The sequence below is a fragment of the Loxodonta africana genome, chromosome 7, assembly GCF_030014295.1.
Source record: "Loxodonta africana isolate mLoxAfr1 chromosome 7, mLoxAfr1.hap2, whole genome shotgun sequence".
Taxonomy (NCBI): domain Eukaryota; kingdom Metazoa; phylum Chordata; class Mammalia; order Proboscidea; family Elephantidae; genus Loxodonta; species Loxodonta africana.
In genome coordinates, this window is record NC_087348.1 from 114,606,237 (window position 1) to 114,750,415 (window position 144,179).

At 39.2% G+C, this 144,179-nt stretch overlaps 1 protein-coding gene across 2 annotated transcripts; it reads right to left on the reverse strand.

The window, feature by feature from the left end:
• Positions 1 to 5,594: 5,594 nt before the first annotated feature.
• Positions 5,595 to 76,582, reverse strand: SESN3 (sestrin 3). Of its 2 annotated transcripts, none has more exons than XM_064288836.1 (10): positions 76,337 to 76,582; positions 36,162 to 36,227; positions 33,510 to 33,707; positions 31,488 to 31,670; positions 25,411 to 25,647; positions 24,484 to 24,658; positions 17,612 to 17,751; positions 16,931 to 17,121; positions 14,707 to 14,851; positions 5,595 to 12,934 (listed from the first exon to the last, which is right to left on the reverse strand). In XM_064288836.1, the coding sequence occupies exons 1-10, from the start codon at positions 76,412 to 76,414 to the stop codon at positions 12,848 to 12,850; spliced, it is 1,500 nt and encodes a 499-aa protein (XP_064144906.1). In that variant the 5' UTR covers positions 76,415 to 76,582; the 3' UTR covers positions 5,595 to 12,847. The 2 variants fall into 2 exon arrangements, with proteins under 2 accessions (XP_064144906.1, XP_010593704.2); XM_010595402.3 differs by having other exon boundaries at positions 17,612 to 17,730; positions 76,337 to 76,477.
• Between the last annotated feature and the right edge of the window lie 67,597 nt (positions 76,583 to 144,179).

Genomic DNA, 144,179 nt, shown 5'->3' on the forward strand with positions numbered 1-144,179 from the left:
AATAAAGATTTGTGTGGGGAGCTTGTAAAAAGGAAAATTGTATGAACCCCTTGTCTCCATTCTGATGCAGCAAGTCTGGGTGGTATCCAGGAACGTCTATTTTTAACAAGCTTCCCTATAGATTCTGATACTCAGAGAGGAGGTTTAAGAACTATGGTTTAGACTCTAATCCACCATAATCCATTTAGTTTTTAATGAATTCCCCTAGATCTTATTTTCATAGAATATTGTATGTTACACAGGACCCATGCTTCACAGAAATATTTGAAATAGTGGACAAGCATTCTTACCACAAAGTTACAAGAAGAAGAGTAATTACATAAAATACTATGTAACCCACATACCGCACTTTGAAATACAACTCTACATACTGACAATCTAGGTGACTTCAGTGTTTCAGTCACTAGCAAGCATGGGCACTTGTATTCTTTCCCTGGGGATGATTTGAAATGAGTGTGTATATCTATGTTCTGTGTCCACCTTGCCAGTACTTCTGAGACCCCACCATAAGGGTGTGGTCTTAGAAAAAAAAAAGCAGCTGGGAATTGATTTAATATCTGTTTCTCTCCATTCTGCCTGCAGGCCAGTTTGGTAAATCAGGGTTACAATTCTTTCCACTGTTAGGAGGATACCTATATGGTTGGAGGTTATTAATTTTGCCTCCCCTCCCCCCCAAAAAATAGTTGCTGTCCAGCTGATTCCAATTCAAGTGTTCAAGGGGGTGGGGAAATCGACTACCTCTTGATGAGGAGTTGTAAATTCACATTCCATAGGGTGTGGATGCTGGGAGGATATTAACTGAGGCCGTTAAAGCAAACAATCTACTGCATCCATTACCTAAACTTTATCTGTTTACTTAACGCATAGTTAGAAGCCACAAAGTCCTACAGGCTATCATGTGGATCCCAGGCATCGGAAGAGTCTGTGTGCACATGGATGGGAAGGTAAGGCCGTGCGTGTTACCAGTTTGCTTTGAGGATCTTATACTTAATCAGTGATAGTCTACATCATCAAGGGGGATGTACAAAAACATTCAAGGTATTCAGAAAACTTCCCAAAGATGGCGTTACAGTTACCTTGCAGATTCTGTCAGGCTCTGGTTGTCAAGGAGATGCTGTCGTTTGCTAGTGGGACACATCCATGCCTGAGCTGAAGACTCACTGAAAATGGCTCCCCTATGAATCGGCTTCAGTCCAGCTTTCCTCTCCTTTTCCAATTGAACAAATACAAGCGTTTTAGCCTAACCTTTTAGACCCTGCAGTCTAACCAAACTACGCTTTCCAAATCTATCTTCTAATGTGAGGTCTCATACACATGCCCTGAACTTCACATTCTGGATTTTTGTTCCCATTGACCCCTCTACCTAGGATGTTCTTCCATCTCTGCAAATTCTAGTAATCCTATGTGTATCAGCTTAAATATTACTGTTTTATAAAACCTCCACTTCTAACACCAAACGAAAGTGCACTAATTTCCTAAGTGTCACAGAGGAAAAAGAATAGCGATTGAAACCTGTTAAATCTGAGAACAGTTCTATCATTCACTTATTGTTTGACCTTAGGCAAGAGGCTATTTTTTTAAAGCTCTCTAACTTGGGGATAATACCCACCATTATTACTGGTATTATAATAAAAAGTGGGTGATATATTTAAAGTTCCTAACATTTAGAAGGTTCTTGATTAAATTATGGCTATTTTTATGACCCCTTGTCACAAGCTATTACATCATTATTTTCTATTATTCCTATGTTACCTTCTTCCTACCAACTTTTATCCCTTCTTAATATGTCTTATTTCTTATGTTATCTGCATTTTACAGATGAGGAAATTCAGGAACCACAAGGTTAAGTAATTCCCTCAAGGTCAGATAGTTAGCAATGGTGGAGTTGAAATTTGAATTTATTTTGAAATCTGCTTTTTCTAAATCCCTACCCTATACCGACTTGTCATAGTCTGGGGTTTTCCTGGAAGCAACCTGAGACCAAGGTTTGTTTGGAGCAATGGAGCAGGAATGGAGGACAGGTGGAGTGAAACAGGAAAGGAGGGAAAGCCAATGAAGAGATGGACTGTCACTCAACCCCAACAGACACTCTGAGGCAGAGAAGGAGGAAGCACTCACCCGCCGACTCCAGTTAGCCACTGGTTGTGGTTAACCAGTGTAACTCCCTGTACTTGTGGGCTGTGCATGCTGAATGCAAAGGCGGTTCCCTCCTGTGTCCTACCCTGGTGCAGGTAGTCAGAGGTAAGCAATCCAGGGCCACAGTAGGTACTTTACCATTTCACCTGTGAAAATCTGGCAAAAAAACCCCTCAAAACCCATTGCTGTCAATTCTGACTCATAGTGACCCTATAGGACAGAGTAGAACTGCCCCATAGAGTTTCCAAGGAGAGCCTGGTGGATTCAAACTGCTGGCCTTTTGGTTAGCAGCCATAGCTCTTAACCACTATGCCACCAGGGTTTCCAAAGCCTGCAAGGAACTGGCTGTCACAGCAGCAGCAGAAGTTGGGGCCAAGAAGACTGTGAAGTGGTGTACAAGAGGTGTGCAGAATGTGCCTCTTCGTAAACAAAGTAGACAGCCAATGGGTGTTGAAAAGTACTATAACCAGGACAGTTTTCCTGAATTTCACTTTGACGGGAAGTTGAAGAATTTACATGTTTATTTTAGGTGCAGACCAGTACAAAAGGGAGTCTAATGTATTTTCTTGTCCAGCTTCCTCTTAAGGATTAGTTTTATGGAAAGGTTTGGGCTCACCTAAGTGTTCTAAAACATGTCAACTAGATGAAATTATGGAAGAAGAGACCTTTTCTGAGACAGACTTTCTTCTTAATCCACAGAATGGGAAGCACATGTTAGAAAGTTATACTAAAATCCTATTTAATACTTATAACTATCTTTGAGTTAGACATTCTTTTCTCCCATTGTGTCAACAGAGAAACTGTGGGAGCTCAAGACGTAGGTAACTTGCCCTAGGTTATGCGAGACCTACTGACAGCTTCGGTAAGCGCCTGGACAGAAAAGGTGAGGGACAGAAGATAAAGAGGACCATAAAGATGACCTCATTATACCAGAGAGTTCTTTCCATGCCATGACTGTATCTTAATCATCTTTGTTGTTTCTGATACATAATAGACACTGACTAAATGTCTACTGGAGCCCTGGTGGTGCAGTGATTAAGAGGTACAGCTGCTAACCAAAAGGTCTCCAGTTAGAATCTACCAGCCACTCCTTGGAAACTCTATGCAGCAGCTCTACTCTGTCCTACAGGGTCGCTATGAGTCAAAATTGACTCAATGGCAACAGGTTTTTTTTTGGGGGGGGCGGGTTATATGGTCATTTATATCACTAAGCAAGAAATTTAGGCTAAATTAAGGTAGTGAAGTTCAGTACAAAAAGTGCTATCAGAAAGGCTGGCGTTCAAATCCACTATGCAAATTCTAGTGTCAACTCTCGGGCAAGTAAAGCTAAGATTCAATTTCTTCATCTATAAAACAAAGACATTAGTTCTTTACAAAGTTACTGCAAGGATTAAATGAGATTATATGTGTAAAAGGACCAAGCACACACATAAACATGGAGTTTTATTTTACTTTTAAAAATGATTCAAAGTCGCTAATAAATTCGTAGGGAGCTAGTGGCAAAAAGTCAGATTTTGAACTGAGGGAGAAGTTGTAGAAGGGATGGGCTGTTAGCTGACAGTTTGATCCCATGGGTGCTACCCTTTATCATCCCACAGAGGTTGCAGGTTATTGGAAAAGACAGACTCTAATCAGCATGGGGAAACCCTGGTAGCGTAGTGGTTAAGTGCTATGGCTCCTAACCAAAATGTTGACATTTCAAATCCACCAGGTGCTCCTTGGAAACTCTTATAGGGCAGTTTCTACTCTGTCCTATAGGGTCACTATGAGTTAGAACCAACTTGATGGCAACCTGTTTTAATCATCATGGAGCTGCTTTCCACTGGTCTCCCATTTCAGCTAGACATATGGCACAAAGGAAGAGCTGTCACTGTTGGTGGTTTTTTATGTAATCAGCAAGTTAAAAGAAATGAAAAATTAAGACTTTTCTTGGAAAACTAACCTGGGGATAATACCCACCATTATTATTGGTATTATAATAAAAGGTGGGTGATATATTTAAAGTTCCTAATATTTAGAAGGTTCTTGATTATGACCCCATGTCACAAGCTATTACATCATTATCTTCTACATACCTATGTTACCTTCTTCCTACCAACTTTTATCCCTTCTTAATATGTCTTATTTCTTATGCTATCTGCATTACACAGATGAGGAAATTCAGGAACCACAAGGTTAAGTAATTCGCTCAAGGTCAGATAGTTAGCAATGATGGAGCTGAAATTTAAATTTATTTGTACTTAGAAGTCTTACCATCACTTCACATTATACATATAACATCTCTCCCTCCCCATTTATTCTCCTTTGAACCTTTTTATTTCAAATTAGCAACACTATTCTCCAGCTTCATTGATCCATTCAAACTTACCACGTGCTGTACTATTTCAAATACATTATTATTGCACCTCACCTAACTCTCAACCAACCCCCTCAAGCAGGTATGATCCCCCCCAGTTCACAGTAAGGAATCCAAGGTTCACAGAGATTAAGTTATTCCCAAGGTCTCAAATCTAGTAGAATGCAGAAAAAAAATAGATCTTGAATTCAGGCTCTGACCCCATGTTCAATGCCCCTTGCCCCATTCTACATTACTATATTCATTAGCAAGGGGGTAATAATGAAATCAGTTTGTCTTTTGTTGAGATCACAATTGATATTTTTAAAAGTAACAATAACTATACATTTTCCACAGCTTGCATTATTGCAGTATTCCATTAATGCAATACTGAGGTGATCATAAAAAATATAAGACTGGGTCAGGAAGAAATGAGGGGAAATAAATGACTCTTAAACTTCTGATGTTTTTCAAGATGCATGTCTCAATAATCAAGCAGAAACAAACCCAGGCAAGACTCTTACTCCGATACAAATACATATGCACACACATATATATATATACATATGTATATATAAAATCAAATGATCAGGGTTCAGTTTTGCCAATTTTATTGAACCAATAAAATTCCTACTAATAACAATGAAATAAATTTCTGCAAGTATAAATGTGATACAGTTTAACAAAACCCATTGTTCTGTACCTATAAATAGATTTTCAAAATGTCATAAAAAGTGCAGTTATGAATTGTTAACATGTTAATACACAGTTCCTTATTTCAAATGTGTTTTGTCTTGACTCACTAACAGTTTCCTTCTGCATCTGTTCAAATAATATTACCCATCCCTCCAAAAAAAAAAAAAAAAAAAGGCATTAAAGCCTAGAATATTACACATAAACTGATCCATTCAGGTCAGCTTTAGTCAGAACTGTAAAATCAGCAACGTAAGAAAAATAAAACCTAGGAATACAAAAAAGCTTTCATGGGTTCTCTAATCTCCTTAGCTGCTGACTCATGTGGAGGGCATACGAGCTGAAAAGGCTTATATGGTTAACTACCTTAGACTATACCTACGGCAGGGTCTGGTTTGCCAGAACAAGTTTAAAGTGGCTGTTTATCAAGTTTGCTATTTTCAGAATTGAAACTATAAGTATAAGACTGCAATTTGACACTGAAACTTGTGTGAATCCTAAATTGCATCAATGATCTATTTGATAAAAGCTTATTCTAATTTAAAACCTTATATAGTAAGAGACTGATACATATAGCAATCTTAAAGATCACGTCATCCGCCTCACATTAGTCCAAAGTCATGTGCTTTGTAAAGAAAAAAAAAAAAATTACAGTAACAAAGCACAGGACTACAAAGGCAAAACATCACAGCTTCTGATTACATTGAATAAAAAGTACCAAGGAACACAAAAGATAACTCTGTATTAATACTGATGAATTAAAGAACTATAACAGACGTTTCACAGCATGCTACATATATCGCTCACAACTTAAGGATAAAATGATGTCTAGAACTGAAAGTCAAGAAGTTGGCAATCTGATTTCATGTGCAATTCAGCTACAAACGCTTAATATATACATTCATTATGTAGCTGCCCTGCAAAATCAGGATTAAAAAAAGAGATTTCAAGTTCAAACCTATTTCATTAGCTAAAGGATACATCCAGTTCTTCCATGACCAGGAAAGTTATTTTCAGGTTTGAATGAGCAAATCCAAGCAGCAAGGCCTCGTGCCAAGTTGACCTGACAGTGTTCTGTTTTGCCTTGCTGGCATTGAGAAGATGCCAAACTGGTATGTGGTTTGTTCTCTGGGTCTATCTTATTCGGGGTTGAAAAGAGTAAACGTGAAGAGAAAGAGGGAGAGGAAAATTGTATTTTCTTTCCGGGGAAGATATATGAATTCAAAGGACTGTATCTGTACTGGATAGTTTGGATCACTTTCCTTGGTGAATAAGGGTACCATTTAACTCTTAACTTACATTTTAGAGAACCAGAGAAATTCAGAAAGGAGAAAAATAGTCTCAACATTACAAAGGAAACTTGTTGGCCACCCAACTGATAGGCTTCCTTTATCCTACCATTCGATCCTTCCTCACCAAACTAAGGATGGCCATTTGAAAATTTATCAAGACTGGTTAAGAGATATGTAATCATTTTCATTCAGAAAGTATCATAATGTATGTACTTAACTGGTCAGGATTCATGAACAATACTGTAGGGCTCAAGACCCTGGTGGTTTAGTGGGTAAGAGCTCAACTGCTAACCAAAAGGTCAGCAGTTTGAATCTACCAGCAGCTCCTTGGAAACTCTACAGGGCAGTTCTACTCTGTCCTATAGGGTCACTATGAGTCAAAATCAACTCAATGTCAACAGGTTTAAAAACCAGAAATTCTCTCTCCCTCTTTTCTCTATCCTTTCTGTAGAAATTATGCATGCATTTTTAAGAGGTTAAATTCAGGATGCAATAAAATACTGTTCTAGCAAAATTTATGTATAAAACAATTACATTTTTCATGTTTAGACTTAGTAATGTTTGATGTTGTCCCATGAGCTGTAAAATGGCCATTTGTTCTAAAGGCTATTTTATAGTATGCATTGCATCATTTCAAAGACTTCCATAAGTTCTGAAAAGAATCAGATACTCATTGTTTTTTCCCCCCTGTATTTCTTCTTTTTCAATTCTTTACTTCATGGTGGGGCAGTCACAACTAGTTTAAAGCTAGAATGAACACTTAATAACCTGACTTAATAAAAACCACCCCTTCAGCCTCAATTACTAAGCCTTGTATCTGAACTAGGCCATCAATTCACTCCCAGGCCCTTCAAGTCATTTAATGGACTCTGCTGTCAGGTTGGGGTGTTCATGAATGAAAATGAAAAACATCCAAATACCACTGTAGATCATAATAATCTATACTTTCAAACAGGGTCATTATCTTCAGGTCAGATAAACATCTAGAGATAAACACTCCCCATGTTAGAAACCTGACTTAGAAATATTTCACATCTATGAACAGCATCCTGTGCACACTGGCTAGAGAAGAACTGTCGCTTCTCCCTCCCCTGTGTACTTCCTGCTTTCTGGACGTACCTGAAGTCAATGCATTCCCTTTTCATCCCGTAGTACTTTTCTTTTTCCATGAGAACAGGGTAGGAATGGGGGCCAGAGTCTCAGTCTAACCCAGGAAAGCCTGATCAAATCCTATGCATCCAAATTTGTGGTGTTTTATCTATATTATGGATCAAACGGACTTCTGTGTTCTGGTGGGGCTGCCTAAACACCACTTTTCATTTAGGCCTTTATTAAAAATGTGTTTCAAGGTCCCAACAACATTAATAAAACGACTGTCTGAAACAGCACTCATGTGTATGACAGGAATTTCCCACTGCACTGAAGGGTTACAGATCAATCCGGACTGCTGGAGAATTTTAACTTTACATTCAGATAACCTGGATTAATACCAATATTCACTACCTAATATAGATCCAAGTTAGAATGGCCATTAAATCTCTTAAAATCCTGTTAAATGCTAAATTCTGCATGGTAGAAATAGTTCAATTTCTGTATCGTGTATAAATATAAAGATTCCTACTTTGATAGAAGGCAAAAATCTTTTATGATTTATTTAAAATACGGAAGTAGCATTACTGAACAACAGAGAGTGAATCCATGAAAATGTTGGATACTCCAAATTTATAGGCTCTTTGGGGATGAGGTAGAGGATAGCAAGATATTTTGGCAGCTGGGATAAGAGTAGAACAGTACGGGATGGACAGATTACACTTGGTGCTGCATAACATCTAGGGTCTAGGGTAAAGGTTAGCCAAAATATATCTGGGTGGTTGAAGGATTTAGAGGGAGTCATGATAAAGCCATATTCTTAATGAATGGAGAAAAAGTAACTCAGAAAAGTGAATGCTGGTGAGTATCAGCAGGTGGCTGGTGATGTTTAGTTTGGATTCTAAAAGACGTTCAGACCAGGACTGGCTGAGGGAGGGGGAAGAGAGACAGCATGTAGAGGTTGAGGCACTTGGAGGAAGAAAAAGCAGGCAAGAAAGGGTGGACTGAATGCAGGTAGGAGCTCCCAGGTAGGAAATGTTTCCTTTATATTAGGTGTGAGGATAGTCACACTCTCAGAATTATGTTCCACTGGTTCTTTGAGTAACTTTTCCTTCCTCACAGGGCTCTGCCTCAATATACCTCTACCTCTGTGATCCATTTCACCCCAGCTATTTTTGTTCTAGGTCTTACCTGAGCAGACACTGCTAATGATGCCAGATTAGCACTGAAGTAGCTCCACATACAGTGGGCATTTAAATTCTGTTGATTGAGATGAATACATTCATGTTACAGTACTGCTTTGAGGAAAGACTTCTTAATTTGATTCTAAGTCTCCAGAGGGATATAATAGTGAAACACAGTTCATGATAATGACCACCTAGAATAGGTTCTGATTATACAAATCACATAACTTAAAATTTGATTTGAACAGAGGAGCCACATGTCTTTCAGTTTACTGTTGAATTATACTATTAAGAAAATTCCATATACTGTTTATATAACATAATTTGTTGCATACTTCTTACTCCATGCAAGACCATCTATTTGCATAAAAGAAAAAGTCCTATTCGACAGAATTTAAGGTCTTGATTTCCAAAGAAATGATTCAGAATTGTCTTCAAAACAACAAAAAACCTCATTTTACTATTACAGTGCAAATCATTTCCATAACATGCACTGAAAATTTTTTCCCTGATGAACTGTCCTTAGAATTTAAAAGACTCTTACCGTTATATATGCATGCATTCTGAACTAAAATGCAACTATTTTAAGTAGATACCTTGAATTGTTTGCTGGTAATTTTACCTTGCTGCAGCATAAAAAAGCTAAGATGGGATTCTTTTAAAACTCTATAAGGTGGAAAAGGAAAAAGTTGCTCTGGAATAATTTAAAATCTTCAGGTGATATTATAACATAATTAAAATCAGGGCTCTGGTTCAAATATGAGCTTGATATAGAGCTTAGAGTGAGTTTTCTACTTTAAAACAGCCCTGTGGTGCTCTGCCATTATTTGAGTTTTAAAGCCATAATTAAAGACCAAGGCCATGTCCCAGATTCCACGTTAGCATCTTTTATTTTTAAAAATCTCCCGAATGGGACAAAGATTCTTCTTGAGACTGAGACAATATACTTAGTTCAAAAAGGTGAAGAGGGTAGTAAATAGTCCCGTCTCAAAGCCTCTTTTTCCCTCATTATCACGAGTCCACCTGAGGAAGCCTGATGTCACTCTCACACTCAAGTGATGGAGTTAAGGACAGATTTGCTTTTAGATGGGAGAATACTCAGGTATTACTTTAAGGTGATCTGAGAAATCAAGAATTACAATTGAAGCTGGAAAATTTGTTATTCCAGCAAGAAAAGGTAAATAGACATTACTCAGGAATATACATCTGTGGATCATTACACTAACTGTAACGTAATAAGCAACAGAGGTAAAGGGTTCACATTCACGTGTGCTTTTGAACATATACTTGCACGTTTAAGTTTGGCACAATGTGAGCCCAAGGTGTAGATGAGCATATCGTATAATCGTATCATTACACCAACTGAACCAGACATCTCTTTTAAAAATATCATATTTGAATATAAAAAGCTATACTATAAATTACTACATAGTAAATTCAATACTCTGAAAAAGTACCACCCTGGAAAACCGCATCAGAACTTCAAGTTTGCATTTGATAAAGAAAGTTAACAGCAAACTCGCTGCAAAATGGTATTCACCACCTGGAATGCTGAGCATGCTGCGTCTTAGTAGGTGCTTGAGCACTTTCAGAAGTCAATTTTTCTAGGCTGGTTACATAAAGACATTGTTTTGTTTTTGTTTATAGTTCCAAGTCATCTCATTTTCCTGATTACTAATGAGACAGACCAATGCTGAGCTAAAAAGAAACTTGGCTGGAAAGAGATTTAGTAAAGGCACTAATATTTCCATAACCCAAACTCCAACTATTTATATTTCTGGGGAAAATATTTAAAAAAAATTAAAAAGCTAAGTGGCCATTTTAGTTACTTAAACCTTGTTTCCCCTTTTGGTCTGAAGCTCATGTGGTGTTCTGTGAGAATTTCTTCTTTTCAGTACATAAAAATTATTTTTCATCCTGTAATACAGTTCACCTGCACTAAAATATAGGGCTATTAACTGAAGGAATTCTAGTAGAAAAACAAATGTCAGGAATAAAAGATAACCTCAACTTGAAAGTTTGAAACCTAGGGAAATCAAATGAATGTTGTCATCTGCGTTTTGCCATTCTTCTAATTACTTTTTTTGTACTTAACACTATCTACATAATGAGATACTGGATTAAATCAATACCTGGTATATGCGATGAATAAAACAAGAGATCTGGCACAAGTTCTCTGAATAATCTCTTTAAACAAACCACCCTGTCTTCAAAAATATTAGTAATTTTTTTTTCCTCACATGGAAGATTTCAAATATGAGCCTGAATTCAAAAAATGCAGAACTACCTTATAGTACAAGACTTACAATCGTCTTTTTGTTTTCTTATCGGGAACAAGATCTAAAAGAAAGCGACCTCATGGATTGTACCAGAAAAGAATGATACATGGGAGGGGAAATGATTTAACAAAACACGAGTTCACAATTCTTTCATGAGAGAAAAAAGTAAGTCTTAAATAACAAGTCTGAAATGAAATCTTTGTAGGATCGCTAACGGAAAATTTTAGCTATATTATTTACTATGAAAAAATGGTCTGTTTTTTAAAAATTAGCATATATGTGTAAAATTCAAGTCACCCTTAATTAACCAAAAAGTGTTTCAGCAGTGCAGTCGTGTCCTACTGGATAGTTGTAAGCATCTCTTTAGGCACTTCACTGGTTCATTAACATAATACAAATTAAAGCTATAAACACATAATGTTGTGCTCTCTGAACATGGTCTAATCAAGCAACATAAACCAATGCAAAAATGTGACTTTTTGGCTGCTTACTCTTCCCCTAAGACTTGATATCTTTTCTTAACCAGCTGTCCAAAGAGATTTTTCTGGGGACGGGAATGCTTTGGTATTATGAAAAGAACATTGTTTAACCCCAGTAAGGCAGGTAAAACTGGGGGGAAAAGAAGCCTTGTGCAATAAAGAAATTTGAACAAAATTTCTTTATGGCTCTGTTTAGAAGGACACTTCTGCAGTGACATAATAGGGGACATCTTAGTTCAGTATTTCTTTTAACATATTGCACTCTTTTTTGTTGTTGTTGTTGTCCAATCACATTAATGCATAGAAACACAATTTTTACCTTTGAATAATAAACTGTTTAACCTATTACGAGAAGAAAAATCATGGGAAATAATTTCTAAAAGCCTAACAGGGAAAATATAGGTATATTAACCTTCCTTTGCTTACCGCAATACAGAAAAAACAATGAGAAAGGAAAAATGTGCAAAGAAAATTTTTGGTCAGTCTTGTGTGGGTGCAGGTTTATATGTGCCATCTAAATGAACTGGAAGCAGCACTGTGAGCACTGATTACTGAAGATGACTGAGGATTACTGTCAGTGATAGAAAGGATTGTGCATAATTCCACTTTTAATATATATATCTGATATGGAATACTGAAACTTCTGTTTCAGAAGAGAAAGAAAATAGCTAAATTTGGCATTTCAGTAGCATGCTATAGAATTCATCATGATTACTTTCACATTAAATTATGGACAATGGCTGTATCACATTTCACGTTATCGCCAATAACAATTAAAAAAAAAAAACGAAACAAAAACAGTGCCTGACAAATAATCTCCTAGGGACACACATGTGTCCATCGAGCAGCTTGGTTCAACAGCGCATGCTTTTCCTCTCCCAGGTATAGGACACAACATTGAAAACTGAGAATGGCCAGAGGGAGCCATCCTTTGCTGAATTCCAATATCTGAAAAACAATTGCTTGAACAGATTGTAAGCGCTTTTTCTTACTTAAAAAAAAAAAACAAAGAAAGAAAGAAAAAAAAAAAAAGGTACACATACACACAAACCCAAAAGCGCTGAAGTTAAGCATTAACAAACCAGGTTCATGATTTCCGGTCAGTATCCAAAAATCCAACTATAAACAATGCAAAGTAGTGCTCCTCAGTATTATTTTTGCAGTTGTTAGTAATGTTAAGCATCAAGAAAAATAAAACACATCATTGCACATTACAGCCACCAAAAAAAAATTAAAAAACGGCTAAACTTTAACACTAGAGAATTGGATAATTTTTGATGCTACATCACAAACAGCTTCTGATGTATATCTTATGTGAAAAGGTCTTTACACACATATGACACTTTCTCTGGACGATGTTTCAGGTCAAATGCCGAGTTATGGCACGAAGAGCATAAAGGAGTTCAGCTTGCATCCGCGCTTCCATTAAAAGTAGATTTACGTGAACCTAGAAATAAAAATGTCAGTTTCATAAACTATTATAAACAACTTCAACAATTTTTCATATACGAACATTCACAAAGGTTTTGCATGCATATATAAACAGATATACAAACATATATGCTGGCATATTTACACAAGTACATGATGTAGCTTTCACGAGAAACCTGTCATATAAAAAATACCTTTGTGAGCAGTAAAAACAACCTATAAAGCTTAAACACTCCAAGGGTTTTGTTAGAATATACTTTATGTTAAGCCAATCTACCTTGTGGGCTATAAAATAAAATTAATTTTTATAAATTACAATTTTCCTACAAATTATACTTTCTTCCACTAGTTGTAAACTTTTATGTGGCTAAAAATCAGGCCTACATGTCTTACAGCCTATGCTTATTACTTGGAAAAGCTTTTTAAAGTTTTTCTATTATTTACCTGAAAGATACTCAAGTGAAAACTGGAAGTTTAAAGCAGTTTCTAATACATTACATATGTGCAGACTCCCTTGAGAGTCTATGAGATACAGTGGTCAAAAAACACTTCTTTATTTCTTTTGGGGCTAATTCTCAGCTGAGAGGTTAAAATAAATATCCATGTGTTTTCGAAATTTATTACAAAGAATATGTTATGATAATATATGTAAATTTTCTTTTTCTAAAGGTTGGATATATTGTTGGATATATTCTCCTGATGAATGAAGGGAATTTCTAGATACAACCTAAAAAGGGAGGAAAATCTAGTGCAAACATGTAAACAGAGTACAATGATCCAACACGCAGAGATGGCAGAGATGCAATGGGTATTGCCTGATGTCTGGCTGACTGTAAGACTTCAAAAAATCTGTTAGATACTGAGGCTATAAAGTTCTTTGCCAGTTAGTGAATGTTAAAACCCAACAACCCGCTGGAGGCAAGTTGATTCCAACTCACAGACACCCTATAGAGAGTAGAACTGCCTCACAGGGTTCCCAAGGCTGTAATCTCTATAGAAGCAGGCTGCCACATCTTCCTTCTGTGGCGGGTTAAAACTGCTGACCTTTCAATCAGCAGCCGAGCGCTTAACCACTGTGCCATCAGGGTTCCTTTACTGAATGTCAGGCCCATAAAAAGATTTTCTTACTTTCATGCTTGGAAACTGTAGTATAAAGCAAAGATCCTTGGAGTTAAAGGTCAAAAGACCTATGATTTAAGGCCAGTTTTGATACTATGATACCCTTGGTATTTATTAGGTCTTAAATAATGGTTCCTATGTATTTCATCCAAAGAAACTTTCTTATATAATAATATATTTGGCTCAAAGGTCCTGGATTACAGTGTCAAAATACCAAATTACCAAAGTAGAACGAAAAATTTTTGTTCTGAGAGGTTAACCCCAATGGCTGAATGGATGTAAAGAATCTCTAAATGGATATGCCTTCTGGGCCAAGACACAATTACTTAACACCTCATTAGGTTTGATTTTTTAATTAATAGTTGAAATGGCAGATCATTTCCCAAATGTTCTTTAAAAATATCAATATTTAGACCCAATTTTCCAAAGACTGATGCTAAACTTTCACTTTATACATATACTAGATAAAACATATGACCAAAATTTAGTTAATAATCAATAAACTTGATTTAAAAGACATTAAAAAAAAAACACACAGATGGCTAAATGATGCCACTTCCATTGGTGGCACTACTAATTTGTTAATACATTCATGTATCATTTTTTCATAATCATTATATCCTACACTGAGCATCTATCTAGGTAGTGTGCTAGTCAGGAATTATTTACCTTTTCTGAGTGTTTGAACTGACGCCAGTAACTGTCATACATGCGCTTTGTAGTTCTCTCAGGATAGCAGGTCACTGTCTTAATGTAAACCTTCAGGCTTCGTTCAAGTAACTGATTAACTTCTCCATAATCATAGTCATCATACCTACGCAGTGCAACAACAGTTTTACAATGTCGCAATCAAAACTCAAAGTTATACCAAGAGACATCCATTGTCTACTAATTAAATATCAAAAGCTTGTTAATTAATTCATTTAACAAATGTTTACTGAATGCCTATTACATGCCAGGCATGCTTCTAGGCACTGAAGAAATTTGAACATCAGTGAGCAAAACAGACAAAAACTCCTGGCCTCATGATGTTTAAATTCTATTGGGAAAAAAAGAAAATAAACAAAATAAATATAGTGTCAGATGGTGATTAGTGCTTTGGAGAAAAAAATAAAGCTGGGGCTGGAGGGAAGAAGTTGTGGTTTTAAGTAGGATGATAAAGCCTTCTCTGAGAGGTTGATGTTTGAGCAAGTATCAGAGAAGGTGAAGGAGCAAGTGTAAAAGCCGTGAGGCAGGAGTCTAATGAAGAGTGTTTCAGGCAAGATGGAGTAATCAACTGTCTAATGCTGCAGGTAAAACAAATAAAATGATGAGAAATGACCACTGGAAGGAGCTCTTTGGAAGTCACTGACAGCCTCAACAAGAGCAGTTTTGTTGCCATGGTAGGGGTAAAAGCCTGAACTTGCAGCAGGCTCAAGAGAGAGCAGAAGACGAGAAAATGGTGGCAGTAAATATTCAAACTGGTTTTCAAAGGGATTTGCTGTGCACAGGAGCAGGTAAAAGGGGTAGTAGCCAGAGGAAAACGGAAGGATGAAGACAGGATTTTTTTTTAAAAGATGGGAGAAATAACAGCATGCTTATACACTGATAAGAAAGATCAAATAAAGAGCGTAAAGCTGAGCATGCACAAGAAAGGGGGGAGAGTTGCTAGAAGAGAGTTCTTTAAGAGATGAGAGGAGATGGGGTTTTGTGCACAGGTGGAGAGGAGCACAGACGGCTCCGCCATGAAAACAGAAGAGGTAGCCCAGTCAATGGGCATAGACGCCGGTAGGTGGGTAAACTTGCTGTTGGGAGACTGTGGAGCTTCTTGTCTATTTTTTCAGTTAATTTAAAAAATTTTAAGTGTAATGCTTATTGTTAGTTTAGAAAAGTACTTTGAGAATTTTATATAAGCTTTATTTAGTAGCATCCAACAGATAAATACAACCACCACGGTATTTGTTATTTATTGTCTTGCATACAATACATATTAATTGCAATTAATATTTATATTTTTCTTGGGTAGGTGTAACATACATGTGTTTTAAAATGTGATGATGCTGTGATAACCTATTATCTAGGATGATATATAGCCAAGAACATAGTTGTTATGTATCATCACAAGTGTTTTTAAGAGAGAATGGTCCATTGTTAACTGATTTGTCAGGAAATTTTGGATTTATTCATTTAAAATCCATAGATAGCATTCTGCTCAAAAACTTGAATTCTAATTCCATTCTATAAATAGAAAGGATGGAGTAAACAGTCAAGCTGAATGTATCACAACTGGAAATTTTCTTTCTGCAAATTTATCTTCATAAAAGCCTTGAAAAAGTCCAGCTCAAAAAGGCACCTTATCCACAAAGAGCTTTCCTAATTAGACCATTAGGTCTCATTCACTCTTCTACTCACTGTCCTTTCAGTGCTAATTTTCTAAAGTTAAAGGCCATTAATGTATATCGATTGATATGTTTTGTTTCAGTGTTCTTACATGACAATAATGCATGGCAAGCTTTCAGGGCAGAATCTATTCCAGTTTTACTTATACTCTAATTTACCATCCCTTCAAAAATAAACTAAAAAACAAACTAGCGTTTATAACCATGATCTAAAGGAACACAATATATGCGTTTCAACTGACCTATTCTTCCAGGAAGGATTCTATCTATCTGGTATGATTACTCGCGCTTTCTCCCCTCCTTATTAAACTCTTACTACTGTATTTATACATGCATCAATATTAAGAGCCACAACATTTAACAAAGAATAATACTTTTCCACAAAACGGAATACATTTTTTTTTCAATCACAAGTCCATCTGTAATATTTTCTCCCGACTTGTATACTCCCATGTTAAGAGGTAAGATTCATGTTAGAATTTTCTTTTAGAAATATATCTCCACAACGAACATACCTGATTCCAAACATACAGTGAACATAGTTAAATAAAGCTCTGCGCAGCATGGCTGTGTCAACATCCTCGTGGCTGGCCATAGTGTTATAGGTGAGATTGTAGACCATCCGAAACTTTTCATCAAGAAGATGTCCAATGTCAGAATAAAGTCTGTTCACCAGGGAGAACCCGTGATTTTCCCAAGTATAGTCCTAAAAGAATAAAATTCATCCAGTTGCAAAATGGGCATTCTCCATTTAAACTCTGTGTTTTTGTTAAAATTATCTACTGAAGCTAGTAAGTGAGGATATTTCAAATCTACATTCTAGGTTTGCAGCTTTAGTAAGAGCTTTTCATGTCAGTCTGCTGAGTGGAGTGCCATCATGTTTCTTCAATGGGGCCCAGAGCTTGCATGTTAGTGATGAACTCTGGCCACCTCCTGTGGTCAGGTACTAAACACACTGTGCCCTGATGTGCAAGGACCCCAGGAGATCTCAGAATATCCCTGTATGGCCAAACTGACTCAGTGACATGGACAGTGAGCAGGTCATCTGAAACACGCAAAGGAGTCTATCTTAATTAAAACTATACCCTCTCTAGGAGTCACATCACTATGTGGCTGTTTTCTAGGGTGTTTTACGTTTAACAGTTAAAATGGTAGTATTTATCCTGTAGTTTCTCTGAATTAAACACGTCTTATACCTGAGCTCGGAATGTTGGCAAATGCTCTTCCCCTCTTCTGGCAAAATCCTCATACCCAAAACCAGGGTCTTCAATATACCGGGAGACGTCAGATGTTACAATCATGTCATCTGCAAAATCTAACGACAACAGCGAACAATCTAGTGTTAAGGAAACAGTACATAGTTAAGACAACGAAACTAAACTTAATTTTTCCCACTTTTTAGCTTCTCCATGGCATTTCTGAAATTATGACAGTAATTAATGAGTTGCTGTAGAATCGACTCCGACTATGGTGACCCCATGTGTATCACAGTAGAGTTGTGTTCCACAGTGTTTTCAGTGGCTGATTATTTGGAAGTAGATTGCCAGGTCTTTCTTCCAAGGTGCCTCTGGATGGCCTCAAATCTCTAATTTTCTAATTAACAGTGGAGCATGTAACTATATGCACCACACAGGGACTCCTACAATATTGATAAACCAAACCCATTACTGTTGAGTGGATTCCGACTCACAGCGACCCTATAGGACAGAGTTGAACTGCCCCACAGAATTTCCAAGGAGTGGCCGGTGGATTTGAACTGCCAACCTTCTGGTTAGCAGCTGTAGCTCTTAACCACTGCACCATGGCTTAAACTCATATAAAATATCTATTGCTGACATATGAATGCAATTTCATTACCAAATACTGGTAAAGATAAAGATGAAAGCCCACCTTAACTGAGTTTAATTTTCAGAAAGACTGTTATAAGTTAGCTGGCACTTTAGCTGGGTATATTCACAGTAAAAAGATTCAATACAGTTCTTTTTTACCTTAAAAAGAGGCACATAGGGAGGACTTGGAAGGGAGCATGACAGGAAGGAGGGTGAGCTTTTGGGTGCTGCTATTATTATCTTGGAAACCCTGGTAACATAGTGGTTAAGTGCTACGGCTGCTAACTAAAAGGTCAACAGTTTGAATCCACCAGGCACTGCTTGGAAACTCTATGGGGCAGTTCTACTCTGTCCTATAGGGTTGCCATGAGTAAAAATCAACTCGATGGCAACAGGTTTGGTTTTTTCGCTTTTTGGATTATTATCTTAATTAACCTGTGTGCTAATTACCCATGAGGGTTCAGTTTTTGAAAATTCATTGAGCTTTACACTTGAAGACATGTACACTACATATAAACAATGTACTTCTGAGACTGTACTTATAATACTATCAAAGTGGCATTCAGGAAGATAGTAAGACTATAATATTTTAAAACATCAGATGACTTCTGCATATTTGATACTACTAAAAAGTCCCCTCTTAAAATTTTTAAATGCCAATGCATATTAATTTGGGTTAAAGATAATGCTTCTGTTTTTAAATTTTTGTTGTTGCTGTCAGTTGCCGTCACACTGGTTCTGACTCATAACAACTCCATGCATGCAGAGCAGAACAGTTCCATAGGATTTTTAAGGCTTTGAACTTTTGGAAGCAGACTGCCAGGGCTGTCTTCTGAGGCACCACTGGGTGGGTTCGAATCGTCAACCTTCTGGCTAGTAGTAGAGTACTTAACTGTTTAGGCTACCCAGGGGGTCTATTCTTTGTTTTTTCTGATTCAACCACTAAAAGGGACTGAACAAGTTTTACTTACTACCATTTACTTTAGAAAATAAACATATATTCTTCAAAATAAAAGAAAAAAATCAGCTCCCTTTGTGCAAGGAACAGTATTTTCTTAATAATGCAATTTTATGGCATAATAAAAACTATAATTCTTAACTTGACAAAGTCTTGAGAGGCTTAAAAACCAAGGGCAATTAAATTAATTCATCTGCAAAAACTGGTAGACTTAGCAGTACTTTATTATATTCTGTTTTTGCTGTTTCATGTAAATCCTAGTAGTAAGTATTCTTTTCTTACAAGTTTTTACCTTTCCTTAAGTTGCTGCCTAATTGGGCTGCTTGAAAACTGCAGGAAAGATCAAGTGCCCACTTTGGATGTATCGCCTTAAAATTCTTACCTAACTTCTTTATTACACATAAGAGACTATCATTTGTTGAGTTACACATCACAGGGTTCAGTTTGTGAAAATTAATTGAGCTTTGTACTTTAAGATATATGCCCTTTTGTGTATGTATGTAATACTTTGATAAAAGTTAAAACAAAAAATTATACTATGGATAAAGTAAACACTGTACTGAGACTGTGCTACTCAACAGGTACTATGCTATGCACTTAACATCTATTTTTTTCTTTATTTGCTTCATTAATACAAAAAGAAAAATCTACTTAAGAAGTAAACTGACTATAAGTTACTAATACCATTGTCAGTAAGAATCACAACATGAATTAGTTTAAGAAAATGTGGAAAACTTCTAAATAATAAACTACTTAAATTGACGTGAAGCTTTTGACTTCAGTTCTCTGAAAAGAAATCTCAGGCTTATTCCTAGCTTAACCCCACAGCCAATTTTGTTTTCTTCTTGTATTTTAGTATTCTACTCAGTTAAAGAAAAACACTTTGAAAAATTGCTTCTTCAATTCATTATCTCTTAATACTTATAAAATAGGTTATACTTTAATTCAGTAACCAAAAGAAATAAGCAAAAAAAAAAAAAAAAAAAAATGTGGTAGCAATCCTGGAGGCTGCTATGAAAACTAGGAGTTTTGTGCGCTGCAAAGCAAAATCAGACAAAGAACCGTGAGTGATGGCTACACTCTGTAAGACAGTCTCTCCCTGGAACAGATCGTTTGCTATGCTGTAAAACCAGGTGCTTTTATTTGCTAACTGGCGATTTTGGAGTTGACCATTACATAGCTCGTTCCTTTTACTTTGATGTTATTTTTTTGTCCTGCTCATATAACATTTTCAGGTTGTCACATGACTTTTGGACATCTTTCAATGAACTGTAAAAAAGGAACCAACCAAATAAAAGGGAATTTATTCTAGGGAAAATCTACATCTTCCAATTTTAAAATTATGGGTCCATCAAGTTTTGTTTTTTTAAATATTCTGTCCACAGAAAGAAAGGTACAGAAGTCCCTCAATCCACAAATTTTTTTCTAAATTTATTTTAAGAAGTTAAAATTGGTACTTTGGTCAACAACACTAAAACTCTAATTTTATCCTAACAAATATTTCAAAATCTGGACTCAAAGGAAATAGCATTTTGCATTTTATGTGCACTCTTCTGCCCCCTAAGAGGTAGATACTAACATGATACAGGAAAAAAAAAAAATCTATCTTACACTAATGGAATACCTTTCTAACTTAAAAAAGGAAAAACAAAAAAAGCTAGTTAACCTTTTACCAACCTGTAGAATACTATCTGTGAACACTTCAAACATTTATTTTCTTCATAAGACTTGAAAAACTATTTTTAGGATCCCTATGAGAAATTTGGGATCTGGAATGCTTTATTACACTGATGAAATCAAGAAAAAAATTTTTTCTAGGACAAAATTCCTATTTCGATCACAAAACATGGTAAATGTATAAAAATGATTCAGTCAACCACTGTACTAAGTACTTTTTCTATATTATCTTCGTGCGGCCAGCAAATTAAGTACTTGGAGTGATGAAGAGTAAAAACAAATATATAATGAAATAATTTTATTTCCTTGAATGATTTAAACATGATACAGTCTCTTCTGTTAAAATTAGAACATGATTTTTGGCTAGGGTCCAAGGCTTGTGAGTCACAATCCATTTTTGAAGGTAGAAACTGGGATTCATAATAAATATTCAATATTTCAAAAAACCTAAAAGAAATAAAACATTTGTATCCTTGAAACGCTACTAGTCTTAAAGAAGTTTTTAAAAATGACTAAAAGCAAGTAGATATTTCCAACCTTAATAAAGTATTTATATTTTTAAATAGTGGTTTAGTTCACCAAAGGCTGGCTTTTTTGTCCTTACTTCACTTGTTCTCCCTGGATGTTTTTACAATCAACTCTTTTGATTTTAACTCCCAGTTACATGCTGATAACTTCCAAAAAGATATCTTGATCATAAGCCCCTCCCCTGATCTTTAGACTTTTCTGCTAAACTCCAGCTACACACGTGTGGTTTGCAGACCAGCAGTACTAGCATCACTTGGTGGCTTGGCAGAAATGTGGCTGCTCAGGCTGACCCTAGACTAACTTAATCAGAAGCTGCATCTCAACAAACTCACATGCATATTAAAATTTGGGATGCTCTGTGCTAGACACCTCCAGACTGGATGTTTTACAGACATCTAAACTTAAAATGTGCAAAATATGGCAGGCTACATGTTGCTTAAGGTTAGGTCCCTGTCTACTTAAGCAGTTTTCACTTACTCTTCACCTCATGATTTATGTTCTCACAACACAGAACCACTTGTCCTGCACACAAAACCTTTTCCGTACTATCATGCCTTCGCTCAGGTTGGGAGGCTGGTTACTACCTCCTCAGCCCCCCTGGCTTCCTCTCACTCTGTAAGATTTAGCTTAGAGCCAACCAGCTCCAGGAGTCTTCCTCTAGGCTCCCTTTTGCCCAAATTCCTCCCCCACCAGGGCTGGGTTCAGGGCCTTCTTCTATTCTCACAAACCTTTACCGTTCTGCTGTGTATTGCAATTACTTATTTCTCTACCACTAGCCTAAGAGCTCACTGAGAGCAGGAATCATGTTTTATTTAGACTTAAAACTTTCGTACATACCACAGTGCTGAGACTATTACTCGATAAATGTTTGTAGAATGAATATTACACCAATAACTAACACCAAGTTTCTTTATTTGGGATATCCTGCTGATTAGAAGCTCTGACTTGCAGTTATAGTATTTTTTTAATGAATTAAAAACAAAAACTGTTACTTAATATACCCAATTTGGTAATTAAAATCTTTTGTAATAAGATACACAGGGAAAAGGATAAAAGGAGTCCTTGTTCTTTCAGGTAAAGTTTCTAAGAGGTATTAATCAATGCTATATTTAGCGTTGCCAAACAAGTTATGGCCAATACAATTACCCTCAGAATTTACAAGACTGACCAGCCTTAAAATAGCAATTTTGAAGCCTTCTTTTAAACCAATGAAATCCTATTTGAAAAGAAATCTTATGTAGATTGATGACTTTTGAAGAGTTTAAGCTTTTTACTGAATCTATGCTATTTTACTAACATGAACTACTATGTGGTATTCAATATATTTTTCAGTTATGATTGAAAAGTTACCTACATATTTAAAAATATATAAGAGTATTAGGAAAAAAATATGTTTTTTAGATTAGGGCAAAAACAAAACAATCCCAGCTTGTAATACAGAATGAATTTCTCCAAATTCAACCTAGGAAAATGGCCTAAAATAATTTATTTTACTAAAGTTTCAAAGAAAGATTTCTCCAGCAGTGGGATGCAGATCTCAAATTCTTGTAAAAAGACCAAACTTAATGGTCTGACTGAGACTAGAAGGACTCCAGAGGCCATGGTCCCTAGACCTTTTGTTAGCCCAAGACAGGAAACATTTCCAAAGCCAACTCTTCAGACAGGGATTGGACTGGATTATAAGATAGAAAATGATACTGGTGAGCAGTGAGCTTCTTGGCTCAAGTAGGCACATGAGACTATGTGGGCAGCTCCTGTCTGGAGGGGAGGTGAGAAGGAACAGGGGGACAGAAGCTGGCTGAATGGACACAGGGAATACAGGGAGAGAGAAGGAGTGTGCTGTCTCATTGCAGGGGACCAACTAGGAGTACATAGCAAGATGTATATAAATTTTTGTATGAGAGACTGACTTGATTTGTAAACTTTCACTTTAAGCACAATAAAAATAAAAATAAGAAAGGTTTCTCTAAAGAAACACAAATCCAAGTGCAACGTAATTTTAGAACTAATGTGGAAAAGCAGTGGTGTGAGAATAATCTCTCTGCCTCTCTGAACTCTGAAGAAAGGAAAAGATATTTTATATACACACATAACCATAGAATCACACATGCATGTAAACGGGGATGCTGTATTGACTAATTTGTATAGTCTAATTAATATTATTTAAAGCATGTATTGAATTAGTGAGAAATTGCCTGGAGTTTAGTATTTTTTCTGTTTGACACTGGAGAGTGTGTTGGCAACTCTTGACTGGAGGGGGGATGGGAAGATAGAGAGAGAGCGAAGATGGCAAAATTGGCACGAAACGAGAGACTGTAAGGGCTGACTCAATAGGGGGAGAGCAAGTGGGAGAAGGGAGTAAGATGTATGTAAAACTACATGTGACAGACTGATTGGAATGGTAAATGTTCACTTGAAGCTTAATAAAAATTAATTAAAAAAAAAAAAAAAGGAAAGGGAAACAAGCAGAGAGATGGGAACCTCATGCCACCAAGAATGCAGCACCAGGAGTAGAGCGCGTCCTTTGGACCCAGGGTCCCTGGCCTGAGAAGCTCCTTGACCAGGGCAAGATTGAGGGCAAGGACCTTCCTCCAGAGCTGAAAAAGAGAGAAAGCCTTCCCCTGGAGCTGACATCCTGAATTTGGATTCGTAGCCTACTAGACTGTGAGAGAATAAATTTCTCTTTGTTAAAGCCAAAAAAAAAAAAAAAAATTATTGTATCTATTAAAACAGGATTTCACCTATTAAAAAATTACAAAAGTAGGATAGATTAAATATTGGTATCTAACTTTATAAGCAATTGGTCTGCTTTGAATAGCGTTCTACCACGGATAGAGTATGACTGTGTGAATTAAGCACGAAGCTGGAAGTTCCTCTGAACTGGATGTGAGATACATTCAGAGACGCACCAGCCTAGGAAGGGGAGCAGCAGCAGTAGGTCAAGGGAGAAGAGGGGAGCTCAATAAAAGGAAGAGAGAAGTAGCATCATTTCTACATATACACCTGGAAAATACTGCAGTTTGTTCTGTCAGGGCTTTAAGAACGAACAGAATGCAAAGACAGTACAAATAACCACCTGAGTGAGGAAAAGAATGAAAAGTATCTCCAGAAACCACAAACAGACTTTCTTTCTTCTCCGTCTCAAAACGAGTGGTCATTTCTTCCTGAGATGCCTCTTCATCTTCCCTTTCTTCCTGAAGCCTTTTCATCCTTTCCATTAAGGCCTCCAGCTCACTTAGTGAATCGACAATCTGTAACCAGGTAAGATTATGTTGGGTGTTATTATCATTTAAAACTGTTCTAGTAAATGTCTCCATTTCCCAACATCATTTTTATTATGTACAGTGGAAGGGACACAGCTATTATGTTCTTAAGTGGGTTTTCCACCAATTTCAAATAAAATCACAAGGCAGATTCAAACATTTTTAGAAGGGCAATGTTTTTGCTTCAGTTGTAAATACTGAAATTTAAAAAGTAACTGATAAGTGTAGATACATGCAATCTAAAAGTATAATAAAAAAAATAATAATACTTGGTATATATTAAATTATGTTATTGTTTTCAAGAAAATTATGCAGCCTCAAGTTTTCTACTTTCTACTGTCATAAAAATATATTTTCTATTGGTTGTTCCAGTGTCCTGCAGACATGAACACATCATTCTGGGATTTGCTGTTCAAAGGGTATAACATTAAAAGCCTGTGATCACTAGAATGCATCATTGTTTCGGTCTATATAGTTTCGGTCTATATAATTTGCAATATCCATTTGCTATAAAAGTCTCTAAGACAAACCAGAACTTCTGGTACCAGTTAAATTTTTACAGTAATAAAAATTACACACACTGATTTGTACATGTAAAAAAATGTTGAAATGGTAAATGTTTTGATATACATTTTTGGACCATAATAAAAAATTTATGCAAAAATAGTTCAAGTATATAATATCCTTTTAATTAGAGAATAAATTCCTTTCATAGTTTTAGAAAAGTCAGTAAAACAAACCCCAAAGTTGCTGCCTGTAAGGGACGCATTCTCTATGTTGTTGTCATTGGCAAGATCACAGACGCAGAAATTGTTCACTGATATTAGCCTGAATCCATTGGAAATTTCTGGGCCTCTCTCTGGATTGATGCCACTACCAAAAACGAAGCTTGCCAAGGCATGATAATGTGCCAGCAGGACCACGGCATGTACCAGTTCTGGCAGAGACCAATTATTTTCTCCAGTTTTGACAAGTTTCTGAAATGAGAAAGCATGTAAGAGTAAATGTGAAAATCACAGAATGCTATAAAGGAATGTTAAAAAGCATGGAAAATCTACCAAATTTCATATACCCACTTATAGTAGTAAAACTTAAAACTCCCTTTTAAAAATGTTTCATACATTAAAGATAGGGCTTTGGTTAAACAATGCTGCATTCGAATCATAAATCTAACAACAAAATTATGTGCGGCTTTCTTAATTGCATTTTTACATATTCTGCTAGTTTAATAAGATACTTGAAAGAATCATAGAACATCTGGCAAAACCATTCATTCAATATTTAAGGTTTTTTGGAAACTTTGTTTCATAAGATCACATAAAAATCCAATTTAGTAAGTCAAGCTTTGGTTAAATTTTAGATATTCTCTCTGATGGAGAAAAACACTGCAGCAGATAATAGAAACTGTAGGATTCCACCCCACATTTGAAAAAGAACATAAAATTTCAAAGCACTTTCTTATATGGGATTTTATGACTTTTGATAAAATTGCCATAGAGCTTTCCAATGTCTTCGCCAATCTCATTAAACCTGACAGGATACTAATCACTCATCACCTCTAATTTCTTACCTCACATTCATTCCCACTTCTTTTCATTATAATCTGGTTTCCCTTCCAGCCAAACTCCTGAAGTTACATTCATTAATGTCACATATGACCTCCAATGGCTAAATCAGTTCTTTTAGGGCCTCTGTTGTTGTTCTTAGGTACTGTCAAGTTGGTTCTGACTCATAGTGATCTTACGTACAACGGAACCAAGCTCAACTGAAACCTGTCCACCACGGGCGACCCTTACCAATTTTTTTTTTTAATTGTGCTTTAAATGAAGGTTTACAGAGCAAATTATTTTCTCATTAAACAATACACATTGTTTTATAACACTGGCTGCCAACCCTGCAACTTGTCAACACTTTACCCTTCTGGACCTTGGGTTTCCCGTTTCCATTCGTCCAGATTTCCTGTCCCCTCCTGCCTTCTTATCCTTGCCCCTGGGCTAATGTGCCCATTTAGTCTTATATACATGGCTGAACTACTTGTATTATTGTTTTATGGGCCTGTCTAATCTTTGGCTGAGGGGTGAACCTCAGGAGTTACTTCGGTACTGAATGTCCAGGGCCATACTCTCAGAGTTTCTCCAGTCTCTCTCAGACCAGTAAATCTGGTCTTTTTCGGTGAGTTAGAATTTTGGTCTACATTTTTCTCCAGCTCTGTCTGGGATCCTCTATTGTGATCCCTGTCAGAGCAGTCAGTGGTGGTAACTGGGCACCATCTAGTTGTGCTGGACTTAGTCTGGTGGAGGCTGTGGTACTTGTTGTCCATTAGTCCTTTGGACTAATTTTTTCCTTGTGTCTTTGGCTTTCTTCATTCTTCCTTGCTCTAGACAGGGTGGGACCAGTAGAGTATCTTAGATAGCCACTCACAAGCTTTTAAGACCCCAGACGCTATTCACCAAAGTAGGATACAGAACATTTTCTTTATAAACTACTGTATGTCAGTTGAGCTAGATGTCCCCCAAGACATGGTCCCCAGACCTCAGCCCAGTAATTCAGTTCCTTGGAGAGTATGGATGTGTCTATGAAGCTTCTATGACTTTGCCTTGGTCAAATTGTTCTGACTTCCCCAGTATTTTGAGTCCTTTTCCTATTTTGTCTCTGCAGAATTTACACTGTTCCTCACTTCTTCCCTTCTTGAAATTTATCTTCTCTGACCTCAGCAAGTCCACATTTTGGGGGGATACCTTTCTGACCCTGGGATGGATCTTTCTTCATCTCTCATAGCCTCTTCTTCTGCTTGCCTCCAAAAGGTTGGCTTACTTTATTCTATTAATAATCTTCTTTCCTTGTACAATATCTCCATGGATAGATCACTCACTCATTTCTTCACCCTGACCTTTGCTTGTCTATCAATAACTATCCAATTTTATGTCCAGTCCATCCTTTATCTCGAGCTGTTGCTGTTGTTTTTAGGTGCTGTAGGTGCCGTCAAGTTGAAATCGACTCAGTGACCCTATGTACAACAGAACAAAACACTGCCTGGTCCTTCGCCACTCTTGCAATTGTCGTTACACTTGCATCATTGTTGCAGGCACTATATGTCGATCCATCTTGTCCAGGGTCTTCCTCTTTTTCGCTGACCCTCTACTTTATCAAGCATGATGTCTTTCTCCAGGGACTGGTCCCTCCTGATAACTTGTCCAAAGTATATGAGATGAAGTCTCGCCATCCTCACTTCCAAGGAACACTCTGGCTGTATTTCTCCCAAGACAAGCTTGTTCATTCTTCTGGCAGTCCATGGTATATTCAATACTCTTCGTCAGCACTGTAATTCAAAGGCATCAACTCTTCTTTGGTCTCCCTTATTCGTTGTCCAGATTTTGCATGCATATGAGATGACTGAAAATATCATGGCGTAGGTCAGGCATGCCTTAGTCCTCAAAGTGAGATCTTTGATTTTGAACACTTTAAAGAGGTCTTTGAAGCAGATTTGTCCAAAGCAATACGTTGTTTGATTTCCTGACTGCTGCTTCTGTGGATATTCATTGTGGATCCAAGTAAAATGAAATTCTTGACAATGTCAATCTTTTCTCCATTTATCATGGTTTTGTTTATTGATCCCGTTGTGAAGATTTTTGTTTTCTTTATGTTGAGGTGCAATCCATACTGAAGGCTGTAGTCTTTGATCTTCATCAGTAAGTGCTTCAAGTCCTCTTCACTTTCAGCAAGCAAGGTTGTGTCATCTGCATTTTGCAGGTTGTGAATGAGTCTTCCACCAATCCTGCTGCTGTATTCATATAGCCCAGCATCTTGAATTATTTGCTCAGCATACAGGCTGAATAAGAATGTGAAAGGATACAACCCTGATGGATACAACCTTGATGTACACCCTTCTGGATTTTAAACCACACAGTATCCTCTTGCTCTGTTTGAAGGACTGCCTCTTGGTCTGTGTACAGGTTCCTTACGAGCACAATTAAGTGTTCTGGAATTCCTATTCTTTGCAATGTTATCCATAATTTGTTATGATCCACACAGTCAAATGCCTTTGCATAGTCAATAAAACACAGGTAAACCTCTTTATAGGTTCACTACGAGTTGGAATCGACTTGATGGCAATTTTTTTTTTTTTTTTTTTTAAACCTCTTTCTGGCATTCTCTGCTTTCAGCCAAGATCCATCCAACATCAGCAATGATGTCCCCCGTTCCATGTCCTTTTCTGAATCTGGCTTGAATTTTTGGCAGTTCCCTGTTGATACACTGCTGTAATCACTTTTGAATGATCTTCAGCAAAATTTTACTTGCATATCATATTAATGATATCTTGAGCTACAGACCTGTATTCGGACCTTCAGTAACTGGACATCACAACCTGGAGCCATAATCTTCTGTTCTCAGGCCCAATTGTATCCTATCTTGGCTCACTACATTGCCTTTTGCCTAGTCACCAAGGTAGAAACCTTAGTGTCATTCTCTCTCCCACCCCCTTCTCCATCCTCACATTTTGCCAGTCACTGAGTCCTGCTTATTCTCATGCAGAATGATCCCAAGTATCTGATTCGTCCTTTACCTCCCCTTTGCTTTTTTTTTTTTTAAATCATCTCTTAGGTGGGCTACTGCAACTCTTTTATGACTGGCTTGTCGTCTGCTTCTAGCCTGTTATATTTGTAATTTACCTTCCATATCACAAAATAAGCTCATGTCATGACTCTTCTCAAGAGCCTTTAATGATTCTTGATTCTCTCTCATAATGATCTCAAACTCTTTTGATCATATATATATATATACTTTCAGCAGAAACAACTGGAGGGGCAATTATAAATTAATATATATTTTATATAGAATACATGTACTGTAGTAATACTATGAAACACTCAAACACAGAAATTTTAAAAGGAGGATATAAGAACATGCATACACACACACATAAATCTTCTCTAATATTTTGAAGGATTATTTTGTGTACCCACTGGGGTTCCATAACACGCAGCTCTGGAGACCGTAATTTTCTGAGGATAAATGTGAATTCCTTAATATAATATTCATTAGGTTATACAATATTATCCTAATTCTTCTCTTTTCCCATCACCACCTTACGTTAACATTCCGTACCTTCAGTAATTCCAAGCTGTTAGCCACTCTCCCCGCATGTCATAAAATTGTGTACTCTGTTCATTATCTGGAATGCCCTCCTTTACTCGAAAACTCCCACTTATTCTTCAAGACATAACTCGAATGTTATCTCTACCATGAAAGCTTCTCTTACTCCCACTGACAACTTTGTGATGCCATTCTCTTTATTCATACAACTCTTACAGCACTGTTGTGCTGTGCTCACTATCTTTACTCCCCTGCCTTTCCTCTCCCTCGACTCCTAGGAATCTAACGGTAGGGTCTTTATCTTCTTTGGACCACACCAAGGTATCTGGCACAAAGTAATCAACCCACAAAACAAAAACAATGATTGATTCCTTTATCCAGTGGAAAGATTATAAAGCGTATATAATCCTCAAGGCAGTACTGGGCTTCACAGATTTCCAGATAATAATCAAAATCAGAGATCCATAAAGATTTACAAAATTTATAGAGATTTATAAAAGCTAAATTTCATCAAATAACAGGGCAACTAACTAACAAGTACGTAGTCTAGTAAGGGGATCAAAAAAACAAGGACATTTCTATGCATCAGAAGCAGAGGTTTTAAATAAGGAAGGCTTCCACTGATGATAATTTAGACCATGTTGTGTCGATTCATGGGGAGCCCGTGTGTTACAGAATAGAACTGCTCCTTAGGGTTTTCCAGGCTGTAGTCTTCTACAGAAGCAGATCATCAGGCCTCTCTTCCGAAGAGGAGCTTGGCGGGCTTGAATCACCAACCTTTTGGTTAGCGTAGACTGGAACATCTGTGCCATCCAGGGTCCCAGCTTAGATCATAGCTATTATTTATTGAATATTTGCCATGTGCCAAGTACAGTGCTAAGCATCATTACCTCATCCTGTAGGGCTTTGATGGAAGTTCCTTTCAAAGTTCCTTTTAAAGTGCAAGCGCTCTAGCTAATCACAAGTCTATTTCTCACCTAAGCTCTTTTTAAAGGTACTTATAGATTCACAACAGCTAGCAGGTCCCTTTTTATTTGCAAAATCATTTTTTGAGAATCTTAAAATTATGAAACGTTAGAACTAGAAAACAGTTTAGAGCTCATATAATCCAGCCCCCTCACTTCAGAGTAGGAAACTGAGGCCCATAGCAGTTCAATTACTAAAGGTCACAAACTTGTGAGGAACAGAGTAGAGACTAGAACCTAGGCATCAGGTATGCTAGTGTCCTTTCTTTGTTCTACCCACTGCTTAAAAATAGAGATCAACTTTTCCCATAGCCACTCACCAAAGTACTTGTACAAGCTAAATACTGATTATTTAAAGAGATGATTCATTTTGTACTTAAATTAAGCCCACTTTCTAAATTTATCTTTTCTACACATGCTTGGTAAAGTAGAGGGTCAGTGAAAATGAGGAAGTCCCTTCATGAGATGGATTGACACAGTGGGTGCAACAATGGGCTCAACCATAGCAACGATTGTGAGGATGGTGCAGGACCAGGCAGTGTTTCGTTTTGCTGTACACAGGGTGACTATGAGTCAGAAGCAACTCGATGGCACCTAATAACAACAACATACATTAATATACTTTTTTGTTATTTTTCAAGTTCTTAACATGCAACGGTTTAAAATTAAATCTTAAGCAAAACACCTAACTAAAAAAATTAACTCTTAGTTAGAATCATTAGGAAACTTCCCTTGATTTCAAAAAAAAAACACAGTACCTGAATGTGCTCTTTTGTGATCAGCCAGGGCCGGTGTGCTAGCAGCTTATTTATTTCATTAAGGTTTTTCAGTCTTTGTGGTATATACTCCAAACCATTCAACCACTCAGCCATACCTCCGGTCTTTAGAAATTCATCCACATGCATGTTTATTAAGTAAGAGCACTGATGTCTAGCTGCAGCCTAAAACGCAAAGAGTCCGTTGATAAAACAATCATGGTATAGTCTTATTCCAGTTTCTAAACAAATAATTCAGATTGAGTTAATAATTTTTATAGCCAATTGCTTGTTTGTTTTTTCTTTCTTTAAGAATCCCCTTTGAGGATGGAAAATGATACTAGTGAAGAATGAGCTTCTTGGATCAAGTGGACACATGAGACTATGTTGGCATCTCCTGTCTGGAGGGGAGATGAGAGGGCAGAGGGGGGCTAGAAGCTACCTGAGTGGACACGAGGAGAGAGAGTGGAGGGAAGTACTGTGCTATCTCATTAGAGGGAGACCAGTTAGGAGTGTATGGCAAAGTGTGTGTAAATTTTTGTATGAGAGACTGACCTGATTTGTAAGCTTTCACTTAATGCACAATAAAAATTAATTAAAAAAAAAAAGAATTCCCTTTGAAAAATTTCCATTGCAATGCTATAATAGATTTCTCGAATGAATACACGAAGCTGGTATGTATACAAGCAAATAATCATCAATGAAGCCAATCAGTCCCTCATCCGGAAGTTAGTGTACGTCAGCTCAGAGCCCACCACCTAACTTTGCTAAGGAAATACATGTGCGTTTTTCATTATGGTAAATGATATCTACTTTATTTTGTTTAAAGCATAATAAAGCCTCATTACTAATATAGAATTCATATTAATTTGGGTACTTTTCTTATCCCCTTTAGGGCAACTGTGATTCTAGTCATATCTGTGCATATTACTCTATTAAGATGAAACTGAACCTCACTGACCCTTTTCCTTCCTATGCAGTCAGAATCAGCCTTGAAGCTGACAACTTGGTAAATCCATGCAGCCCAGTTTTGACCTCTCCTTTCTTCAGGGCTGCTTCTCGGTAAAACGGTATGATTTTATTCTTCCTATTCGCTACATCCTGTTTCTCTCTTAGTTTGTGGTCATTCTAAGTCTTCTTTCAGCCTTATTCTCATCAAAAGTAAAATTATAGTCTTAGTCAAGTTCATTATTCAGTGAAATACGGGATGCTGCCCAGACTTTTTTCTATTTAAAATTTCAGTGAGAGCATAAAGAGACATTCAAAGCAGACTGCGTAAAAACTAACCTGCTAACTCCTGGCCAGCTCTGCTAGCTCTGCCAGCCCAGCTATTTCCCTAGCCTCTCCAAATACATAGCACTCCCATTATGCTCTCTTTGACCTTTTTCACCAGTAACAGCCCAAATGTAGCACTGTTTCTTTCTACCTTTCTCGTTCTTGGTGGGTATCACCCCAGTTTACAGTTCTCTCCCTCTTCCCAACATTAACATTAACTAGTTTTTAACAAGTACTATTCTTAGAAGTGTTATGTTTGACTCTTTTTCCCTCTTCCCAACATTAACATTAACTAGTTTTTAACAAGTACTATTCTTAGAAGTGTTATGTTGGACTCAAGGATTCTTCTCTTATCCAGATTCTCCATTAGAGCTGACTGATACTTTCCTCTTATTTGGCCAAATTAGGGATATTCTTCATGTGCAATATGACTAAGTAAAATGCCACAATCTGTTTTTAATTAATAATAAAAATAAGACATCAAGAGCAAATACACACTTGTGGGATATTATTTTGGACCCTACCAGCATCTCTAATCATAAGAGAACAAATATGGAAAATGTGTTTACTAAAAATTAAATGAGAAACATTCAGCACATTAAGTGGTTTTACGCCAAAAGGCCACTGGCTTCTTCAATTCTTACTTGCATGAAATTAGACCTGGCTCGACACACAGACACACACACACAATTTTAGAAGGGAGAAAGATGCGATACGAAAATTGGAAAAAATAAGAAAACAAGCACCTACCATGATTGCGATATAGTGCCTGTATGGTAGAGGAAGGGGACCATCCATGCGCAACATGTAAAACTGGCTCCTCAAGAAAGACTCCAGGTACTGAGTGTGTAAACTCATGACCTGTGTGATGTTGTCCAGACGACCGGATGTAGAGTATTCTTCCACAAGAAAGTTAGTACGTTCATCTACTGTGTTTGCTTGGACAACCTTATAAACCAGAAACATAAAACAGAATGATTACTGAGTAGTAAACACAGCCTTGGTTTACTTAAATTATGCCACTATTGAAGCAAATGAATGTTCTTTTGATATTAACAGACACTGAAATTATGCAGTTGCTCATACTAGATACAGCAATAAAAAAAGAGAACACTATTCATTTTTGGCTTTAATACCACAATTTATTAAACAACAAATGTCAAATTATCAAACATTCTACACATAGCTATGAAATTGGAGAAAGGAAGCTTCCATCTGTTTTGCCAGGCATACAGGCAGATTTTCAGGGCTTACTTGCCCGGCCATTGTCATACTAATTTGTGGTGAGGTAACACTAGTGCCATTTGACTACATACAACTTTATCTCAGCAGTCTATCAAGATAATTAATCACATTATCTTTAGACAAATATTTTCAGTATGATCCTTTGCCTGTTTTTGTCATTCAACGTTAAGAGAAAAAAAGCTTTCTGAAGTCTTTCTGGGGTGGAAAGAAAAAAGATAATTTGTAGGAAAGTGTTAATTGAAAAATTAATAAAGATGCTAGAATACTATCATTCCTATTTTGAGCTTATCATATTAATCACCAGAAACAAGTTGAGTTATTAAAATGGACAACCTCCATCCTAGAAAATCAAAGGAGTTTTCTCAAAAGCAGATTTTTTATATATACTGTTATGCACAATGACAGTTTGTGGGCATCACACCAAAAATTGGCTCTGAAGGTGTTAAGAGCTTATTAGCACCTTGTAGAAAGACTCAGCTCTGTGGGAATTAATGGACATAAGATGCATTTTTTTTTTTAAGATGCATATTTCCATATTTTACTTCAGCTCATTATAAAGCCAAGAATAGATTTCATTTGTTCATTTCCCCTCTTTTTTTCTACTATCGGGACCAAAGATGATAGTTAAAATATAACAGGATCTGGATGAAGCACATGTAGTTAGGGAGAGAATATTTGTTGTTGTTATTTTGTTTCCCTTAGCAAAATTTTCTTTTGTCTAGCTGGATGCCTAAAACACATTAATAGATTCTTATGATGCAACAGATCCTGAGAACAGTGGTGGCTTCTGCAATCCAGATTATCTTCAAATATAAACTGTGAAGATAACTGTATTTCAGTAACTCTTGAGGTATGTATTAGGCAATCACTCCACGAAGAGCAACACCCAGTTATATGAGAGAAATAGGCATAAGCACAGCCATTTCTTTAATGTATTGTCACCACTGAGATCAGCTGTTGTGACTGAGCTCCCAAAACAATGCTACTATTTTGGATTTCCTTTAAATGGTAAGGTAACTAAAAAAGTGAAATGAAGATGAAGGAAATGCTGACTCTGGCAGTGATCTGGCATGCATTATTCTAATTCTACCAGACTCTTTTTTTTATGGCTGGCACATAGAAGGTGCTCTGTTAATATTTGTTAACTAATTTCAAAACAATATAGGAATAATCCTGGTGCTTTAAGATGATAAATGATCGCTTTGCAGTAAATAGTCAATCAGTACACATGATAACTCTATTCAAACGAGCTAATAGCTCCTTGAAGCACGGTTTTTAGCCTTTACTTAGCCCAAACATATCTGAGAGGCATCTAGGAATCTAGAAGGTGCTGTACATTGCTGTGATCTTGCATACAGATATATGCTCGAAAAATACGCATAAATCTTTTATTGATTATAATCTCCTTTGTGTCATCTTCCGACCCCTTTCCTTGCATTTACCAACTTGATTCCTCATTCCTACAAAAACCCATTGCCGTAGAGTCGACTGCAACTCATAGCGACCCTATCTGACAAAGCAGAACTGCCACATATGGTTTCCAAGGAGCACCTGGTGGATTCAAACTGCTGACCTCTTGGTTAGCAGCCATAGCTCTTAACCACTACGCCACCAGGGTTTCCATTCCTACAAAAGGGTGCCAAATTGTATTGGAGATCTCATGACATCCTATCCAACAAAAAATTTAGAACAAAGTGAAGAGAGTAACTACTAGTGATGTAATATTACACTTTATTTAACAGGCTTACTTGGGGAACTTACTGTTTTATTTCAAAATTTCTTTTCTCAACATTTACGTAACCTATAATCACCACGAAAAGAGTGACCATTTAAAAACTTTAACTTTCAGGTTAACATTAAATTTTACTGCTCTCAGTAGCTTTGCTCAGAAAAGTTATATTTGAAATCAAAGACGGTTAAATTTATATTTTTCTAATCTTAGAGTACTACCTAACTTTAAATAATAAGACAGATTATTATACACTCAAGCTTTTAAGTGAAGCTGAAAAGAAAATATCTCTATGGGTTTCTGACATATGAATAAGAAACTCAAGAGCAAAACACTTTTTCACTTCTGTTTTAAAAATGATGATATTCTTTGATACAATTAGGTTATTCTTTACCATGCTTTATGTATTTTAAAACAGATAAACTTACTTCCTTCTCTGGAATAAAGGCACTTGGTCCTCGTGTCAAGGGTTGAGACGCTCTGATTCTTTTATCCTGTTTATAAAAGAAAAGTTTTATGTATTAATAATGATTATTTAAAAAGTTATATTGGTGCACATTTATTGCTAACATACTAAAATAAATAGAATTATGTGAAACCAGAGTAAGTGTCGGATCTCAGAAGGAAGAAAAGCCACAGGATCACAGCATAGATGAGATAACGGGTCAAACTCCTACCACAGTGCTGGGCTCATAGTAAACCAAAAACCAAACCCAGTGCCATCGAGTCGATTCCGACTCATAGCGACCCTATAGGACAGAGTAGAACGGCCCCATAGAGTTTCCAAGGAGCACCTGACAGATTCGAACTACTGACCTTTTGGTTAGCAGTTGTAGCACTTAACCACTACACCACCAGGGTTTCATGGTAGGTTCCCCAAAATGTCATTTCCCTCAATAATATTATACAACACCACAGATTTTCAGCCCATATTTGACATGACTGAAAGCCATTAACCTCCATAATTGCCCTGGTTTCACAGTGGTTAAGAGCTTGGCTGTTCAGCAAAGGTCAGCAGTTCGAATCCACCAGCTGCTCTTTGGAAATCCTATGGGACAGTTCTCTGTCCTACAGGATAACATAAGTAGAAATCGACTCGACAGCAACAGGTTTTTTTTTTTTTTTGGTAGCAGTGCGCTAATACACTATAAGACATTGATTTGGAAGTTAAAGGGAAGGTTAAATTCAAGGAGGATTATATGCAACTCCCTAAAACAATTTACCTGGCATATGGTTCTTATCTGGATAAAATCGGAATAACCACATCTAATATAAAGTTTAAACCCTTTAACGAAAATATAAAAGTTGGAGAAGTAAATATTAATTTAAACAACAGCAAATACAGCAATTCTTGTTTCTCTACTTGTTATTCTATTAGTATAAAAACTGGTAGATTGTTGATGGTATATTTGAGTGCCATTTTTTTAAGTTTTTTGTTAAATAGTTTTTTAATTGAAAAATATTTTGGTGTCCTCATTTAAGTATAATTATCTATACACCAAGGAAACCCTGGTGGTGTAGCGGTTAAGTGCTACAGCTGCTAACCAAAGGGACAGCAGTTTGAATCCGCCAGGTGCTCCTTGGAAACTCTATGGGGCAGTTCTACTCTGTCCTATAGGGTCGCTATGAGTCAGAATCGACTCAACAGCACTGGGTTTGGTTTGGTTTGGTTTGGTTTGGATCCATAAGCCATAAAAATTCCAATTATGGAATACCTTCCTCCTCTATAGGCTTGCTTAGGAATAGTCAGAGAGAGGGTCTCATGCTTTCAACACCTTCTTAGCCAGGAGATGAGATGGAGGAAATGGTCACTTCATGTTTTATGAAAAAAGTAATAATCTAAAGCTCTACAAAAGAAGACCTCCAAAGCCATTAAATAAAAATGGGGACTATGCCATGGTTTATAAAGACTGAGTAGGAAAATTAAAAAATGTGTGTCTATTAAGGAATAGCAAATTAAGCTTTTAGGTATATGGCACAGTGGTTAAAGAGCTCAGCTGCTAACCAAAAGGTCAGCAGTTCAAATCTACCAGCTGCTTCTTGGAAACCCTACGGAGCAGCTCTACTCTGTCGTATAGGGTCACTGTGAGCCGGAATCGGCTCGATGGCAATTGTTTTTTGGATGGGAAGCCCTCCTGAGGAAACTTCTGAACTGAGGAGGTAGATTTAGGTGGTTTCTCACCCAAAGATGGCAACATTTACTCCAAATGATCCTGTCTCCTGGCCACAGCTAACCTGACCAAGCCCCAACCAGTCAACATAGCAGCTGATCAGAAGCCCCTCCATGGCTTAATGCAAAAGATCTACCTACACAGAGTTGAGAGTAATTCTTTTTCAGGACCATGTACTAGAATTACACAAAAGTAATGTAATTTATCAAGAGAAAAGAAGCAAAACATCACTCAGACACAGAGATGGAGAGTAAACAACGGAAACACAGCAGGGCAGGCATCAACAGATACCTGCTTCTAAGAGTTTCAATGGATTCACTACAGAAAGCAAAGCCTAACCATGGTCTGATCTCTCTGGGTCAGTCTTTCTCTTTCTTCCTCTCTCTTTCTTCACTGAACACTTACAATGTGATAGGCACAGCGGGACACAAATAAGGATTAGATTGGTAGAAATGCATATAACTAACTATAGCATATGATATACATCACAGCAGGCTCATACACAGAGTGGTGTAAAAAGACATCATTTTAGCAATTATCACTTACCTAGTCATTTTCTTATTGTTGAACATTTAGATTATACAGAAATTTCACTATTGTAATTCTATGATAAGCATCTTTGATTAAAAAGATTTTGTGGTATTTAGAACAGGTTCTTTACAAAGATTCCCAGAAGCAGGGTCTTAGTGCATACTGCCGATACACTAATAAAAATGTTTTACTAATTTTATTTTCATCACTAAGAAAATGTTAGTTTAACCCATTAATTCCAAAAGTGAAAAACAGCACCTCAAAAAAATTTTTGAAACTTTTTTACTGTGTGCTTATTGAACAAAAAGTGTTCTTAATCAGAGATGTGGGTCAGATCAGTGTTTTTAATGGCACAACTCTGGGAGTGATGTAGACCCCTGGGCACAGGACAGAAAAAACAGCAGAAAGCTGCTGTAACAGCCCAAGAGAGAAATGACGTGGCCTGATCCAAAAAGGTTGTTTATGCATTGAAGAGAAGGGAAAACTAACACTGTTTAAAGTTTTTCCATCATGTGTCCTTCCTCAGTTACACTTTTAAAATGGCACCGCTATTGAAAAGATCAGCCTAGGTCCTGGGCTGTATAAGGAACATCTTTTCAGGTAAGGACTCCACTACTGCCTGAGTTGGCTGCTTTTCCTATTTATATTAAGGTAAGAAACAAAATTTTTCAAATGATCAAGGCAGTGCATAAATTCTACTTCAGACTCACTTAACTCTGAAAGTTTTTAATTTTTCCACCTATTTCTATGTCTATATATTCCTATGTTGGTAAGATCAAACACAGAAGAGAGAGGAGAGCACTCTAACCAAGCAAGAGATTCATTTTAAAACCACAAATTGGAATTCTGGTCAAATTGTAATACCTTTCCTCAGCTTTTCTTCCAAATCCAAAATGTGCAAGGACCAAGTTCCCGCTTCCTTCATACCCCAATTAACTTTTCTGACGACTCTAGATCTGTGCTACCGGATATGGCAGCCATCGATTGCATGTGGCTAGATTTAATTAAAAGTAAATAAATGTAAAGATTCAGTTCTCAGTTACACCACTACTTTTCAAGTGCTCAAAAGCCGCGTGTGGCTATAGGTACCCCAATGGACAGTGCAACATTTCTATCCACCACGGTAGAAAGTTCTAATGTATGGTGCTGCTCTAGGCTCTTCATCTGATTTTTTTTAATCATATCTTCAAGCAATTTGATGCATTTTTGAAATGTTAGGAACTGCTCTGCAGAGTTATTGGTTTGATGGTCACACCTACTTAATTCCAGAACCAAGCATTTTAGCTTAATTGCAGAAACATTCTAAACCAAGTTAGGAGTGAACCCAGATAGGGGTAAGTCAGGAAAAAAAAAAAAAAAAAATCAGTACATTCCATGGACTCTAGTCCTAATTTATGCTCACCTTCGGTCACCAGAAAACTATCAAGAACTTTTTATGCAAGCATACTCTTCCAACCACAATGGAGATTCTTCCTATGTAGCCCCTCGCCTTCTCACCAACCTGCACAATTCAGGTCTACTTCTCTCTGTGCAAAGCTCCCCTTGCTCAGCTTCCATACACTGAACCACCCCAATCCACTTATACCTTCAACCACTTTACTTTTCCTAGGCCATTTCCTCCACTTCTGTCTTCATAAACATTCATTCACTCAAGTGAGAGTTCTCTTCCATGACTTACATATTCTTTATACTAATAAAATTCTACTTAGCTTGTTATAGTTACTATACTGGTACAGGAAAAGGCAAGTGAGAGAGGAAAAAAAAGGGAATGAAATATGAAAATGAGTGAGCTATGCAACTCACTCCGTTTATATCTAGTGATTTTAGCTCTTCTCTATGCTTCAATTCAACTTTGGGTCATTTCGAACTGCCTGCAGTATCATTTGGATATAACATTTGCACCTTCGAAATCAGTATTTTAAAAAGTAATCTATGCCAAACACACACCAGTCACCCTGGCTCAGATCTCAGAATAATCTTATCCTCATTAGTCTCATCCTAGAAGCCTACACTCAGAGTCGCCAAGTCCTATAATCGCTACCTCCAGATTTATTGCAAGATTGCAAAATCTTTATGTTATCCTTTCCACAGCCCCTTCTCAGCCATAACAATTTCTCTCGCACTCAGAAATATTTTCCACTCACAAATGAAAATAGAGCCAGTTCTAGGCCTTAGCTCTCCCCCTTTGTTGGGAGGATCCAGGGAAATAACACATTAAAAAGATATTGCAAAAAATGCAAAGCACAATACAAAATAAAGTATTTTTATTCTACCAATTTTCCCGTGTGTGCGTATGTGTGTGTATATATTAAACCAAAGAAGCCAAACCCCCTGCCGTCTTGAGTGATTCTGACTCATAGCAATTCTGTAGGATAGGGTACAACTGCCCCATAGGGTTTCCATGGTTGTAAATCTTTACAGGAGCATTCTGCCACATCTTTCTCCTGTGGAGCCACTGGTGGGTTTAAACTGTTGACCTTTTGGTTAGCAGCCAAGCACTTAACCACTGCACCACCAGGGTTCTCTCTCTCTCTATATATACACTAGGTGTATTTTCTCAACAGATGCTACTTCAATAGAAAATTTCAAGCAATTTATGTTACAAGTGATAATAATCTGTAGCTACACTAATTTTAAGGAAAATATTGCCATGTTTTCCTCTCTTTATTAAGTGCCAAAGAGTCTTGCTTAGTTTCTGTGAAAACCCAAAAACACGTCCTTGAGTTTCTTTAGCTGCACAGTACAAAATAGTGGCCGCTAGCCACATGTAGCTATTTAAATTTAAATTAACATTAAATAAAATTGAAAATTCAGTTCCTTGGCTGTACAAGCTACATTTCAAGTGCTTCACAGACACATGTGGCTAGTGGGTACCATGCTAGATGGTGCAAATCTAGAATATTTTTATTATCACTGAAGGTTCTATGGTATGGCATTGTTCAGCCCTGATTTCAACTATTGAGATTAAGCAAAGATATAAAATGACTAAAAATTCAGGATTGAATTTAAGTATAATAAATATGTATAAAGGTAACTTCATAGGAATGAAACACTTATCTGAATGTCAAGACTGGGAAAATAACAAAACCAACAAATTAAGTACAGTTGCAGAAAAGTGTGACGATATCATTCTTCATAGTCTTACTGGACTGACAGCTTTCAAATCACTAAAAAGAAGAAAAAAAATTCTCTTCTAGTGTTAAAAAATAAAAAGGGACTTAAGAGTATCCAAGAAATTTTAAACGGTAGTAAATTTAATTGTGACTTATTTTCAAAGGTCTTAGACAACAGTCACAGAACTTGCTTAAACTGTTTTCATAAAGTCCTATAATTTCAATCATGAAAGAATAAAATAGAAGCTCATTCTTTCTATGTGTCAGTTCTACATATTCTAAGAGATTATTTACAAGGGTTGTGACATCAAAAGTGCTACATTAAGGAAGGGTTCTTTTTTCAGATACGTTACTATAGCTGTGAGACGTTACGGCTGAAATCCATCAGTGGAGATTATGCCTAATAAGTCATGAATATCTGCTGGAAAACAAAGCACCGACAGGCTAAAGATGAATTATATTGAGAAAACAGCTTACTTTGTTACTTAACAGCCAAGAAATTTACTAGATCACTTTACATAAATTAATCCCAATAGGAACTTAAGATACTTGGAAGTCTGGAACTCTTAAAATTATAAGTCTTAAGAAGTCATCAGAAAAGTACTTGCCTGTACAAGGCTGACTGCCAAAGAGAATTAACTGCTGCATTTTGACCTACTACACACTTTTAAGATAAATTATTAAATTTAATTTTTACTTTTCTTTATTTTACTAGAAAATGGAAAATCAAAAACTATGTAAATCCTATCCATTAAAAATATAAAAGCTATTTGTTCCTTTCTATAAGAGAGGAGAATATTAAAAGTAAAATGAGTGATAATCTTCTATAGAGACACTTAGGAAGAGATTAAAAAATCTGTTCAACATATAAAAATTCCAGCAAAGCAGAAATCTGACTCCACAGAGCAGACTACTGCCACAATTTTTAAAGAAGTCCTTAGAAGACAGTTTACCTAATGGCGTCAACATTAGTTTTAAAACACACTACAAATACAAAATATCTTAAATATGAAACACAAGTTACAAACAAAACTTTTCAATGTAAAGCCAATTATAATTATCAATACAAACAGTAATTCAGCTGTTGATTCTTCTATTGTTCATAGATGTGACACTTTGGCAGAAACTGCTGCAAAAAGAGCAGGGAGGGACGGGTGGCCATATACTACGAAATACGCTGAAGCCATATTTTTATCCCTGGCAGATGATTTCAAGAATATAATCACTGGTTTGTAGAAATTGATGACAGTATATACTTCAAAGGGAAAGGGCAAATGGAAAAGAACACAGAGATACTAAATGAGAAAAGAGCAGGTTCTAAATTAGATTAATTGTAATGGATTGGGAATTTTACAGTAAACTCAAATTTAAATGTGAGTCATTACCTGGAACATACCATACCTTATATTCCCACCATCCCTAGAAAAGCCCAAAAGACTACGTATTTACATATATATATAACCTTCTATACTAGATTAAAATATGTATTGACCTTCACAATATTATAATAACTAGGATCCAAGATTATTTAGTGAGAAAAGATCTGAAAGTAGAAAATGGTAACGGCAACAAGAGCCTGAGTCTTGCTTTCAAATCACACCATCATCTCAAACCAGAGTGGTGCAAGGAACCACTGGGCATCACAGGTCTACACGGTGTGGCAGAAAAATTCCAGAGACTCCAAAGAGCACCCAAAATTCCCCTTTATAGGTAGGGAATCCTGTCTTATTTTAAGGGCTTGAGGTTTCAGGAGCAGACTCCTTTTAACTGTGTTGTGATTAAAACCAAGGCAGACGTAAGTCCTTTCTGCAACAACAGAACTATAGGGCTCAGGACAGGCTTAATTGAGGGACATTACGAAGATCTTGTCAATAGTAGCTTTGATTTCAGCCTTCTTCAACAAAACTTGCTGCTTTAATTTTTTAATTTGAAATCTCAAAATGTTTCCACTCAGAAACAGTGAATTTATCAACTGTACTTTAGCCATTTGCTTACCCGCTCTCTTCCCTACTAAACTGCCAGCTCCTTGTGGGCTGGGACAACGCCTTCTTCATCTATGAGTATTTCAACCTTTCAATCTTACTATGGTATACAGCGTGAAGTAAACTTCTGGTTAATTTTTATAAGTTTTACATAACGCTCGTTTGAATAACAGTAATTTTTTTCTATTTCACTTGCTAAAAAATGAGTTATAATGAATAATAGTTATCATGATGAAACAACTCACTAAATACATATGCACATACAAACTGGTATGCCATTTGTTAGGAGCCATTAGGCAAATTTTATTTGTTTTACTAACTGGAGGCTTAAAGCTGGACAAACTCACCTAGTGAGTCCTCTGGAAATCATAGCCACGAGTACTACTATTACTAGGAGAAAAGTAATAGCACTTAAGGAAGTAGAGAAGAATGGATCTCATTCCAGCTCTGAAAGAGTTAAAAATGCTTCTTCTCCAAATGGCAAAGGGTGACTAATGAGTTAAACTTGCACTGCAGTACTGCTAAGTTTCTACATGAGCTTTCTCTTGGCTACGAATAAAACCCCTTAAATTCTACTCATTATAATGCACAGTGAACCTGTTTAGAGTACAGGCATGATTTTTATATTTATATATTGATCACAGAGAACCAAGCTTCTAAAAACAACAGGACTACTTTAAGGTAGCACTAATACAATCACAAAGTGACACAAACCTACAAATGTGCAAATATGTTAAGAATGAATATAGAGCTAAGATAGTCTTTAAACTATTCCATTAGCAGTGTACTACTAACTAATCCTTTAAGCCAGAAGTAAATTTAAAATCAAGTTCATGTCCAGTGTTTTCTCGAGGCAAATAGCAAAGAACATACCCTCTTTTCCACTTTTCATGTAATGCCGGAGTAAGACAAATCAGTTACGCCAGATTCACTTGTAAATTGGAAAGGTGACTGGTAGTTTTAGCATGGCAGGTTGTTTCCGTGTTCTGTGGAATCTGGATATATTTGAACCAACATTTTCTGAGGATCTGCCTTCCTTTTTACCTCAATTAAAACCCTACCCATTCTTCCTTTAAGACCCAGTTCAAATACCAACTCCTTTGGTCTCCCTCTCTTCTCGTTAACTCCCACCCTCTTACCTGAATTTGAAACCTATTCCTCTTAAGATTTACCACTGTATTTTGTTTCTCTCTTTTATAGCTTTTTAAAAAATACTGTAACATACATCACTATCTTATCACTCCTTTCAGACCATAAGAGTCTTAAAGAGCAGGATCAATTTCTAACATAGTATCTGTAGAATTATAACAGAGCAACATGAAAATAACAGGTGCTCATATATTTGCTGAACTGAATATTAAGGAGACCGGAGTCTGGATTCAGGTTTTTCCATCCCATCTCCTTCCCTAGACAGGAGAGAGCATCCCGGAGACTTACGGTAGCTATGTATTCTCTGTATTCTTATTAAGAAACACCAATAAGTTCAACTAATAAGTTAGACACAATGCTTGACATCAACCCACTGCCTTTCCTGTACCCTCTGGGCTCCCTGTGTGACGCAGCTTCATTTTTTCCCCCATTTTTTAAATTTTCTTATGTTGTTAAAAACAATTAATACCTGCAATTTCCCATAAGTAATACTACTTTCTTAGAAATCATAACACATTGCATGCTGTGACGCAAATCTTGAGGAACAAAGGCTCCTATACAGACTTTTATAAAGTGTTGAACGCTTTCTATACAGATGGAGAGCTACAGAACATACTTTCTGAATGTACTATGAAAATTTTGGACTAAAGCTCAAAAGAAGAGAGGGAACTATAACAATCAGCTTCTTAAAATTCTTAGTACCTGAGTACCTTAGTTCATGTAAGATCATAATGACCTAACTCAGTGCTTCTCTATCAACACACAGACAATACACTTTCCTCCACTAATTAGGAGATCTCTCCCCAAGTCCCAAAAAAGTATTAAGAAGGGCTTTACTTCTACACAATTTTTAGAGTTTCTATATTACGTAATAATAAAACCTCACTTTGTATACTGGAATATTTTACCTATTAAAATTATGTCCCAATTAGATTAAAAGAAATTAAAATTTGAAGTTTTAGAAAGTAAAACTCCCATTAGAGATAATTACAGTTACATAACAGTCTAGTATTAGTAGTAGTTGATAGCTACTAGTCTTTTTGGAGAAACAATAAACATGCTGTGATACTTTGAATATGGGGGGGGGACCAAGCCTGTTGCTGTCAAGCCGATTCTGACTCATAGTGACCCTACAGGACAGAGTAGAACCGCCCCATAGGGAAAAGCAGAATTTTAAATCAAGCCTCTACCACCTCAACGATAATAGGGTCAAAAGGCCTTTGTGTTATTCTAATGGAATACAAAATGACAGGGTAGCTTCTGGTTCTTTTAAAACACCATGATAAATAAAACACAGATTACTTGTTCAGTTTAGACAAATCAAGGAAACACTGAATACATCAGGTTCTAGAAATTTACAAAACAAACATTTAGCTATCTGAATACAACACTTCTTTAGACACAGAGTATTCAATAACAATTGAGATTCTGAAGACTGGAGTTCTACTGCCTGCCCCTGCAGTGACCTTAGGTGAAACACCAGTCACTTATCTGACACCATTAAGTGATAAAGACTAAAAGAGTCTCTGTTTTACCAAAGATTATATGTATATTATAGTTATCTGGATGTATCTTAGGTAAAAATGTTTACCAGAAATATAAAGAGAATTGTGGAGGAAACAGTTGAATATATCTGTGAATAACGGAAATGCATACATGAATGAGGGAATAAATGAATCTTAACAAAACCGCAAAGAAAGCAAGGATCATAGCTTTCCATTATGATCGCCCTGTGATAAATTCAATATTCCTTAAAAGAACTAGAATTCTGCTTCATTTAAATTGATAAAGTACCTCTCACACAGCCTTCCAGGAACACAATGACTGAGCAAATAAAAATGTTTGATTTTACACTGAATTATATTAAATTTCAGTTTTAATAAAATTTAAAAGAAAAGAAGTTTTTATTCTTGGTTCTGAACAGAACAGTTGTGTTTTAATTTTTGCCCGGGTAGAAACTATGTTTGCTCTATGCATTCTCACTGGCTTCATTATTCCTGCTCTATTTTGTCAATCCCCGAGTCTGTAAACAGAGGACTGTACCATCGTGCCTCATGGATACAGGCAAACTCAAACCCTACTGTAATCAGTTCATTTAAATGGATAGTCCCCCAAACTTTGTGCTGTTAGGACCGTTTACATTCTTAAAAAATATTGAGGGCCCAAGAGCTTTTGCTTGTATGGGTATATCTATCAATATTTACAATATTTCAAATTAAATCAAATAATTTTTTAAAATATCTATTTATTAATTCATTTAAAAATACAGATAATAAACCTATTACATGTGGTCACAAAATAAAATTTTTGGAACTGATTTCCAAACAACAACAAAATAGTGAGAAGAGTAGCACAGTTTTACGCTTATCTAAGCCAGGAAATCCTGGTGGCACAGTGGTTAAGTGCTATGGCTGCTAACTAAAAGGTCAGCAGTTCAAATCCACCAGGTGCTCCCTGGAAACTCTATGGGGCAGTTCTATTCTGTCCTATAGGGTTGCTATGAATTAGAATTGACTCAACAGCAATGGGTTTATTTTTTTATATCTGGCTTAATTAGACAGAAATGGATACTCATTTGCTTCTGTATTCAATCTGTTCCTTTATGTTGCTGTGATTGAACTACATGAAGAGAATCTGGTCTCACACAGATATGTACTTAGAAAACAGGAGTATTTTAATAGCCATTTTAAATAATTTTGGTCATTCTTTGATATTACACTAAACTTGACAAGTGGCAGCTTTTGAAAGTTTCTAGTAATATGGAATCTAACACCATACCAATACTCTTCTTACTCAGTGTGATTGTTAAGGTTGTGTGTCAACTTGGCTGGGCCATGATTCTCAGTGGTTTGGCAGTTATGATGTAGTTTGGTAGTCGTATAATGGCATAATCACCTCCATGATAAGATCTGATATACCATGATTACCACCATGATGGGATCTGTTGTGAGCAGTCAATGAGTTGAAATGGAGTTTTCTTGGGGATGTAGCCTGCATGCTATGTAAGTAGACTTTCTGGCAAGGCTCACAGGGTTTTGCTTGCTTTGGATCCCGCAGCTGGCTCCTGTTCATCTGACCTCCGGTTCTTGGGACTTGAGCTAGCAGCTTTTCTGCTGATATTGGGATTCATCAGCCCCTGCAGCTATGTGAGTCAGGGGAAGCCTTCAGCCTGGCCCACAGACTTGAGACTTTCCAGCCTCTACAACCACGTGAGCCATTTAAATCTCTCCTTTTCATTTTCCCTCTCTATACAGCCACCTCACTGGTTTTGTCTCTCTAGAGAAAGCAGCCTAAGACACTCAGAATAAAATCCACTGCTTTATCTTGCACTTTGAATAGCTCTTTTAACCCATGTGTGATTTTGTAATGCCAGTCACTGGTCATTTAGAAAATACTGCTTCACTGAGTTTTACAGGTTTTCCAAATGTTGATACATTTCATTATATAATATTAAAAAATAAAATTTGTTAATTTATCAGCACAGATCACATCGGAAAAGTCTTTAAGTATGGGAAGGTTTCAGGCTCATGGTAGCGGAAACCAGTTTTCCAAAATTCTTTTCATCCGATAGCTCAACAAACCCTGTCAGTTGTTTTCCTTAAATTGACAGGCTCAGTTTGTTCATTTTTGAGAAAATGTCTGCCAAATACCGAGGTCTGAATAATCATAGTTGTCAGTCATTTTTTATGTAAAAATGGTGTTCCATGAAAAAGTGGCTCATTAGTCTCACAACTCAATCACACAACTGCTTTTCCCTGAGAAAACCATCATATTTTGATATGTAGAAAAGCTTTGTGCATATTACCCATTTTGAAACAGACTATTAAGAAGACATGTATTCCAAAGGTCAAGGTACAATATAATACACACTTTTTACTGCTTCATCGTGGACATTCTAGATGAAAAAAACAATGACTGCTATTACAGTCTGGTGTCACTGCCTGGATTTGGGCTAAGGCTTTGAGAACCACTGATTTAAATAAATGTTTCAAATGCACTGCTATCTCTTTCTTTTAGTTATGTATCCTTATCAACTGTTTCAGTCGATTGCAAAAAAATTGCTACACTTAACTCTCCTTTGGGAGAAAGTACTAAGTAACCCCTAGGAATAATTTTCGTTTGTTTTTCTCTGTAACTACTAAGCCATAAGGTGCGCTGGTGTCACAACACTTAGGCTCTCAGCTGCTAACTGAAATGCTGGCAGTTTAAGCCAGTGGCTCCATGGGAGCAAGATCTGCTTCCATAAAGATTACAGCCAAGAAAATCCTATGGAGCACTTCTACTCTGTCACATGGGGTTATTAGGAGTCAAAAAAGACTCAATGGCACCTAACAACAACCAAGCCATAGAGCTATATAAAAATGTTCATTTTTGTATTTGTACAATAAACCGTCAATCAATTACAGGCATGGGTGGTCAAGAAAACCCTGTAAAACAGCAATGTGGGAGAGGGGTAGACCTACCATGTAGTAAAATTCTTCCATTTTATTTGGATCCATAATCAATGTCCATGGAAGCAGCAGTCAATAAATCAAATGACATTGGACAAATCTGCTGTAAAAGTCCTCTTTAAAGTGTTAAAAGGCAAAGATGTCACTTTGAGAACTAACGTGCGCCTAACCCAAGCCATGGTATTTTCAATGGCCTCATATGCATGCAAAAGCTGGACAAGGAATAAGGGAGACTGAAGAATTAATGCCTCTGAGTTATGGTATTGGTGAAGAATATTGCACAAATATTGAACAATACTAGAACAAAGCTGTCTTGGAAGAAGTACAATCACAATGCTCCTTAGATGCAAGAACGGCAAGACGTCGTCTTATGTACTTTGGACATGTTATCAGGAGGGGTCAGTCCCTGGAGAAGGACATCATGCATGGTAAAGCAGAAGGTCAGCAAAAGAGAGGAAGACCCTCAATGAGATGGACTGACACAGTGACTGCAACAATGGGCTCAAACATAGCAATGATTGTGAGGATGACACAGGACCGCGCAGTGTTCTGCTCTGTGGTACAGAGGGTTGCTATAAGTTGGAACTGACTTGATGGCACCTAACAACAATTACAAGCATTGTGCTGGCACATGAATAAGCACACAAACCAATGGATCCTCCTCATGATTTAAAATCCAGAAACACTAAAAGAAAAAAGTGATGTTTCTATTACTGAAAAACAAAACAAACTAATTTTACATGGTACACCATACGCCAATTCAGATGACAGTAAGAAAAATATTGGCAACTTAACACAGACAATACAGTAATATTCCAATTATATAAACAGCTTCCGAAAATCACAAGGAAAAAGATCACCAAATAGAAAAATGGACAAAGAATAGGCAATTAACAGAAAAAACTATTCATAAAAGGAAAAAAGCAAATACCATATTTTATACATCAGATTGGCAAAAATCCAAGTTAGACATCATGCTGTATTAAGTAGGCAGCATATTCTATTGACAAGGATGTAGGGGACAGCACTTTCAAAAACTGCTGTAGGAATGCAAAAATCAAACAACTCATCCAGAAAAATTACACATGCATTCACACTTTGACCCAGCAATCTCAGTTCTATACTATCAATATGAACATTAAAAAAAAAAAATGAGGGAAATGTCTATACACCAAAGATAACTTGAACCTGAATCTAATCAAACCTCGACCTAACTTCAAATTAACAGGAAACATTGGGACTAGAGGAACAAATTAAATGACACCATGAGGACACACCAAAAAATATCAGTTATATTTTACAGGACAACTGACTCAATTTCTTCAACTAGTAAATGACATGGGAAGAGAGACAGAGCCACAGATAAAGAGAGGAGGAGCAGGACTACTCTGAGACTTAAGGCTATCCTACAATTAATTAAGACTATCCTACAATTTAGAGTTTCTCTTCTTTGAGAATAAAATTACAACCAGAGCTAGGCAACTCTTTTCTACCAAATGTAATGGTAGACCTAACTCAGAAGAAATCAACTCTAAAAAGGTATTTTTTAAACAATGGGAAAAAATTGAACAAGACAAGGTAGTAGATGATACCAAACATTATTGCTAATTTTGTGGATGAATAATGATGACACCAATTGAAAAAAAGGAAATCAAGACAATGAGGCAGCCTTAGATTAAGGTTGATCCCAATAATCCAGGGCTGTTTATAAGGCAGGTATGCAGAACGATATGTATTTTAGGGAGCTGAAATTGCTGGCAAGAATCAAGTGTTTCATTATTTTAATTTGCATTTATGTAAAAATGGCATGGTGTGGGCATCTGATCTCCTCTAACTTCAAGAGGGGAAGAGAGAATCATTATGAACGTTAACAGCCCAAGGCTGATTTTTATGAGGTGGGGGTCAGATACACCCCCACCCTCCAACCTTTTTACCAATTCTGACACCAGCTGTCACTCTACTCCTCTGCTGGGATCAATAATTTGTTGCAATGGCCACACAGAACTGACAAACCATACTTACAGTTATGGGGTTTATTAGGGAAGTAACATGTTACAATTCAGGATATAGTTCTTCAATCAGGACAGAAAGAGCTGTAATTATGTTCAATTAAGATCTGTGAAAGTAATTATCTCAAAATAATCACAAATTCTTTAATTTGTCATCCTCCTGATATTTCATTTCCTCCCATTTTCCAGATTAGCTTGCATATAGATGCTATTCATGCACTTTTCTGTTCTCTATCCTTCTATTTTAACTAACTCTACAACTCTATTACTCTTAGCAAGAGAAGGATGTGGCAGTCTGCTTCTGTGAAGATTTCAGCCTTAGAAACTCTATGAGACAGTTTTACCCTGTTCTATATGGTCGCTACGAGTTGGAATTGAATCAATGGCAAAAAACAGTGGGTTTGGTTTTTGGTTGAGGCCTGAGAATTTGCATCTCTAACAAGTTCCCAGGTGTTGTTGATGCTGCTGGTTGTGGGACCACACTTTGAGAACCATTGTCTGAGACATTAAACAAGCTTACCAGCCTATGGAATTTTTATTTTCTTTTCATAAGATATTTCTATCTTTCCCAAAATGAACCATTTTAAATAAAACAATACTTCAGTGTCTGGGGGAAAAAAGACAGTCAATCATAGTAATTTGGAAATGGTATTAATTCAACCAAGATCAGGATAATTCCTAAGAATTGCTATCCACTGGTTGGATAATATAAGTTACAATTACATTTAGAAAAATAAATCCCTGGTCAGTAATAAATGGTCTATGCCCCCTGTGAATTCAGCTAGCCTTGAGCAGCAAGCATTTACTACAAAAAAGTGAAGAGAAACTTAGTATTTAATGTAAATTTTTCTTAGAAATAATTATAAACCAATTATACATTATATATGCTCCAGAAAAGATAGGCATCAAGTTTCTGTGAGTTCAGTCTAGTTTTCTCACTGACTTACATCTTCACTTTAGAAACTTGTCATCTTGAACTGATTGATCTACAATTGATAGTACATTACATTTTAGTTTTCAAATATCCCATAGCTTCTGTCGGAGCTCTGGTGGTGCAATGGTTAAAGTGCTTGGCTGCTAACTGAAAGGTTGACAGTTCTAATCCACCAGCTGCTCTGTGGGAGAAAGATGTGGCAGTCTGCTTCTGTAAAGATTACAGCCTTGGAAATGCTATGGGGGAGTTCTACTCTGTCCTATGGGGTCACTATGAGTTGGAATTGATTCAACGGCCACGAGTTTTTCTGTCAAACAGCTTCTGTCAAATAGTTAATGATACATAAACATCAAAATGCATTAAAATGGCTATAAAGGTGGGATAGAAGAAAACGGCCTTTATAACAATATGCTCCTCTCTTCTTTTATGGCCATGAAATACATACTTGTCACTGACAAAGTGATAAGACAAGTTAGGGGTTCTAGAGGACAAATTACTATACTTCATTTTTATGATATCAGAGTACCTTTGATGAATGGTAGCATAGTGGTTTATTAAACACTAAAATTATTAAATCTCACTGCCATAACAGGTTCAAATTTTAGTGGCACTCTAGAATAAAAGACATGATAACTTGTAGCACATCGATGGCAGCATCCTCAGTTTCTTACTCAGTATTTTCAAAAATCCAAAAGTTTCTAATGTCTGAAGCTAAAGGGTGCTGTCATAAAAAAAAAATAGAGGCACTCATTAATTAACAATTCTATCCATTTATGACTGTGGCAACTATGTTCTCTGTAACAGTTCTAATAATGATTGTTAGTAAGACAAATAAGAAAAATACACAGATACCATGTACTTATCTTTAAAAGCTTTACTCCAATTAAAAGCAAAACAATTTCCATTAGTGGATGCTTATACAGCACAGGAATTTGTATTTTAAAACCAAATGTATCAAATGATGACATATATCTTTACCACAATAAAGAAAGAAAAAGTAAAAAAAAAAAAAAAGTGCATTGGCTCAGTGGTTGTTGTTAAGTATCCTCGAGTTGACTTCAACTCATAGCGATTACTTCATAAAACAAAGAGAACAAGATAAGAATTACCATCCATATCATAGCAGAAGTTACGAGCATTTCATTCTTCTATAGGCAACCATAACAAGGAAAGCTGATCAAAAAGAACTCCCTACCAGATCTAGTTTGAAGCACACATTATTAAAATGCGTAATTGTCAATCCTCATTTCAATGGGAATTCTGATTTCAGGACTTGAATCTTCCATGTTATGCTGGCTGTGCCGCTGCTCTGGGTATCATCAGGTCTCAACCATGGAAAATATCACATACTGAAGCTTTTTCAAGTATGCAACTCAAATAAATGGTGCCAGGTTATGGTCAACTGATTAGATACTCAGTGTGAAAATTTTAGAGTTCAGCTCCACAAAAAGTATTCTGAATAATTAACAATTTTCCATTTTTAAATTACTGACAACCATCACTTCTACTTCTGCCCACCACTGAATGACCCTCCCCACATACACACCACCCAACAAAAAAAGAAAAAATTTACCCAACACCAACATTCAAATACCTTCGCATTCAGTTACTACCCTTGTTAGCTCTGGAATACGTGTATGGTTCACTCATTTACATGACACATTTCTTGAGTGTCACTATGTTAACGTCTGGAGTCCCTAGGTGGCGCAAATAGTAAACCGCTTGACTATGAACCAAGAGGCTGCTGGTTCAAATCTACTCAGAGGTCCCTCCAAAGATGCCTGGCGATCTGCTTCTGAAAGGTCACAGTCTGGAAATTCCTGTGAACTCTGCACAAATGGGGTCACCATGAGTTAGAATCAACTTGAGAGCAACCAAAATGTTAACATCAATTGAGAAAGGTAGGTAAGGAATTAGGACTATAACTGAATAAGACAATGAATTCAACACTTTAAAATTATTCATTACAGAAAAACTACTACACTAGTTACACTTCCTATTGTGGTCATAAAGGTCTAAGGAACTATCATATACTCTCCTCATTTGTGACCTCAAAGTTGATGTGAATACTGGAGTCCTAAAATCCTAATACAGAGACTCTCACCAGTATAAAATACATTTAAGTAAATTAGATGGCTCTGAAGTAACTGGTTTTGCGCTATTACATGTCAATCCAAACCACTCCATATAAATTAAAAAAAAAAAAAAATTAGGTTTGGAAAAACTCTCAAAATGTAACTTTAATTAAAATGTAAAACTCTGTAACGCATTATGGCACTTTTTCTGTTGAAATCAAACAAGGCGCCACAACTTCAAGACATAAAAAGCACTGTGTTTGTAAATGCTAAATGACATAACAAATGTGCTTTCAAGTATACTCAGCATCCACAGATTTTAAGTTTCACTTTGGATTTATCCAAATTATATGACAGCTGCATAGTAAGGACCAGCATAAATCCAATCCCTGAAATGTGGAGATCGATCCAGTCCTGCCATTCCCACTTCTCCATCATTGTCACCAGTCACCACAGCAGCGCTCTCTCTCTCTGACCCTAACCACCCAGAGCTAGGTCAGAGCTCACAAATTAAAAGGACACCATCCTTCAGGCTACCATAGGCAGATGTCAGCCACAATTTGGGGGAGTCCACATGACACCCCAACCTTCTGACCTGCTAGCCACCACGTTGGGGCTGGTGTCCCACTACCTCTTCAGGATACCAGCTACAAGTTTGGGAGCCACAAAACACCCTTACTTTCTAACCTGCTGGCTCCTACTGCTCCTTTAGGTTAGATAACTCACTGGAAGGACTCACAGAATTCACAGAGTGCACCATACTTACCAGGACAGATTTATTATAGCCCAAAAGGATATGAATGAAGAGACTCATAGAGCGAGGTCTGGGGGAGGTCTAATGCGGAGCATCCGTGTCCCAAGTAGGGCTTCGAACTGGTTCGGTCATAGCTGACGAAGCAAAACCGGAACAGACTTCAATTTTTTCAATTTGGGTTATACAGAACCATAAACGGAACAGGAAAAATTATAGGTCGAAGCCCTGGAATGCGAAACTGAGACGAGACGTAGTGATCCCTTTCAGGAGCGTGATGCATGAGACTGGACTACTGTCAGGACTGAGGAGAGTGACATACATTCAAAGCGCGTGGTCAGCCGCCATCTTTGAGCCGGGCACTGCTGTTTCCGACTCTACGCAAAATCTGACAGGGAAGAGATTTGGTTACTATGTAACACGTACCCTGCCCTTGTTTTCTAAAATGGAGATTAAGTTTCTAGCAGGGCTTCAACCTGTGATTTCTCCTGTTTTGGTTACGGTTCTGCTTCACCCAAATTTTAAAATTTGAGTTTGTGCCAGTGTCTCTTCCTTTGCCGTGACTGAACCGGGAGGAGCCAGTTCAAAGCCCTCATCCCAAATGGCAAACTACCTGCCCAACAGCAGATGTTCCAACCAAACAGGAAGTTCTCTGAACCTACATGTTCAGGGGTTTTATAGGCCAGTCCTGCATGACAGCCTAATCATGCCTCTGAGGCTCATTGATATCTGCTCCTAGGTGAGTTTTTTCTGGTCTGGGCTGCCCCCACTTACCAGCACAAATTTATCAGGTGTGGCCTGGAAGTCCCAAAACAAGGCACCCCAATCGCTCCGAGGATTATTTCTTTGGAACCAAGGACTAAATACTACTTTACTTGGGGTAAAAGTAGGTCCTTTACTCCATATTACCTATCCAGGTACTAAATAGAAAACTAACTCTAATTAGATGTTTTTTAAATGGTCCACCAAAAAACCAAACCAAACTTTAAATGGTAGTGTTTATTATATAGTTAGTTTTCAATTAATTTTGCACATCAGTGAAATTACGGTTAGAATGATATATAAAATGATTTTTATATAGGTATTATTACTATCCCTACATTACTAATAAGAAAAGCATGGTTCCAAAAGGTCACATAATGCCAAACTGCTTGCACTTTCTTGTATACCAGGGGATCTGCAAGCTACGGACTGCTGGCCAAATCCAGTCCATTGCCCGTTTTGCTAACACCTAGGGCCTAAGAATGATATTTATGTTTTTAAATGATTAAAAAAAAAAATCAAAAGAATACTACTTCATGACATGTGAACATTAGATAAAATTAAAATTTCAGTGTCTATGAATAAAGTTTTCTTGGAACACAAACACCCATTTTTTAAAGAATTGGCTTAACTGTCATACTACAATGGCAAAGTTGAGGAAATGAGAGGCAATATGGCCTTGTTCTTAGGTGCCATCCAGTCAGTTCTGACTCACAGCAACCTTATGTACCACAGAATAGAACACTTTTCCTGATTTTAAACCATGTAGCATCCCCTTGTTCTGTTCAACCGACTGCCTCTTGGTCTATGTACAGATTCCACATAAGCACAATTAACATTTTTTGCAATGTTATCCATAATTTGTTACGATCCACACAGTCAGATGCCTTTGCATAGTCAATAAACACAGGAAAACATCTTTCTGGCATTCTCTGCTTTCAGCCAAGATCCATCTGCATCAGCAATGATATCCCTCTTTCCACGTCCTATTCTGAATCTGGCTTGAATCTCTGACAGTTCCCTGTCGATGTACTGCTGCAAGTGTTTTTGAATGATCTTCTGTAAAAATTTACTTGCCTGTGATATTAATAAAAAAAAAAAAAAAAAAAAAAACCCAGTGCCGTCGAGTCGATTCCGACTCATAGCGACCCCATAAGACAGAGTAGAACTGCCCCCATAGAGTTTCCAAGGAGCGCCTGGCGGATTTGAACTGCCGACCCTTTGGTTAGCAGCCATAGCATTTAACCACTATGCCACCAGGGTATACTGTTAATACTGTTAATAATTCCTGTTAATACTGTTAATACTGTTCAATAATTTATGCATTCTGTTGGGTCACTTTTCTTTGGAATGGGCACAAATATGGATCGCTTCCAGTCGACTGGCCAGGTAATTGTCTTCCGCATTTCTAGGCATTGACTAGTAAGTACCGCCAACACTGAATCCCTCTGTCGAAACATCTCAGTCGATACTCTGTCAATTCCTGGAGCCTTGTTTTTTGCCAGTGCTTTTTTTTTTTTTTTTTTTTCAGTTTAGCTTGGACTTCTTCCTTCTACCTCCTGAAATGGTTGAACATTGACCAATTCTTTTTTTTTTTTTTTTAATTGTACTTTAGGTAAAAGTTTACAGCTCAAATTAGTTTCTCATACAAAAATGTACACACACATTATTATGTGACCCTAGCTGCTATCCCTATAATGCGACAGCACACTCCACCTTTCTACCCCAGATTTCCCATGTCCATTCAACCAGCTCCTATCCCTTTCTGCCTTCTCATCTTGCCTCCAGACAGGAGTTGCCCATTTAGTTTTGTTTATCTACTTGAAACAAGAAGCACACTCTTCAGACTATCATTTTATGTTGCAGAGCCCAGTCTATTCTTTGCCTGAAGAGTTGGCTTCAGGAATGGGTTTAGTTCTGGGTTAACAGAGAGTCCGGGGGCCACGTCATCTCTAGTCTCAGCCAGATCATTAAATCTGGTCTTTTTACTAGAATATGAATTCTATACCCCACTGTTCTGCTCGGTCAGGGACTCTCTGTTGTGTTCCCTGTCAGGGCATTAATTGGTGGTACCCAGGCACCATCTAGTTCCTCTGGTCTCAGGCTGGTGGAGTCATGATTTATGTGTCCCTTTGGCACTGGGTTTGTCTGGTTTATCTCTTGGGCTAATATTTTCCTTGTGTCTTTGGTGTTTTTCATTTTCCTTTGCTCTGCCACTCACCAAATTGAGAGGCAGAACATTTTCTTAATAAATTTTGTTGGGCCAATTGACCTAGCTATCCCCTGAAACCGTTGTCCCCAGATCCCCAACCCCTTACTCTGTCCCTCGAAGTGTTTGGTTCTGTTCAGGAAACTTCTTAGCTTTTGGTTTAGTCCCGTTGTCCTGACTTTCCCTGTATTGTGTGTTGTCCTTCCCTTCACCTAATTCTTATTTACTATCTAGTTAGTAAATTCCCCTTTCTCTCCCTCCTCACACTTGACCATCAAAGAATGTTTTCTCCTGTGTTTAAACATTTTCTTGAGTTCTTATAATAGTGATCTCATACAATATTTGTCCTTTTGCGACTGACTAATTTCACTCAGCATAACACCTTCCATATTCATCCATGTTGAGATGTTTTGCAGATTCATCATTGTTCTTTATCATTGTGCAGTATTCCATTGTATGTGTATACCATAATTTGTTTATCCATTCATCTGTTGATGGTAACCGAGGTTGTTTCCATCTTTTTGCTACAGTGACAACAGTGCTGCAATCAACATGCGTGTGTATATATCGACTTGTGTGAGAGCTCTTATTTCTCAAGGATATATTCCAAGAAGTGGGATTGCTGAGTCATAGCTTTTTAGGAAAGTGCCAAATCGATTTCCAAAGTGGTTGTACTGTTTTACACAACCACCAGCAGTATATAAGTGTTCCAATCTCCCCACAACCTCTCCAACATTTATTATTTTGTGTTTTTTTGGATTAATACTAGGCTTGTTGGGGTGAGACGGTAACCCGTTGTAGTTTAGTTTTCATTTGCATTTCTCTAATGGCTAATGATCATGAGCTTTTCCTCAGGTATCTGTTCGCTGGCTGAATGTCTTCTTTGGTGAAGTGCCTGTTCATATCCCTTTGCCCATTTTTTGAGTTATCTGTCTTTTTGTTATTGAGGTTTTGCAGTATTTTGTAGATTTTTAGATTAGACACTGATCAGATGTGTCACAGCCAAAAATTTTTTCCTAGTGTATAGGTTGTCTTTTTACTCTTTTGGTGAAGTCTTTTGATGCGCTTAAGTATTTGATTTTTAGGAGCTCCCAGTTGTCTAGTTTCTTCTCTGGTGTTTGTGCATTGGTAGTAATGTTTTGTATCCTGTTTATGCTACATATTAGGGCTCCTAGCATTATCCCTATTTTTTCTTCCATGATCTTTATTGTTTTAGACTTTATATTTAGGTCTTTGATCCATTTTGAGTTAGTTTTTGTGTATGGAGTGAGGTATGGGTCTTGTTTCAGTTTTTGCAGATGGATACCCAGTTATGCCAGCACCATTTGTCAAGGAGACTGTCTTTTCCCCATTTAACGGACTCTGGGCCTTTGTCAAATATCAGCTGTTCATAGGTGGATGAATTTCTATCTGGATTCTCAATTCTGTCCCATTGGTCTATGTATCTGTTGTTGTACCAGTACTAGGCTGTTTTGACTGCCATGGCAGTATAACAGGTTCTAAAATCAAATATTGTGAGACCCCCCACTTTGGTCTTCTTTTCAGGGGCTCTTCCTTTCCATATGAAGTTGGTGATTTGTTTCTCCATCTCATTAAAAAATGTCATTGGAATCTGGATCAGGATTGCATTGTATCTATAGATGGCTTTGGGTAGAATTCACATTTTCACAGTGTTGAGCCTTCCTATCCATGAGCAAGGTATGTTTTTCTGCTTATGTAGGTCTCTTTTGGTTTCTTGCAGTAGTGTCTGGTATAGATCTTTTACATCTCTGGTTAGATTTATTCCAAAGTATTTTATGTTCTTGGGGGCTATTGCATATGGTATTGATTTGCTAATTTCCTCTTCGAAGTTCTCTTTGTTAGTGTAGAGGAATCCAAATGATTTCTGTGTATCTTGTATCCTGATACTTACCTGAAATCTTCTATTAGTTCCAGTAGTTTTCATGTGGATTTTGGGGGGTTTTCTGTGTATAAGATCCTATCATCTGCAAATAGAGATACTTTTACTTCTTCCTCGCCAATTTGGATTCCCTCTAGGATTTTGTTGAGGATTTTTGCGTTTATGTTCACGAGGAATATTGGTCTGCAATTTTCTTTTTTGTGGTGTCTTTACCTAGCTTTGACATCAGGGTTATGCCTGCTTCATAAAATGAGTTTGGGAGTATTCCATCCTTTTCTATGCTCTGAAATACCTTTAGTAGTGGTGGTGGTAACTATTCTCTGGAAGTTTGGCAGAATTCTCCAGTGAAGCTGTTAGGGCCAGGACTTTTTCATTGTTGTTGGGAGTTTTCTAATTACCTTTTCAATCTCTTATTACAGGTTTATTTAGTCGTTCTACCTCTGTGTTAGTTTAGGTAGGTAGTGTGTTTCTAGAATTTTCTCCGTTTCCTGCAGGTTTCCAAATGTGTTGAAGTACAATTTTTCATAATATTCTGTTATGATTCTTTTAATTTCAGCTGGGTCTGTTGTGAGATCGCCCATCTCATTTCTTATCCGGGTTACTTGCTTCCTCTTGTTTTTCTTTTGTCAGTTTGGCCAATGGTTTATCAATTTCGTTGATCTTTTCAAAGCACCAGCTTTTGTTCTTGTTAATTCTTTCAAATGTTTTTTTATTCTCTGTTTTCATTTAATTCTGCTCTAATTTTTATTATTTGCTTTCTTCTCGTGCCCGAGGGCTTCCTTTGCTGCTCTTTTTCTATTTGTTTGAGTTGTAGGGTTAATGTTTTGATTTTGGCCCTTTCTGCTTTTTGGATATGTGCATTTATTGCTATGAACTGACCTCTGAGCACTGCTTTTGCTGTGTCCCAAAGGTGCTGGTAGGATGTGTTTTCATGCTTTACGGCCTAATACGTGGCCTATCCTGAAGAACGTTCCATGTGGGTTGGAAAAGAAAGGATACTTGGCTCCTGTTGGGTGGCCTGTTCTGTATATGTCTATGAGATCAAATTGCTGAACTGTGGCACTTAGATATTCCATGTCTTTACTGAGCTTTTTTCTAGATGTTCTGTCCTTCACGAAAAGTGATATGTTGGTTTCCTACTACTATTGTGGAACTGTCTATTTCTCTTTTCAATGCTGTTAGAGTTTGTTTTATGTATTTTGGAGTCCTGTCATTTGGTGCATAAATATTTATTATGGTTATGTTCTCCTGGTGTATTGACCCTTTAATCATTATATAGTTGTCCTTCCTTATCCTTTATGGTAAATTTTACTTTAAAGTCTATTTTGTCAGAGATTAATATTGCCACTCCTGCTCTTTTTTGGTATATTTTTTTCCATCTTTTGAGTTTTAGTTTGTGTCTTTTTGAGTCTAAGGTGTGTCTCCTGTAGGCAGTATATAGACTGATCTTTTTTTTTTTTTTTAAATCCAATCTACCACTCTCTCTTTATTGGTGCATTTGTCTGTTTACATTCATCACAATTATTGATAGATACGAGTTTAGTGCTGTCATTTGGATATTTTTTTTTTCTTGTGTTGACAGTTTCTTTGTTCCATTTACTTTTTCTGTGAGTTGTTTTCTTTATGTATTTTCATCTTTTTCACTATTTCTGATTTTGTATTTGCTCAGTCTGCGTGTCTTCCTTGGTTTTTATTTTGATGTATAGGATTGTTAGCTTCCTTTGTGGTAACCTTAATATTTACCTCTATTTTTCTAAGTTTAAACCAATCTTTTATTTCTTGATATCACCTTGACTTCCTCTCCATATGAAAGATCTACTATATTATTTAATCCCTCTTTTTTGTTTTGATGTTGTCATCTTTTATATACTGACATCTCTGCTTCCCTATTTTCAGTGTTTTAGCTTTGATTTATTTGTGACTTCCCTATCTGGGTTGATACCTGGTTGTTCTGTCCTGATATTATTGATTTTCTAACCGGAAGACACCCTTTAGTATTTCTTGTAATTTTGGTTTGGTTTTTACAAATTCCATTAACTTCTTTTTACCTGGAAATGTCCTAATTCCACCATTATATTTGAGAGCCAGTTTTTCTGAATATATAATTCTTGGCTGGCAATTCTTCTCCTTCAAGGCTTTCTATATGTCATCCCATTGTCTTCTTGCCTGCACAGTTTCTGCCAAGTATTCAAAGCTTAGTCTTATTGACTCTTCTTTTTAGATGGCTTTTCGTTTATCCCTAGCCACCCTTAAAATTCTCTATCTTTGGTTTTGGCAAGTTTGATTATAATATGTCTTGGTGACTTTCTTTTCGGATCTACCTTGTGTGGAGTTCGATAAGCTTCTTGGATAGATATCTTCTCCTCTTTCACGATATCAGGGGAGTTTTCTGCCAACAAATCTTCAACAAGTCTCTCTGTATTTTCTGTTATGTCCCTCTGTTCTGGTACTCCAATCACTCATAGGTTATTCCTCTTGACATATCGAGTCCCACATAATTTTTAGGGTTTCCTCGTTTTTTTTTAATTCTTTTATTTGATTTTTCCTCAAATAAATTGGTGTCAAGTGCTTTATCTTCAATATCTTTTATTCTGACTTCCACTGCCTCAATCCTGCTCTAACGACTTTCTATTGAGTTGTGTAATTTTGAAATTTTATTATTAATCTTTTGGATTTCTGTTTGCTGTCTCTCTATGGATTCTTGCAGCCTGTTAAATTTGTCATTATGCTCTTGCATAATAGTTTTAAGTTTTTCTGTTGCTTTGTCTGTGTGTTCCTTAGCTTGGTCTGTGTTTGGCTGGATCTCCTTCCTGACCTCTTGAAGAGCTCTTTCTATTAATCTTTTGAATTCTACCTCCAGTTATTCCAAGAAGTTCTCTTCTTCCAGAAGGTTTCTTAGTTCTTTGTTTTGGTCATTTGCTGAAGCCATCATGGTCTGCCTCTTTATGTGATTTGATATTGACTGCTGTCTCTGATCCATCAATAAATTACTGTATTTTTTCATTTTATGTTTGCTTGCTGTGTCCTAGCTTCTTGTTTCATTTTGATATGCCCAAACAGCCTGCTCATGTGAGCTAATTTGATTATTGTCATTTTACAAGCTCTCATGTCCTGTCAGCAGGTAGTTAGAGCTGTTACTAGATATATGAGCTTAGGAGTCCATTTACTTTTCTTGTGTTGATTCAGCTCAGGTGTCCAGGTCATCAGTCACCGAGTGTGTGGTACAGGCTCTCATCTACAGTCCTAGATGGGCGGGGGTGATTGGAGTAGGCACAGATATCTGGCTGCAGTAGGGGGTCATGTGCTGAGCAAAGCAGGGGGCTCACGGCTGCCCAAGTGCCTGGGTGGAAGGTATGACACTGTTCCCTAGAGTGTGCAGGTGGGTGGGTTTTATAGCTGGACTATAGGCACTGAATGCTGTTGGCTGTAAGGACTGGGAGGCACCACTTATTCTTGGACCCCTGTCACAGGTGGCTAGGTGGAGTGGGTGCAGCCTCCAGTTTTCAGGCCCCTGATGTGGATAAGTGAGGACCCTGCTTAATGGGCAGGGCAGTGTCAAATGTCATGAATCTGTCACTCTCCCTTATAGCTGATGCAGTTTAAAATAGGCTTCAGGTATATACCCTGTCGTATTGTGCTAATGAAGGTGTACGCTGCTGAAATGGGCCCACACATGTCTAAGCAGGGGTAAAAGGCATTCAAAGTAAGTGAACCTCTTATGCCTGTGCCTAGACAAAGGAGCTGTGCCTTCTCTGAGTTCCTGGCTACCGGTGCTGGCAGATTATTTTTTCCTGTTTGTAAATTTGTTTCTTCTCCAAAGCCAGAAGGATGACTCAGGGCCGGTGATGGCTCCTACTTCCAACCCAGGGGGCGCAGCAATCACTGAAGCCCACCATGACCCAGAGCAGAGTGAGGAGGGAGTAGACAAATAGGAGAGAGCTACTTCCCAAATGGGGGAGGGTTTTTTTGTTCTGCACAGTAGGTTAGACACTTATCTTTTGTTGATTCAGAGCCACTTCTCCCTGGTTCTGGAGGCTTGAGCAGTCTCTCCGTTGCTCAGTTTCTCCCAGTGTGGAAAACGCGTCCTGAGCACTACTGGTTGCCTCAGCCCACGCATGCAGGGTACCGGCCAGGTCACGTCTAGCAAATCCTTGCTGCTTGTGATCTGTCTCTCCTTCCCCCTGCCACTTGGTCTGACTCTCCAACTTTTTCTTTGATGTTTGGGGCTCCTAGATTGTCATAATATAATCAATTTACTTGTTTTTTCTTGGGTCTTTGTTGTAAGGGAGACCACAGGAAGCATCTGATTACTCCACCGTCTTGGCCCCACCTCCAACCGACCAATTTCTTTTGGTATAGTGGCTCTCTGTATTCCTTCTATCTTCTATTGATGCTTCCTGCATCGTTAAATATTTTGCCCACAGAATCCTTCAAAATTGCAATTCGAGGCTTGAATTTTTTCTTTAGTCTTTCAGCGTGCCTGCTTAAGAATATGAAGACCAGTAAAGGGTAATATCCTTGTGACAGAGAATACTGATAAGCATAAAAATGGTGATCCATATGTTTTTACACACACACACAAATTTTCTACATTCCTATGTATCTAAATGTATATTTTCTATCATTTTTAAGAGCACTAAATACTAATACGATGCATAGATAATCATAAGGATACTTACTTTTTTTGTGCCAATCTTGGGTATTCAACAATGCACTTTGCGTAAAGACTGTTTGAACTTAAAATCTGTAGTTATTTTAATAGCCACACAATACAAAAAGGAAAAAACTTAGTATCTCACAAGATTACTGACTATATAGATCATACTCTATTAAAAAAATAAAACTACAGCACAAATAGGTATGCCATACTTCAGCTAAATATTCACTAAATATTCACTAACTTCAAGTAAAATACAAAAAAATTTTTAATAAAATAAAAATAATTAAAGACTACATGGAGGAGTCAATGCTAAAGTATTTTATTTAGGTGTTTTTTATTTTGCTGTTGTTTTATTTTGTTTCAGTTCTTTTTTAGTGGGGAAAATCTGCTGGACTGATCTGTTTTCCTTTATTAATTTAACCCCCCCCCGAAAAATTAAGACACACATGTTAAATTCCTAATTTCACATAAAAAGAAAACTTTCTGGATAGTTCAAATTGCCTATTTATTCCTATTACCTTAAAGATATCAGTAAGTAGTAAAATATATGCTACTCAGCTTAAAATACACTGTGCTTGGCTAGGTTCTTAGCTAGTACCAAGTGAACAAGGATAAGCCAGCTTGACATTGGCCCTTGGCCATCCCAACACCCTGACTGTCACCCAATTTTATCCCTTCCTTCATTTCAACTCCTACCTGAATATGGAATAGAACTATATTAATAGTTTTTCTATCAGATACAACAACCAGTTGATAAACATATCCTCTGTGCAAACATATTGAAAATACTTTTTACCAAAATCTTACCATTTTTAGTGCTGAGTAAGCGAGTTAGGAAAGATAATCTCCAATGAAGCAGCTACTTAGAATCCAGAATATATTTTCCCCTGGAAACAATGTTATACCCAGTAAATTCATATTGGATTATATACTTGTAATATTAATAGTACTCTGGAACTCAGCTAGTATATATCCATTTTGGTATTTCTGTGGAAAACTCTCAGAGTTGTAATTTATAAATAGCAGAACCACATCTCCCCACAAAATTCCCTCTGTAACGTAAGCCCGGAGTCTTGTGGAGCAGTGGTTAAGTGCTTGGCGGCTAACCCAAAGGTCGGCAGTTCAAATCCACCAGCCATTCCTTGGAAACCCTATGGGGCAGTTCTACTCTGCCCTACAAGGTCACTATGAGTCAGAATTGACCTGACAATAGTGGGTTTGGTTTTTTGTTTTTGTTTTTTTGGTTTTTAACCTAAACCCTTAAGTAAGCCTAGAAACTCTCCCTTTTCCTAGCCTGCAGTACCGTGGGGGAAGGATAACAGTCCCAGGGTTTCTTTGTGTCCTTTTCCCACCATATTTGCTTATTACAGAAAGCCAAAATGAATGGTGGACATGAGCATCCATGTTATTTCTTATCTTAAGTCTTTTTTACACCAAAATTTTTACCAAAAAGTAAGAACATTTATTAGTGGTCCTATTCAAGAGATGCAACACGTAAACGTTTCTAGACAGTTTCTTTTGTCATATACTACAGCAACATGTGGAGTCCTGGTCTGCAGTTAGGATCTACCAGCCGCTCCTTGGAAACCCATGGGGCAGTTCTACTCTGTTCTACAGGGTTGCTATGAGTTGAAACTGACTTGATGGCACCTAGAACAACAGCAATATGTGACCAGTATGATTCAATACTATTGAACTAATGAATGACTAGTTGGCAGGAGGAGGAGATTAAAGTATAGTGGAAAGTTAGGATATAGATATCTGGGGATAAGGGAAGAATGGTCACATAATGGAGCTAACTAGATAGGTTAAACTTGTTCAATAAAAACTTCAATTTGTTTCTCAATTGATTTAAGTTCATATACACTTTTTTTGCATTTTTAATGTAAAAACAAAAAATGTGAAATCACTCTTATTAATCTCTTGAACAATCAGATCCTATTAAATTTCATTAGTTTAACATTTTACAAGAGTCTTTTGCATTAAAAGAAAAAAATGTAGAATGTAAGGCAAAGCTGTATTTATACCTATATAATGAGCCAGGCTTTGGAGTTAGACCTGGTTTCAAATCTTGAGTGTGTTACTTATTAATGCTATGACCTTAAGCGAGTTACTAAAGTTCACTGAACCTAAGTTTCTTCATCCATGCGATGTGACTAAAAATGATTAAATGAGATAACATATGTAAAGCTTAAGTACCTGGCATGAAGTATGGCACACAGGCAGTCTTCAAAAGAAATCACTGTCATTATTGATATTATAAAATGTTTTGAAACTAAGAGACATGATGTCAGATAATTACAACTGTCTTTCAACAAATCCAGCATTAGTTACCCATGAGGTAAATCAGAGTTTTCCAAATATTCAGCACATAATTCTAATTAGAAAGAGATTTCATTTCTTCGACTGACTGGTTCCACCTTTGTAATACAGAAAGATGTAAAAACAAAAAATAAAACGTAGCCAGAAATGAGAACATATCCCTCCATTACAAGTAGCTAATAATTAAAACAGAATAAAGAGAAAATAAGTCTCAAATACATATTTTAGGCCTGTCTGTTGAGAAGTCACTGGTGAAAGAAATAATATGGCCCTTAAGTGCCCATTTTTATACTTTTTCATACTTATTCATACTTGATATTTTCAATGTGTTCTTCTTTATGAAACATATGGTAAAATGTCTGCCATACCTTATGAAAAGCTTTGAGCAATAGAAATGCAAGGTATTTCAACTACAGTGTTCAGCTCTAAATAGGGATAAAATTTCCCATAATATTCATGTGTCCCTCAGGGGACAGTCAATACCCTAACCCACAGACAAATGAATGACCCACTTCTGGGTGGGTCCAAAAAGCAAAGGCTAGCTATGGGGTAGCCCAGGCCCATGAACAATTGTCTGTCTCACAGTTACCAAGGGAGTACCTGCTGGCCAAGGGAATCACAGCTGGCTTGGGAAACTTCCAAAGTAAAGAGTTTGGGAGGAGGTAAAGGAAGGAAAGGCTTGGCCAGAATTCCATACTAAAACTGGAACCTTAGGAAGTAGCCTATAGAGAATCTTGGAAGTTTGAAGGTATGCCTTAAGTACTCTAAAACAGTCATCCCTTAGAATATTAACCAAAACTAACCCACTGCCTTCGAGTTGCTTCCGACTTATAGCGGCCCTCCAGGACAGAGTAGAACTGCCCCATAGAGTTTCCAAGCAGCGCCTGCCGGAATTGAACGGCCGACCTCTTGGGTAGCAGCTATAGCACTTAACCACTACATCACCAGGGTTTCCTATAGAATATTAGCAGATTCTAAGAGGGAGAGCATTTGTCTATACTAAAGCAATGGCCATTGACATTTCTGAGAAGGACCAGAGCTGAGGCCAGTGTTCTGACCATCTCAGTGGACAAACATTCTTGATGCCTAATACCAGAACTCCCTCCAAAAAATGATATGATATTTAATTGAAATATTCCCATGGCTACAAATATGACCACGAACACGATAAAATGTTTAAAAGAAAAAAAAAAAAAAAAAGCACCAGTGTCCTTTGTTTTCTCAAATAATCTTTGCTACTGTACTTCTGAAAATGTTCCTTACAGATAAAGAGAACAAAACTGGGCTGTCAAGAACACACACATCTGACAAATATCAGACAATTTGGGGGAATGAGAAACATTTTACTTTTATGACCTATTTTATATTGTGTCCAATATCAATAAAAACCAAACCCAGTGCCATGGAGTTGAGTCCGACTCATAGCAACCCTATAGGACAGAGTAGAACTGCCCCATAGAGTTTCCAAGGAGTGCCTGGCGGATTTGAACTGCCGACCCTTTGGTTAGCAGCCATAGCACTTAGCCACTATGCCACCCAGGTTTCCCCAATATCAATACACTACCAATATTCAGATGACCAATACATCTGTAAATCAAAATTCCATTTTGCCAAAAACAAACTTTTTATTAATCAGATCCCAAATACAACCTAGTAGGAGAAAAGGGAAAATTAATATGATTGTTAATTATAATTCAGTGTGCTAAGTGCAATAAATGCAATATATTTGGATGGCAAGGCAGCCCAGAGGATTGAAGGAGTTGGAAGAGGGCCAGAAGTTTAGGAACGGCTTTTTGGAGGTGACAACAGAATTTAGGGGGGAAAAAAAAACTTTGAAAGAAAAATAAGAATTCTATAAGTTAACTGTGGATTTACATAGTACAGGATTTACAATTTTAAATATTTTATACCTCACCTATTTATAAAGATTGAAGGTAACTGTTATGAGACATATGATTAAATGCTTTGACTACACAATATATTTACTGTATACAGTGATTTCTACTTTTTCCCCCTCATGCCCATGGCCATCATAGTGAAGTTTGAAGGTATGCCTTTGTACTTCATAGTGATGTCTAAAGGACCGTAGCCATTTGCAGGACTCATCGGATGTAACCAGAGAAAGCAAACATATCTTTATACTTGTGCCCGCAAGACCACACTGAATTGTAGGTAGCTGTTGGTTGCTGGCTGCCGTGGCTATTACGTACAGTATACCCCTCCCCCCGACCACGAAAGTGGAAATGTCCCTGTACCTTCGAGAACTTTAGTATTTGGGAATGCCCATATTCAGAGCTGTCCTATCTCCTGCCTGTAGTGCTGGTTTTCTTCTTTCTTGTAAGAATGTTTATTATAAATATCCTACATTGTTGCTTCTCTTTCTTGTTCTTTGCTGCTTCTTTTGTGTCTTTCACACATCTCTTTCAAGCAAAAAGGCTAATTTTTTTAAAGACACTGCTACTCAGGGCCTTTCTTTCCATTTCAGACAAGAACCAACCAATCAGAGCACAATGGGCACAATCTTTGGATATCGCCATTCTTCAGTTGTTGCACGGTATTGAGGAGGATATTCCTTATTTTGGCTGCTAACCAAATTCAAAAAGCTTTGCTCCCCCTTCCTGGTTTCTACCAGGTAAAGGTATGCTCATGAAAATTAGAGAAGGATGTCACTGCCAAGGCACTAGGCTCCATCTGCAAGCGATCCCCACCTAGGATACAGATGGTTGGGTTGATCTTATCCACATTTTCTGTGTCAGTGGTATTAACTTTTTATTTTAGCCATAGATACTCCTGGGAATTACAGAATCATACACTGCCATCAGTAGCTCTGGCTCAGCAGTTCCCAAATGTTTTTGGTCTTGGAACTCCCTTCACACTCTTAAAAATTATTAAGGACCCCAAAGAGCTTTTGTTTATGTGGGTTACAACTGTCAGTATTTACTGTATAAGGAATTAAAACTGAGAAAATGTTTATTAATTCATTTCAAATAATAATAAATCATTACATGTTAGCATAAATTGCATATTTTTATGAAAAATAACTATATTCCAAGACAAACAAAAAATGAGTGAGAAGGGTGATGTTATTTTACACTTTGCAAATTTCTTTAATGTCTGGTTAATGTAAGAGAGCTGAATTTTCATATCTACTTCTGCATTCAATCTGATGTGATGTTTTGATCAAAAGATGTGAGGAGAATCCAGCCTCACACAGATATGTAGTTGGAAAAGCCAGGAGATAATTGTGAATATTCTTCTTTGGTATCACATCAAAACTCCACAAGTGTAGTTTTTTAAAGGTTAGTTGTAATATGGAATCTGAAACCATATGAGCGAACTTTTCACACTCTGTTACGTTGCAATACGTAGTATATCTTACACTTTGAACGGATGTTTTATCCATACATGATTTTGTACCACCACGCACTGACTAGTCATTTGGAAAATATTCATCCATTGAGTTAGCAGATCTTTCATATGTTCTCATATTTCATTATACAAAATCAAAAATCACATCCATCAATATTGCTCTTGATCTCAAGAGGAGAACTTTTCAGAATCAGGAAGTTTTAAGGCTAATGCTGGCAGATACACATTTTCCCATTTTCCAAAATTCTCATTCTTCCTCGAAAGCTCAAATTCTATCACTGACAACAAATATTGCCAGTTGCTTTCCTTGAAATTTCAGGGTAACTTTCCTCATTTTTGAAAAAAAAAATACCAAACACTTAAGTCCAAATTACTATAGTTTGTGTCAGTTTTCATTCAAGTAAAAATAGTAATACATGGAAAAAAAAAAAAAACACGGTAATTCAGCTTGGTAACTCAGACAATTGCACAAGTGCCTTCTCTGGACACAACCAGTTTACCAGGCAGCATATATGCTTTTTACATTGTTATGGATTGAATTACATCCCCCCAAAATGTGCTGTAAATCTTAACTTCTATGCCTGTGGTTATAATCCCATTTGAGGATGGGTTTTGTTATGTTATGAAGCAGGATTAGTGTACGGTGTATCTTGGCCCTATCTCTTTTGAGATATAAAGAGATTAAAAAAAAGAGAGAAGCAGAGATGGGGAAAGGCAGATGCCAAGCCACATGACGATCGCCTAGGGGCAGATGCTCAAAGAAACATGGACCTTCCTCCAGAGCCAAGAGAGACAGGAAGCCCTTGCCTAGAGCTAGCAACCTGAATTCAGACTTCTAGCCTCCTAAACGATGAGAAAATAAATTTGTTTGTTAGAGCCACCCATTTGTGATATTTCTGTTATAGCAGCACTAGATAACTAAGACATACATACTTCCCATTTCTTCACATAGGATATCAAGAAGATGAGCAATCAAGGGTCAAGATTTAATAAAATTTACTTTTTTAATTGCTTCTTCAAGAACATTCTTAATCGAAACTGGCATTCTTCCCCCCACTGTGTTTGTGTGGTAGTAAGAAATATGGTGATTGTTATTTGGTGCTACTACTTTGATTTACAGTAAGGACCCAGCACAATTTCACCACCACTGCCTTTTCACACAGGAAAAAAGCCAAATAAATTCTAAGTATGACTATGAAAATAGTTTTGACCTCCAAGACCTCCTTATAAGGGTCTTGAAGACTCCCAGAGTTCCAAGAATCATACATTGAAAAATGCTGCTGCTTTACCTTATCAACAAATTAACCACACAGCTGTTAAAATAAAAGTAGCCAGCTATCGCCTCTCTACCCTTCTCCAGTTGATCTCCAGTAATATGTTCAAGAGTGGCCAGTTTTCATACATCCAACCAATATTACCTGAGGAATTTTAGGTACCTATGGGCATTCCACAGATACTGGAGCTGGGAGTAGACAGTCCCTGGCAGCCTTAATACTGCAGTGGACAGTTAGAATAGTTTTGAAGCAGTATTAAGAATTAAATATACTTCTTAATTTTGGCTATATGACAGATGCCATGCCCCTTAAATCTTCTGAGTTTTGACTGGTGAGAATTAACTGAGATAGTGTGAAAGTACTCTGAAAACTGTGAAGGTCTACACAAACAAGTTATTATAACCCAACTCTTCAAAAGGGGAAAAAAGTTGGAAGAAATAAAGAGGAAAGATTAAGAGACTTTTATTTCCATAGCTCTTCTCCTGAACTAAAATAAGTAAAAATCTTTTTCCTTTACCCTAAATTTATTCCCACTTCCACTAAGCATACTTATCTTTGACTCTCTTTTTAAACAAAATACCAATTTTCCTCATCTAATGAGGTATCTGAGGCAATTTTGTTTTATTTGATTTAAGAAACCAAAACCAATACATTGGATTAACATTTAAGTGAGGAGAACACAAATAGGAATGCACAAATCAATAATCAATATGCACATTATTCTAACTAAAAGCATAATACCCTTGCCTCTTATTTACGGGCAATAACTAAACAAGCCAGAAAAGTGACAATTAACCAAATTACTCAGTATATATGGAGCTATACTACAACACACAAAGAATTGGGGTATGCTGGAAAAGGGGGAAATAAATAGGCTTGTCTTTTTTTCTTTCTCATTTTAAAGCTATACTTCATGATTTTACAAAGTACTTTAACATATATTATTTCTCTCAAGCCACACAGCAACCTGTAAGACAGGTAGAAATTATCTATTTTTACAGACAAACTAGGCTGAAAGAAGTTAACTAACTTGCCCAAAATTAAAAGAACTGTCAAAGACCTAAGTGCAAGCACATCTTGTAGCTTCCAGTATCATTACATTAGCAGCTATTTCTTTATTTATTTGTTTCGGTGGGCCAACAGAATCCATTTTACCAATGAAATCTTATACTGAACCTGAATATATGAAACATACAAATATACAACAGCAACAATTTTTGTAATGTTTTACTTACAGAGTAACAATTACTGATAACAACCACTTGGAGCTCTTATGAGTAAAAATTCAACGTGAGTAGAGACGTTTAATGGATTAAAAGCTATATTATGCCTTGGTTAATCAACTTTCCTATGTATATCTTTATTATTGTAAAACGCAGTCTTTTACCTGATTTTTATCTTAAATAAACTAAGCGGAGATCAAGCAGCAAATTTAAAACTGTAAACCATAGTGCAATGGTTTCAAACTGCATTCTATGGAACCCTAAGATTCTTCAGGGTTCGAAAGTGCTTGAGCTGGATTAAATTTCTAAATATATTTAAAATTATTATTTAGAAATACAGCTACCCAAAAAAAGGTACAACCATTCTATTGGTTGTACCATAGGAAATTGTTAATATCTGACAATTTTCACCTATAAAAATGAGGTTCAGGGAGTTCAATCTAATAGTTCCCACTTGAATTTAGAAATATCTTCACTTATAATACTATCAAAAAAGTCAAATTTATCACTATAGAAGCAAAATGTAAAAGTACAGAAACATTTATCCCTGGAACTACCCAAACATACTGAAAATTCTAAAACATTAAGTCTTCTAACCTATAGTGCAAAGTTTCACTTACTTCAGGGGCACTAACCGCTCAATACTCAAAAAGTACAGTGTAATATGCTACCTTGTATTTACCACAAGATGAGTGAACTGACTTACTGAGCGAAGACAGTTACCTCCCCTAAGGTAGTTCGACACTTCACTTTGAAATTAAAATGAGGGAGCACACCTATCTAGTTGTCACTGGAATTTTTTCAATTAGAATGTATCACGCTTGGAAACTCACCAACTTTAAAGTAAACAGAAACATTTCAACTTTGTTGAACCACCTCAGTGATAACACAGCTTTGCAGGAGCTATAGATTTGTGGATAGTTTTTTGTTGTTGTTGTTGCTGCTGTTGTTTATTTCTCTGCTTGGTTTACTTCTTGGTAGTTTTTGTTGATCTAAGGTTCCTATATTAGGCACATTCAATATTCTAAGAACTCTTTTTATTATTGATGATACTGAATCAAAATTGTAAAGGCATTCTAAGCATAAATGTGATTCTCAGTAAAGACACAATTCGATTTTCAGATACTGAGTTAAACCAAATTATTTCATTTGAAGGTAAATCCAGTTCCTTTGGAAGTTCTCCCAAAAGTCAATACATTTCAATAAATTAAGCTACTTACAGGGAGAAAAAGGCTTATAAAGGTGATCTTCCTCCCCATCCTTAATGAAGGTTCTAACAGCAAACGGCAATTCACACTGGGTGTGCATGTCTTTCACGCTTCCATTATGAACTACTCTGAACTAAAATTCAAAATGCTATGACTCACTTGGTTATTACTGAACACTTTATTAAATGGAAAAAACAAGATAAATTTAGAAAATTCCTTTTAGAGAGTTACAGCTGAATTTTACTTAGAGTTATATACTTTCTAGCAAAACGTGTCTATTAGAAATAAATTCTTACATGCTATTTTTAGAGTGATGACTTTAAAATGCTAGACCTTGACTTCTTTTAAGAGCACTTAAGGATGGCACTCTAAAAAAGATGTATGTGTTGCCAAGTCATGTCATAACTGGCTCAAACAAACCCATTTCCATCTAAAGTTACTTCATGCTACTGCATGAATCAGTATTAAATACCTTGGAGGTACTAAAAACTGGAATATTGGCACAGATATGCACAGCAATTACAGAATATGGAAATGATGAATATCCATTTTTCATATACTTCTTTTAGTAATAATTAGAAATGAGGATGTTCTTTCTAAGTCAAAGAAATAATTTCTTAAAAGTTAAAAGTAAGATATAAAGATGTCTCAATTGCTATGGAAGTGTCATGTATCCATAGCCAGGGTTTTTCAAAAGAAAAATAAGATAGATTTTGAAGCCTAATTTTACCTTCAAACATTTCATTAGTCTTCCAAATTGTCAGAGCATCACACACAAACAACACACACATACACATTTCTTCATCTAGGTCAACACAGCTCTTTTTCCCCCCCTTATTTAATTAAAAAAAGCCCAAAAAATTAGCCATCATTTTAACCAGGCTGCAGTTTAATCAAATGTCTAAAAACACTTGTCAGCCAAAGACATTATTATCACTTTCCAAGTTAAGAAATGATAATAAGCTAAATTCAGATGGCATCTGGCCCTGCAGTGAAAGAGTTAACATTCAACTGAGCTGATCTGCACTTCTGATCCATTACATTTCTCACAAGCTGCGCTACAATGAGCAGTGCAAGTATCAACTGTAATTTGATCCCAGAGTTTATGGAAAAAAAAAAGCTGCACATACTCAACATGCATATTTAATAAAAATCTGTTTCGAGAGAAACATATCCAATAAACACAGCGTAAGGCATATTTAAATGTTCGATTGACTTCAAATCTGCAATCCCTTTGCTTTCCTCCTGCTCTCAAAAAAAAAAAAAAAAAAAAAAGGCAGCAGCCTTACTGCAGGGAAAAGAGGCTTGAAAAACAACTTTGATTGGCATTTGGCCTGACCCACAAAGGAAGAAAAACAGTTTTTGGACAAAGAGCGCAAATATTTCAGTTTGCTTACTTACATGCTTTCTTTTTTTTCAAATATATATAAGAACAATTCCAACGTAGACGCTAGTTCGAGAAATTGACTAAAAACGGTACCGTACTCATCTTAGTCTTTCAACCTCGACGCATTTGCACACTCAGCAATTTTAATTCATTTGTAGTGGACAAACAGCAGCACCTCAACTAATGTTTCCGCTTAATCAAATGTGAAAATAGTGTGGGCAATAATAAACTGATTAGAACATTACTCAATGGTGGCTGTTAAAAGTCCGATTAAAAGCTCTTCTCGGTCTAAAGCGACATTTTTCAGCAAAGGCTTCCCCTCCCCCCACCAAGGAACTGATTAAGCCAAGTAAGCTAAACAATACCGGAGTAAACTTTCTATCAGTCACTCTGGGAAGCAATAAGTTGATTATGCGACTGATTTTTTCTGGATCAACCCTGGGGGAGGGAGTGCTAAGGAGGGATAACCCACGTCCACCTCAGTCTCCTCCGCCCCCAACCAGACTAAGGAACTGTAAGGTCGACGAGCATTTCCCATGCGCAGAAAGTTCAAAGCTGCTTTACTAATTCCTTTAACGACTGAACTATAGACACAGGACAAACAGCCAAAGAATTTTAAAAGGGGGTGCTCGGCGAGGGCGCGCAAAGTTGAAAGTAACCTGATAAACAAAAACAACAGCCGCCAGAGTTAGCCACAGCAAAGAGGGGGCCCGGCTCCCCAGACCAGACTGTTGAGATTTCACAGCAATCTCCATCAACAGCTCAACCGCACAGGGAGGTGGATCGAGCCGCCAGGACCCGACCGGAACCGGCCCTCCCTCGCTCCCTCCGCCCGAGGAGCAGACCCGGGGTGGCAAGTGGGGAGGCGAGACAGAAACACCACAAGGTGCCGAGAAGAAAATCCCAGCCCCTCGGGACTAGGGTCTGTCCCGGCGGAGAAAACACCCACAGTGCAAACCTCCCCCCTCAACCCACGCCCCCTTGTTCCGTCTCAGCGCAGCGCCCGCGCCCGGGGAGCCCTTCCAAGATCGCCCCAAGTGCGCGCCCCGGGGCCGAGCAGCCCGAGCCCCGGCCGCCCGCCGGTAGCGCCCCCGGCGGGCCGGACCCCAGACGGAGCCCGTACCTTCCGCAGCACTTTCCGGCAGTTGGTGCACAGCAGGTAGTTGGTGGCGGCCGAGGGGCTGCTGCCGCCCCGGTTCATCTTGGCTGCGGGCGCCGAGGGCGAGCGCGGGCGGCAGGCCGGGCCGGGCTGTCACTGCCGCCACCCGCGCCACTGCGGGGCCGAGCCGTCCCCCGCCGCCGGCCTCGCTTCAGCCTCAGCCTCCGGGCGAGATGTCGGAGAAGAGGCGGCTGCCAGAGAGCGAGCGGCGCTGCCCGAGGTGACCACCGCGGCGGCTGCCGAAGCGACGGCGGAGACGGCGGCGGCTGCTCCTCACCGGCCCGTTGTTTCACCCGCCCCCATCCTCCAGACCCCCGCCCCCCTCAGGCTAGGACGAGCAGCCGCCACCGCCGCCGCCGCCACCGCCGCCGCAGTCGCAGCGCCTCAGTGCGGCCCCGCCCCCGCCTGCCCACCACCTTCACCACCTCCACGCTACGGGACCGCCCCCTCCCGCCAATCCGACCGCTCCGGCCACGCCCCCGGGGCGCTAACCCTCAGCCAATGAGCTCCCAGAGCCGGGCTGGGAGCCCCTCTGGCCAATCGCAGAGGCCGAGGACGCCTTGAATCTCCGGGCAAGTTAAGTTTATCTCCGAGGCTCTAAACCTAAGGGGGATGGCGGGTTAGGTAGCCGGGTGGGAGGGGATACAGTGTATGCTGCTCCGCCAATAGAAGGTAGAGGGTGTCTTGTATGCAAATAAACGGGAAGCCCAGCCCCGCCTCTCAGGCCAGCCACGCCCCCTTCTCTGGATCCCTGCAGAAATGGTGAGGAGAGTGAGATAAATAGCTGGAAGCTAGAGCACGCTAGAGGGTCTAAGACTGAGCTAAATATTTCCTGATCTCTTGAGAAAGGGGGGCTAAAACGTTTTTACCATCAGGGCAGTGGTTAGGCTTTCTCTTAGCTAAAATCAAAGCTTAGCTGTAAAGAAGACTGCGTTCTCCCAACACTTTGCATCCAGGGATCTCAAAGAACTTTATGCATCATTTATTGTGAGCCGTGTTTTGCAAAAAGACCAGTTACTTGAGGCTTGAGAGGGAAGCAGAACATAGATATTAGAGGTATATTTATGTAATTAATCGGATTAGGGAAAAAAGACACCAAAACTCTGGCTTAGGGGCTTCCTACTCTATCTGAAGTCCCTTCTCACAGTCCTCTCAGCGATCAAAGTTCCTTTATTTGTCCAGCACGAAAGGGCCAAAAGACAGGTTTGTCTTCTCACCCAAAAGTCCTTTCTGAGGTGGCTGGTCAGATGCATGCAGAGGACAGAGACTGCTTGGACAGGAAGGTTTAGGGAACAAATTGCTATTGGGTTGGACCTGCCTCTTCCAAAGCTAAAAATGGTGAGTCAGGGTTTTAGCGTCCTGATTGTCAGGAGAGAAGGCAGATATAATTGGGAAAAGCTCTGGCTGGCAGGGGATGGGGGTGGGGGGAGCCAGGTGTCCTAGCGGGCCAAGCAACACGCGTGCGGGTTGAATGCGTGTTCCTGACGCGAAAAGCCAGAAACCAGCTCCCCAGTGAGAACAAAGGCAGGCGCTGAGCAAGAACCTGATTGGTGCCCGGTCCTCACGCCTCCTTCAGGCCCCGGAGATAACTTGCTTCCCCCACTGGCGCGTAGCGCGGTGCTCGCTGGAGCCCTAGCTCCCCACCCGGCTTGGCTTTAACCGCACTGGGCTGTGCGTTATGACATCACCTGTTTTCGCTCTTTAGAACTAAGATCAGTATTCTTGGCTTCCCCTTTCTTAAAGGTCTCTAGCACATCCAGGATTTGTGAAGGCCTGCAGTTTGCAGAATGAAGTCTGTGGCGATGATGGGGGGGGGGGGGGGGCGGGGAACAGTTCCACTGGTTTGCATTTCTTTCTTTTCTTCCTCTTCTTTTTAATTTAAAGAACTACCCTGGTTTTCTTAGGGATTCAGTGTGGTGTTGTGATGCAGAATTAGAAAGGTACACTTGGAGGAGCTAGCAAGTTTAGCATGTCAAAGCTATTAGAGCAAATTGTGTGGTTAAAACTGCCCATCTCCTCATTTCTCAAAAGCTGCCTCCCGTTCCTTTCAGAGACCAACACGTATAAACCAAGTCTACACAAGGAACAAAGGAAATGGTAATCTGCTAGTGTCAGATTTAAATAGACTAAAATAGACCGGAAAATCTCAAAAGAGTCTAAATCGTGTGGCTGGGTAAATGTGTTGATCCATTTAACTAGTGATACCTAAAGGCCGCTTGATATTGTGTAGACATGTATAGCCTAGAATAGCAAGGGTGTGGTGAGGGTGCTTAACATTCAGTTAGAAGAAACTGTAAAAGCAAGAAAATTCAGCAAAGTGAGACATTACCACATGCCCTTCAAATGCAGACAGCCCAGGAATCCAGGAAGAAAGTCAGCAAGGCCCCAGTTTTCCTAAGACCTGAAACTTGTAGGTGTCCTTATTTAGTGGTAAATTTCCTGGGCTACATTCCCAGCTGGTTCTATCTTTTAAAGCAGGGTTGATGTGAATACATTTTAAAGGAAAGGAAAAATGGAAGGAATGAGTGAATTTTGTGCAGAGTGAATTTGCTCAAATTGTATTTTAACCTCAAATTGTTTTCTATCATTTTAGAAACTTCTTATAACGTTTCCTTTATTTAATAGCTCAAATAATTTTCCATTGAGATCCTTTAAGCTCTTTGAGATCTAAGTCCCCTTGAAATAATGGCCAAGAGAGTCTAGCCCTACATAATTACACCCTATAACCGAGATTGTTAAACAGAGGTTTTAGAGGAATTATCCTCATTGAGGCTAACCAAATATGGCCCTCTCCTCTAAACTTTTATAACATTTCTTGTCTATAGAGCCATGTATTTGGCACTTACTAATGTACTGCCTTGTGACATTTCTTATATTGAAACATTATATATGTGTTTATGCTCAATGCTAGTAAATTGTTCTCAAGACACAACCATCTTTCTGGTTCATATCCTTACTCTCACTCTCATACTAATATCCAGCTTCTGGACCCTTCTGTTCTCTTCTACCTTCTCCTTTCCTCATCAGCCTGAATATCATAAAGAGAATGCAACTTAGAGAATATGTGATTTACAAATACAGGATCACACTTTTAGTTAAGAGAGAAGGAGGCAAAAGTCAATTATTCTGGTTTAGTACGGACCATCCCCTTTGGTTTGGAGACCATCCCTTGAACTTGGAGACCATCTCAACAATAGATTTGACACATTGGACGCTAATGACTGAAGACCAGATAAGTTGTGGGATGACATCAAGGACATCATACATGAAGAGAGGAAAAGATCATTAAAAAGATAGGAAAGAAATAAAAGACCAAAACGGATGTTAGAAGAGACTCTGAAACTTTCTCTTAAATGTAGAGTAGCTAAAGCGAATGGAAGAAATGATGAAGTAAAAAAGCCAAACAGAAGATTTTAAAGGGCAGCTCGAGAAGACAAAGTATAATGAAATGTACAAAGACATGGAGTTAGAAAACCAAAAGGAAAGAACATGCTTGGCATTTTTCAAGCTGAAAGAACTGAAGAAAAAATTCAAGCCTTGAGTTGCAATATGAAGGCTTCTATGGGCAAAATATTGAACAACACAGAAAGCATCAAAAGAAGATGGAAGGAGGACACAGTCACTGTACCAAAAAGAATTGGTGGACATTCAACCATTTCAGGAGGTAGCATATGATTAAGAATCGATGGTACTGAAGGAAGAAGTCCAAGCTGCACTGAAGGCACTGGCATAAAACAAGGCTCCAGGAATTGCCGAAATACCAATTGAGATATTTCAATAAACAGATGCAGTGCTGGAAATGCTCACTCATTTATGCTAAGAAATGTGGAAGACAGTTACCTGGCCAACTGTCTGGAAGAGATTGATATTTGTGCCCATTCCAAAGAAAGGTGATCCAACAGAATGCAGAAATTATCTAATGATATCATTACTATCACACATAAGTAAAATTTTGCTGATGATTATTCAAAAACGGTTGTAGCAGTACATCGACAGGAAACTGCCGGAGATTGAAGCCGGATTGAGAAGAGGATGTGGAACAAGTGATATCGTTGCTGATGTCAGGTGGATCTTGGCCAAAAGCAAAGAATACTAGAAAGATGTTTACCTGTGTTTTGTTAATTATGCAAAGGTATTCTACTGTGTGAATCATGAGAAATTATGAATGACATCACGGAGAATGGGAATTCCAGAACATTTGGTTGTGCCCATGGGTAACCTGTACAGAGACCAAGAGGCAGTTGTTTAAACAGAACAAGGAGATACCGTGTGGTTTAAAATCAGGAAAGGTGTGCACCAGACTTGTATCCTTTCACCATACTTATTCAGTCTGTATGCTGAGCAAATAATCTAAGAAGCTGGACTATATGAAGAAGAATATGGCTTCGGGTTGGTGGAAGACTCATTAACAACCTGCAATATGCAAATAACACAACCTTGCTTGCTGAAAGTGAAGAGGACCTGAAGCGTTTACTGATGAAGGTCAAAGGACAGCCTTCAGTATGGATTACACCTCAACATAAAGAAGACAGAAGTCCTCACAACTGGACCAGTAACCAGCGTGTTGATAAGTGGAGAAAATATTGAAGTTGTTAAGGATTTCAGTTTACTTGGATCCACAATCAACGCCCATGGAAGCAGCAGTCAAGAAATCAAGCAACATATTGCATTGGGCAGATCTCTTTACAGTGTTGAAAAGCAAAGATGTTACTTTGAGAACTAAGGTTTGCCTGACCCAAGCCATGATATTTCGAAAGGCCTCATATGCATGTGGAAACTGGACAATGAATAAGGAAGACAGAAGAAGAATTGATGCCCTTGAATTATGGTGTTGTTGAAGAATATTGAATATACCATAGACTGCCAGAAGAATGAACAAATCCGTCTTGGAAGAAATACAGCCAGATTGCTCTTTGGAAGTGAAGATGGTAAGACTTCATCTCATGTACTTTGGATGTGTTATCAGGAGGGACCAGTCCCTGGAGAACATTATGCTCGGTAAAGTAGAAGGACAGCGAAAAAGAGGACGACCTTCGACGAGACGGTTTGGCACAGTGGCTCCAACAATGGGCTCAGACAGAGCAACGATTGAGAGGTTGGTGCAGGACCAGGCAGTGTTTTGTTCTGTTGTATATAGGCTTGCCGTAAGTCAGAAGTGAAAAACCACCTCCCCTTTTGTTGTTTGGTATGTCTAAATAAAGAATTTTGAAAACTATAATATGGGCGAAAATTATAAGCCATGTTGAAAACTAGTAAAATTTTTTTTTTTTTTTACAAAATTGGGGTGATACTTTATTAAATGTTTTAATAATTTTTAATACTTTTTAAACTGTATTATGGCATGATCATTTTTGCTTGTCCTAAAATATTCTTTCAAAATGTGAGTTTTTTTTTAATAGGAGTACATAAAATTTCATAATTTAGGTATACCATAACTTATATAACCTTTACTCCATTGTTGGACATGTGAGTTGTTTCCTGTTTTTCATGGTTGTAAATAACGCTGTGATAAACTTCCTCATCATAAGTTTCTGAGAGTATCTCTGATTCCTAGAGGTGAACGTTCTGAGTGTTTTAAAATAGTATTGGGGATATTTTTTTAAGACTCTTGATATAACTTGCTACGATATTTTGTGGGAAAGTTTAACCAATTTGCACTCATACCATAGTGAATAAAAACATAGGTGAGAGCAATAATTGAAAGCACAAACTCCCGTATGAAGCTCAGCAATATTCCACTTCCCTCTGCCTCTAATGAATGCTCCCCTCCTCTTCTCTGCCTGGTGATTTTCTCCTCTTGTTAAAAGATTTCCTGGTAGAGACAGTGTGTCCATGGTATTCCTCTTTTACCTCTTCTTTAGCATCAAGCTCAGTACTGAGATGATTAGTTTAAGTTCTATTTTCTCATTAGATGCAAATCCCTTGAAGGCAGGGATGGAGTTATTTATTTCGTATCACCAGCTCCTAGCTCAACCCACAAGGAAATATTTAAAACATCTTGGAGAAATTAATGAGATTTTAACTCTTAATTTCCTAACTGTACCATACTTTTTTTTCTAGGCTATATCTTTTGAATCCCTAATAGCGGCTTCAAAAAACCAAACCAAAACAAAACAAAAAAACAGTTGCCGTTGAGTTGCCACTCATGGTGACCTCATGTGTGTCCGAATAGAACTGTGCTCCACAGGGTCTTCTATTGCTGATTTTTCAAAAGTAGAGATTGCAAGGTTTTTCTTCTTGAGGCCCCTCTGAATGAACTGGAACCTCCAGCCTTTTGGTTAGCAGCCAAGCCTTAACTGTTGACACCACCCAGGATCTCCAACAAGGTCCTATAAAAGGGCCTCAGTACATATTAGTGAATTGAATAGCTCATAAAAACTATCACTGCAGATCATAGAGATTGGGTTCGTCTCCTTACCTGTCACCGATTTCTTCACTAACATTGAGCATATTGATTCTCAGGACTAGTTATCTCTTTCACAGAATGAAAGTTGTTGCCAAAAACCAGTTGTGTGGGGAAATTTTTTATGTTCAGCACTTTTGAAAGAAAAAAAAAAAGTAAGGTACCCTGTTAATAACGTGCTTTGACTTTCAGACTTGAAATGTATTCCTCTAGATACTTTCATTCTTAGTGACCTAAGAAGTAGGCCCCTTTATAGTTCCTAAATAAGGACATTTTTTTTTTTTAATTACTATTTTTAAAATTCCACTTGTTGGGACAATCAGTCATTTTCTAATATTTTGCCTTCTCAGACTTGTTTTTCTTTCTCAGCGGGAAGCGGGGCTCCCATTGGTCCCACTGGATTGCGGGTGTGTGGGGGGGGGTGGTGCTGCTGCATTATTTACAAATTTGCCAACACTGTAATTTGTTTCTGGAACAAAGGAATTTGCACTTCACACAATTGTAAATTGATTGCTCCCTTTGAGCTGTTAATTAGGTTCCAGCTATTTTTTCCTATGGCCCAAGACCAATACAGCTCTCTCCAAAGTAGAAACACAAGATCTAATCCAAGAAGGCCTCTACCTTAGTCCCCTTCCCCACCTTTCTTCCTAAATCCCCCACCTGCACCAAGAAAATTATTCTCACCAAAGCTCACTTTTCAAAAAACAAATATTCCACCAAAGTCCAAATTCCTGTCAGCCTTCTTACCCTCCATCCCAGAGTTTTCTGCATTTAACCCCATATAAGGAAACCCTGGTGGCATAGTTGTTAAGTGCTACAGCAGCTAATCAAGGGGTCAGCATTTCCAATCCGCCAGGGGCTCCTTGGAAACTCTGTGGGGGCAGTTCTACTCTGTCCTATAGGGTCACTATGAGTTGGAATGGGCTCCACGGCACTGGGCTTGGTTTTTGGTTTTTGAACTCCATATAAATCAGTCTACAAAGGAGAGGCCTAACAAACGTGGTTTTGTTGTTGTATGTTTTTGGCCTATACAATGTTAGCCTGCACAGAGTTTTTTGTTTTTAAATTGAATTACTTTCAAATATTTACAATTTAGGAGATTTTACACCAAAGATCTAGATTTCGAGTTTTTATTGGAACATTGTCAGGTCTGGCCACACTGGGCTTATATTCGCACATGGCAACCACATGCTGGAGCCCAGGACCAGTGATGCGGCTTCAGATATGTACTCTCCAGTTTACCAAGGTCCCCACCACTCCCTTCAGGTTTACATTTTGCCAGTTTATTTGTATTATCCTCTTGACCCTTGTAGGGATTTGAGTTTTCCACCTCCATAGACTTTCTCCAGTATCGAAATTACTGATGGGCTGATTGCTACTCTTAACATTATCATTGAACATGAATTAAAAATAAACTTGTCACTAGTTGGTGCCCGGCCACAATCGATGACTGCCCTGACAGGGAGCACAGCAGAGGACCCCTGAGGGAGCAGATCAGTGGGATACAGACCCCAAATTCTCATAAAAAGACCAAACTTAATGGTCTGACTGAGACTAGAGGAATCCTGGCGGCCATGGTCCCCAGACCTTCTGTTGGCACAGGACAGGAACCATCCCCGAAGACAACTCATCAGACATGAAAGGGACTGGTCAGCGGGTGGGAGAGAGACACTGATGAAGAGTGAGCTAATTATATCAGGTGGACACTTGAGATTGTGTTGGCAACTCTTGTCTGGAGGGGGGATGGGAGGATAGAGAGAGAGAGAAGCCGGCAAAATTGTCACGAAAGGAGAGACTGAAAGGGCTGACTCAAGAAGGGGAGAGCAAATGGGAGTAGGGAGTGAGATGTATGTAAACTTATATGTGACAGACTGATTGGATTTGTAAACGTTCACTTGAAGCTTAATAAAAGTTAATAAAAAAAAAATTACACTGAATGTAAAAAAAAAAAAAGATTGAGAACAATAAAAAAAAAAAAAAAAAAAACCAAAAATAAATAAACTTGTCATCTCTTGGCTACAGCAAACGTTGCGACAAGGGGCCAAATACAAGGAACACCATGATGTATAGCAGGTACCCTGGCTCGCGGTCTGTCTCTTTCTCTCTCATGCAAAGGAGCGCTGGTGGCCCACTCAGCTACTAACCAAAAGATTGACTGTTCAAACTCACCCAGTGGCTCTGTGGGAGAAAAGATCTGGCAATCTGGTCCCTGAAGATTACAGCCTAGAAAACCTGTAGGAGAAAGGGAGCGTAAGGAATGTGGCAATAGTGGAAGGGAAAGGAAGCCAGCTGCATTGAGAGTATTTTCTCTGATAGGCAGTATCACATATAGTCTATGGGGCAGTTCTACTCTGCCCTATAATGTTGCTACGAGTTAGAATCGACTCCATGGCAGTGGGTTTGGTTTTTTTTTTTTATCACACAGAGTCTAAGAGCCCTGGCTCTGGAGTCTGACATAGATTTGAGTACCTACTTTGCTCTTTACTAGATATATAACCTTGGGCAAGTTATTAGATATTCTATGTTTCCTTTTCTGTAAATAATAATGGCACATATATCAAAGAGTAATCATAAAGAATGAATGAGATAATGCATGTATAGTGCTCAGCAAAGTGACTAGATCTTTGTAAGCCCTCAATGAACGTTTGCTGCTAGCTGCCAAAATGCTCTCCGCAACTGTGTGTCCTTGGTCTAGCTGTTTTACCTTTCTATGTCTCAATTTTTGCCACCTGCAAAATAAGAATGTTAATATTACATTAGTCATAGAGTGGTTCTGAGAATTAAATGACTTGTTATATGTACAGTGCTTAGAAAAATGCCTGGCAGGTAAGAAATTTGTTTGCTATTGTTTTGTACTGTAGTCAGGAGATTATTTTGTCTCTTTTTTTAAAACGAAGTTGTTTGTTTTTTTTAGATAATTGTTCTCAAAAATAAGATAATGTGGGGTAGTAGAAATAGTAATGGGCAGAAAGCCAAGAGAATTGGGGTTTAGTTCAGTACTCTTGTGAACTATATGATCTTGGGGCTTCAGTTTCCTCATCTGTTAAATGCGGGAGGTGATTAAGTAGAGTCAGAGCCAGAGCCAGGTTTTTTGTGAAGACTGAAGCTTACACGCTGTTGAAAACTTCTTTAAGAAAAGAATATAAAGCTATGAATGCAAAATTAGTTATGAAAGTGAATAGTTAAAATCAGCAATGAGATCATAACAAATTTTAAAAAGCTGAAAAATGCGATGAACATTTTAAAATCCAGATAAATAACAAATTTTTTATTAATTAACTGCCCGACAGAACCCTCTATTACTTCCTCCCCAACATTTTTTGGGCTGTATATTCTGATTTCCTCTTCATAGGACCAAAAATTTTTGCAATATTACCTTCTAAAGAGAGAATAGAAAGATAATTCTGTCTTTCCCCTAGCATATATTTCTAGTGCTGTGTGCCTTAGGACATGTATGTAGCATGAAGCCACCTCTGACCCTATACCTGTGTGACATACTGCCTGGTAAATTGGCCTGGTGGTCAGTGGGGCATTCCTAGAACACATGCTTATATTGGGACAGTGACTGAAATGACTGATCCACATGAATATAACCCACTAAACCCAAACTAAAGGTACCCCCATCTCAACTTCCTCTTGGCCAGATCACCAAAAAGACCCAGCAGCTTCTCCATGAGGCGGAGGCCAGACATGCCTCCTCTCTCTGCCATCTTTACCAATTCTGACACCATCCATCCCTCCCAGGGCACTCCCTAGTTCTCTGCTGGGTTTGATTATTGGTTGCAATGGCCACACAGAACTCACAGACCATCCTCACCATTATGGAGTTTATTAGGGAAGTAACAGTTACAATTCAGGCTTAGGAACACTCAGGATACAGTTCTTCCATCTAGACAGCCTCTTCCCAACCATGCTTGCAGGCACATCTCTCCTTAGCCCCAGGCCTCTCCCCAAAGGCACTCAGCTTTCTCTCTCCATGGTCCAGGAAGCCCACTGTGCCATCTCCTGCTGCCAGGGTCTCCTTCCTTGGTGGGCCTGTGCTCCTTTCCTCTGCTCTGGAACTGGCCCTCTTTTATGGCAGAGCTGACCAATCCCCTTGGATTACCCTATCACAAAGTCCTGCCAATCACCTGGGTGACAGTTGTAATGTGATCTTGCAAGGCCATGGCTAGAAAGGCCACACAGAAGTAATCAATCAGTAATCAATCACACTGCAGACAGTTACTAAATAGTAAGCTTGATGATAAAAATAACAAAAGACAGGTGTATCATCTAATAGTGAGGCTGAAGTATAATCTCTGCTTTTGTGCAGAAGATAAATATAAAATGGAGAATTTGGGGAGGGGGATTATTAGCAAAGAGCTCAGGGAGATTTCTTGAGCATTTATACTTGTAACTGTTATAAATACCATCAAAACTGTACTGTTGAAGATGTATGATACAGAGTTCTTGCCGTGTTTCCAAGCAATTTACAGCATCAATAGTAAGATAAGATTAACACCTATCAATATCAGAGAACAATACAGAACAGTTTATGATGAAGTCGCCTCCTAATTCCATGTTCATTACTTAATTATTGCATCCATGCATTCATTTACTTAGTGTATATTTGTGGAGTGCCTACTATGTGCCAGACACTTGGCTAGGCATGGAGATAAATGATGGACACGAGAGCCAGGTTCTTACCGAACTTGTAGCTTAGCAGAGAAGATGAACTTTAAACAAGTCATACGTTCTATGCAATGTATAGGAAATGTAGGGAAAACACAGGAAAGGAGCATACAGCAGGGGAATCTGATATGGTCGAGGCCCCCCTGAGGAAGTGAAATGTAAACTCAAGTAGCGGGCTGCCCCTAGTTTCTGGGAGTGACACCCAGTAAGTCCTTTCCATTTGCAACACTAATCTTAATGTTTCAATTCCCCTTTTAGTATAGTTCACTACAGAACTCCTCTGTTTCCTGGCTTTTTTACACTGCAGTACCTAAACTTTCATGCTGGGAACTATTTCTCCTTTCCTTCCTAGTTAGCACTATCCCTATTAAAGATTTACCAGAATTTTAACTTCCTTTTCCTGGTTAAAGAATATTACTTTACATCACTATCTCACACTTAGCATTTCACCCTTAGCCCACCACGGTATCTTATTATCTCCATTTTATTTCTGACTTAAAGGGATTAAACAAGGTAGTCAAGGTCACACAGTCATCACAAAGCAGATTTGCTTGATGCCAACATTTACAATGTTATATGACCTGCCTTGGCATTATACAATCAGTCATTTTTGTAAATATTTGAACTAATTCTCTGTGTTAGGTCACCAAACTGTGAGACCCACTAACTTAGACCTCCCATGAGTTCACCAAGCATAGTTTGGGCACCACTGCCCTGGTGGTGCAGTGTTATGAGCTGGGCTGCTAACCAAAAGGTGGGCAGTTCGAATCTACCAGCTGCTTCTTGGAAATCCTATGGGGACAGGTCTACTCTGTCCTATAGGGTTGCTATGCATCGGAATCAACTCAATGGGAAAGAGTTTACAATATCTTTACTATATACCTCTTGAAATAAATGCTCTGGGAGTAGGCAAAGAAGTATCCTTTATTCCTTATTCTATTTTATTGCCCACTGCATGCTACTCTAAAATAAAACAATTGGGTGATCCTGGGATATGAAAAAACACTTTTCTTGGCACCCTAGGTTAAAATTCCAAATGTTTGAAATATGGTTCTGAAGAGCCCTAGAGTTGAGGAGAAGGGTAGAGGAAAGAAGTGCTCTTGCTACTTACACGCACTGTGCCTAGGGAAGTCAGATCTGTTGTGATTAGCTGAGGTTAGCTCCTTTAAGACGGAAGATCAATAAACTGGTTTCCACATATTCTGTGCCATCCAGTAGATTCAGACTCATAATGACCCTATAGGACAGAGTAGAACTGCCCCATAGGGTTTCCTGGGCTATAGCCTTTATAGGAACAGAACACCACATCTTTTCTCCTGCCCAGGGGTGCTGGTGGGTTCAAACTGCTGACCTCTCTTTTCTGTTAGCTGCTGAGTGCTTAACGATTGAGCCACCAGGGATCCTTGTCCACAAACTAAAACCAAAGACCCATGCTGTTGAGTCAATTTCAACTCATAGCAACCCTGTAGGACAGAGTAGAACTGCCTCATAGAGTTTCCAAGGAGCGCCTGGAGGATTTGAACTGCCGACCCTTTGGCTGGCAGCCATAGCACTTAACCACTACACCACCAGGGTTTCCTGTCAGCAAACTAGAGATGTTTATCTTAGCCCATCTTAGCCATACCCTCCTCCTGTAAGGAAATTTGTCTGCTATGACCTAATCCTAGATAGTCATACTCTACAGTATGTGTTTTCCCCAGTCTCAGATGAATGGACCCAGAGGTTGATACCTGACTGGAAGACAGCCATTCTAAATCCTGCCCAGCCATCTGTATGGACTAGCTTAAAATGATAATCTGGGCCAATGAGATTTCTCTCTTGGAAATTTGGATTGGGAAACTAAGATACTAAGCCAGTTGGCAGCAAAGTTAGATTGTGAGAGGATGCCATGAACCATATGCAAACTGAAACTATAAAGGAACGGAACAGATAGCAAGTAAAGGGTAAGGAAGCTGGTTGGAAAAGGAGAATGGGAAATGCACAAAAGAAGCAAACACACTAAGACACTGCTATTATTATTGCCTTAAATCCTTGTACATTTCAAATTCTAGTCCCTGTGTACCTTTGCCATAACCCCCTCCCCCATCATCCTAAGTAATCCCCCTGCACTGTTAATTTTGTTGTGAAGTAACCTGAGTGGATCTTTGTTTCTTTCAACCCAAAGAGACTGACTGAAACAGTCTTGCTTCATTCCTATGTCAAACACTTAAAAATATCATTCTTAGTTTTCATTAGTGAATGAATGTGAAAGTGAGACATCCCAAAAGAAAGAACTAGAACTCACTGGGCCAAAAAACCCCATTTTAGTTTTTGCACAGAAAAAATTCTTACAGCACATGTTTCTTTTACATACACATAGGCTGTATGAATCTCTTATGTGCAAAAAAACTGAGTCTGAAAAAAAAGTCTTCTGTGCCAAAACCTCATAGATCCGAACTTTAAAAAAAAAAATTTTTTTTTGTTCCTAGTTAGAGAATGGAGAGTGGTAATCTATTACCCAACTTGTTTCTCTTCTTCTGGTTTGATGTTAAAGTATTCTAATATGTCTACACTATCTTTTTTTTTTTTTTTTTATCAACTACTGTGAAGAAAATTTTGAGTCAAAAAGCTTTTTCCTTCCCCACTCTTTTTCCTTCACTGAGACTTCATGCCTGCCTGCCCAGTTTAACAATTTTCTAGAGTTGATGAAACAAAAAGATAAGAACAAAAATCAAAGTCAAATTTCCTTGTAAGTTTGTAAGAACTAAGTAGTCAGGAAAAGATACATTGAATGAGGATGCCTTTGTGGCAGGAGGCAGGTCGAAGATCACTCTGGCAGTGTTTATGAGGTATGAAGGAGGAAACAGGTTGTCATGGATTGAATTGTGTCCCCCCAAAATGGTTAGGCCATGATTCCCAGTATTGTGTGGTTGTCCTTCATTTTGCAATTGTAATTTTATGTTAAAGAGGATTAGGGAGGGATTATAACACCCTTACTAAGGTCACATCCCTGATCCAATGTAAAGGAAGTTTCCCTGGAGTGTGGCCTGCACCACCTTTTATCTTACAAAAGATAAAAGGAAAGGGAAGCAAGCAGAGAGGGGGACCTCACACCACCAAGAAAACAGCACCAGGAGGAGAGCACATCCTTTGGACCCAGGGTTCCTGTGCAGAGAAACTCCTCGTCCAGGGGAAGATTGAAGAAGGAATTTCCTCCAGAGCCAACAGAGAGAGAAAGACTTCCCCTGGGTGGATGCCTGAATTTGGACTTCTAGCCTACTAGACTGTAAGGGAATAAACTTCTGTTTGTTAAAACCATCCACTTGTGGTATTTCTGCTACAGCAGTACTAGGCAACTAAGACACAGGTCCTATGCTAAGTCACTTTGTTTTGGAAAGCACATATATATAAATGTTTTAATTTGACTCAACTTGCCAAATGCAAAATGTGCCTAAGAATCTGATCTTTCTGTTTCTGCCACAGCCAATCATTAGCCTTAGAGGATCAAACCCCAGCTAATCACATTCAACCAGGACTTTCCTTGGTCTCCATTCCTACGCCTCACGTTGCTCTCTGTGACGTCAGTACTATTGGGGAAAGCTGCAGGAGTTGCTCCCTCTTTCGCTTTCTTGGTCTCTCTCTTTCTCATTTATACTTAGCTCATTCCGGTTGGTATTCAGTAACCCTTGAACCCACTGTCTGTCTCATAGGTAAAATATTAGGATTTTCTAAGCCCTTGGGACATAAAGGAGGCACTTCAGCTTGCCCATGGGGATCATATTTGCTGGTGTGCCTTGCCACACCTTGGATAACTTTGATGGAGAGGAAAAGAAAATGGTACTTCTCCCTGGACAATGACACTTAGAAGGGTTATGGTTGTCTTGAGCTTGCTGTTGATGAGATAACTCTGCTGTTATTTCTGTATGTGTAAGACCTGCCACTTTGCGTCTTCTATCTCTCAGCAAAGACATGAACATCTAGAGATTCACATGTCTATGGGGAAGAAGAATGCTGAGGAATGGAAGCAAATAGAAACATTGTCATATTATACAAGTGTAATTTTAGCTGTGATCTGAGATGTATTGCCTAAGACCTATGTAAGGGCAATATTGGAAACTTCGAAAATATTTTTTTCTACCTCAGTATTCTACAGTTGGAAACTCTGGTGACGTAGTAGTTAAGTGCTACGGCTGCTAACCAAGAGGTCTGCAGTTCAAATGCGCCAGGCGCTCCTTGGAAACTCTATCAGGCAGTTCTACTCTGTCCTATAGGGTCGCTATGAGTCAGAATCGACTAGAAGGCAGCGGGTTTGGTATTGTATAGTCTTGTGACTGTTCAAAAACTCTTCAAACTTCATTATTTTTAATATTTACTTTAGAGGGTTTTTATGAGGATTAAGTGGGAAAATATAGGTACAGAGCTTAGAACAGTGCCCCTCTTATTATGAGCACTCAATAAATGTTACCTATTACTATTTTTTTAAAGGTTTCATACAACAATAATACATTTTTCCAATAGTAATAAAATTTACTTGAGTTTTAATGTTTTGGGCTCCCTGATACCATTTACCAAGATCATCTGTTCTGATTGAAAGGGCCTCAAGTGCTTGATAGTATGCAGAGGTTATCCTTAACATCTTTTTTGCAATTGTGTTTGCAAAGCACATTTTTGTCTTCTATTAGTTACTCTATGCAATCACACTCTGAGAGGCACTGCTCAAACAACAAAAAAGCTACGGGCATGGAGAGATTAAGTGACAAGAATATATCCCTCATTCAACCTCTTTCAAAATGAAGAAAGGCAATCTTCTCTGAACTTGGGCTTGTGTTTATAGGTGAGTATGTGTATGCACACACACATGTATGTATTCCTTTGACTATTCTGTTCTTTTTTCTAAGCTAGTGATAACCTTTATTTCTATGGAGTCATCATCATTTCTTAAACTTATAACTGACTAATTGCAGTTTGCCAGTTAATGAAGTTTCTAAGCACTGTATACTGGAGGGAATATTATTTCCATTTAAGAGTTGGAGCTCTACCCTTCAGACAAAGATTGGACAGGCCCATAAAACAAAATGAGACTAAAGGGGCACAGCAGCCCAAGGGCAAGGACCAGAAGGCAGGAGGGGACAGGAAAGATGGTAATAGGGAGCCCAAGATAGAGAAGGGAGAGTGTTGATATGTTGTGGGGTTGTTAACCAAGGTTATAAAACAATATGTATACTGTTTAATGAGAAACTAGTTTGTTCTGTAAACCTTCATCTAAAGTACAATTAAAAAAAAGATAAGTCATACATACTAAAAAAAAAAAAAAAAAGAAAAGAGTTGGCGCTCTGAGGCGGAGTGCCTTGGAATACTTCAAGAGCTTTACCTACTAGCCATAGTTGGTGACTACCAGTTACTCTGAGGAAGGCAACTATCTTTCTTGATATGAACAAAATCATGAAAGTCAATATGCCCGATGTATTCTGTATGACTCAAGCAAGAGGCTAACATATTATAAATAGTTCTCATTTTTATAAATATAGTGTTTATAGAAGCCTATTTGTGAGCCTGCCTTGGTCATCGGGCAAAATGCCCTATTTATTTCCTAGTTGTTTACAAAACCCAAGGACCCGGGCTACAGGATATTTATACTGTTGTCTATCAAAGCATTCCCTGGGAGAAGAGATAAGCAATTCATCTGCCAAAAATATTGTGGCCTGCAAATGATAAGTGCACAGGAAAAAAGGTCACTGCCTTACCAGGTCATGAGTAAATGATTTTGTTCTCCTGAGCTAATGATCTCGCTCATTTAGGTTTATTTCGCCATCCATTCCTCATGTCTGCCTTTTGACCATAGTTCTTGGCCCATTGTGAGAGCATCCCAGGTGAAAGTGGACTAAAGCAAAATTGAGCTGCTTCCTGAGTTGAGTACTCATGAGAACATCAAGAGAAATTTCCACCTGTTTTGAAGAACTGTGGAAGTATGTTTGGCCAAACAAGGGTAGGATGGTAGATGAGGAGGGCGATGATGAGGAGTAAGAACTTTCTGGGGTTAGACAGAGAAGGGAAGGCAGATGTCTTGGTCTGTTTGTATAATAGTCCCAGTGCTGCCCAAAGTAGCTCCAGAATGAAGGCCAGCAGTCTCCTCCCCTAGATGGGACAACAACCTGGGGTGGGTCAAGGCAATGGCTCCATCCTGACAGCTGCTGGGCCAGCCCAGCACCACCTCAACTTTGTTGTCTTTGTCTTTGGCCTTCAGGGCTTCCACAACATCATTCCACCCCTCTTTCGAGGGAGCTCAGTTGAATTCTTCAGAACCCATGGATCCCAGCGGTATATTAGCCATGCTGACTTTGCATCAGTACTGCTTCTGAGTCTCCACAAATAGATTTAATCATATTACATGATCTCAAAGCCTTTTAATACCTCTTGCCTTTGGCCCTATCACTTATCTGACCTACTTCCAATTCTTCATCCCATTGCTTTTAATTATCTGCTTGTTTTCCACACTGTCGGCCCTCCTCCCAGCTACCTGCTAACTATAGCAAAGTGCTGATCCCCAGTACCTTTGCTATCTTGTTTAAATTCTCCTGAAAAGTCACTCAAATTAGACTGGTGGCAAAGTAGAAAAACTTAAAATAAAAATTAGTGAAAATCCCAGAGATGACTTACCTAGACATGGCCTTTTTTGCCACTTGATGTAGTTCATGCTCCTTCCAGGGGGAAGTTATGGTTGGGATTTTGCCTAGACATATTTAGGCCTCTGTGTGTTTAGTGCCACCCATGGTGATTCAGATATGATTTAAGTGAATGAAGACAAGTGTCCTTGAGAAGTGGTAATGGAGCCACTTGTGGCATTCACATGGCCAAACTCTTGTCAGTTACTTCTGGCCCTGTCCATGAACAGAATCTCAAACCCAGCCATATTCTCCCAAAAGAAGATATTATTTTCATCATTAGACTGTAAGCTCCATGAAGGCACGCATCTCTGTTTTGTTCATTCATGTATTTTTCCTCAGATGCTGTTGAATGGAGGGCCACTGTAGGTGCTCAATTCTTTTGAATTCTTAAGAAGTTACTGCCCTAGTACACTGCATCTCAAGAAGGCCCTTCTCCTGGTAATAGCACACTATCACCCTGGTATGGCAGAGTAGAGTTGAATATGCTAATTAAAATACACAGAAAAAAAAAATCATGATTCATCCATCCATTGTGGGGCTTTGAAGGAGCAAGAGCTTCTGAGAGAGCTGTAAATGTATCTCAGAGGATGGCATTAGAAACAGAATAGAATGTAGTAAATTTTAAGCAATAGCTAAAACATGAAGGCTAGTAGATAAAGAGAACATTTATTTATTTTAGAAATGTGAAATTAATAGAAAGTTCCCTGTTTGACTGAAACACAAGTATTTTCTCAAGACCTTAATATTGTTAAAATGAAAGGATTTAGACTAGCTAAGGCTCTTTCCAAATCTAAAATGTTATGAGACTATAATTATACATGATCACTACATTGTAAAAAATAAATAAAACCGAGGACATTACTCTCTCTTTCGGGAAGGTTTATTCCTACAGCAAGGGACTTTAACCTGAAGTCTATGGTTGTACTGCCTCATACCATTGAATTCCCAAAAACTGTATGCAAAAGTGTTGTATATGTATATTTTTCCCCTGAGGCACAAGGATCCATAGCTTTCTTCAAATTCCCTAGGTAGTTTGAGACCCCAAAAACCTTAGAAACCACTCATAATATTTTAGATTTTCTCCTTATGAGGCAGAATACTTTCTATGTGGCAGGCATCCTACAATGCCTTATATACATTACCTCATTAAACCCTACCCAAAAAAAAAAGTTCTTTTTTTTTTTTTTTTTATAATATAGCTGCTCTTCTGAGACGTTAACTTTTCCAAAGGCAGCAAATAAAAGGTGGAGCTGGGATACTAACCAGGCTGAATCAAAATTCCATGTTTTTATGTTATCTGGAACTACCTTCGTTCTGAGGAGCCCTGAAGGTGCAGTGGTTAAGTGTTCGGCTGCTAACCGAAAGATTGGTGGTTCCCACCAGCCACTCTGCAAGAGGAAGATGTGACAGTTTGCATCTGTAAAGATTGGAAGCCCATTCTATTCTGTCCCATAGGATCACTATGAATCAGTATTGACTTGACAACAATGGGTTTGGACTTTCCTTTTGGGTCAATAGAACATTTGTCAAAATTTAGAGTCTTTTCTAATCTTAACCATCATTTTCCTGTTAAACCATCCTTTCTATTATGTAGTAACTGCCTCATGTTGCTTTTGTTGTTAGTTCCGTCAAGTTGATGGCAACTCATGGCGACCCACCATTTTCAAGGCTGTGACCTGTCAGAAGCAGATTGCCAGGACTGTCTTCCAAGATACCTCTGGTTAAGTTCGAACCGCCAGCCTTTGGGCTAGTAGTCGAGCACTTAACCGTTTGTGTCACCTGGGGCAGGGGGACTAACTGCCCCTTAAAGCATCTTAAAGCTTACCACATCCAAACCACTTTGCTCTACGGAACCAGCCTTCTAAAGCAACCCTGTCCAGATCCTTCGCCTCAGTCTTTTTTCCATTGTACAACTAGGCTGTAGTTAGCAGACTTTTGTCTTACCTCTCTATTAGAGACTCAAGTCTGGCCACGTGGCCCAAATGGACAACCCATACATTGGAGAGACTCCAAGCAATCCATCCCAAGCACTGAATGGTCCTGGCCCTGTTCCAAAACTTTACTAATGTTCCACAAATTGGGATTCCAGACACGTTTATACCTTGGCCCCCAGAAAAATGGAAGCCACAAAAAGGCAGAAATTAAAATGTCAGCCCGGATGTGCCCACAAAGCTGGGCCAGCAATTACAACTGGGACCCATCACCTCTCTGATCACCTGAACGTCACACATCTGTACTTCCTGCAAAAGGAGTAACAAAGTGATCCAGAGCAGTTTCCCAAGTGTTCCTGGACTCCCTGTAAACACAGTACTACTTAACAGTAACAACTAAGATTTTAATAAATAAGCAGCAATTTTGTTAAGGATGATGAAAAATTTGGAAAGGGATAATGGTGATGGTTGCATAGCATGATGAAAATAATATCACTGAATTCCACATGTAAAAATGTTTAAATGAAAATTTTTTGTTATATATATACTCACAGTGATAAAAAATTAATTAAAAAAATAAGCAGCAGAAATTTTTTTTTTATTGTGCTTTAGGTGAAAGTTAGTCTCTCATATAAAAATTTATACACACATTGCTATATGACCCTAGCTGCTGTCCCTGTAATGTGACAGCACACTCCTCCTTTCCACCCTGGATTTCCTGTGCTCTTTCAACCAGGTCCTGTCCCTTTCTGCCTTTGAATTTGCCTTCAGACAGGAGCTGCCATTTAGTTTCGTGTATTTACCTGAACTGAGAAGCACACTCTTCATGAATATCATTTTATGTCTTATAGTCCAGCCTATTCTTTGTCTGAAGAGTTGGCTATGGAAATGGTTTTAGTTCTGGGTTAACAGACAGTCCAGGGTCCCTGTCTTCTGGGGTTCCTCCAGTCTGTCAGACCATTAAGTCTGGTCTTTTTACTAGAATTTGAGTTCTGCACCCCACTTTTCTCCTGCTCCATCAGGGACGGTCTGTTGTGTTCCCTGTCAGGGCAGTCACTGGTGGTAGCAAGGCACCATATAGTTCTGGTCTCAGGCTGATAGATAGAGTCTCACAAGGGAAACATTTTAACCATCGGATCAAAAGCAGAAATCAGAGTACTCGTGAGCTTTGTAATTCAGCTATCACTACCATCATTCAAAGGCACCCTGGTGATGCAATGGTTAAGCACTCACCTGCTAAACAAAAGATCAGAGGATCAAAACCATGCAGCAGCTCCTTGGGAGAAAGACCTGGCAATCTGCTCTAATGAAAGATTACAGCCAAGAAAATTCTATGGGGAAGTTCTACTCTCTCACATAGGGTCACTATGGGTCAGAACTGACTTGACAGCACCTAACAACACCAACATTCTCCGCCAGAGAAATGAGTGAGGATCACCCAAATCCTCTCACTTACTTCAGATTCTGAGAACAGTAGCATGCCATGTCACCGCAGATGGGAAAAAAAAATGTCCACAACAAAGGTGACATTAGAAAGGTCATACACCTTTTTTTACACCTTGTGGGATCATGACAAAAGTTGAAAACATCAACCTGAGAAAAATAAGTGAGACTGGACCAAAGTCAGAACTATGGGTGACATAAGGGATTGAACGACATGGGAATTGAGACATTACCAATCTCCTCACTTTCTCCTTTTTTCATTGTTTACAGACCCAGCCACTGAGAGAAGCCACTCACTTGACTTTAAGTAAGCTGTTGTGTTTTCTGTGCCTGGAAGTTGCCAGCTGCAGCATTTCCTATGTTACATTGGACTTAACCTTCGTGAGTCTTTGCTAGGTTTGAAACTGAGCACGCCAAGCCAATAGATACCTTTTCTTTTTCTGGTATCCCAAGGATAATTTGAGATTACTTCAGCAAAAATAACCTTTCTGCCAATCTGCATCATAACTCAGAGAGGCAGCTGGTCAAGCTAACAAAGAAAACTGATATTTAGTCAGGAAGCAGCTTGATTAAACTGCTCTGGTTGATCTTTTTATATCTTGATACAGTAATGTATAAAAATGGGTACAGGTTATTTCCTTTCAGTACTCCTCACCTGCTTTGCTGTTGCTTTTTCGCTTGGCTGCCTTCTCCGGGAGATTATAAACTTTATAAAAACAGCTTTCCTCACTATTTTATCCTTAATGTGATAATTTTTTAAAGAAATGAATAAAGGTAATTCAGAAAGGTCCTGTAGTCTATATTGTTAAATGAGTTGCCTTTGAGTTGATTTCAACTCATGGCAACCCCATGTGTGTCAGAGTGTTCAATAAGGTCTTCAGTGGCTGATTTTTTGGAAGTAGATCACCAGCCCTTTCTTTCGAGTCACCTCTGGGTGGACTCAAACCTCCAACCTTTGGGTTAGGAGCTGAGCACTTTAACTGTTTGCGCTCTAGGGACTCCAGTCTATACACTATAGGAATAGTAAACTCTTATCAAGTTAATAAAATGTGGTTGAATTCCTCAGGAGTTTTTAATAACCAGTGATTGTAAAATGAATTTATATTATGTGTGAATGTAATATTGAATGCAGTTAAAAGTTTGGGAATAGGAACAGGCTGAGGTGGATACGCTGCTGTTTTTGCCCTCCAGCTCTCATTCATCCTTCATGTAACTGTTAGCCGGGTTTAGTCTGGGAAATCGCCCCCTCCTGCCCTCTCAGTCAGCCCCAATTGTCTAGGTGGAGAGGCCTCCTCTCCCAGGTGCAGTAGGTCCAGCATTGGTATGTAGATTCTTTGTTCCACCCAAGAACCGCCTTCCCAGGGCCTTGGGGCTTTGTTCAGCCACAGTCCCAGCTGGTCCTGTTCAACGAGTTGCTGAAGCTCTGGGGAGGATGTTCTTTCTTTGCTTTGGGGAGAAGTGAGCTGGAACTGTGGGGGTCTCTACAGGGAGCCCGACACCAACAGAGCGGAAGGAGGCAAGGGCGGAGAGGAAGAGAGAGAGCTTGAGAGCAAGTGAGGGAGGAAAGGAGGGAGAGAGCTAAGAGAGAGAAAGAGACCAGCTGGAAGACTAGATCATCTGGGTGATAGCTGCAAAGTTCTTCCGTTAAGGCGATAGCTGTTAGGATAGAAAGAAAGGAGATAGTTGAAAGGCAGTGAGGACAAGTGGGCAGACTGTGCTGTAGGACTTTGCTACTCAAAGTGGGTCCATGGACCAGTGACATCACCACTACCTGGAATCTTGTTAGAAATGCAGACTCTCAGGCCCTCCTAGACCTACTGGATCAAAATCTGCAGGGTAGTGAGATCTCGGGGTCATTCAGAGGCACATTAATGTAGTGAAACACTGACCTAGGTACTTGGGGTATAGAGGGGGCATAGGCAGCTGCAGTCCCTGCTCTCGTGGGGTTTCCACGCTAGTGGGGGGTAGCAGGTATGAAGCTGTGCTACTTAATTAACACTGAACGAGGACTGTGGTCAGTTATAAGAAAGGGATACACAGGGAACTGTGAGAACAGGCAATAGAGACCCTGACCTCAGGGGAGGTATACCTACTCAGGCCTCAGTTGGTGAAAAAGCCCAGTTCAAGGGAGGTTTACTTACTCAGTCCTCAGTGAAAAAGCCCAGCAGAGTAAACCAGCTGAGGCAGGTGGGAAAATGTGTGTGTGAGAGAGGGGTGTGGATGAGTGTTCCATGCAGAGAGACCAGTCCTTCAGGCTGAAAGAGGCACCAGGGCCTTGGAGGAGCTGACAGAAAGCTGGAGCCTGTGTGAATAAGGAGAGAGGTATGAAGTGGCACTTGAGGTCCTGTGGGGGAATCAGGTCCAGCTTTTTAAATCGTGCAAAGGATTTTGATTTTGATCTTAAGAAGAAAAGAGGAGGGGAAAGCCCAGAGCAGCATCAGGAAGACAGTACACAGGAGAACCTACATAGCCTTCTGTGTTGCTTTTGACAACAACAGTCCATTCATTAGTGGAGCCTATTGCTTTAGGCAAGGAGCCCTAGTGGCACAGTGGTTAAGGGCTCAGCTGCTAACTGAAAAGTTGACTATTCAAACCCACCAGCCACTCCACAGGAGAAAGATGTGGCAGTCGGCTTCCATAAAAATTACAACCTTGGAAACTCTATGGGGCAGTTCTACCCTGTCCTATAGGGTCACTATAGTCGGAATTGACTTGATGGCAATGGGTTTGGTTTGGGGTTTTACTGCTTTAGGCAGAGACTCTGGGTGGTACAAATAGTTAATGAGCTTGGCTGCTAACCAAGAGGTTGGACGTTCGAGTCCACCCAGGGGTACCTTGGAAGAAAGGCCTGGTGATCTACTTCCAAAAAATGGGCCATTGAAAACCTCATGGAGCACGGTTCTACTCTGACACACGTGGGGTCCTCATCGGTCAGCGTCGACGCAACAGCAACTGGCTGGTGTTGCTTTAGGCTTTTTTAGTTTTCACTCAGTTTAAGAAAGATTTATTGAGTATTTATTATGAGTTAGACCCTGTGCTAGGCAAAGGAGAAGTATTAAAATAATTCAGATGTGACCCTTGAGATTACTGTACAGTTTAGTAGCAACATTTAAAAAAATTTTTTTTGCTTCATTAAAGAAGTTTACAGTCAACTTAAAGAACTTCCAGTTAATCCTTCCCTTTGTCATACATGGACTGCTTCTGAGCTAGTTTTCCCGCCTCCGTTCTTATATATTTGATTTTTTTAATACAAAATTTTAGATTTTTTTTGTTGTTTTAGGCCATCCTTTCAGCCTGCTATATCTTTTTGAATCTTACTTCAGTTGTCAATTTTCTAGCTGTCTCATACAATTTTATACCACATGCAGATCTGATGAGCATGTCTTCTTTTCTTTTAAGATCCTACTTAAAAATTTGGGGACAGATCTCAAAGGGCCCTTAAGCCCCTTACCATGGCAATAGTAGAGAGTCCTTTCCAGGTGACTATTGATTGATTAGTCAATACATATGGGGTACCGTACGGTGTTTTTCCTGGGAAGCTTTCCTGTATCTTGTAGGTGGAGATAAGTGCCCCATTTACAGGCACCCACAATGTCTTTGGCATTCCATTTTAGTTTTGTTACATATCTAACTATCAGTACTAGGACACTGTCTTACTCGCAGCTGTATTCCCAAAACTAAGCACAGTGGATTGCATTATGGTAGGCACACAATAAGCATTTGATCAGTGACTTAACCTGCATAATTTTTTATGAACTTGCAGAAATTGTGTAAAACAGCCAGCCTATCTGAGAAATGTCAAGGATAGAAATATAAAGTTTAGCCCTTCAGACATTTCCCAGGGCTGTGGCCAGCTTAGCCACACACAGGTTAGAAACTGGAGTTCATACTTACTCCCCAGAAACTGTGCCACAGTATCCTACATTTTGCTTTCCGGAACATTTTCAGATATTTCGTGACAATGTTTAGTTTCTTCAGGTTACCCCAGAGATTCTACAACTGATACAGTGAGATCAGGAGAAAAGAGATTTGTAACCCCCTATATACAACTCAGAAACCCTGGTGGGGTCGTGGTTAAGTGCTAGGGCTGCTAACCAAGAGGTCAGCAGTTCAAATCCGCCAGGCGCTCCTTGGAAACTCCATGGGGCAGTTCTACTCTGTCCTGTAGGGTCGCTATGAGTCAGAATCTACTCAACCGCAGTGGGTTTGGTTTTTTTGGTATATACAACTCACCTACCCTCGTGGCACAGTGGTTAATGCAATCGACTGCTAACTGAAAGCTCAGCAGTTCAAAACCACCAGCAGCTTCATAGGAGAAAGGTGTGGCAGTCTGTTTCCGCAGAGATTTCAGCCTTGAAAACCCTGTGGGGTCATTATGAGTCAGAATCGACTGGACAGCAGTGGGATACACAACTCTGATACTCAATTTCATTGACAGGACACGTCAAAATGGCCCGGATTTTGCCGATGAAATTCTGGTTAACAGCTCTACTAAACATAGTAAAAGCCACAGCTTAATTTGGGAAAGCCCACTGGCAAAACAAAACAAAAAGCAAACTAATTTTTTATGGTAATCATCTTGAGATATTTGTAGTTTTTCATTATATTCTTGTATGTTTCACTTGCTTTTCTTCTTTGATTAATTAAACTATAGATACCAGAGATACTTATTTTTCAAATTACTGTATTTAATTCCTCACTACCTTGATTTCTTTTCTTTTTTCTTGTTGGATCTGAATTTCTACCAGTTTGGCTAAAAGTAAAAGTATTTGGTAGCGTTTATTGAGACTTTTCTGTATCCCAAATCCCAGCTCTGTGCTATGGATTTTACACGCATTATTCCATTTTATCCTCATCTATAAAAGGCAAGTATATTACTGTCCTCCACGAGCAAAAATAGTTTCTGTCCTTTCTCTTGGGTCTGCTGAAGTGTTAGAGAGCTGAGGTTGGAGCAACGCCTGATTCCAAAGCCTGAACTTCTAACCCAACACACACAATCTTGCATAGGAGCCAAAGACCTGGAATGCCACACTGGAGATGCCCGTGGAGATCATCGAGCTCAAGATATGATGTACATTTTAGACATAATTCACTCTGTTACTTTCTGGCCAAAATGGATCTCTCAATGCAGAGCAAAAATCAGGTGGGAAGGATGGGTGAGCTGGGGAGTAGGGGGTTCTAACTCACGGACTCAGGAACTCAAGAACTCGCGGCTTTCAGGTCTGAAGTTTTGGAGTTGGATGGACATTGCAGGAATTTCCGAATCTAGATTAATATGTTTTCCTATCAGTAAAATATTTGTTTGATAGTTAAGCTGTCATCATAGATATGTGACCATAGGATTTTTTAAAAACCATGGCAACTGGTTTAAGGAGTCCTTGGGTGGTGCAAATAGTTAATGTGCTCAACTGCTAACTGAAAGGTGGGAGGCTTCAGTTCACCCAGAGGTACCTTGAAAGAAAGGCCTGATAACCTACTTCTAAAAAATCAGCCACTGAAAACCCCATGGAGAACAGTTCTACTCTGACACACACGAGGTCGCCATGAATTGGGGTTAACTTGACAGCAACTGGTTTTAATACTGTACCATTTAAAAAAACAAACATTTCAGGCAAAAGACACAGAAGGAGAAAAGTGTGGTGCCTTCACTGATCCAGAGATGGGGAGGACGGGAGGTGGGATCTGCCTAGGCTCACTCCAGAAGGTTGATGAGATGAAGATTCCATTTTTCAACATGAAAAAATGATTTGTTATCTTAAAACAAAATAAAATGACAAAAATCACTAAGTATGTAGGAATTAAAAAAGTGGAGATCTGAGTGGTTTGAAATGAAGCCAGTTTCAGAGAGGGCGTTTTGTTGAGATTGATAAAGCAGTGAGTTTGGTTTTGTTTTTTTTTGTGTGTGAGTAACATATGAGAAGCAGAAGATGTAGGCATCGGGGGACACACGGTCCCACAATGTCCCAAAAGGGGAAAAAAGCAACCATTGGGAAAATTATAGAACCATGTAAAGTACATGAAATCAACTATGTCAATTGGGAAGCATCATACTTCTATGTGTTTTGTGGCTGTACTCACAAACATCAAGATAGAAAATCAAAACCTATGCTTCCATGGCCAAGTAGCAAGCTGCGCCCTCACTTCCTTGTGCCCTTCCCCCAACATTTTAGTCTCCTAAGTCTTTGTTGGAGCCCTGGTGGTGCAGTGGTTAAGAGCTGGGCTTCTAACCAAGAGGTCTGCTGTTCAAATCCACCAGCCACTCCTTGGAAACCATATGGAGCAGTTCTACTCTGTCCTATAAGGTTTCTATGAGTCAGAACCGACTCGACGGCAATGGTTTTTTTTAAGCCTTTGTTGAAGGATTTTCTGTCTCATTTAAAAAGAAGGGTGGGTGAAAGAATATTGTTTTTGCCTGAGCAAACCAGATGTGGTGGGCTCTACAGAGTAGACTCATAGTTTTTTGCTCTGCTTATGTAAAAATAACCTAGGGAAGCTGAAATATTTTGCATGTGTGTTAAAAGTTGAAGGAAGGAAAGGTTTGGAGCAATGAATGAGATGAAAGGGACAGCTGTGCCAGGCGAGATGAAGGGGAAGCAAAGGACCTTCATCATCACAGCCAGGGATAAATAGGTGGAATCCAGTGACTCCTCAGAGATGAGAAGAAGCTTGACTTTCCACTGCTGAAACATCTCTGATATCTCAGTTACTGAACTGATTACTAAACCTGCTATTTCTGCTGTCAAAGTCATCCCATTAAAGCTTAAAATAATCCTGCAACTGGATAATCTTACCTCTTGTGAAAGGCTTATGTAATGTATGCAAATGCGTATCTGAATTATTACGATTTTTTTTCTTTCTTGCAGCTGCACGTATTAAGTAAAATCTGTGAAAGCCTAGAGATTTTTGGAAAAAAAAATAAATGTATTTCTAAAAGCATCTCTAAAGAAAACCTGAAGAGAGATGTTGTCCTGAGAGCTAGCAAGAGCTTTAGAAGAAAAGGCCCTGAATGGAGAAATGAGGAATCTCTGGGTAGTACAAACAGGTAATGCGCTCAGCTGCTAACCAAAAGGTTGGAAGTTCGAGTCCACCTAGAGACAATCTAAACCAAAAACACCAAACCTGTTGCTGTCGAGTCGATTCCGACTCATAGCGACCCTATACGGCAGAGTAGAACTGGCCCATAGAGTTTCCAAGGAGCAGCTGATGGATTCAAACAGCCAACCTTTTGGTTACCAGCCAAGCTCTTAACCCCTATGCCTCCAGGGCAATCTACTTCCAAAAAATCAGCCATTGGAGGCTCTATGGAGCACAGTTCTCCTCTGACACACACGGGGTTGCCCGAAGTTGGAATGAACTTGATGGGAACTGGTTTGGTTTTTATGCAGAATGAGGATTGCTGGATCCCGACAGTGGTTATCTACTTACTTTGAACTGGCCCCTGCAAACCACTTAGCTGCCCAGGCTGAAAGATGCTGTGTCCAAAGGAGAAGAGTTCAGATACTGGTGTCAGGAAGCCTGGGTTTGAGTCCTAGCCCTGCGTTTATGAGCTACCTGGCTGGGCATTGATTTTAATATTTGGGGACTTGTTTCTTTATCTATAAAATGGAGAAATAACAGTATCTAACTCCTAGCACCCTTGTGAAAAACAGATGAGACAATGTATATAAAAAGTGCTTTGCAAGCTCAAAAGGCAATAGGCAAATTGGCCTTTGCCATGCCTTCTCCATCGTCACAGAATGCTGGGAGAATAAATGAGAGCTAGAAAGGTATGTATTACAGAAAGTCCTAAGTAAGTACTACTCCACAACTCCTTGTAGCAAGTGAAGACATACTTAAATTCTGTTGGTAAAGGCAGACACAAACTAATCTGAAAGTCAGCCCCATGGGGAGACATGTAAAACATCTTCCTTCCACATTCAAAGAAAAATGGTCAGGTTTTTTTTTTTTTTTTCCTCTCTGACGTATTCCCTTGCAGTCTAGAGGGCGTTGGGGGATGGGTGGCTGGAGGAGAAAGTGTCACACAAAAGCTTTTGGTAGATTACAGCGGGGGAGAGAACAATTTAAGAGGCATAAAATAACTGAGACTATCCCACAAAAAGGAGATCTTCTAATTCCATTTGAGCCATAATCTGATTTCACTGTAAAGTACAATATCCGCTTCACAAAAAGTCTGAAGTCAGTATCGAGGGCTGTGCGGCAGAAGTTTTCCACCCGGCAACAGGATGATGTCAGCGGCCAGGAGAACCACCAATCAGCAGGCAGAATGAATCAGCGCGTGCTGGGATTTTGCTTAACTGTCTCCTAGCAAAGCAAGCTCCGCTCTCAAGTGCAGGGGTATTTGTACTTCCTCTGCTCTTGAAGCCGAGACTGAATGGCTCCTTAGCTGAAAGGGTACCAATGTGTGTGCAAGCAGTTAAGATTATTTGCATCCAAACAGCCAGTCCTGTGGGTAATAAGAGTTATATCCATGCTTTTCTGCAAGCATTTTTTTTTGCAATTAAAAAAACAGCATTAATAAGTATTTTAAAGTCTTTATTTGTATGTTGTGCCTTATAATTGTTTGGAACCTGTTTTTCTTCATGCATTACGTGCTCTGGGCAGCTCTTGGCACATGGACTATATATAAAGTTCAATAGTATGCCTTGTAGAGTTTGAGCTTGCTTCTGATGTTTTAAGCCTTCTCTCTAATGAGGAACAGTCTGGAAGCCAACAGCCACTACATTTCTGGGTCAAAAGCCCCAATTCTGTAATTCCACTGAAACATGTTTTGTGCATGCTTTAAAAAAGTAAGTCGAAGTGGGAAGGTTATGATGTGACGTACAGACATCACCTCATGGAGGACTCCGTGGCACTTCTAAGAACATGCAGTTTCTCTGATCTTAGTAGACAATGATGGCAGTACTGGAAAAGGGTGCAGCCCAAGGGTTAAGCCTTCCCACCAAGCGTTACAGTCTCTTACACCTCCCAGGCAGATTTCTCACCTATCCAGTCTGTAGCACAGGACAATCTCTGCACTAATGCCAGAAGGCAGCCTATTCTGCAAATGGGCAAAAACACATCTTTACAAAAGAAAAAAAAAACAAAGAGGGTGTGATTTTCTGTCTTCTCTCCTTTCTGAGTTCCTGGTAGGAATCAGGAAGCCCCATAGAATATGATTTATGAGTCCAGACCTGCCGCAACCTCTCTCTCCTTAGACAGTTTGCTCCTTGGCTGCGTGCCTCATTTTCCTCGTTACTGAAATAAAAACAGGGTTTACAAAAGCTAGTTGATTTGGACCAACTAAGAACAAGGAGCCCTGGTGGTGCAAACAGTTTAGTGCTTAGCTGCTAACTGAAAGTTGGTGGTTCAAACCCACATAGCAGCTTCATGGGAGAAAAACCTGGTGACCTGTTTCTGTAAAGATTATAGCCTAGAAAACCTTATGAGGCAGTTCTACTCTGTCACATCGGGTTGCTATGAGTCAGAAATCAATAGCACCTAACAACAACAAATTAGGGACAGGCCATTCTGAAATAGTGAAAAGACTGAATTTGGGGCTGTACTTTACGGACAAGAAGACTTAATACATTCAAGGACTGATAACATGCTGAAGAAAGCATGCAGATCCCTGAAGTAAGGCTCATCTGGATTTGAATCCCAGGTCCACCACTTACCATCTCTGTGACCTTGGCCCAAGTCCCCATTTTGAGGTACAAGCTGGGGGCAGTGCTTGGCTCCCAGGGTGGCTGTGAAGGTAATGATAAACATCTCTCACTAAGCCTAGGCAAAGCACATAGTAGCTGCTCAATAATTCATAGGCCCCCTCCAACCCCCTTTAAACTGGAAATAAACAAGTTGTTGGCAAATACAACTCCTAGAGGGACCGGCTTTCACAAACACGGTATGGTTTGTAATTAGCATGTCAAAGGACTGCTTCCAAGTGCTTGAAAGCAGGTTGTCCTTTAAAGGCTCTTAGGCAACCTTGGGAAGTCTTGTTTACACTCTAGCATTAATTTGCTTAGCAAATCCTTACTGCCAGGGCAAAATTAAATTTCAGTTCAGGCTCTGTTTGAATGACCCCAAACTCCAAATGAAGGTAGCTTTTGTGCAATTTAAGTTTCACTCTTCTGGGAGCCTTGAGATTAATGTAGTGGGCCTTCTAATAATTCTGTAAAGCCTTTGACACTCTTTACAAGAAAAGTGTAAATGTGAAGTATCTGAACCAATTATGTTATCACCACCCTCCTCCTTCTTCATCTGAACATCCCCCAAGGGGGCTGCTTCTTGTGCCCAGAGGACTTTAGAAAAGCTTTCTGCAGACTGGAACACATCAAGAGTCGGGGTTGAAGTTGGGGTGACAGCCCCAGGGCAGGTTAGAGGTTAGAGAGGCTGTGGAGCCCTGAGAAGTCAGGAGGAAGTCAGGGCGGGGGATGTACTTCCTGAGCAAGGCAGAATCAGCTATTTTGGACTGTCTCGTTCCTCATTAGTCAGCAGTCAAGGCTACAGACATGGTAACATTCTATTATTTCCACTGGGCCTTTCTCCTGAAAAAATGCATTTGCTGCCTAAAATGTGGTGGTGTAGATTCACAGCTATCCATTCAAGCTTTACTATACGAGAGAGAAGCGAATGACAAGCAGTCTTCCCACTCCACCACTTAAAGCCACTTGCCATGGAGTCAGCTCCAACCGAAGGCAACCCCACATGTCAGAGCAGAACTGTGCTCCATGGGGTCTTCAGTGGCTGATCTTTTGGAATTAGATCACCAGGCCTTTCTTCCGAGATGCCTCTGGATGGGCTCGAACCTCCAACTTTCCTGTTAGCAACAGAGCATGTTAACAGTTTGTGTCACCCAGAGACTCCTCTTCTCACTATAAAGCGAGATAAACTGAGAGCTTGTGAGCAAGCTCGGGGAGTTGTGAAAGATCACTCCACATTAGGGAGAACAAATGGATACGCTGAATACAGACACAAAGAAAAAGAAAATTGAGATCTCCTGAGTGTAACTGCATTGTTCCAATCACTCCAAGTCTATGTGGAGAAGTTAGAAATGGGTAAAAATTGCAACCACAGCTTTAACCAAGAGTCAAACCTTGGCATTTATTGAATAAGTTGACTTCTGTAAATAGATCCTAACAGATCTTTACCTGTATTTAGGCAATGGGAAACCAGCTTATTCCAAGAGAGTGTCATTTTGTGTCAGAACAACCTGATATGATCCTAACTGAAGTTACTAATGTCAATCCATACTGGGTAAAGCTGCCAACTGTGTGATCTTGAGCAAGTTACTTGACCCTTTGAAAGAAAGCTTTCTTATCTGTGAAATAGAGGTGGAGTAGGTGACTCAAAAGGACTCCAACATCCTTTGAGAATATGAGTTCTCTTCCAACATTTTATCAGTTTTCCTTCCTCTGATGTAGTTCTTGAATTCTTCCCTATCTCACCATCTGCACTTGCCCTTGACATATCTTGGAGCTCAGTTATTTCTTGCCCGGAACATTGCAAAATTATTTTCCCCTCCAACCTATACATAACACAACTGCCTGAGGGATCTTTCTAGACACAGATCTAATAACCTTTCCCTATACACATCCCTGCAAAATTCCTTAGCTTGGAACAAGACTCTTCATGTCTGGACCACCAAACCTCTCCCTTCAGGCTTGTCTCATATCAACCCCACCCCAATTCCTCTCACCCCCACATTTCATATATTTTAAGCCACACGAAAATACTGTTTCCTAAGCAAACCATGCACTTCCCTTTTCTAAAATGATGCTCCCATCTCCTCCCCAGAGACATTCCATCTGCCTTTTTATTCCCCACAAGAGTTGAGGGCAGTCACTATGTCTCATTCATTGTTTCTTCTCCATCACCCAGCATATAGTAGGACCTTGGAATGTATTAAGTGAGGGAATGCGTCTTTTATTCTTCAAACTCTACTTTGAAGATTCTTTTTTTCTATATGAAGACCCAGATTAGTGGTTAACCTCCCAACTCCCGTTGCACTTTGTCACAATTTTATCATATCAATTCTTTCATCTTTGTATCACCCCCCCCCCCCAGCTCCATGCATGGTGCCTTGCACACAGGTAATAAGTGCTCGTAGAAGAGACGGACAAATAAATAGTGAGCAAACATTACTTGAAGTGTATTTTTTGTTTGTTTGGTGTGAAGCTCTTTGAAGCATCTGAGATAAGTGGAAAAGTTTAACACCAACTTGATCGACCTTTCTTGTTGAATCTGGTTGTGGTGATAGCAGGTTTAGTTCAATTGGTTGGAGTGTGTGCAAAGGGGGCTGGGCTCCTACAGACTCCTGCTCACTTTTGGGCCAGTTACAGTGAGCATCCCAAGCCCCAGACTGCACTGGCAAATCCTGCAGGGCAGGGCCTTCCCCTAGGTTACAGGAGGGGAAAGGTAAAAGAGCATGGTGAGTTGTCACGAGCTCACTTATGAGAGTTAGCAACTCAGCCTGAGGGCAGTGGCCAGGAGCTGAATGGTGTTGTTGGGTGCAGTGGAATCGATTCTAACTCATAGTGACCCTTTGTGACAAAGCAGAACTGCCCCATGGGGTTTGCTGGCTGTAGTCTTTAGGTGGAGCCACTGGATGCTTTTGAATCTCCAACCTTTCAGTTGGCAGCCAAGCGTTTAACCGTTGCACCACCAGGGTTTCTAGGAGCTTTGTAGTAACTACAAATGGACTCCTTACAATGTAGGCCTCTCCTTTGGCACCTCCCCCTTTCTCACTCTCTGAGTACGTTTGGTCAATCAAGGCTCTGGGTGGAGGAAAAGAAGAGAAGCCTCCTGGCAAGTGATGCACATATTCCTCCCCTGGCAGGGCTTCACAGTAGATGGGTCCCAGGGTGAGACACCGGCTGCTCAGCTTTGGTTTTGCCTACAGGTCAGGAGAGTCATCTTTTGAATTGTAATGATAACGACCATTTACTGAGCACTTACTATCCATATAGCCAGTGTCTAGTCGCCATGGGGTCAAACATGACTCTTGTGACCCCATTTGTGTCGGAGCAGAACTGTGCTCCATAGGATTTTCAGTCTGATTTTTCAGAAGCCTGATCTCCAGGCCTTTCTTCTGAGGCACCTCTGGGTGGATTCAGACTGCCACTTTTTTTTTTTTTTTAAGATACAATTTATTATGAGTTTATGAAGATACTTCCAATTCAAACTCAGGAGTGTATGTTTTTTACTAATATCATTGATCTTATATTTGTTTCCTGTTTCTCTCATGTCAAAAATTGTGCTTTTAAATGGCACTCATATAGTTCCTCATTTGCTTTTTCTTTTGCTACAAACACAACAGTCTCATCATAGTAATACGACACGGCCAAAATATGAATCCAGAAAATGTATTGTTAGTTTTCTTTTGTAATTTGGAATATATCCCACTTAAAGTAATCAAGTACTTGTATTTTAAAGTCACTGTAAATAGTTTCCCTTTTTATGTCATACCACTTGTCTCTTTTTAAAAAAAATTTTATTGTGCTTTAAGTGAAAGTTTACAAACCAAGTCAGGCTCTCATACAAAAACTTATATACACCTTCCTGTATACACCTAGTTGCTCTCCCTCTAATGAGACAGCATGCTCCTTCCCTCCACTCTCTATTTTTGTGTCCACTCGACCGGCTTCTGCCCCCCTCTGCCCTCTCATCTCTTCTCCGGACAGGAGCTACCCTCATAGTCCCATGGGTCTACTTGCTTCAAGGAGCTCACTCTTCACCAGTATAAACTGCTACTTTTTGGTTAGTAGCCAAGTGTGTTAACCTTTAGCATCACGCAGGGAACTAAATCAAAGCTAAGTGATACTAAAATTTACTAATGGCTGGATAGATTAGAGCAGTTCTCCTCAAAGTATCGTCTGTGGCCAGGTGCTAGTGTATAAACCGTTTATTCTAAGTTCTTGGTGACAGAAGTACTGAAGTTGGGAATAAAATATTATGATTTTTTTATAGTATTTTGACAGAGTAATTTTATGTCATTAATTTAATAATTAAAAAATTGGGCCTTTATTTGGTATATCTTTTTAAAAAAATCATTGTCTTAGTGTTTCATTTGTATTTGTATTTCACAAAAACTCATCCTCAAATACCAAAACCAAACACAAAACCCATTGAAGTCAAGTCGATTCCGACTCATGGCAACCCTATAGGACAGAGTAGAACTGCTGCATAGGGTTTCCAAGGCTGTAAATCTTTGCGGAAGCAGACTACCTTCTTTCTTCTTTGGATTAGCTGGTGCATTTGGACAGCCAACCTTTTGGTTAGCAGCCAAGCACTTAACCCATTGCACCAGCAGCGTTCCTCATCCTCACATAGATTAGAAAAAACAAACAAATAAACCTGGCCCTTCAGCACAGGTAGTTTGAGAATCTCTGGGCTGGTGTACTGGTAAATTTCCGTCGTCTCAGGAGATAGACCCCCACGTGTCTGTCAGTTTGTCATACTGTGGGAGCTTGCGTGTTGCTGCGATGCTGGAAGCTATGCCACCAGTATTCAGATACCAGCAGGGTCACACGTGGAGGACAAGTTTCAGCTGAGCTTCCAGACTAAGACAGACTAGGAAGAAGGACCCGGCAGTCTACTTCTGAAAAGCATTAGCCAGTGAAAACCTTATGAATAGCAGCTGAACACTGTCTGGTATGGTGCTGGAAGATAAGCTCCCCAGGTTGGAAGGCACTCAAAAGATGACTGGGGAAGAGCTGCCTCCTCAAGGAGAGTCGACCTTAATGATGTGGATGGAGTAAAGCTTTTGGGACCTTCATTTGCTGATGTGGCATGACTCAAAATGAGAAGAAATAGCTGCAAACATCCATTAATAATTGGAACCTGGAATGTACGAAGCATGAATCTAGGAAAACTGGAAATCATCAAAAATGAAATGGAACGCATAAACATCAATATCCTAGGCATTAGTGAGCTGAGATGGGCTGGTACTGGCCATTCTGAATCGGACAATCGTATAGTCTACTATGCTGGGAATGACAACTTGAAGAGGAATGATGGTGTTGCGTTCATCATCAAAAAGAACGTTTCAAGGTCTATCCTGAAGTACAAGGCTGTCAGTGGTAGGATAATATCCATACGCCTACAAGGAAGACCAGTTAATACGACTATTATTCAAATTTACACACCAACCACTAGGGCCAAAGATGAAGAAATAGAAGATTTTTATCAGCTTCACAGTCTGAAATTGATCGAACATGCAATCAAGATGCATTGATAATTACTAGGGATTGGAATGCGAAAGTTGGAAACAAAGAAGGATCAGTAGTTGGAAAATCTGGTCTTGGTGATAGAAACGCCAGAGATCGAACGATAGAATTTTGCAAGACCAACGACTTCTTCATTGCAAATACCTTCTTGCAACATACACGGCGACTATACACATGGACCTCACCAGATGGAACACACAGAAATCAAATTGACCACATCTGTGGAAAGAGTCGATGGAAAAGCTCAATATCATCAGTCAGAACAAGGCCAGGGGCCGACTATGGAACAGACCATCAATTGCTCATATGCAAGTCCAAGCTGAAACTGAAGAAAATCAGAGCAAGTCCACGAGAGACAAAATATGACCTTGAGTACATCCCACCTGAATTTAGAGGCCATCTCAAGAATAGATTTGATGCATTGAACACTAGTGACCGAAGACCAAACGAGTTGTGGAATGACATCAAGGACCTCCTCCATGAAGAAAGCAAAAGGTCACTGAATAGACAGGAAAGAAAGAAAAGGCCAAGATGGATATCAGAGGAGACTCTGAAACTTGCTCTCGAATGTCGAGCAACTAAAGCAAAAGGAAGAATTGATGGAGTAAAAGCACTGAACAGGAGATTTCAAAGGGTGGCTCGGGAAGACAAACTAAAGTATTATAATGATATGTGCAAAGAGCTGGAGATGGAAAACCAAAAGGGAAGAACATGCTCGGTGTTTCTCAAGCTGAAAGAACTGAAGAAAAAATTCAAGCCCCGAGTTGCAATAGTGAAGGATTCTATGGGGAAAATATTAAATGATGCAGGAAGCGTCAAAAAAAGATGGAAGGAATACACAGATACATACCAAACAGAATTAGTTGATGTTCAACCATTTCAAGACGCAGCATATGATAAGGAACCGATGGTACTGAAGGAAGAAGTCCAAGCTGCTCTGAAGGTATTGGCAAAAAATGAGACTCCAGGAATTGATGGAACATCAATTGAGATGTTTCAACAAACAGATGCAATGCTGGAGGTGCTCACTCATCTATGCCAAGAAATATGGAAGACAGCTTCCTGGCCAACTGACTGGAAAAGATCCATATTTATGCCTATCCCCAAGAAAGGTGATCCAACTGAATGTGGAAATTATAGAACAATATCATTAATATCACACGCAAGCAAAATTCTGCTGAAGGTCATTCAAAAACGGCTGCAGCAATATATCGACAGGGAACTGCCAGAAACTCAGGCTGGTTTCAGGAGATGACATGGAACCAGGGATATCATTGCTGTTGTCAGATGGATCCTGGCTGAAAGCAGAGAATACCAGAAGGATGTTTACCTGTGTTTTATTGACTATGCAAAGGCATTCAACTGTGTGGAACATAACAAATTACGGATAACATTGCGAAGAATGGGAATTACAGAACGCTTAATTGTGCTCATAAGGAACCTTTACATAGATCAAGAGGCAGTTGTTCTGAGAACAAGGGGGTACTGATTGGCTTAAAGTCAGGAAAGGTGATCATCAGGGTTGTATTCTTTCACCATACCTACTCAATCTGTATGCTGAGCAAATAATCCGAGAAGCTGGACTATATGAAGAATAACGGGGCATCAGGATTGGAGGAAGACTCATTAACAACTGGCATTATGCAGATGACACAACTTTGCTTGCTGCAAGTGAAGAGGACTTGAAGCACTTACTCATGAAGATCAAAGACCACAGCCTTCAGTATGGATTGCACCTCAACATAAAGAAAACAAAAATCCTCACAACTGGACCGATGAGCAGCATCATGATAAACGGAGAAAAGATTGAAGTTGTCAAGGATTTCATTTTACTTGGATCCACAATCAACAGCCATGGAAGCAGCAGTCAAGAAATCAAAAGACACATTGCATTGGGTAAATCTGCTGCAAAGGACCTCTTTAAAGTGTTGAAGAGCAAAGATGTCACCTTGAAGGCTAAGGTGCGCCTGACCCAAGCCATGGTATTTTCAATCACATCATATGCATGTGAAAGCTGGACAATGAATAAGGAAGACCGAAGAAGAATTGATGCCTTTGAATTGTGGTGTTGGAGAAGAATATTGAATATACCACGGACTACCAAAAGAACGAACAGATTTGTCTCCGAAGAAGTACAACCAGAATGCTCCTTAGAAGCAAGGATGGCGAGACTGTTTCTTACATACTTTGGACATGTTGTCAGGAGGGATCAGTCCCTGGAGAAGGACATCATGCTTGGCAGAGTACAGGGTCAGTGGAAAAGAGGAAGACCCCCAAGGAGGTGGATTGACAGTGGCTGCAACAATGAGCTCAAGCCTAATGATTGTAAGGATGGCTCAGGGCCGGGCAGTGTTTCGTTCTGTTGTGCATAGGGTTGCTACGAGTTGGAACCGACTTGACGGCACCTAGCAACAACAACAGGAGATAGACTACTTTGGTTCACTTCTGGCTTTGCAGCTTATTAGCTGTGAGAGCATAACATCTCTGAACCTTAATTTTTCTCACCTGTATAATGGAGGAAAGGAGCCCTGATGGCGCAGTGGTTAAGCGCTTGGCTGTTAACTGAAAGGTTGGTGGTTTGAACCCACCAGAGAAAGACCTGGCAATTTGTTTCTGTGAAGATTATAGCCTAGAAAACCCTACGGGACAGTTCTACTCTGTCACATGAGGTCACTCTGAGTCAGAACCGACTTGATGGCACCTAACAACAACAACAATAACATAGTGGTGGAAATAATATCACCTACCTTGGAAACCCTGGTAGCATAGTGGTTAAGTGCTATGGCTGCTAACCAAAAGGTCGGCAGTTTGAATCCACCAGGCCCTCCTTGGAAACTATGGGGCAGGTCTACTCTGTCCTATAGGGTTGTTATGAGTCTGAATCGACTTGATGGCAACAGGTTTTCCAGGTTTTTTTTTTTTGTTTTTTAATCTTCTAGGGCTGTTGTGAGGATTAAGCAAATTAATACGTGCAAACATCATGTAAATGTCAGTTGTTATTATTCTTTCTCCAAAAATGTTACGCATATGTACATAACCTTTGAATTCTGGGACCTGTGGCCTGTGAGGGGTAGAATGGCAATCAAGAGTATGAATGATAATTCCAAAGCTGATGGAGATGTTCTTAACTCTGAACTCCCAGCAGCAGAACCACTAAATTACCAAGCCTCCTTCCTGCTCTCTCTCCTTTTTCTAGCCCATACACAGCCCAATTTATTTCAACTTGACAAATATTGTTGAGCACTGTGCCTGGCCTGGCCCTGGATATAGCAGTGAACTACATAGAGGCAGTATAGTGGTGAAGGAGGACAAATAAGCTGCCAATAACAAGGCTGTGTGTACTAATTGCCTAGAGCTGCTGTAACAAAACACCACGAACAGGGTGGCTTATAACAACAGAAGTTTAATGTGTCACACTTCCAAAGGCCAGTAATCTGAGCTCAGAGTGCCAGCAGGGCCATGATCTCTCCGAAGGCTCTAGAGGAAGCTCCTTTGTTGCCCCTCTCACCTTCTGGTAGCCCCAGGCATTCCTTGGCTTTCATCCTCAGCATCACATGGTCTCCTTTCTCTGTCTGTCTCTCTGAGTCTCTTCTTCTCTATTTTTGGATAGCACTCAGATTGGATTAGGACCACCCCTACCTCAGTATGACCTCATGTTAATGTAACTGATAGTATCTTCAAAGACCCTATTTCTAAACCAGGTATGTTCACAGGTACTAGTGGTTAGGACTTCAACATAAATTTTGTGGGGATGCAATTCGATCCATAACACTCTGTGATAACACTGTGAGAGGAGTCCTTCAGGGTATGAAGGGGCATGCAGGAAGGGCATGAAGGGCCATCTGGAGGCAGTGATGTTTAAGCTGAGTTTTGAAAGATAAGAAGTGTATGTGATGAAAAAGAAAGCAGACGTGTTCCTGGCCAAGGAAACAGTACACCAGTAATACCCGATGGTTCAGGGCAGTGGTTGGGAGGCGTGGCAGCATATTTGAATAGAAAAATACACTGGTCCCCAAGCTACATGTCAGATCATTAAATCAGAATATCTGAGGTTGGAGATAATCCATGTGGCCAGTACTGAGAACCACGGGTTAGAGGAATGAGGAAGGGTCCTCCAAGACTAAAGGTTAGATTGCAAAGATGGAAGGGGTCGGGGAGGAGAGAGGGGTTCAGGAGAATTCTAGTTCCGTCCCTGCCTGTTCCTACTTACACGGGTGGGCGAAGTCTTTTAACCCCCACAGGTGTCAGTGTCCTTCTTCCAGAGAGAGGTTTGGACTAAGTGCTCCATGAGTTATCACATGTAGAACACTTAGAACCACACGAGTTGTTGGTTGCCATCCAGTTGACTCTGACTCATAGCAACCTTGTGTATAACAGAATGAAACGTTGCCGGTCCTGTGCCATCTCCACAATCCTTGACATGCTCGAGTCCATCGCTGCAGGCACTATGTATTTTGAGTGTCTTCCAACCTGGGGGGCTCACCTTCCAGCATTTATATAGGACAATATCCTGCTGTGATCCATAGGGTTTTCATTGACTAATTTTCAGAAATAGATTGCCAGGCCTTTCTTCCTAGTCTGTCTTAGTCTGGAAGTTCCACTGAAACCTGTCCACCATGGATGACCCTGCTGGTATTTGGAATGTTGGTGGCATAGCTTCCAGCATCCTAGCAATACACAAGCCACCACAGTAGGACAAACTGACAGATGGGTGGTGTAAAGGCCCTTTACATGGTGCCAATCAGCATTTCCGCAAAAGTTTCCCACTCTTCTGCTCACTTTACACTAGGGGAGGGGAAGGAACAGGTCTTCTCTCTGTTCACAGACTGCCTGAAAACGGTGAGGATCTGTGTCATGGATTGATTGTGTCCCTCCTGAAGTATCTGTCAACTTGGCTAGGTCATGATTCCCAGGGTTGTACGATTGTGTACTATTTTATCATCTGATGTGATTTCCCTATGTGTTGTAAATCCTATCACTATGATGTAATGAGATGGATTAGTGGCAGTTATATTGATGAGATCTACAAGATTAGACAGTGTCTTAAGTTAATCCCTTTTGAGATATAAAAGAGAGAAGCGAGCAGAAAGACCTGGTAACCTCATATCACCTAGAAAGCAGTGCTGGGAGCAGAGAGCATCCTTTGGACCTGAGGTTCCTGCACGGAGGTGCTCCCAGACCAAGGGAAGACTTATGACAAGGGCCTTTCTCCAGAGCCGACACAGAGCTTTCCCCTGGGGCCGGTGCCCTGAATTCGGAATTCTAGCCGACTAGACTGTTAAACTTCTCTTTGTTAAAACCATGCACCTGTGGTATTTCTGTTATTGCAGTACTAGATGACCAAGACAGTCTGTCAAGTACTAAGTGGGTCTCACAGATTCTCCAGAGTCCCACCCAGTCCTCATGCAAAGAGGTCACTGGGGCCTATGGAATCTCAAGCAGGTGGACTCAAGAATAAACCCCCCCACCTCAAATTCTCATAACTGGCTCCTTTCAATAAAGCAAGAGACCCTCAACTTATTATGAAGAATCTCTATTTATTATATAAAATGTTTTCTACGTATGTATTTAAGAAACAATTAGAGACAAGTCTGGACTTTTATAAATATTTTATAGAAAGAACCCCAGTAGTTGATATGCATGTATTTAACTTCCTTGAGCCAGGAGACCAACAGATTTCATACCTTCCACCCAATTTTGTTTAATGTCCCTGTCCAGGTCATTCTAAGCTCTCAATTTATACAGTAGGCTCATTTTGATGTTCTCAGTCTGATAACCCAGATTTTCAGAGAGCTGGAAGTATTAAAAGCCTGACCTTGACTTTAATGGATACTAAAAGGCAACATTAAAGCTTTCAGGGAGGTATTTTTGATATGCATTTGCTCAAGCTATAATGAAATATGAAATGAGAAATTTCTTCAATTAGATGAGGTCTTGAACAGGAGTTTAAAAATTAAACATTTTATGAATAATAAATACACAAAAAAGGTATAAGCTCACTAGAAAGCTAGGGACTATAAAGGCAACAATGAGATACAATTTTTCACCTTTAAATTGGGAAATGTAATTCTTAATGCATATGGGGTCCAGTGAAACACAGTCAGACAGCTCATGTGGGATGAATTACTGGAAGAACCTTTAAGTGAAACAGTTTGGTCACATGTGTCAGGGTTCCTAACCACAGCCATCTCTTTTGATCCAGTAACACCACAGTATCCTCAGCCCCTGAACTGCAGCTGACGCATCATAGATGCTTAGTAAATACGTATGGAATTAATTAACTAATTTAATCTGATAAAATCCTTACAAAGCTTGAGAGAGTAATATCAGTTACAAAAATGCATGGAGACATTTATTAAAGCATTTGTTAATAATAAGGGAAATGGAAACAACCTGAATTCCCAAAATAGAAGTTTGATTAAATAAATTATAGAATATTCATTTGATGAGACATTAAAGCCAATTGCTATCAAGTCAACTTCAACTCATGCTGACCCCCTGTATGTCAGAGTAGAACTGTGTTCCATAAGGTTTTCAATGGCCATGACCTTTGGGAATAGATCTCCAGGCCTGTCTTCCAAGGTTCCTCCGGGTGGACTCAAACCACCAAACTTTTGATTAGCAGCCCTGCACTTAACCATTTGCATCATCCAGGAGGTTGGATGGAACATTACCCAGACCTTAACATTCAGCTTTGGAAGAAGAATTGTTGATAGCATAGGATAACATGGACAAAGATGAGGATACTAAACTGCATATACTGTGATCCCCAATACGCATATCAAGAAGGCAATGCATAGCTATACATAACAAACAATAATTTAGAAGGAAATACTCCAAAATGTAAATAGGGGTTCTCTCTGATGGTGGAATCATAAGTTATTTTTGTTTTCTTCTTTACACTATTCTGAATTTTTGAAATTTTCTACAATGACCTTGAATTACATTTATATTTAGGAAAACAGTAGAAGTATTTTAACAAAGATATTTCAAGTCTTAAAAATTTACCTAAAACTATGACTATACATTGAACCAAAAGTTTACAATAAAAAAAAAAAAAGTTTGGTTTTCTGCAAATATTTGAATCATGCTAGTTTTTCTCCTTTTATTGCTTTTGAACCAGAAATACCAATTTGGGTGAGCACAGAAAGGGGCCAAGTGGAATGGTAGTTAAAGGCATATCCTGTAGAATCAGGCTTCCTTAGTTTAATCCTGGGTTCTGCCACTTACTAGCTGGGTGACCCTTGGAAAATTATTTAACCTCTTGGAGTCTCAGTCTCCTTGTCTGTAAACGGGAGTATTAATAGTACCTATCTAATTTTTTTTTTTTTATCTCATAGGATGGTTACATGGATTAAATGAGAATGATGTATGTAAAGCACTCAGATCTGTGCCTGGTGCATAGTGAATGGTACTGTGTTGACTTTTGCCACAGTATGATTTCTAGCCAAGCAGACCTCTGTTTAGTGTCCAAGGTTTGAAATGCACACTCTTCCTCTGCCCTTCATCAACCAAGAGAAAAAGATTGACAGTAAAGCTTCTGCGTTATTTGGATGTCCACGTTGGCATGATTTATAGGTGACATGACAAAGAAGATGAATGAAAAGAATTTAGATGACCTGGACCTGAAATGTCATGGCCTTTTAAAGCAAGCACTCTGAAATATACTTTATTATGGATGCGCACTTGGAGTTCTCTTGCCTTCAGAATAGTCCAAAAAAAAAAAAAAATCAAGCTCTCTCAATGCACAGAGGTGTTATCTCAACCTAAACGGAGAAGTGGGAAAAGTTGGTGCTGGTAAGATAGATGTCTCTCCTTATTTGAACACTAAGGGGACTTTAGAGGTCTGGATCAAGTTCCACCCCCAGGGAGTCTCCCTCCGCATGCTCTCCAACACCAAATTCCTCTCTTTTCTGACGTCCCCAAGCCTTTTTTCTAGAGCCCCTTGAGAGCTGTTCTCACCGTCTATCTTGTGCTATGTCTCTCCACATGGCTCTTAAATTTCATGTTTTATTCTACACCTTTTTAGCATAGTAGAACGTGCATACAGTAGAACTGCAAATTTTTTGAATTAATTAAATAAAAAGTAATGTAGATATTTAGGGCTGGGAAAAGATTTTAAAGCTGCTGTAGTTACAGCTGGGAAAAGACCTTGAAGATGACACTTTAGAGTTGAGGACCTGGAGATATGGTGAGAAGAATAGGAACTTTGCAGTCCAAGAGACCTGGGGTTCTAATCCTTATTTCTAACCTCTCTGATAATCAGTGTCCTTATCTGTAACAATGGGGATAACCATACCTACCTTAGAACTTGGAAGAAGTACAACCAGAATGTTCCTTAGAAGCAAGGATGGCAAGACTATGCCTCACATACTTTGGGCATGTTGTCAGGAGGGATCAGTCCCTGGAGAAGAACATCATGCTTGGTAAAGTAGAGGGTCCGTGAAAAAGGGGAAGACCCTCAACGAAATGGATTGACACAGTGGCTGCAACAACAGGCTTAAGCGTAACAACAATTGTGAGGATGGCACAGGACCGGGCAGTGTTTTGTTCTGTTGTACTTAGGGTCACTATGAGTTGAAACCTACTCAGTGGCGCCTAAGAACAACAACCTAAGAGCTGATAAAAAAGATTGAAAGAAATGAGTAACTTGCCCATGGTTGACATTCAAAAACGATCATAAACATTCCTCAGGGCCACATAGCTCAGTATCAGTTAAAGACGAAGCACTGTACTTTCTTCTTTCTCTTTCTCTGATCAACTTTTAAGTTTTTGTCCAAATACAGTAGCTATGACAATGGACTTGAATATACCAATGACCATGAAGATGGTGCAGGACTGGGCAACATTTCGTTGTTATACACAAGGTTGCCTTGAGTCTGAGCTAACTAACAGCTAACAACAACATGACAGAAGTATCTCTGATAGGAGAATGGGGAGAGGAACTAACATTTGTTGAGAGTCTGCTTTTGTGCCAGTAGCTTTACCTAGAGGTTTTGAAGCTATCCTTGGTGGCAGAGCCAACGGAAGGAGTTGAAAAACTCATGAACGGCCATTATGTTCTCATGCTTCAAGTGCCTACGTGTTTTCTTGGGATCTTGCTCATTTTACTTTCCTTCATGGGGACTCAACAACCAAGATATCTGGAAATAGCAAATCAGATCACCGGACTGAAAGCCTCTGAGAAATTAGAGTAACATTCACCTGTTCGGGATAATCCGAACTTCAGGTTCCTTGAAACTCCCTCCATTAAGAAACTCTCAGAGCTAAACGGCCAAATTGACTTCCAGCTTTCCTGTGAATCCTGCAGGACTCACTTCTGGCAGGACAGCAATCTGGCCACACCATGACCAAATTCCTGGCAAGTAGACTAATGCAGGACTTGCCACCAGCCTATTAATGCCCTTTTACAATTATGGACCATCTCTACAACCAACAAGCATTTTAAAATGAGAATAGTAAGAGTACATTTCAGACCTAATCTATTTTGATCTATCTTTTAAAAAAAGAACTACAACCCCAGCAAGTGGATTTTCTTTTTTGAAAGAAAGAAGCATCAGTGAGGACCTACAATGTACCAACACTCTGTCATATGCTTCACCACAGTGTTGATTTTTCCTTCACAACCCAAAACCAGATACCCAGTAACAGCTGTGTCAATTCTGACTCATGTACAAGAGTAGAACTGTGTTCCATAGGGCTTTCGATGGCTGATATTTTTGGAAGTAGATCATCAGGCCTTTTTTCTGAGGTGCCCCTGGTGGACTCCAACTTAGAAACGTTCTGTTAGCAGCTGACCCACTAACCATTTGCACCACCTGGGGCTCAATGAAGCCAAATAACATTATCCTTACTTTACTGATGAAGCAACTGCAAAACAGTTTATGTACTTGTCTCATGCCACACAGATTTTTTTTTTTAAATAATATTTTATTGTGTTTTTGGTGAAGGTTTACACGGCAGTTTAGGTTCCCATTCAATAATTTCTATACAAGTTGTTCAGTGACATTGTTTACCTTCTTTTCAATGTGTGAACATTCTCATTATTTCTGTTCTGGTTGTTCCGTTTCCATTAATCTAGTTTCCCTGCCCTCTTACATTCTCATTTTTGTTTTAAAGTAATTGTTGACCATTTGGTCTCATAGATTTTTTTCAAGGCGCGTGGTAGTTATGGATGATATTCATTACTTTTGGAGCCAATTTGTTATTTAGCTACAAGAAGATCTCAGGGCTTAGTTTTGGTTCAACGCTTGAAGGGTGTCTCAGGACAATAGTCTCAGGGAGTCCTCCAGTCTGATCCAGTCCAGTAGGTCTTTTTTTTTTAAAGGAATTTGAGATTTTGTTCCACATTTTTCTCCCATTCTATCAGGGTCCATCTATCGTGGCCGTGATTAAGATTGTTGGTAATGGTAGCCAGGCACCATCTAGTTTTTCTGGTTTCAGGGTAGATGAGGCCATGGTTCATGTAGACTATTTGTCCTGTGACTAGTTTCTTCTTGAAGTCTTTGGTTTCCTTCTTTGTCTTTTGCTCAGGACTAGTAGAGCCCAATAGTTGTATCTTAGATGGCTGCTCACAAGCTTTTAAGACTCCAGACACTACTCACCAAACTAGGATGTGGAATATAACTTTATAAACTATATTATGCCAGTTGAGATGTACCTTTAGACTGTGGTCCTAATCCTTCAAACCCAGAAATCCAATCCTTTGAGATGCTTGGTTATGTCTAAGAAGCATCTGTAACTGTGCCCCCTGTGTGCTTTCTTTTATGTATATATTAATATATGTAGATACAGCAATATATATATATATATGCATACACCTATATATACACCCACATATACATACCTATACACATATATGGAAACCCTAGTGGTGTAGTGGTTAAGAGCCACAGCTGCTAACCAAAAGGTGGACAGTTCAAATTCACCAGGGCTCCTTGGAATCTCTACGGGACAGTTCTACTCTGTCCCATAGGGTTGCTGAGAGTCGGAATCAACTTGATGGTAACAGGTTTGTTTTTTTTTTTATTATTATTACACATATATGCCTAGATATATACATATATATGTATATATATATAAATAATACTTTATTGTATTTTGGTGAAAGTTTTCACAGCATATTAGGTTCCCATGGCTCACTGGTTAAGAGCTCAGTCTGCTCACCAAAAGGTTCTCAGTTCAAATCCACCAGCTGCTCCTTGGAAACCCTATGGGGCAGTTCTACTCTGTCCTATAAGGTCACTATGAATCGGAATCAACTTGACAGCAACGGGTTTGGTATTTTATATATATATATATATATATATATATATATATATATATATATATATATATATAGTTCAGTGATATTGGTTACTTTTTTCACAAATCGTCAACATTCTCTCTATTTCTGTTTGGTTTCTCCATTTCTGTTAATCTAGTTTCCCTGCTTCCCCTTACCTTCTCATCTTTGCTTTAGGGTAACTGTTGACTGTTTGGTCTCATATAGATGATTTTTTAAAGAAGCACAGTAATCAAGGGTGGTATTGCTTAGTTTATGAGCAATCTGTTATTTAGCTGAAAGGTGACCTCTGGGAGTGGTTTTAGTTAAAAGTTTAAAGGGTATCTCAGGGTGATAGTCTCAGGAGTCCTTCTGGTCTCTACTGGTCCAGTAAGTTTAGCCTTTTTTAAGAATTTGAGTTCTGTTCTTCTATATTTTTTTTCTCCTGGCCTACCTGGGACCATCTATTTTGCCCTTGGTTAGACCGGTTGGTAGTGGTGGCTGGGCACCATCTAGTTCTTCTGGTCTCAGAATTGATGGCTTGTGTAGGCTATTAGTCTTGTAGACTAGTTTCTTCATTGAATCTTTGGTTTCCTTCTTTGTCTTTCGTCTAGGATGAATAGAGACCAATAGTTTTATCTTAGATGGCTGTATGGAAGCTTTTAAGACCCCAGATGCTACTCACCAAACTGGGATATAGAACAAAAACTTTATGAATTGTTATGCTAGTTGACTGAGTTTTACCATGAGACTATGGTCCTAAGTCTTCAAAGCCAGTAAACCAATCTCATAAGGCGTTTGTTTATGTCTAAGAAGTATCTGTATCTGTGCCTCCTATGTGGTTTATTATATATTACTAATATATATGCAGTACACACATACATGTATATACATGTGCCTACAAAAAATATATATATATTTTTTACAGATACATCTATACAAGTGTAATTATGACATGGGGGTGGTGTCTGACCTCCTCTAACTTTACAAGGGGCAAGGAGAATTAAGATCAACAGCCCAAGGCTGATTCCTATGAGGTGGAGGTCAGACATGCCTCCTCTTTCCGACCTCTTTACCAATTCTTGCACCAACCATCCCTCCCTCCCATGACACCCTCTACTTCTCTGCTGGGCTCAATAATTCATTGCAATGGTCACACAAAACTCACAGTTATGGGGTTTATTAGGGAAGTAACAGGTTACAACTCAGGTTCAGTAACACTCAGGATACAGTTCTTCCATCAGGACAGCCTCTTCTCAGCTGTGCCCATAGGCACGCCTCTCTGTGGCCCCTCAGCCTGTACCCTGCTCCAGCAAGTTTACAAAACTCTAAGCTCTGCTAATAAGTGCCCTGAGGCATCCCACTCTGCCAGTAAGCCTTGGCCCAGAGGTGCTCAGCTCTAGCTCTGTGTGTTGGCAAACCTAACTCCACCAAGTGCCTGAAGATCCCCTACTCTGCCAGCAAGCTTCCTGCCCAAAAGGCACTCAGCTTTCTCACTCTGTGGGTGGGAAGCCCACTGTACCTTCTCCAGCTGGTGTTTTCTGCCAGTCTCTCCTGCTCTCCTGGCACCATTTCTTTGCCACTGCTTCTCACTGTCTTCAGTGTTACAGCTCTCCCTCTCTCTCTCTCAGGCTCCCGGTTCCAGGAGCTTCTCTGTGCAGAGATCCCAGGTCCAAAGGACTCACTCCACTCCTGACTCTTCTTCCTTGGCTGTGGTGAGATCCTCTCTTCCCACCTCTGGAGTGGATCATTTTAAGCCTAGCAGGATAGCAGGATAGCAAAACTGACAAATCCCCTTGGTGGGCCACAATTACCTTATTTGCATAGTCCCACCCAAGTGATGGGTGGGACATGACCATGGTGAGAAGGGCCATATGAAAGTGATTCATTGCACTGCAATATGCACACATATATACACACATATACTTTCCTGTACACATATATGCATACGTATTTACCTATGTAACCACACACATTTTTGGCTGTTATTGCTGTTGTTGCAAAATTCCCACACATATTTTTGGGTTGTTGTTGCTTGTTTCAAAATTATGTATACCACAGCAATTACCAACAAATCCTTTTTTCTTGTGTAGTTTTTAGTGACATTGTTTATCTTCGTCGAGCTGTGTATACTGCACCTTCATTTGGTGTTACCCTTCCTATTACCAAAAATAGCAAGTGTCTACTGTGAAGGGAGTGAACCACCTCTCCATCCCTGGTAACCACTAATGAACATTAGCTTCTGTATATTTACTTGTTCATGTCTGTTCATAAAAGTGAGAACATACAAATTTTTTTTTGAAATTGACTTATTTCACTCAACAGAATGTCCTCCAGCTTTATCCATGTTCTAAGATGTTCTGGGAAATCGCTTTTCTTTATCGCTGAGTAGTATTCCATTGTATGTACACGCCACATTTTACTTATTCATCCCTTGATGGGCACTTAGGTTGTTCCCATCTTTTTACTATTGTGAATAGTGCTGCAATAAACATAGATGTGCATATGTCTGTTCATGTCACTTCTATTAGATCTCTCGGATATATACCTGGTGGTGGAATTGCTGGGTCAAATGGCAGCTCTACCTCTAGTTTTTTGAGGAGTGGCCAGACTGTTTTCCACAATGGCTGCACCATTTTGCATTCCCACCCATGGATGAAGGTTCTAATTTCTCCGCATCCCCTCCAACACTTGTTTTCCTTTTTATCTTGGCTGTCCTAGTGAGATTGAAATGGTATCTCATTGTGGTTTTGATTTGCATTTCTCTGATGGCTAATGACATTGAGCATCTTTTCATGTGTCTTGGCCATTTGAATATCCTCTTTCGTGAAGCATCTCTTCATGTCCTTTGCCCAGTTTTTGACTGGGTTATTTGTCTTTTTGTTGTTAAGTTATAGGTGTTTTCTATATATTTTAGATATTAGATCCTTATCAGTTATATCATTTTGTAAGATATTTTCCTAGTTTGTAGCTTGTCTCTTCGCTCCTTTGATGAAGTCTTTTTACAAGTATAAATATTTAATTATTACGAGGTCCCAGTTATCTATTTTGCTTTCTGTTGCTTGTGCATTCGTTGTTGTGTTTGATAATCTATCATTGAAAAAAACTACGTACCAAAGCTTTGCTTCTGAACAAACCGTAAGGAACAGAGCCAGGAATCAAACTTTTTTTAAACCTATGAGCTCAGTGCTCTTTTGGTTACATTATACATCTCACTAAGATGCATTCAGTTTAAATATTTTCAGGTGATTTAAAAAAAATCGATCATTTATTAATTGATTTTGTTCAACAATTACACATTGAATGAGGTGTTCATTCCAAACATGGAGTAGCCAGTGGAGATACAGAGTTAAAAGACAGTTTTTCCCCTCAAGGAGCTCACTATGCAGTGCCTTATTTTAAGGATATGTGAATGTGCCTCTAAGGTTGACTGATTCTCTTTGGGTCTACTTGTCATAGGGTTGACAATGGACAAAATCATATTTGTATTGGACCAGCCAATGCAAATTGTGGGTCATGTGATTTACTCTGTTAACATTGAGACTCATGCCCCAGAGTTTATGGTGGTAGAACGCTCAGTGGTTGAGTAGAGTGGGGTTCAAATCTCACCTCTCTCATCCACTTAAAGCTTTTGCACTTGGGTAGCTATTTAGCCTTCATGAACCATCACTTCCTCAAACATAATAATTGTTACTACTTCTTAGCATTGTTGCGAGATAACATGAAATGATTTCTGTTAAGCACTTAGCACAGTTCTCAAAAAACAGTAAACAATAAATGGTAATCATTTTAATTAAATGTTGTTATTATCTTTGGGTGCCACTGAGCCAGTTTCTACTCCTAGCGACCCATGCAACAGTGTAGAACTGCCCCACAGGGTTCTCTTGGCTGTAATCTTTATGAAGGCAGATCACCAGGTCTTTCTTCCATGGAGATGCGGGGTGGGTTCAAATTATCAACCTTTTGGTTAGCAGCTGAATGCTTAGTTGATGGGAAAATCAGTATAGGAATAACAAAGAGGTTAAATATTTGCAACAATTTCTTATCTTGCGATAAAATAACATCAGGTTTTTTTTTTTTTTTTAATACTCTGTGTCTTTACTTTTTAAACAATTTTGGAATTTATTCATATAGAATGTGAACTCCCCCAGGACAGGGACTTTTTCTCTCTTAATCACCTCTGTTTCCCCTGTACCTAGAACAGTGCCTGGGCCACAGTAGGCAGCCAACAAATATTTGTTGAATAAATGGAGTCACTTGATCCATCACTCAACCTTTAGTGTCTACTGTTAGGTTCTGTAAGTGTTGTGGGAGACACAAGATGGATAAGATAGGTTCCTTCCCTCAAGTATTTTATACTGAATTAGGGGAGAGAAATGTATAATCAAAATGATACTTCAAGTAATACTTTAAATAAGAAAAGGACTCCAAGCTGAGGTTTTAGAGGAAGGAGAGGGATATAGGAGGCATAGAGAAAGGCTGCAGGGAGGAGTGGGATTTGAATTGAGCTTCAACACATAGGGACAGTATTCCCAAGTGGAGATAAGGGGGAGTGGCAGTGAGGGTGGGAGCAGGGACTAGAGGTGGTATTACTGGAAGTGAAACATCATGAACAAAGGTCTGGAGGCAGGAAAGAACCAGGTATATTTGGGGACAAGGAGAAGTACAATTTCACTAACAAAGAGAAGACTTGCAGGGAATTTAAGGGCAAGGACTGCATTTCTAGAACACTTTGTACAGAGCCCAGAACCTCATCAAAGGTTCAGTAAATAAGCTATGAGTCACTGCAATGGAGGGCTGGTAAATGGAGCATTTAGAAGGCCAGTGAGGAGACTGCTTCTCTACAAGAAAGGAGAGGACTCGGGTGTGGGGTAGCTGCAGACAGAAGTTGAAGCATGAGACTGATTATTGTGTTGTTTCCAAATCTACCCAACAGTATTGTCTGGGAGAATGTCGCCAAATTCTAGGAAATTAGGACTTTGGAACCTTGTGTTTATTGGCCTGAGACTAATCTGTCCCTGCGTTTAGCCTCTAAATAAAGAATATTGATGCTTCCATTGCATGAGTCTGTTACTTGGGAAGAGAACACAGGTCTATAGAACATTTGCATAACACAGAGCTGTGTTTAGCAAGTGGCTTTCAGCCCCATCCTTACCTCTTAAACTTTGCGTAAGAGTTGATGGAGTTAAATCCTTCTGAATTCTCTGCCTCCAAAGAAGGATACACAGAGCTGAGTTGCAGGGGACAGACTTTGGATCTTCTTCAAGTGTCAGAGATTTCTGTATGACAGGACCATCCTCCAGATTATTTCCTCCTGCCTGGATTAGTGGAGGACAATGACAACAGCCAAACTTCATTGAAGGAGCCCTTGTGGTGCAATGGTTAAGTACCCGGCTGCTACCTGTAAAGTCTGTGGTTTGAACCCACCGGCAGCTACGTGGAAGAAAAACCTGGGGGTCTGCTCCCGTAAAGATTCCTGTAACCCATTGCCATTGAGCTGATTCTGACTCATAGTGACCCTATAGGACAGGGTAGAACCGCCCCATAGAGTTTCCAAGAAGCGCCTGGCGGATTCAAACTGGTGACCTTTTGGTTAGCAGGAGTAGCGCTTAACCACTTTATGGGGTTTCCCCTGTAAAGACTGTGGCCTAGGAAACCCTATAGGGCTGTTCTACTCTGTCATATAGGGTCTCAATGAGTTGGAATCGACTCCATGGCCCATGACGACAATCTTTATTGAGTGCATATCTTGTGCCAGATACTGTGCATAGTCTCATTAATCTTCACAAAGCACAATGATGTGGTTTCTTTTATTCCAATTGTTATGGAGTTGAGAAAATGGGGTTCTGTGAGATTAGATTGCTTAAGCCATAAAACCCAGAGCCTGAACTTAAAGCTAGATCTGTTTGATGAGTTAATTGCACTTCAATATCATCACTAAAAAAGAACACAAAGAAGATCTTCCCAAAGAACTAAGTGAAAATGCAAGACTTCCTAGAATTAGGGCTTATTTGGTGGGGAGGGAGGAGTCTCAGGATGCGTAAGGGGCAGAAGTCAAAGATCAGCAGAGTGAAGATAATTACAAAACTAGCAGCTCCTGTTTTTTCTCCAAAGGCGACAATAGCTTTCCTCCCACAATCAGGTGGAGGTGGCAGCTTCAGAGTGGCTTCATGGTCTCCCGGGAAAGGGGTAGATATTTTTATTAAAAGCCACATCGTGACATCAGCCCCATATCCATGGCCAGTGGGGCCAGGCTGCCAGGCCTCCCCAGGACAAAGCCATGTTTGAATCCTGGGCATTGTCTTGAGCAGGTCTCTGTTGCTGCTCTAAGTAATCATTAAACCCGTTGTCATCGAGTTAATTCCGACTCATATCAACCCTATAGGGCAGAGTAGAACTGCCCCTTAGGATTTCCAAGGCTGTAATCTTTACGGAGCCAAACTGCTACGTCTTTGTCCCACAGAGTGGCTGGTGGATTTGAACCACCAACCTTAACCACTTTGCCACCACAACTCCTTAATTAATCATTAAGCCTGGGGATTTGCAGTTACTAGTCAACTCGAGAGCACTGGGACTGGGTAGATGCAAACTATGTACCTGACATAAGGAGCTTACACGTTTCTCTCGCCATGCCCAGCCCGGTGCGTTTATGGGGTCAGCTCCATGCCAGCTCAGAGATGCAGCTGTTTTTTGGAGCCAAGGGAAGGGAAGGGAGCTAAACAAGTGGATCTGAGGCTCCAAGGTCACAGGAAACCCAGGAGAAAACTAAGAAGGGAAAATGGAGTTAGCAGTTCCAAGATTTCCAGTTTGGAATCAAGTCAGAGTGAAGTGGAGGCAAAACCTCCACTCTGAGGAGGAGAAATGTTTTCATACTGTTTTGTGATGTAATCTTGAAATTTAAACTCTCCTCTTAAACTGTTCCTGAGTGCTCAGTGGTATCTGCTCTTAGAAATGCAAATTTCTCCCAAAGAGCCCTTGTTATCCTTTGACCTGAAAGTTTGACTGAGAAGCATAAAGGGCCCCAGACAATTAAAGTGAGTGGGGAGAATAGGAGGGAAGCAGCTCAAAGTGCAGACCCTGCTCGTCCATACTTGCATTTGGGGCAAAAGCAAAACAAGACTAAACAGAAACCAGATCTTTGACTATTCCGCCAGATGAGAGATGCCTCAATAGGATAAACAATTGGCAAAGTATTCAGGCTCTGAGGTGCATCCAGGAATGGCAATCTGTTCATCATTCCCCTGTCTAAAATGGCTTCCTTCTGCTTTTAGGAGAGAGATGAATATCTCCCACGTGCCTACAAGACTTTCTGCACAATCTGGGCTCTTCCACAGCACTAGCCACTATCCTCTCCCTCATTGCACTGCAGGTGCATTGGCTTCTTCTCAGTTCCTGGAACATGCCAGCACCATGCTCCATGCTGTATCTAGCCTTAGGCTTGCATATGCTATTCTCTCTTCCTGCAAGGTGCTTATTGTCCTCTGCCCCTACCCCACCGAAAACAAAACAAAATCCTTTCTGTTCCTCCCCCAAAGAGAACCTTAGCTCCTTGAGTGCAGGGACCTTATCGTTCATGTTCACGCTATCCCCAAGCCTAGACTAGTGTCTGGCATATAGTCAGTGCTCAATAAATATTTGTTGAATGAATGAACAGAGTAGATTGTTCAAAGAGTCACAGTTCCATCTCATAGTATTGTTCTGTTGGATAAATACTATAAACACAAAGCCTGGTTGCACAGCATACTAGCTACAACATCTGGAAAATTAGATGTCAATCAATAAACAGCTTTCGCCTGGAGAGTGCCCAGTGCCATGTTTAGTGCTGTCAACTTGGTAGACAGTTGAGCAATTCTCTGAGCTCAAAAGCTTCAATGGAAAACCGTAATGGGGGATGGAATGGGGAGGAGGACCTAAGGAAAGCTTCCTGTATCTTTTCTGTACAAGAGGGACAGGAATTGAAATGATCGATACGACATTTTCAATTCAGGCAGTGAATGAACTCACCTGGGCAGAGTATCTTTGATTCAGCATCCATTCAGTTTATTGTGAATTTACCAGATGCTCTGGGGAAAGAGTGGTGAAGGGAACTGATGAAACGGTAAGTCTGATCTGCACAACCTTCTAGGCTGGTGCAACAAAAATGCTGGGGTTATGGCTTAAATGGACCCTAAGAGTCACTAGGCAGCCTTTTGCTTGTCTTTGTTCAGCTTCTTCTCCCATTTTCAGTGAATGTCCTCACCATTCTCCTCATACCCTGACTGCATTCTACCTTTACTCAGCTGTTGACCTTAACTCCTACTGCGAGAGATGTGAGGCCATGTGGCATGAAATGCCTCATCTTCTTCTGGGTCGCTATATATTTATCCTTATGTGTACCCAACACAATTATTTCCTTCTGTCCAGTTTTAGAAACTGAAGGACTTTTCTCTCATTTCAGTATTTTAAAAAATTGCGGACCCCCATTAATTAGAGGGACAGGAAATCTACTCAGCAGGTTGTGACCAGCATTTTTTAATGAAATAAAAGAACAGAAAAGAATTCGTCAGGGTCAAGATATGTAGTAAGGGTAAATATTGCCTCATAAACTTCGTTTTATATATTTAATTGTGTGTGCATGTTTGTGTGTGTGCTGAGTCTTGAAAAACCAGTTGCTGCCAAGTCAGTTCTGACTCATGGTGACCCCCATGTGTGTCAGAGTAGAACTGTGCTCCATAGGGTTTTCAAGGATGGACTTTTTTGGAAGTATATTGCCAGGCCTTTCTTCCAAAGTACCTCTGAGTGGACTCCAACCTTTCAGGTAGCAGTCAAGCACATTTACTTTTTGCATTACTTAGGGACTCTGCTAGGACTTGAGCGAGATGCATTTCTTATAGTGGATCAGGGTCAAACATTATTAAGGACACCCCCTTATTTAAAGCCATCTTCTCTACCCCTTCCTATTTCTGCAGCATCGCCACTCCTTTGACTATCCACTATCTTCTCTACATATTCAATCTCTCCCTTTTTAGTAATTCTTTCCCTTCAGCATGTAAAAAAACCCGTTGCCATTGAGTCAATTCGATTTGGACTTACAGCAACTATATAGGACAGAGTAGAACTGCCCCATAGGGTTTCCAGGGCTGTAAATCTTTACAGAAGTAGGCTGCCATGTCTTTCTCCCAGAGTGGGCGGTAGGTTTGAACTGCCAAGCTTTCGGCTAGCAGCCGTACACTGATAACCACTCTGCCAGCAGGGCTCCCTCTTCAGCCTATAGTGACCTCTGACTTCCAGCCTAAGACTGTCCTCCTTTGACCTGAATTTCCTCCACCTTCTGTTCTTAGTCAAGTAGCACATTCTGAACTCTAGCTCCTCTTCCTCACGTCCTCAACCCTTGTACCATTGAAATTGCTTTTTAAGAAGCTACCAATGCTCCCCATGTTGCCAAGGGGAGCATATATTATTTTAGGTCTACCTCCCTGCATTTCCTTGTCATATTTGACGTTGTCAGCTCCTTGAAACGTCAACATTCTGGATTTCTTTCCTGCTTCTTCTTCCATTCTGGTCATTTCTTTGCTGCCCTCTCATGACTTCTGCCTTTTTTTTCTGCCCTTTAAACCTGTGTATTCCCCAGGATTCCAACCTCACCCCCTCATCTTTTCCCTTGATTTGTTTCCTGGCTTCCTTTCCTTCTCTTATGCTAATGACTCCCAAATATGTATCCCCAGCCCTTAACTCTCCTTGAGCTTTGTTTTTTCATATCCAGATGTTTGCTGGAAACCTTGGTGGCGTGGTGGTTAAGGGTTACAACTGCTAACCAAAAGGTTGGCAGTTCGAATCCACCAGGCACTCCTTGGAAACTCTATGGGGCAGTTCTTCTCTGTCCTGTAGGGTCGCTATGAGTCTGCATCAACTCGATGGCAATGGGTTTGGGTTTTTTTTTTTTTTTGTTTAGATGCCTGCTAGATTGGTTAACTCCATTCTCTCATAACATGCCCTGAGATGAGTTCATAACTGCTTCCAAATCTGCAGCTCCTGCATTTCTTTGGTCAGGCTGTTACTTATGTCTGAAATACCCTTCCCTGCCTTTATTCTAGGCCTTCAAATAAGTTTGTTCTGGCTCCAACCCCTGCTGAGACTGTGCATTTCTAAGTCCCAGGGTAATGCTAATACTGCTGGTTAGGGACCAGTTCTGAGAGCCACTAGCAGAACAGTGATTCTCACAATTTATTATACTTAAGAATCACCTGGGGATCTTGTTAAACTGTAGATTCTGATTCAATATATCTGGGGGTGGAAATGCAAATTATCAGCAGGGATTCTAACTGGAATGAACTGGTTGGAAGCCCTGCTTTATTCACCTGGCTAACTCTTATGTAGAACCCCTGGTGGCATAGTGGTTAAGAGCTATGGCTGCTAACCTAAAAGGTTGGTAGTTCGTAATCCACCAGGTGCTCCTTGGAAACCCTATGGGGCAATTCTTTTCTGTCCTGTAGGGTTGCTGTGAGTTGAACTTTGTTTTTTTTTTTTTACTGTCATACAGCTTTAAAATCGAGCTCAAGTATCATCCCTTTGAGGAAGCCAAGAATGTTTTATAGCACCTGTGTATCTATCTTAGCATTTACCACATTGTGTTAATGTGGTTTGTGTGTCTGTTTTTCTCATTAGACTGTAAGCTTCTTGAGGGCAAGGGCGTTTAAATCATTTTTGCACCTTAAAAAATTTTTTTTTTTTTTTTACTGCCCAACACAAGTGTCTCATACAAGTATACAATAAATATTTCTTTTTTAAAACTTCTATTACAGTATAGAACCAGAAACTATCATGCAAATTTGCACTTCACAAACAAGCTAGCAGGTAATTTTGAACGAGACAGGCTACTCTGGGGTCCGATCTGCCTTATTGATTGGTCTTCCCAGATTTACTAGACAATTGTTCTATTTTTAACTTTGCTTTGGACTATGTGGAAACCCTGGTGGCGTAGTGGTTAAGTACTACGGCTGCTAACCAAGAAGTCAGCAGTTCGAATCTGCCAGGTGCTCCTTGGAAGCTCTATGGGGCAGTTCTACTCTGACCTACAGGGTCGCTATGAGTCGGAATCGGCTCAATGGCAGTGGGTTTGGTTTTGGTTTTGGTTTGGACTATGTAGACCTGGATATAGATGCAAAGTAGAAATTTGATATGAAAAACCAGTACTCAGTTAGTTGCTAACTAAAACTGTTCACTTAAAGGATAGACATTACACATCTCATGTAAGTTACTGAATATCCCAAAGGAAAAGAATTAAGATACGGTAGAAATTCTTCAGAATCTAATTAGAGAAACTTTCTAAAATTGTATCACACTCACTTTGGGTTTAATCACATTCCTAAATGGTTGTCAGGAGTAGTTTACTTATTTGAATTATTTTACATGGCAGGCTTGTAATAGAGTTATATAGCATGTCTGTCAACCTCATGACTAAATTGCTAATGTGTACTTGCTGTGACATTAAACTGAAAGGTCACTTAGAGACTATTTTTGGTGAGCTTCTCTTCTTCCTTCAATACCTTTGTATCTTTGGTGCTTAGCCTGTTGTTGTTTTAGTTAGTTGCCACCCAGTTGGCTCCAACTCATGGTGACCCTATGTACAAAGTAATGACACATTGTCCGCTCCTACACCATCCTCATGATCATTGGTATGTTTGAGTCCATTATTGTGGCTGTTGTGTACTGCCTTCCAACCTAGGGGGCTCATCTTGCAGTACTATATTGAACAATATTCTGTTTTGATTCATAAGGTTTTCATTGGCTAATTTTTAGAAGTAGATCACCAGGCCTTTTCTCCTAGTCTTAGTCTGGAAACTTTACTGAAACCTGTTCATCATGGGTGACCTTGCTGGTATTTAAAATACTGGTGGCATAGCCAGCATCATAACAACATGCAAGTCACCACAATATGACAAACTGACAGATGGATGGTGGTTGACACTTAGCTGGCATGCTTTAATTCTGGTGTAAAAATTGAGAACTTGGTATTGGAGTGAGTCGGGAGCTAGGCTCAGATATATTTTTTCTATCAGCCTTGTAGAGGTAGGGATTGTTGGGGGTGCAGAGGATGCAACCAAGATTTGTCTATGTGATTATTACCGTAAACTGCTTAGCAAAAACTTGAATTAATGAGTGCATGCCTAATTTCATTAGGTCTAATAATGCTCATGGTGAATAGCGATTTAATTTCTCCCACATGACTTGATATGTAGGCTCAGTGCGCCGGTGATATGTTGAGAATGCCATGGTGTCATGATTCCAATTTAGAGTGATTTAGACCTCTCATGTTTCCTCCTTAGCCTCATCAGGACTATATGTGGGCTCAAACGTAAGGGAAAATAAACTGCTGGGATTCACTCTTAAAAAAATATTAATAATCCTACATGTTAGACCAGCACTGTACAGTTTACAAAGAGATTTATTCACATTATCTCATTTAATTCTCAAAACAACCCTTATGATAACTCTCAGTTTACTGATGGCTCAGACTCAAGCAGGTTAGAGTGACTTGCCTGAAGTCAAACATCTAATGTCAGAGTCACAATACCTAGTGCTTAAAAGCATGCGTTTTTCAACACAAGATTTTTGAAATTACCTTCTAAATCAAGTCCAATCAAATACTAGTTTTAGAGTAAAGTATTTTGAATACCTAAAACTACTAACAGCTATATTCCCCAAGAATAGGAAGTTTTTTATTTCTGATTTGTTTTCATAAAATATTTCTAGGGACAGTTTTCTTATAATGCTTCAGTTAGTTTCTGACTTTTTCTGTAGTCAGTGATACCTTTTTGGGGAGGCTGGAATGCATTAGGTTGTTTACTTCATCCCAACTCACTGGTTCATTGATAATAATTTTATAGCCATTTACCCATAGGCCCCTTACAGAGTTAAAGACTGTTAGAGCTAGAAGATGCAAGAGGCCACACAATCCCAGGTATGGTAAGTCGTTTCATTCACGTCTCCTTCCTACCCTAACGTGTTTCTCTAGCATTGTGTTAAAAAGGATGATAAGACCCTGTTGGGTTCAGTGGGAACAAGAGCTATAATTGATTAGCAATGCCAACCATGGGTTATTATAGTGGTGTAGCTAAAAAAACCTTACAAGACATCCTTGATTCTTCTTTCTTTGCCCTTTATCTCCAATCTGTTCATTAAATTTCTAAACTATGTTCCAAAATGGATTACTTTCCACCATTTCTATTGTTAGTATCTGTATGCGTTAGAATAGGCTGGGCTATGCAGTGGAAACAAATAACTCCCAAATCTCTGTGGTTTAAATAACAAATGTTTACTTCTTACTCACAGTTACCAGTCCTTGGCATATAAGCAGGTAGATCTTCTCCACTTCTTCCTTATTCCAGGCCCCTCACTGAACGGTCTCCACAATCTGCAATGTCTGCAGTCACAGTTGCAGGGATGAGGGCTGAGGGCACAGGGAAGTCTCACCCAGCAATCAAGTATTCCAGTCTGGGAGTGACACACATCACTTCTGCCCACAAGCCACTGGCCAGAACTAATCACATGACATCACTCTACTGCAAAGGGTGCAAGGAAGTATAACTCTTCCATGTGCCTAGAAGGAGACACTAGAAATTCAAGTCACTGCTGTCTCTCACCTGGACTCCTAAACAGCATCTTAGCTGGTTTCTCTGCTTCCACTGTTGCCTCCCTGAACTACATTCGTCACTGGACAACTAGAATATTTATCTAAAATATAAGTCAGAAAATTCCTCTGCAGCTAGCTAACTGGTAATGAAGAATTCTCCTCTGGAAAATGAACTTCTACTGTGCCCATAGCACCTTCCGCGTTTCCACGCATTTCTACAACAGCCACTCTCATCCATTTTTCCTTTTCACTGAGGGATAGGTCACAGCATTTTCACCCAGAAACACACGGAGGAGGTAAAAGGGAGTCCTTACACAGAGTGGTCTTGTACATTGTTCACTTGTGGACAGCCACAGAAGGGTTACTGTGATTGAGGGGAGGGTTATGCTGGCTATTGTGTGGAGTCCTCTGCAAGGCTGAGGATTGTGGCCATGCCTTCATTACCCAGATTGTGTTCTCTGGTGCTAGTGATAATGTGGTTCAGCTTGGTGTGAGAGTGAAAAGGAAGTAGGGAATGGCTTTGTAATTTCCCTCCGTACAGGGCCAGGATTAAATCAGTGTCTAAGGAAGACATACTGCTCCTGCCTTTCTTAGCTCCTCTCCTGCCTCTAGTACCTCCAAACCACTGATTCTGCCCATCCTCTTTGATAGAAACCAATCCTCCAAAATCTTCGTTAGTATCTTACATGAGATAACATGTTATTGATCAGTATTTTACTTTAGTTTTCTAACATTACTCTGGCTATAATGAACCCCTATAGGCACAGCTACTTATACTTACTGGAAACATAAACAGCACAGAGAGGAGATAAGCTATATATGATCTCTCCTTGGTGTATTTTGTTCTTCAGTGCCATTATTGTTTGTTCTCTGATATCCCAGTCTCTGGATTCTGCTTCTGTCTTTAGCACTTGGTCCACCCTTCCTGGATTGGCTGGCTTCTTTGCACCTGACTTTCAACTCATCTAGATTTATGTTGTCTGTCCAACACTTTTAGTCCTGAGTACTTTCCCAGAGTCACTACTCAGGTCTTTGCTCTTGTATAATTTCATTTCACTACGTTCGTCATAAGAGCCCTGGTGGCACAGTGGTTAAGCACTCAGCTGCTAACCAAAACATTAGCACTTGGAATCCACCAGCTGCTCCTTGAAAACACTATGAGCACTTCTACTCTGTGCTATAGGGTCACTATGAGTGGGAATTGATGCAACAGCAATGGGTTTTGGTTTGGTATGCTCATCATGAAGTAGTCCTGGTGGCCCACTGGCTAAGCACTTGCTGCTGACCGAAAGGTTGGTGGTTCAAACTCACCAGCCACTCCACAGGAGAAAGATGTGGCAGTCTGCTTCCATAAAGATTTATATCCTTGGAAACTTATGGGGCAATTCTGCTGTATCCTATAGGGTCACTATGAGTCAGACTCGACAACAGTGGGTTTTTTGGCTTATGCTCATCATATTTTCCTTGTTTACCATATATTGGTTTCAACATGCTTCAATTATGAATCAATATATTTCATATGAGAAGGTGTCAACATGACATATTTCACCATATCTCCATAGTGTAGAAAGAAATGCTCTGAGAAATATAATTCAGAAAGACTACTCTGGAGGTTCTGAGATCTTTCTCAAAGTAGTTAAACTAATTTCATGAGTGTGAATTTACATAAATATAGAGCTGGAAGAAACCCTATAAATTGTGTAGTTCAGTCCTCTCAGTCTACAATTGAGGAGGCTGAAACCAAGAAATGCCCTGTTTTTACAGGGAGACTCAGACACAGCTATTCAGAGACAAGAGGCAAAACAGGTTTCTACCAGTGGAGCATCTCTCTCAGTAATAGTGGAAGCTGTGGATTCGTGCAAGACAGCAATTGGTAAGTCTGAGGCATAGGTAAAGAATTTGAAATACTTGGTTCTGATGAAGATGTGTTATTTGGCCTTGGGGAATGTCACTCAGCGTCTGAATGTCTTTATCCATCAACAGAATAGGTCAACAGACACCTGCTTCACCATAGTGCTGCGATTTTACTTAAAGGTCTGGTGGCAGTGAAAAGTACTGAAAGGCTCCTTGACATGAAACTTCTAAGTCAGACTCTCAGAGTGTGACATGAGGGGCAGTTTGGGAAAGGACAGACTACTTAATTACCTCAAATTTTAGAGACTGGGCAGTTTTTTTTTTCTTATTGAACTTTAGGCGAAGGTTTACAGAACAAACTAGTTTCTCATCAAACAGTTAGTACACTCATTATTGTATGAAATTAGTTAACAACCCTGCAACATGTCAACATTCTCCCTTCTCAACCCTGGGTTCCCTATTACCAGCTTTCCTGTTCCTTCCTGCCTTCCAGTTCCTGCCCCAGTGCTGGTGTGCCCCTTTAGTCTTGTTTTGTTCCATGGGCTTGTTCAATGTTTGGCTGCAGGGTGAACCTCAGGAGTGACCTCATAACTGAGCTGAAAGGATGTCTGGGGGCCATACTCTCAGGGTTTCTCCAGTCTCTGTCAGGTCAGCAAGTTTGGTCTTTCTTTTTGTGTAAATTTTATTCTATATTTTTTTCCAGCTTTGTCCGGGACCATCTATTGTGATCCCTGTCAGAGCAGTCAGTGGTGGTAGCTGGGCACGATCTAGTTGTACTGGACTCAGTCTGGTAGAGGTTGTGGTAGATGTGGTCCGTTAGTCCTTCAGACTAATCTTTCCCTTGCGTCTTTAGTTTTCTTCATTCTTTTTTTTTTTTTTTTTTTATTGTGCTTTAAGTGAAAGTTTACAAATCAAGTCAGTCTTTCACACAAAAACCCATATACACCTTGCTACACACTCCCAATTACTTTCCTTCTAATGAGACAGCCCGCTCTCTCCCTCTACTCTCTCTTTTCGTGTCCATTTCACCAGCTTCTAACCCCCTCCACCCTCTCTCATCTCCCCTCCAGGCAGGAGATGACAACATAGTCTCAAATGTCCACCTGATCCAAGAAGCTCACTCCTCACCAGCATCCCTCTCCAACCCATTGTCCAGTCCAATCCATGTCTGAAGAGTTGGCTTCGGGAATGGTTCCTGTCCTGGGCCAACAGAAGGTCTGGGGGCCATGACCACCGGGGTCCTTCTAGTCTCAGTCAGACCATTAAGTCTTGTCTTATGAGAATTTGGGGTCTGCATCCCATTGCTTTCCTGCTCCCTCAGGGGTTCTCTGTTGGGTTCCCTGTCAGGGCAGTCATTGGTTGTAGCTGGGCACCATCTAGTTTTTCTGGTCTCAGGATGACGTACTCTGATTCATGTGGCCCTTTCTGTCTCTTGGGCTCATAATTGCCTTGTGTCCTTGGTGTTCTTCATTCTTCTTTGATCCAGGTGGATTGAGACCAATTGATGTATCTTGGTTGGCTGCTCGCTAGCGTTTAAGACCCCAGACACCACTCTTCAAAGGGGGATGCAGAATGTTTTCTTAATAGATTTTATTATGCCAATTGACTTAGATGTCCCCTGAAACCATGGTTCCCAGACCCCTGCCCCTGCTACGCTGGCCTCTGAAGCATTCAGTTTATTCAGGAAACTTCTTTGCTTTTGGTTTAGTCCAATTGTGCTGACCTCCCCTGTATTGTGTGCTGTCTTTCCCTTCACCTAAAGTAGTTCTTATCTACTATCTAATTAGTGATACCCCTCTCCCACCCTCCCTCCCTTCCTGTCTCGTAACCACAAAAGAATGTTTTCTTTTCAGTTTAAACTACTTCTCAAGTTCTTATAATAGTGATCTTATGCAATATTTGTCCTTTTGCAACTGACTAATTTCACTCAGCATAATTAATGCCTTCCAGGTTCCTCCATGTTATGAAATGTTTCACAGATTCCTCACTGTTCTTTATCGATGCATAGTATTCCATTGTGTGAATATACCATAATTTATTTACCCATTCATCCGTTGATGGGCACCTTGGTTGCTTCCATCTTTTTCCTATTGTAAACGCTGCTGCAATAAACATGGGTGTGCATATATCTGTTCATGTAAAGACTCTTATTTCTCTAGGATATATTCCAAGGAGTGGGATTGCTGGATCGTATGGTAGTTCTATTTCTAGCTTTTTAAGGAAGCACCAAGTCGATTTCCAAAGTGGTTGTACCATTTGACATTCCCACCAGCAGTGTATAAGTGTTCCAATCTCTCCGCAGCCTCTCCAACATTTATTATTTTGTGTTTTTTGGATTAATGCCAGCCTTGCTGGAGTGAGATGAAATCTCATTGTAATTTTGATCTGCATTTCTCTAATGGCTAATGATAGTGAACATTTCCTCATATATCTGTTAGCTACCTGAATGCCTTCTTTAGTGAAGTGTCTATTCATATCTTTTGCCCATTTTTTAATTGGGTTATTTGTCTTTTTGCAGTTGAGTTTTTGCAGTATCACGTAGATTTTAGAGATCAGGTGCTGATCAGAAATGTCATAGCTAAAAACTTTTTCCCAGTCTGTAAGTAGTCTTTTTACTTTTTTGGCGAAGTCTTTGGATGAGCATAGGTGCTTGATTTTTAGGAGCTCCCAGTTATCTAGTTTTTCTTCTACATTCTTTATAATGTTTTATATACTGTTTATGCCATGTATTAGGGCTCCTAAGGTTGTCCCTATTTTTTCTTTCATGATCGTTATCGTTTTAGATTTTATATTTAGGTCTTTGATCCATTTTGAGTTAGTTTTTGTGCATGGAGTGAGGTATGGGTCTTGTTCCATTTTTTGCAGATGGATATACAGTTATGTCATCACCATTTATTAAAAAGACTGTCTTTTCCCCATTTAACTGTTTTGGGGCCTTTGTCAAATATCAACTGCTCATATGTGGATGGATTTATGTCTGGATTCTCAATTCTGTTCCATTGGTCCATGTATCTGTTGTTGTACCAGTACCAGACTGTTTTGACTACTGTGGCGGTATAATAGGTTCTAAAATCAGGTAAAGTGAGGCCTCCCACTTTGTTCTTCTTTTTCAGTAATGCTTTATTTATCCGGGGCCTCTTTCCCTTCCATATGAAGCTGGTGATTTGTTTCTCCATCTCCTTAAAGAATGTCCTTGGGATTTGGATCAGAATTGCATTAAATGTATAGATCATTTTTGGTAGAATAGACATTTTTGTAATGTTAAGTCTTCCTATCCATGAGCAAGGTATGTTCTTCCACTTACGTAAGTCTCTTTTGGTTTCTTGCAGAAGTGTACTGTAATTTTCTTTGTATGTCTTTTACATCTCTGGTAAGATTTATTCCTAAGTATTTTATCTTCTTGGGGGCTACTATAAATGGCACTGATTTGGTGATTTCCTCTTCAATGTTATTTTTGTTGGTGTAGAGGAATCCAACTGATTTTTGTATGTTTATCTTGTATCCCGATACTCTGCTGAACCCTTCTATTAGTTTCAGTAGTTTTCTAGAGGATTCCTTAGGGTTTTCTGTGTATAAGATCATGTCATCTGCAAATAGAAATAGTTTTACTTCTTCCTTGCCTATCTGGATGCTGTTTATTTCTTTATCTAGCCTAATTGCTCTGGCTAGGACCTCTAGCACAATGTTGAATAAGAGTGGTGATAAAGGGCATCCTTGCCTGGTTCCCAATCTCACTGGAAATGTTTTCAGGCTCTCTCCATTTAGGGTGATATTGGCTGTTGGCTTTGTATAAATGCCCTTTATTATGTTGAGGAATTTTCCTTCTATTCCTATTTTGCTGAGAGTTTTTATCATGAATGAGTGTTGAACTTTGTCAAATGCCTTCTCTGCATCAATTGATAAAATCATGTGATTCTTGTCTTTTATTTATGTGGTGGATTACATTAACTTTTTTTCTAATGTTGAACCATCCCTGCATACCTGGTATAAATCCCACTTGGTTATGGTGAATTATTTTTTTTTATATGTTGCTGAATTCTATTGGCTAGAATTTTGTTGAGGATTTTTGCATGTATGTTCATGAGGGATATAGGTCTATAATTTTCTTTTCTTGTGGTATCTTTACCCGGTTTTGGTATCAGGGATATGGTGGCTTCATAGAATGAGTTTGGTAGTATTCCGTCCTTTTCTATGCTCTCAAATACCTTTAGTAGTAGTGGTGTCAACTCTTCTCTGAATGTTTGGTAGAACTCTGCAGTGAAGCCCTCCAGACAAGGACTTTTTTTTTGTTAAGAGTTTTTTGATTACCTTTTCAATCTCTTCTTTTGTTATGAGTCTCTTTAGTTGTTCTACCTCTGTTTGTGTTAGTTTAGGTAGGTAGTGTGTTTCTAGGAATTCATCCATTTCTTCTAGGTTTTCAAATTTGTTTGAGTATAGTTTTTCATAGTAATCTGGTATGATTCTATTAATTTCAGTTGGGTCTGTTGTAATATTGCCCATCTCATTTCTTATTCGGGTTATTTGCTTCCTCCCCTGTTTTTCTTTTGTCAGTTTGGCCAGTGGTTTATCAATTTTGTTGATTTTTTCAAAAAACCAGCTTTTGGTCTTGTTAATTCTTTCAATTGTTTTTCTGTTTTCTATTTCTAATTTTTATTATTTGTTTTCTTCTGGTGCCTGTGGGTCTCTTTTGTTGCTCTCTTTCTATTTGTTCAAGTCGTAGGGATAATTCTTTGATTTTGTCCCTTTCTTCTTTTTGGATGTTTGCATTTATTGATATAAATTG

Bases quoted from the DNA above. Each gene is read 5' to 3' on its own strand.
- SESN3 (XM_064288836.1), bottom strand. From the start codon at position 76,414: ATGAACCGGGGCGGCAGCAGCCCCTCGGCCGCCACCAACTACCTGCTG. The intron at 17,752-24,483 runs GTGGTTATTTGT...CCTTAACACTAG, and splicing joins TCATTCTTTTCCTCACTCAG to ATTGTTCGCTGTTGTCGTTA. The intron at 14,852-16,930 runs GTATGTTCGTTG...TGCACTGCGTAG, and splicing joins CACTGTATGTTTGGAATCAG to GTATGATGACTATGATTATG.